The sequence below is a fragment of the Mastigoproctus giganteus genome, chromosome 12 (assembly GCF_048544385.1).
Source record: "Mastigoproctus giganteus isolate SK-2022 chromosome 12, ASM4854438v1, whole genome shotgun sequence".
NCBI lineage: Eukaryota > Metazoa > Arthropoda > Arachnida > Uropygi > Thelyphonidae > Mastigoproctus > Mastigoproctus giganteus.
In genome coordinates, this window is record NC_143586.1 from 42,542,489 (window position 1) to 42,686,667 (window position 144,179).

Genomic DNA, 144,179 nt, shown 5'->3' on the forward strand with positions numbered 1-144,179 from the left:
CAAAAACATTCCATGAAATAATTTCGTTTGATGAGAAAGATTAAATACTTAGATTTTAAAAGGTTGGAAATAATGTGAATTGTATTCGTGTAAAAAATATATATTTATCAAATTTTAAATATATTGGTGTTAATTCATGAATTCTCAATATTAAGTACTCTCCTTTACTTCAATCTTAGGAATTTCTACCTGGCGTATAAGTCGACCTTTAAATTTCAGTCGATTTTTAAAGCTTCAATATACGGGACATTGATTTTTTTCCATTTACCTCCATAGAGGGTCTTCACTCCGAGTTGCTCGGACGGCGGTCCCATTCCCACTCTGTTGAAAGCCCTGATTTCAATGGTGTAGCTGGTGGAAGGATGGAGACCCAGTAAAAGGTATTCGTGCTGAGCTTCCACTTTATCCACATGAAGGGTTCTATACGATATCTGATGACCTGACAGACTGGAAGTTTTGTAGCCAATGTAGAAACCTCGTAAATCACCATTCCATGAATCCTTTGGTGGTGGCTGCCAAAAAAGAATTGTTAGTATGAAACATTGCTATTTTTGTTTAACTTTTTAATTGCTATTTGTTTCTTTACTTAAATATAAATATAATATTTAATTAAAGTTTCTTTAGTTAAATAAATCTTTCAGTATTCTCGTTATTAAATCGGCTTCTTTCCAATTACAAATTAACATATAAAGTCTAAGAATAAAATCACATATTGTAGTGAAGCAATACTTAACCAAAATTATCGATTCATTAAATTTACATTGTTTCTTCAACTTGGAAGTTATTGCATCTTGTAGAGAGAAATTAAACCAAAGTGGTTGTTGTTATTGGGTTTTAGGAGCATTAGCGACTAAGGCCAAATTACTCCTTATAATATGGCCTGTAAATTGCATGTGTTCTGTGGTCGATTTTCTGTTTGCTGGATGAAAAACCCGAATTTCTTGAAGAAAAAACCATGCTACCCTCGCCTGAGACTGTCTAACTCAGCCACGTTGTGAAAATGACCCATAAAAATTCCTCTCGTCATTGATGGAACCTCGAACCCAGGTCTTTTCCACGCAGTGCGGGGAGGACGGGTGCATATCTATCTTTATAAAAATATATATGCACTCGTCATGATTTATTAGAAGACCGTTGTAATTGATCCAAATCACATCCTATCCGTGGATTCTTATAAGTACAAACAGCCATGCATGGATTCAATGTGTGTATAGACTTATAAATCACCTGCATATGATAGCAGATAATTTTGAGTTTCTTTTGCAATTATGCTAATTGTGTGGTTCATTAAAATTGCAAACAATGGAGCCCAAGGACAGAATCCCTTGGAGAACCTCTATATATTGTTAAAACCGCTTATGAAATTTATACTTAGTTTATTATCTTTGCTGTTCCACCATTTAAATGCCAGTAAATCATTTTAGAGCATTGTTTTTAATTGTGTTGGTTAATTTGAGACATAGCAGAGGAACTGCAACAGAGTCAAAAGCCTCCAAAGGAAAAAGACATACAGTTGCAGCATTTACACAATAATAATATTTTTTCACCCAATCCATCTATTGCCCTAGCGAGTAACATAGTAGTTATAATCCCTGTCCTTCCCACATCGGATGGAAAAGGCCTGAAAAAAGACTCATAAAAATTCCTTGATGGGATATGAACTCAAATCTTTTCCACCAGGTGTTGGAAGGACAGAAATTATACCAACTGTTCTACCCACTAAGGCATTGTTATGAACTGCTTTTCGCAACGTAACTGAGTTGGCTGGTCTCAGGCGAGGATAGCAAGGTTTTATCTCCCGGAAAGTTGGGCTTTTCATCCAGCAAACCTGGCGAAAAGGAAGTTTTATGACAATCTTACCTTCCATGATATTCTTACAAATGTCGCTCCTCTTTCTTCGATTTTCACATTCTTCGGTGAGATCCCTGGCTCTGTAATATTTAAAAGAACCATGTATTGTGTATGCAGCGCAGAAATAAAGTTAAAATTCTCCTGCAATTGTGCAAGTAAAAGATTACTTAATTTTATTATATTTATTACAGAAGTATAATGTTCATACGTTCTACAAACCATGATCTCAAACTCTGAAAGAAATCACCACACGTTTCCCCAGTTTTACATTACCGATAAAGAGTTGCTCTAAATTATTTGGAGTTGGGAGTTATTTCCACCTACTGGAATCTCGCTTATTAGTCTAATACATCATCACTCGGATGTACAGAACTGATGAATAAGTATCCTTTCCTGACCTTTTGGTATCTTCCATCTACTTGAGTTCCATAAAGTGGTTTTTCCAGTGCTGAAGAGATGGGTGTCTATCCTCCCGCCGAAGACAAAAACACTGAAACTGCTGTTTGGGGTGGACATCTAATTATAGATAATTAATAAGATATTACTCCATTCTTCTGTAGGTTCTCTCTTTCCAGTTGTATTTTCTAACAAGATCGAATGCTATCCCTTCTCGAACATTGAATTTAGAGCTAACCAGAGAAAAGGTCAATTTGCTTGCAATATTGTAGGAAGGGTTTGCATTTTGAAAACTAGTTCAAATAGTGCAAAATTATTCAATATTTATTTGTCAATCTAAGAAATTATGAACTCACACCTTCCTCATGAGTGGTCGCTACAATAGCAGGAGAGGTGGTTCCTCGTCCAACTTCGTTCTCTGCAATTACGCCAAATTCGTACGTAGTATGTGGATGAAGCTCTGATACATGCAAGGAATTCTGAGTGCCAGCAATTTTCACTTCACTGTGTTTCGAACTTCGAGAAGAGCTTTCTCCTGAAAGTAAGAAATAATATAATATATTTTTACTTCAGGAATTTTTATTTTTATTATTAATAAAGATGAATAATTAATTAAATAAATTTAACAAATTAATAGTAATTCACGTTTAAGATAGATTACGATGGCTTTAAGATTGTTATTTAGATATAAATAAATGAATATCTTACAGGTTGAAGTAGCAGCAACCAAAATTCTTCGTACTTTGAAAATGCTGGGACCCTTACCTGATTTCATTTTATAGGTAACAAGATAAGCAGAAATTGGACTGTTTCCATTGTACGGATGGCTCCAGGTAAGTCTGATGCTTCTACTCCACACATCGGTTACAGAAAAATCTTGCGGGATTCCTGGCCATTCTGAAAAGATATTTTTTAAATCTTTTCAGAGGTAAACAAGGATAGCAGCTCATATTATCCATTACGGTTAATGTTGTATTTAAATGCATTAAAACTGTTTTCATTTTTTTAATTCCTCACCTATCACACTGAGTCGAACCATGGTCGTACTGCTACCAAAGGTATTTTTTCCTATGCACGTGTAGAGGGCGCTGTCATTGCTTTCTGTTCTTTCTATAATCATAGAGGATGTGATGCCTTCGTCCGTCATTACGTTTATGATTTTAAGGCTGGAAAAAGATAATTCTGTGTGGAATTTTGCTTAAAATTCGGTCATAAACAGTTGATGCAAATCAGCTGTTTGTAGAAGAAATAGTCGCAAAAACTATGAAAATCATAAGACAATGAGGACAATTGGCTTACCGTCCATCTGTTGACGTTTTTAACTGCTTTCCTTTTTCCCAGAACAACTCCAGGGGACTGTCACCACTGACGTTACACATGATCTCCGTTCTTTCGCCTTTCTTCACTCTTTTCACAGCTGTTGATAGTTTAGTCACAGGTGGAACTAGAAATCGAATTCATTGGGTTAGAGAAATCAGATGGAAAGTTCTATGAAAAAAACTCGTTTAATCCTTTTGTCTTACCTTGGACCTCTAAACGAATAGTTTTCTTCAAGCCTTCCCCAACACCATTGGTTACTTCGCATGAATAAAAGCCTTCGTCTTCTTTTTTAATTTCCGAAATAGTTAAGGTTCCATCATCTTGAGTCCTCCATCGACTGCCGGATATTGGTTCCATCTGCTGCGTGGTGAGTCCTAGAGAACAGCATCATTAACCATTGCATCATATTCAGTTGGCTGCAGTTTAAACTGAGTTGAACATGACTCACATGCTTATTATATGATTATTATCAACTATTCTTATGTTACGAATATAATTAAAAGTAATGTTTATTAATCTGTAATTATGCAAATGGGATGAGAAATGGCAATTTAAGTTAATATTGACAAATGCAAGGTGCTACATATGGGTAGCAGTAATCCCGGATAAATGTATCAGCTGTGTCCCGTGTGGTATTATAATCAGTTAATGAAAAATAAAGAGGACCTGCAGTCAGATAAGTTTCCCGAGCAGTGCAAACAGGCTCCCAGGGCCTTAATGATATATAAGGATTTTTTGCCAGCAGTGATAAAGAGGGGGATTATCCCATTGTAAAAAGCAATAGTTAGGCCACATCTTCAGTACTACAAACAGATCTGGAGGTCTCACTTCAGAAAGGCCTTGTATCTATTGGAACAGGTTCAGAGAAGAGTAACGAGATTAGTGAGAGCAACAAAAGTATACTTTTACTCTTACTAGGAAAGGCTCCAGTTCTGCAAACTGCTGTGTCTGGAAACTATGCACCTACGAGGAGATCTGACTGAAGTGTTTAAGGATTTGAATGGATTGAGTAAACTGAATGTTGATGCAATCCTTTCTCTTGCTCAGACTATATAGGACAGATCATAAATTCAAATTGAGGAAGGATAGTTGCAGGATAGATGTGCGGACGTTTACCTTCTGCCAGCGGGTAGTCGATTGTTGAACAAATTTTCATCTGTTGTTGTGGAAGCAGATAGTTAGAATAAATTCAAGAATGAACGAGAGATACTATTGGAGAGGATGGACAGGTAATGTAGGAAGCTGTTTTTCTTTCTGGCTGATGCTGTACAAGCTTGGTTTCTTGCAACCTTTGTCACTACTAATACTACGAAAAAGGGAACTGTTTTCAATTGTAGGCTTGGGATTTTCACAGTTTCACAGAAACATTTCCATCACTGGGTATACAGCGTGAACACAATAAAGTATTACAAGCAGTTTCCTTAAAAACTAAGAGGGTTATTCTTCCTGAACATTTATTTAAATTTTAGTAAATCCCAAACATACCCGAAATTTGGATGACTTTTAGGAATGGCCGATCTCAGAATGATGGAGTATTGATTAAAAAAAAGAAACTAATCTTCATCATATGCCTGATAGCCCTCAAAACACAGCTGGAACTAATACAAGCCTAGTACTTTTGGTTTTCGAGAAGACTGTAACACTTTATATGATTTACCCTATACAATGCAATAATGTACGTATAAGCACATTATTTCCATGCATGTATACGTACTTCTAATGACAGTTAAAAATTGTACCTTTTGATTTTTTCCAGCTGTTAGTTGGCGTTGGATTTCCCACAGCTTCACAGTTGAGGACTACTTTTTTCCCAGAAAGTACTGCAAGGTCGTAAGGCTGACGGATCCACGTTGGCGGAACTAGCAAAAATTTCGGATGCAGTTTAGCTCATTAATACAGGAATTAAAAATTTCAAGTAGCATGGTGTGTTTTGTTTTTAAATAGAGCATTTTCATAAAAGACACATAATCTTAATCTAACTTACCCATAACTTTCAGCTTGGTTGTGTAGCTGTCTGTGCCTACCATATTGGATGCGATACACGTATAGTTCCCAGCATGCTCTTCTTTCACTGATCCTATGATGAAAGATGAAGAAAAGTCATCCTGTCTGCGAACAGAAACATCTGAAGTTTCTACAAGGGGTAATCCATTTTTCACCCAGTGGAAAGTAGCTGGAAGGTCACCTTCACTGATGGCACAAGTTATCTGGTATCTTTGTCCCCGTTGAAGACTCATTTCCAGTTTCATTGGGACTAGTTTTGGCGGCACTGGCAGAAAAATGGAAGAAGTCAAGAATTTCTATTTTTAATATGATCAGCGAAACTGTCAGTTAAGGGTTAATGCTATTAAAAAATTTTTGTGCTATAAAAGCTGCCTTATGAGAAATTAAGTTCAAAGAAAACAATTTCTTTTCTTTTTTTTCCTTGGCTTCTCAACCCTCAGCCCATTTACAATACAACTGGATTTGCCATTTATAAAAAAGTTATCTATTGGAGACAAAGAAGTTCAACTCTTAATTTGTTAATTAAAATAATATAAAGTAATGATAATTCATAAAAAGATAAGACAATGATTAACTAACTGATATTTTCATCAATGTCCAAAATATCATTATTAAAAAAAACAGGAGATATAATAATATCTTTCCAATTCACAAAGGTGGAGATAAAGAGCAGTTTTAAATATAAACCAGTGGGTTGGAATTCTGTGGCAAGGAAGTTGTTTGTAGTTAAAGATGCGATTCAAGACCATCTTGACAATATCTTGAATAGATCCGAGCATGGGTTCATTAAGGGGTTTATGCTTGACCAATTTGGTAAATTACTCTGAATTTGGTAAGTTACCAGAATCCAACTGCTTACAGTTGGATTCTGGTAACAATTTTTTTACATTATACAGTATATGTAGACTTCAGTAAAGCTTTTGATACAGTCCCTCATGGAAAATGCTATACAAATTGAAAGAAGTTGCAGTTACTGGTAAGATCCCACGCAGGATCGCAGGCTGGCTATAAGACAGGAGACAGAGAGGTTCTGAGTGATCAGTCAGGGTGGACTAGCGTAACAAGTGGGATCTTTTGGGGATTGGTGTTAGATCCCCTCTTATATCTAATAACTTTATTTGATATCATAACCGATACTGAAGAGGGTATCCAAGGGAAGTTGTCAAAGTTTGCTGATGATTTGAAGGTGGGAAGGGTGGCTAACAATCTGAGCTGGCCAGGCATATTTGTCCCCCTTGGAATAACAGATGATTCCTTGAAGTTTACCTATTGGTAGAAGGTTGTAAAACACTTGAATAAGTTGCCAACAAATGTCACAGTGGCAATAAGGCTGGCTAGGTTCCAAATGGATTGGAAGTGGAATTGAATTACCTGCAGAAATGGGAATAGTGCGACTATTATGTTTTATTATTTAGCTGGTTCAAAAGAGTTGCATCAATTGGTCTTATTAATACTAAGGAAAATAATGTTTCCAACACTGAGAGCCGACCGGGCTAGCCGAGTGGGTAAAGTACCTGCCCGGCAACCCAAAGGTCGCGGGTTCGATTCTCGCCTCGGGCTTGGATCAAAGTACTGCAAAAACCTTGGGAGGTGCAATATGGCCACAGAAGCCGATGCGCCAACAACTACCAAATCAAAAAAAAAAAAAAAAAAAAAAAATCCAACATTGAGGAAAGACAGGCCATCATTTTAGGCAGGAACGAAAAACATATGGAATTCATACGTTTTTTTTTTGACACTGTGCATCTGCTGAATGTTATATCTCCATAAAGCAAGAGATTTAAGTAGCACAAAAGCATTCGGAAATACGGGTATGTACTAACTTTTCCCTTAAACCTCCAGTAAACAAATACCAGTTTATTCTTGAGATTTTGACGATGTGCTTTCCACGATCCCAGATCAATATGCAACGTGGTCAGTTTATAATTTAAAGATATATCTAATCTATTAATTATTATTATTATTTGTATACACCACGTGCAATTTTTTGCATGTTTATTCGTAAGCTTACGACTAAACATGAACAACTGTTGTTCTGCTATATTAAGTAAATATACGGTACTTTTGTTATGTCTTGATATGCTTTAAAATATGAAAGAATAATCTTATTACCTGTCTTTCTGGTAAATGAATAAACATAGATACAGTTAAAGAAGATGGGTTGTTCAGTTTATCACATCTTCCTTCATTTTATTTTGACATTTCAATTCAAAGAGAAAAATATGTATAAGTTGGCAAAACACTCATTTGTACATGAATCTAAGGGTTGCTACATCAGTCTTATACTGTGAAGCAATCACTAAGAGTTGCCTGAACATATTTGGTCTTGCAAAAATAAACAGAACTTCTCCCAATGAAAAAAATATGATACTCTTTATTTGTAATGGGCGCCATTCTGCACATCTCATAATAATGTGGGAAGTTGCACTGGCTTGCAATATCTTCTTGGAACTAGATAAAAAATCAACTGAAAAGCCATTTTAGTCATTCATTAATTCAACAACATTTTTAGGAATGATTACATTTTGGATCAAGATCGAAGAATTCCAAAGAAGATCTTTGAAATTTTACTCCTGATATATTTATACTAAAATCATGGTACTATGGAAATTCAATATCTAACTACACGTATTCAATGAACTTTTATGAACGTGAAGAGCGCTTATTTAGTTCAAGAACAGGCAGAAGAGCTTAAATTCAAGAACAGGCAGAAGAGCTTAAATTCAAGAACAGGCAGAAGAGCTTAAATTCAAGAACAGGCAGAAGAGCTTAAATTCAAGAACAGACAGATCTTAAATTCAAAGAACAGCTTTAGAGAACATGTTCTTCTTCTTAAACACTCATCGTTAATTGGTAAACATCTGCAAGATGTCAACAGAAAAAAAAATAAACATATCAGCATGATTTCGACCAAGTATTCTAATTCAATCTACTGTGCCACTGAAGACTGGATTTAGGTTAGCGTATTCCTATTTGCAAGGCCAAAAGTGATCCACAGGTACGTACACATTATGGTAGTGTGTACTTATATAATTACGTATTTCCTATAATGCAAATCCTTTACAGCAATATACGATATTATTAAAATTTCAAAATATCGATAATTAAGTAAAGTTTTTACATTTAAATTGAACCGATTAAAGTACAACTTCCATACAAATGATTTTTTCTTTAAAAATGATATAATTATTTATTGATTTAAAAATTATTAGTAGATAGGCCTTCCCATTAGAGAGCAAAACAGATTTCAAGTAACGTGGAATGATGGAAGGACTTATTAAAAGAACGATGAGTAGTAGATGCTCCTGGCTCATCGGTAATATCATGTGCACACCTGATTATTAAACATAACATATTTTGACAAGGAGCATTCCGTTTCGTCAAATCTTCCATTTCGATCCCTGTAGATGATTCATTCTCGCGCATACACATGCGCCCTGAGTCAATTTGAGGAATATAATAGCGTCATCACTCTATACCAAGTGTGAACAAAATGCGACTTACCTTGAGCATTTCCACAAACACACATGCACAGCATCCACACTTCGAATAAGAGTTGTATTCCAGGCAGTCGTATTGGCCAAAAAAAGCTCATCGTTACATACATCGTAGATGGAGAATTTTGATATCACAAAATGGCGGCGTTCCTGCATGTCTTCAAAGCCATGCGGTGAAAGGAGCACACCAATTGTTAAGTACATGTATTGGACAAGCCAGACACTATATTTCTTCTCATTGTGGTAAGAATCTTCAGCACATCTTTAAATTTTCCCAAGGTTTCACGCAGGATGAACTTCCAGAAATTCCAATTCGTTATTAAATGAATATCGTGAAATATGTGGAATTAAATGACCGACATTGTTAACATCTACCTCTACCTTCACCAACAACAACTATGGCAGAAGACTTAATTCCCAAACTGGACGTTTGGTGGCGCTGCTAATAAACGTTCTTAACATGGGGAAAAAAGTTTCGAAATTAGGCAGAAATACTTTAGAAATATTGACTGTCCAGCCGTTTTTTAGCCACCAAGTTAATTTATTTAATTAGGTAAATTAACTTTATTAAAAGAAGACTCAAACTATATATATAGTAAGTTTTGTACTCCATAGTTAATTATTAACTATGTGTTATTGCTAAATTATATTTTTTATTAACAGAGAGAAGATTTTATCGTCAGATAAAATCTAAACGCAATTCAAAAGATCGTTTACTTTTTCAAACTTACTTTTAACTTTTTTTAGAGATTATTATCATTTATATTTGGGGTTCTGACTAATAAAACACTTCATCTAAAGAAATCAAAAGTATTGACCATAGTCTCTGTATAAAATATAACGCAGCTGTTCTCCAACATTCGGAAACATTCGTTAAGTTAAAAATACACAGTGAAGTCCACTAAATAGCCTTGCTATTGAGAGACTCCACTGTAATTAATTTTACTCTTACCTTATTTTAGCACAGTTACTTCATTTATGTTGTTTTATTATTTATAAAGTGATGAATTAAATATCCATGTACGAGTTAAATAAAACAGGCTTCTTGTTATTATGATTTTTTCATACGATCTGCATAAATATTTATATACAGTATAAACTTAAAGCCAGGTGCTAAAAGTCTTCCTCAAGGTGATTCAGCAAAGGATAAGATGTAAGTGCGAAAGTGCACTAGGAAACACACAGTTCGGATTCTGCAGGGGACTAGGCACCAGAGAAGCAATTTTCTGTTTACAAATATTGCTACAAAGGTGCTATGAACATCAAAAAGACGTGTATATATGTTTTATTGACTACGAGAAAGCCTTCGATTCAGTAGACCACGACCGCCTAATTGACCGACTGAGAAAACATTTTTGCTTGAAAACAATGATATCAACTTTATTACAACTCTCTACTGGAATCAAACAGCCCGGCTTCGCTATGACAACGATCTGACAGACCCAATTCCAATAAAAAAAGGCGTCCGGCAAGGCTGTCCATTATCTCCCATTCTTTTTAACATCTATTCGGAAATGATCTTCGACCAAACACTGGCTGACAAGAACATCGGCATAAAAGTTAACGGACACTACATCAATAACTTAAGATATGCCGATGACACAGCACTAATAGCGGATTCAGAACAAGATTTACAGACCATCTTGAACGAAGTGGACATAGAAAGCCAAGCATGGGGGCTACGAATCAACAAAAAGAAAACAAAGGTGATGAAGGTCAGCAGGACTGCAAGCAAAATCACGATCAAACTAAACAACGAAAAATTAGAGCAAATACACCGCTTCAAGTATCTCGGAGTGCTCATTGATGACCAGCTGAACCATGAGGCCGAAATCAAAAGCAGAATTGAACAAGCCAGGCAGGCATTCACCAAATGGAGAACCCTCCTCACCGACAGAAGCTTGAACATCGTGCTCAAATTACGCACATTGAAATGCTACATCTGGCCAATACTGCTCTAAGGTGTAGAAACCTGGACTCTAACATCAGCCACTACAAAAAAGCTCTAGGCCTTCGAAATGTGGCTCTACCGAAGAATGCTGAAAATTCCGTGGACAGCCAAGATAACCAACGCACAGGTCCTGCAGGACATGCACACGGAACGGGACCTGCTCAAAACCATCATCAGCAGGAAATGCAAATACCTAGGTCACATCGCTAGGAACCAACAAAAATATCACCTACTACCACTCATCCTGGAGGGAAAGATCGAAGGCAAGAAACGCCCAGGCAGACCGAAAATGGCATGGCTAGATAACATCAACACCTGGCTTCACATGACAACAGCACAAATTCTACACGCAGCGCTAGACAGAGAACAATATCAAAACGAAGTCGCAAACGCCATTCGGCAGCATTAAAGAAGAAGATAAACTTACAAAAAAGAAAACACGACACAGTAAATGAATTAGAAATAACAGCGTCCATGCCCGCATAACCGGTGGATATAACGAAACTGCAGCCTACCAGAGCCCTCATGGGTAGCATAGTTGGTGTAATCATAGTCCTCCCCATACGGGGTGCAAAAGACCCGATTTCGAATCTCGTCAATGGCGTGAGGAATTTTTGTGGATTTAAAAGAGACGCCTGATGATGGACCAGTAATTCTTGAAACGTGCTATCAGAGCAGACTTCATCTTTTAAAGGGTTAACCCTTTATATCAGGGCAGCTCTTCGTGAAGGCAAAGTGTATTCAGCAGTGAGCGACGACTGCTGCATTAACAGACATTGATCTCATGATTACATCAACGGACTATTGGTCTCAAAAACCCATTAAGCTAGAGAACAGTTGTCCCATCTTCATATAAGATTAAATGAATTGTATGCAACAATTTTTAGCTGCAGCTTTTCATCCTTCTAAATCCCTCTTCTCAACTGTCTCGGAGTGCAAATATTCTTTCAAATAAGGTATATATAAGGTGCAAATAAGGTATATATAAGGTGCAAATAAGGTATATATATTTGGACAAAAACATTATTATTATTTCAATAAGGCCAAATTGCATTATTTTATTGAATAAAATAATAAAATAACATGCAGAACACACACCATATTTTTTCTCTTTGATGCCACTTTATCTATTTATATAATTTTATAAACTACCTATATATTCGTTGAGTTTAATCCTCGCGTTAAAATGAACTCCTCTTACCAACCCAATTCGAAAATTTCTGCCAGGTTGCCAGCTAAGGGACTATCTTTGTTGGATGGACAATAAAAGGCTATTGAATTGAGGATTCAATGAGAATTATGATTACAGTTGCCAAAAATAATAAATAATTTCTGTACATATATAAAATATATTCCTTTTTATTCAAAGGGGTAACTGAAAGGAATTCCGAACAATTTTTGTAATATTTACAAATTGTATTTCTTTTATGGGTCGATTAAAGTTCAGGGAAGTGGAAATGGCCCTTGTAGGACGTATACTATGTTTGTTAAAGGTGTAAATGTCCACAACTTTATTAAATACGAGAAATTCTCATAGAATTTTCATAATAAACACATGAACAAGTTAGAATTAGACTATCGCAGTTTGTATCTTCTGTATGTATCGATAAACTCAATTGATATCCAGTTCATCTGGCATATATCGCCATTCTTCATTCAGAATTATGTAAGCTTTTTGGGTTTTGTCTTTAAACTCAAAAACATATGTGAATGGTTCTGTGGGAATGACATTGTAGCTGAGGACTCCAGTTGATTTTAACATCAGGATTCAGTGTTCTTATGCTCCTTATAGATTTTACCTGACGCCATGCTGGCTTCTTGAATATACTTTTGCAAATATATACCACATACCTCTATATTAGAGCATATCTCTCGATTTGTCGGTAAAACAATAATTGTTTATATATAATTAATATTATACAATTTAATATTGAAATAATAATATTTAAAATCCACAAACTGATACAGAATTATTGGATTTTGTACAATATATCACAAAATTAAGAAAATAAGTTAGTTTTAATCATACTCCAAGAACTAATTGCCCGATTCCAAAAAGGTAGCAATATTTCCTCCAGATTTCCCTGATAAAAATGAATTAAGTACCAATGCAGTTTTCAATAGATAAAAGCAGAAAATGTTTAAAATATTTAAGATAGGACATCAAATTAAACACTTAGATAAGAGTAAACTTACCTATGCCTTGAAATAATGAGTGCTTTTGATTCTCAATTTCATCGAGTTACGCTGTTCTGTAAGCTGAATATATATGGACTTAAATTTAGGAGAATTCTGATAAAACTGTTTTGTTTAGATCCTAAAGCAGTTTCAGAGTGCAAAGAGCGTCCAAACCTTCAACGTAAATAAAAGTAAACATAAAATATATAAAAATCAATTCTTTCCTATTTTGCATATAAGATACTCTTTTTCCAATGTAATTCTATGCTTAGTTCAGTTTATTTCAATCATTTATTTAAATTTGCTTTAAATTAACACGTAGTCAAATTGTCCAAATCGAAATAATTTAGGCTAAATACCCTCACCTGTATTTGCAACACTAAACAAGTCACTTCATTACCACTGCGACTTGCTGAAGGGACTAATCGGGCACATTTTTCCAAAGAAAATGGGAGAGAGTTGCTAAAATGCGTCTTCTTGGGTAAGTCCATCTTGCCCAAGGAGAGAAATGACCATGATTAAAATTACACTTCATCTGCAGAGTAAGAAATCAATAAGGGCTCTTAGAATCAAATGTGGGAATAATTTAGATCATTATATTGGAATACTTGATGAAGGATCTAGAAGCATAGAAGTAAGTTATGAATATCAATTTGAGTCTCAAATTGCTAATAAATATGACACGGTTTATCTTTGCTTTATGCATATTTTGGTTAAAAAATGACAAATGGAAAGCTATGTAATCACAGTGACTTCATCCTTCTTTAAGTACAGACATGTAAAATATTGTAGAAAGGTAAAATATGATCCTAAATATCTAAGAATATTCCATCAGGGAGGAAATGGTGACTTACACTGTTTATCAGTTCGAATACTGAGAACGTCTGTTGGCCCACTGTCTCCAAACTGGTTTCGTGCTGTGACGTATATTTGATAATGGCTACCAGACAGCAATCCCCCAATAGAATACTTGTGGGATGGTGATATAGACAGGGGAACTTCTTGCCATTGGCTATTTTCCTTGCGTAGATGGATGATGTATTCTATGAAATATATAAAATTTATTTATTTAGCGAGTAAGTTTAAAAAAATTCTATTTTTCAAATAGTTTAATGTTATTCATAAATATATTATTATATTTTATAATTTTTTTTATAAAAATTATTTTTGGGTCAACAGAGGATTTCTTCCTTTTCACACATCGATTTACATCTGCACAAAAAAAAACATCTGTCATATTAGGGCCACCCAAGAAGAACTAACTTCATCATCAGCCATTTTCAATCCACTGCAGGATTAAGGCCGTTTCAGCAACTTTCCAGTTCCTTCTGTTTTGTGCAATGGCCATCCATTTACTGCCCACGAACTCTTGAATTTCATCTGTCCACCTCCGTTGTTGTCTTCGAGGTTTTCTTTTAGCTCCTCTTAGGTACCAGTCTATTGTTTTCTTACCCAGCTGTCATCATGTCTTTGAGCTATGTGTCCTGCCTAAGTTTCATATGCCCATATTAACAGTTCATAAACTGGGTGTGTTGTCTGGTCGATTTCTCTGTTTTCCTGGACCAAAAATCCGAGTTTCCGGGTGGACAAGAACCTTACTGTCCACGCCTGAGACCGACTAACTCAGTGAATTCGAACACGAGCCTTTTCCCATCCGGTGTGGGGAGGATGGTGATTATAATCACTACACGCGCAGACGTTATACCTGGACAGAAGAAAATATTAATCATTATTTATGGGTAGTTACCTGATGGAGGAGATTTCTTTTTCTTCTCTACTTGGATCTTTACCTCTATTGCAGATCGACGGGTCGAAATAACTTCTACCTTCGGTACTGCTGGTGGATCTGAAACAAAAACGAATAGATACAATTGCAACTGTTTGTTTACTGTTAATATTGAGTTCTTGCATTGATTTTCTGCTTACCTCCATAGAGTGTCTTTACCACGAGTTGCTCGGACGGAGGTCCCATACCTACATTGTTGAAAGCCCTAATTTCAATTGTGTAGCTGGTGGATGGATGGAGACCCAGTAGCAGGTACCGATGTTCTGTTTCTATCTTGTCCACATAAAGAGTTCTATATGATAACTGATGACCGGACAAACTGGAAGTCTTATATCCAATATAGAACCCTCTTAAGTCGCCGTTCCATGAGTTTCTTGGTGGCGGCTAAGAAAAGAATCGTTAAGAGGAATTAGTTCTATCATCGAAAATATTCACCATATTGTATATCTAATATGAAATAAATATTCTGAAGTCCATACCAAACATTTATGTTTGATTGTGTTAGGTATATACTTCTCTGAGGCACCCAATGTTCAGTGCATTATATTTAAATATATTTCTGGTACAGCTCTCACCTTCCATGATATGTTTACGAATGTGGCTCCTCTTTCTTCAACTTTCATGTTCTTCGGCGGAACTCCTGGTTCTGTAAGAGTGAATCCACCACAGTAAACGTCATATTTTAATTATTCTCAAAACCATATTTTATTTACAAAAATGGGTAATTAAAATTGTATATCCACACGACTACAAAATATTCAATAATTTGATATTTATTATATTTATTAATAATTATTTATAATACCAGTTCTTTGTTATTGTGTTACCATTAACAAAGAACTGGTATGTGGGATAGATTGGTGTTCTAATTCAGAAATTCATATACTTTATTTCTCAATCTAAGAAATCTTGAACTCACACCTTCCTCATGTGTAGTCACGACAATGGAGGTAGAGGGTGGGCCTTGTCCAACCTCGTTTTCTGCCAATACTTGAAACGCGTACATGGTGTGCGGGCGAAGATCGGATATATGCAAGGAATTCTGGGTGCCAGTTATTTTAACTTTATCATTCTCAGACCTGGAAGATGCTGAAGAAGAATGAAAAAAAATAATGATTTTTTTAAACTGAAGGCAGATAGCACAAAGAAGAATTATTACGTGTGGTTTATCATTATTACAAAAAAAAACTTTTCACTTTTTTTATGTAATTTTTCCTCCCCGTGACAGGTACTGGTACCAAGTGCATGGGATGGTTGGTTGTGTCCGGTTACAATTGTTATTATTTATTGTTACTGTTGGTCTCACTATCCTACAGGTGTCCAAGATCGTGGCTTTCTGGAGTTCTATGTGTTCTCTGAGAGGGGCAAGGTGGCATCGTTGACATATGTCAACTGTTACTCCGAGGTCTTTGACGATGTGTTTTCTGTAGTTCCTGGAACTGATTACCTGGTCTTGGATGGCGAGCATGAATCCTTCAGTCTCGAGGTAGAGCCTTCAGTTCGTGGGCCAAGCGTTGGAAGCCACCTTATCTATGTAGCTTTGATGTAGGTCATTGTACTGTCTGCCTTGGAGTGTCTTCTTCGTCCATCTTTCTGTCTGTGTGAGTGTGGTCCCATTGTTGAGGTTGAGCGTTGTGGGTCGTCTGTCTTTCTTATGGCTTGGTAGATTGGTGCCGTGTTTTCCTGGAAGTAATCCCGCAGGTTCTTAATGAGGTGTCAATCCCCTCCCTCCCTCCTTCTTTACGGACTATGGTCATTCTCTCGATGACCGAATTCGGGTGGAGTTGTCGCCTCTTGGACACTATTATCCTGGTTGATTTCATAGTCTCCTTCAGTTCGGTGTTGATCCAAACTATGATCCTGAAGGAGTACGTTACTACTGGAATTGCGTAAGTGTTTATGGCTGTGACCATATTCCCTCCATTGAGCTTTGATTTTAACAGATTTCTCACTCTCTGATGATATTTCTCAGTGAGTTGGGCCTTGATCTCCTTGTGTTCTAACTGGTGTGGCGCCTGCATCATCCCCAGATATTTGTATGTCTCTCCCTCTGTCATGGCTTCAATCTATTCACCAGACTTCAGCTGGTAGTTTCGTCCGACTGGATATCCTTGATGCAATCTATGGGTCTTGCATTTGTCTAGGCCAAATTGCATCCTGATATCAGTGCTGAACTGTTCGGTGACCTGGAGTAGCTTTTGGAGTTGATTCTCATTTGCCTCATAGAGTTTGAAGCCATCCGTATACATCCAGTGAGAGAGAGGGTGTACTGGTTGCTCCTCTCTTCTTTTTAGGATATACCTGTATTTGCTATTATTGAGCATGGTGGACAGCGGGTTAAGTGCTAGGCAGAACCATAGAGGGCTCAGAGCATCTTGCTGGAAGATTCTCCTTCTGATAGGTATCATTCTGATCGTGATGTTCTCGACATTGATGGCGATTCTTCATTTTGTCATGGTTAATTCTAGGAAGTGTGATATTGTCGGATTGACTTTGTAGATTTTTAGTGTCTCTATCAGCCAGTTATTGGGCACGGAGTCGAAGGCCTTGATGTAGTCGATGTAGGCCGTGTACAGGTTGCGGTGCTTCTTGTAGGCTTGCTCTATAACTGCTGCGTCAATGGTCAGTTGGTGCTTGCATGCTCTGCTCATTTGCTTACATCCATTCTGCTGCTCGGCCATGAAGTTCTGACTCTTCTCCTCCTCCTGTCCGATTTTCTTGTAGAAGAATCTCTGGTTTTCATTAAATATCCTGTTGTCTGTTTTCCTCCGGGCACTCTCCTTGTTACGGCAAAGTCTCTTGCTGAGTGCCAGGAGTTTCTGCTTAAGGGTGTCAAGAGGGCCTGACGTAGCCCAGTGGTCAGGAGCGAGAGTGCATAGCACGCGTTCCTTGAGTGCACCGGGGTTCAAGCCCGTGACTACTAAATACGATAAATATTTGTATTGACGATTTATTGTAAACTCTACTGACTTGGTTGTCGTGCCGGAGTATAAACAGAAAATTTATTTATTTATTATATTATTCGATTCTCTGATTATAGGTCTCGTGTTTGCTGTGGGTGTTGTCTTTCTTGAGAATCGCCTTTTTCAGCTTTTTCCTTCTGTAACTTCGTCGGTACTGGGTCAGTTGGCCTACCTTCACTCTTATCTCTTCTATCTTCTGCTGTAGCCTTTTTTCCCAAGCTGGTGGTTCCTTCTCTTTGCATTTTGTGTTATGTTGATGTCTGGTTTCCTTTCCGTTAATCCTGGTGGCTGCAGTAATAGCGGCACAGTAAATGGCGTCTAGCGTTACTTCGTTGATATTGAGATAATTTGTTATTATTCGCCTATTGATTTGGTCTATGATTTTACAGAGGATTCTATTGGGTTTCTGCTTCGATATGGCTTGGGTATTTATGAGATTCATTCCCTCCAATTCTGCTAGGAATTTATTTCACTCTTCTTCTATTCTGGATATTGCGATTTCATCTGTCTCCACTTCAGCTGCTGCAGGTTGTAGTTCTTATACTTACTGTTCCTCTCCCAATTATGGTTCGGTTGTTCCTGTATTCATTGTAGTATTTTGTAGTTGTTCGCTCACATCCTGCTTGATTTCCAAGATTACAGGACCTATCAGGTTCTTCTCGACGATGGTCCGTCTCTGGCCTGCTATTCGCTGTTTGATGACCGTTGGGAATCATTCCAACCAATTCGTGTGTAGTTTTGTCCTGCACAGTGTCATATCTATCTCTAGTTTTGTTACTTTGTATTATGTTTGCATGATAAACGTATTCATTTCTATGCCTCACTTCATGAGTTGGCTTCTTCTTCCTTTTTTCCTATACTATTAGTATTATTATTGTTGCTCTTATATTATTTCCCCCTGATTGAGGGATTCCACTCCGTGACGGGTACTGCTACCAAGTACACAGGGTGGTTGTAATGTCTGGTGTTATTGTTGATCGAGGAACTCTCTGACTATCCTACAGGTGTTCAGGATTACGACTTTTTGGAATTCCTTGTAGGTGTTCTCTGAGAGACTATTTGCTGCTAGGCTGCTATGAAGGGTCTTTGGCACCATACCGGTGGTTGACATGATGATCGGGATGGTCGTTACTTCTTGCATATATCACATATCCGTGACCTCATGTCTCAGGTTCGTATACTTCCTAATTTTTTTCTCATGGGTTTTCTGGACATTGCTAGTGTTGGGCATCTCTATGTCAATCAGCTAGGTAGCCTTTTCCGTCTTGTAAACAAGGGTTATGTCCGGTCTGTTGTGCGGGATGGTCTTATCCGTTATTATGGAGCAGTCCCAGTACAGCTTATAGGTTGGGGTCTCTTGTACTGCCTGGGATTCGTACTTGTAGAATGGACACTTTCTTTGGTCAACTGGATTTCCTCGGTAGATTCTGATGTATTATCCTGGCTACGTAGTCTTGTCTACGAGCGTACTCAGTCTGGGCGATCACTTTCCATCCCCCTGCGATGTGCTGGACCGTTTCTAAGGCCAAGTGGCATCGTCGACATGTCTCATTTCACATTTCGGGCTCCTTTGCGATGTATTTTCTATAGTTTCTGGTGTATATTAACTGGTCTTGGATGGCCAACATAAATCCTTCAGTCTTATTATTATTCTTATTATTAATTTTTATTATTGTTGATAATAAGATGTATTCTCATACTGTATATAACTTCTTGGTAATGTGGAACAGAAGAGTTTATAAAAATAACACAGAGTTACAACGTTCAAACCAGGAAGTTAAGCTCGTTAAGAAACATTTAAAAAAATAGGAAAAATCATAAACTCGTAAGCACCTGATAAAGATAAGCATACAATATCAATATAATAATTTATTATTATTCCATGTTTAAGATACAGACAACAGGGATCTTACCTGACTTTTCTGCGTAGGTGACAAAGTAAGCAGCAATAGGACTGTTTCCATTATAAGGGTGACTCCAAATAAGTCGAACGCTCCTACTCCACACGTCTGTTGCTGAAAAGTCCTTTGGGGAACCCGGACATTCTGGAAAACTCAGATTAATTACGAATATATCTTTTGAAATAATATGCAAACATTTTAAATATATTAAAACTTGGTTATTTAAATGTATTAAAATTCATTTGAGAAATTTTCACTTCTCACCAATCACGCTGAGTCTAACCATAGTTAGACTACTACCAAAAGTATTTTTTCCAATACACGTGTAGAGGGCGCTGTCATTGCCGTCTGTTCTTTCTATAACCATGGAGGATGTTATACCAACGTCTGTCATCAGATTAACGATTTTAATACTGAAAAGAAAATCGATGAGTCACACTGGATTAGAGAATAAAGTGAAATTAGGTGAATTCAGAATGAACGAGTAAAACACAATCTTACCGCCCATCTGATGATGTTTTTAGTTGATGTTTTCCTCTTTCCCAAAACAACTCAAGAGGACTGTCTCCACTAACATTGCATAAAACCTCCGTTCTTTCTCCTTTTTTAACTATTTTTGCAGGAGTAGATAGCCTTGCTATAGGTGGAACTAGAAAATTAATTAATAAAAGAGTAAATAATTAATGTTTTTTATTAATATTTGTTATTAATTCTATAAATAGATTTAGCGTTAAACAAATGTAATTGTTGAAATAATATTAATATACGCAGATTCATTACAAGATGTCGATAACCAGTGGGACCCACCTTGGACCTCAAGACGCACAGTCTTCTTTAAACCATCTCCCACACCATTCGTTACCTCACAAGAATAAAAGCCTTCGTCTTCTTTTTTGATCTCTGAAATAATTAGCGAACCATCATCCTGTGTCCTCCATCGACTTCCAGATATTGGCTCCATTTGTTGCACACTGAGTCCTGCATTAAATGCCAATAAGGATTCCATATAAGCCGTTAAATAATATTATGAAATATCGTCAATGTCTCTAGGATTTTTGTTAGTAAATTTTTATGGTTTGTTTTAACTTCTAAGACTATATGATCCACTGAATCATCCTTTAATGACTGAGACTCAAATATCCGAATTAAAATTACCTTTCGTCTTTTTCCAGCTGGTCGTTGGCACAGGGTTTCCTACAGCTTCACAATTCAATATTAGTTTCTTTCCTGAAAGGACTGCAATGTCATAGGGCTGCCGGACCCACGTGGGAGGAACTGGAAGTGATTTAAAATCCAAAAATAAAAATTATTAAATTAAACAGATAAAATATACACTCCGTGCTTTGTACTGGTTGACCTCTATTTCTAAAACCAGCAATCATTCTAAATTCCATGAAATTAGCAAATAAAGCATGGACTCCACAAAGTATTGTAGGGAGTGGTGTGGAAGTATACCTATGCATTGATTAATGTGTTCAGTAATCCCGCAAAGGTTTAGACCATCTCTCACTGGAAAAGGACATTCGATGGTCATACCATCGAATGTCCTTTTCCAGTAGATCCCAAACATGTTCAATTGGATGAAAGGTCTGGTAGGTTGGATTACCATGGGAGAAGTTGAATTGATTGCCTGGGTCCTGAAACTATTCAGCAACCTGCTGGACCTTGTGGCATGGCGCGTTGTCATGTGAATAGATACCAGAGTTGTCTGGATACACTGTCATCATGAAAGGTGTACTTGGTCAGAGACAATAGAAAGGTAGGCGTTCCCATCTCACCGAGCGGTTAATTAACGGTAATTAGAGAACCGAGGGCATGCTACAAAAACAATCCCCAAACCTTAACATCACTGCCTCCAGCCTGTCGAACATCAACAGTACACCCAGGTGCCATGGCCTCGTGTTACTTTCTCCAAATGTGGATACGTCCATCCGCGTGACAAAGTTGGAAAGGGGATTCATCAAACCAGGCTGCAGATTTCCACATGTCGATGGTACAGTGTTGGCGCTGATGTGCCCATAAAAAGCGCAGTTTCTTGTGTCTCACAGTGAGCATGGGTACCCATGACGGCCATAGCTTATACAACCTAATGTCCGCGGTGGGGGCATTATAGCCCTAACTTTAGGCGAAACTAAGGAGGGGTATGGGGAGGAGAACCACACGAGGTGTGATTAGGATAACGTCATAGGGCCAGGGTACCCTATAAATTAGGGGCTATAATGTCCACCACCTCCCCGCTCCCAAACCTAAACAAAAACTTTGTATATTTAGGCCCTATCTGGGAAACTCAGGCGATCCCAAGGTTTACTCCACCAGAGGCTCCACGTGCCAATGAACGGGAAACGGGGGTTAGTCGGTGGTGTTCCACAGGTCCCCTGGATGAATAACATAACAACACAACCCATCACTAACACTACACAAACACACCCTAATTCACATTCTCTGGTCGTTGAAGAGTTTGTAAACGACACAGAGTTGGGAAAGACCCCTGGTGCCGCTTGTCAAGTAAAACTAAAAACTAAAAGTCCACATGGATATTGGTCTTGCTGTTCCTAAGTTGTATTAGGGGCTAGCTGGGCCACTGTGCTGCATCTCTGCTGTATTAAGAGACGAGACCTACGATGCTCACCAAGAGCATCGACTACATATGGCCGTCCTATGTGTGACCTTTGTTGGACTTCTGTTGAGCCAGTCACGGAACACGCGTGAAATAACACAACGAGAGCACTTAACCATGTTGGCTATTTTCGAGATACTGGTACGTCTTTCCCGGCAATCATTCCAAATTCGAAGTCGGGAGGATTTCGACGCGCCACGTGTGAGTGAAATTTTATGTTAGCCGTTCCCGAATTTTTGCCTTCACCAGCGTCACTGACCAAGTCCATTCCAACATAAGGAGGTATTGCCAATGTAAAACCAACTCAGTGTATATACCAGTAACCTTCTTACTGTGCATTGAGTCATGAAGATGTGGACAGTATTTATCATTTTCTCCACAATGAATAATGGCAGGCTTAAGACTGGACGACTGGGCTGCTCGGAAAGAATCTATAACAAAGGAACAAAGGAATGTCTCTTATGCGAGGTACTTAGTCAGCAAAAATTATGATGGATCTCAGTAATCCCAAGAATACGGCCGTTCAAGTTTTCCTACCTTATAAATTGTCCCCATGTTATTTGCAATATCATTTCTCCACGTCCTGGTTCTGCCATCTATATCATGAGCTGGACTTGGGGTTCACTGGAGCGATATGTTCATTTCCTTACAAAGGATGCCAGGGTGGTGGGGAGAAGGTGTTCCAATAAATTGTACCCTGAGTGTATTTTATATGGAGCTTTACGTCAGTATATTATTAAAGAAAGCGCAACTTTATCAGCAATAAAGAGACTTACCCATCACTTTAAGCTTCGTTAGGAATTTGTCAGTACCGGCCATGTTAGATACAATGCACGTGTAGTTCCCAGCATGCTCTTCTTTTACTGAAGCTATGGTGAATGAAGAAGTGAAATCGTCCTGCCTACGCACTGAGACATCCGAAGTTTCTACGAGAGGTTGGCCGTTTTTCACCCAGTGGAAAGTAGCTGGGAGGTCTCCTTCGCTGATGCCACAGAACACTTGGTATCGTTGACTCCGTTGAAGACTTACCTCTGGAGGCATCGGGACTAGTTTTGGTGGCACTGGCGATGAAAATGAAGTATCAATGAAATGGTTGAAATTTATGAGCCCACATCTGATTTCTTGAACAAATTGAATTTTAATATGGTTCTTAAAAAGTATGCTTATTTTATTCCACAAGAAGTTTACTGCTGCATTATTTTTTCTAAGGTGAAGAAACAAGGCATTGGTTTTAATACCGTGAGGTTAATTGTGGTTTATTTCAATTTTTTAATGTTTCAAAATGAAAATATAACATGAAGCATCCTGTACAATACATTCATGGATCATACTTTCAGGATTGATTCAGGATTTGAAACAATGAAAAAGTTATATTTGTGAAATCGCATTATTTTCGAGTTACAGTCTATTTTATGTTCCAACAATTTCCACCCTACCCAAATGGCCACATTGTGTTTAATGCAAATTTTAACATGCCTAACGCGTTTAAAAAATTCCAGTTTGTGTTCAGATTGCTGGAATCCTTGTTCTATAAGTTGGCGAAATACAGGGTCATGTAAATGATTAATTTTAGATGACCGCTCAGGTAAAACTTGAGTGAAAACAGATCCGGGATATGAGCAGGACACATAGGATATCCTCCACACTATCCATTGGTCACAGAAATGCTCATTTAAATAGTCTGCCTAATTGACCAAAATGACGTAGAACGCCGTCACATATACAACTGATGACATCGCACACCAAGAGGAACATCATCAGTAAATCGCTTGAACTATTCCTGGGGGAATAGGATTCTCCGGTTAATCTTCAAGGCAAAAAAAGGATCGATTAAGCAGTTGGCAAAAATTCCTGGCCATATATTAAAAAATTGTGAAAGTGTTATGAGTTTTCTATGAAGTATTGTGTTGGGTTCTGGATTTTGGCCGTAGGGCCCCTGATGGGACCCCATGTTGCCCGCACACACCGCTAAGAGAGGTAGCCAGGCTGCCCATAATTCTCTGGCTGGTCTCTGCCAGTGTCGCTTGAGCTTTCTGGACAGAGACCAAGTAAAAAAAAATTAAGTTAGAGTGCGGGGAAATAGAACTCAAGTGGGGAGGATAAAGCTAGAAGTATTGGGGATGCAGAGGGAAGGCATCTCCAAGGGAGGATGAGATGGCTCCATCAGGCGAATGGGGCATGGGTTAAGAATTGAAAGTACACTGGGTAAGGGGACTCAGTGCTGATGGTCTTGAGGCCAATGAACCTATGTCACGACAAGTCTTCGCCTGCAATTTCCAGTTGGTTAAATTTGTCCAAGTCCAGTAGTCATCAATGTTAAAGTTGGGTAGTTCAGTCTTAGTCAATAGTTGGGTAATTCTGTTGGCTATATTTATGTTGTATGTTGGCAAGGCTGAAGCAATTAGTGATTAGATATCACTGTTCATCCCAGGAAGGGGCATTCATAGCTGGGAGGCCAGTAGGTCTTGAGTTTGTGGTTATTGGCGATTATGGATGCTTCTTAAGTCAGAGTATAGTGGCATAGTGTTTTGGGTTAGGGCTCCACGGGTCGTTTCCCACAACTGCGCCATCATTTTTCGAGTGAATTAAATAGAACTCTGTAAATGCCAGAAGTGGGTGTAATAAAGTAAAGTGTAAAGTGTGTTCGTGTTAAAAGGGCACCAGGGGTTTCCCCCATTTCCGCAGTGGGTGTAGTGTATAGTGTGTTTAGGGTCTAACGGCACCAGGGGTTTCCCCCATCTCCGCTAGCATACATTGTCGTGTGATACAGAACACTGTAGAGGCCTGAGATTTAAAAGTGTATGGATATTGTAGAGTGTTGTGTTGTGTACCGTTGTTCATCTGACCTTTTAGCCGTTGTGCCCCTACTGGGCCCACCGTTTGCCACACTATGCCCCTGGGAGGCAGATCAGGCACCAGTATTAGATATTTACTCTAGTAGGTCCTGCCACCTATTTACCCCTGAGATTTCAGTGGCTAAGACGTAAAAAAAAGCGCACTGGGATTGGGTTTGGCCAAAAGGAATATAGAGATTAAAACGATGGGTGTTGGGCTCGGTAAATTTTTGACATGTGTCTGACGCTAGTAGTGAAGACAGAGAGAGAGAGAGGGGAGACTGAAGGCTGGGGGGGAAAAACAGAAGTATGGGGAATAGAGAAGACAACCCCGGGAGTCAATGGGGCATGCCCATTCCCCACCAGAATGAAAAGAAGGGGTGGTAGGAGGAGGAGACAGACAGGGAACTGTCTACTCTCCCACCGAGGGATAGGGAGTTAAAGTGAATCGGGTAAGAGCACCCGATTCAGACCGCCAGGTGGCATTGGCAGCGGACTGAAGGTCCTTTTCCTGAGGTGTCACAGATCCTGGAATAGGTGCCATCCAGGAAAATTGGTGGACGGACTAAATAAGGTAGGTCCTAATTCAGGTAGGTTCTGTGGTGGTGGTGGGAGAGACCTACGCCTTCCGAAGAGGTCTTAGGCAAATTTGGAAAATGCAATATAGATGTCCTCTGATTCCAGGAGATATTGTTCCCAGAGTCTCGGGATGAATTGAATTTTTGATTTCGGAATGCACTGAAGATCCTCATATAATGGGCACTAGTACATCAGATGCTCCCATGATTCAAGTTGGCCACAGGAACAGAACGGGTTGTCGGTGAGACCCAGGGCGATAAGTTTTCCTCTGATGGTCCCGTGTTCAGTCAGCAGATAGGTTGTCAGGAGACCTGGAGAGAACCAGGTTGGTGACTTCGGGTAGGTTGTCCGGATGTCTGGAATGAATTTTTTGGTTACGGCTGCTTTATCTGTGGCTGTCCATCGTTGTTACCAGGTCTGTTGAAGAAAGGTAGCAAGTCGTCGCTTCTCCATAGAGTGGTTGTGGGTGTAGTGTGTTGTTTATTATTATTATTAGCTATATGGTGCAAGGAAGCCTGAGGCTTATACTGCACCAGTCAAAAAACAATTTGAGTACCCTGAGAGAGAGAGAGAGAGAGAGAGAGAGAGAGAGAGAGAGAGAGAGAGAGAGAGAACCACCAAAATGAGAAGAATGATGATATCCAGCTCAGGACCCTGGATGTGCCAAGCCCATACTCACCAAATGTGAGTAGTGTTGGGTTCTGTTGTATTTCTGGCTTTTTGTCGCAGGGCCCCCCTAACGAGACTCTATATTTCTCACCACCACTACTAGGAGATAAGCCAGGCAGTCCATAGTTCTCTGCTGGTCTCTAACAGGGTCGCTTGAGCTCAGAATGTGGGGTAGAGAACAAGGGTGGACGAAGATGAAGGGGTCTTCCGGTGATTTAAGGCGAAGTTGGTTATTATAGAATTAAAGTCAGTTACAGGGGCAGGTGTCCCCGTGTGTACGTTTCAACCTTCATTTGAAGAGTACACATTAATAAAGGTCACATTTGGAATTTTCCTTTAATTCTAAGGATGCAAGCAAATTCGTGTCTGTATTTCGTGTCTGTAAAGTTCGTGCATTCTGTGGCAAGTTTATCTGCTAGGAGGATGATGGAAAAAAACAAAGTTTCAGATTTCAAAACCATTTAAGCTTCCTCCCAGTCCTACTCATATAAAAGCTCGTTCTTCCCATTCCTAAGAGAAATTTCTCAAATACGAAATTTTTCCATACAACTCTTGAGGCTTTTGGGAAAAATAAGGCTTCTAATTGTCGCGTTTCTTTATCAAATTAATACGTGCTGTTATTAGATTTAATCTATACTCAGACTTATTTCTTATGTAAATTAGTTGGGTGCTTCAAAGATCAAAATTAACATTTTGATAAGTTACTGAATTTTAAACCACAATTTAAAACATTAGGATTACAGCCAGAATAAAGTGTTCTAAATCTTTTTAAACTTTACATTTATTTTCACAAAATAATTTAGTTTATGTTCAAAGAATACCACTAATGTCACTTTTAAGTTGACAACCCATTTTCTGAAACAGCAAGTTACATACGGCGTATAGCATACGTTTCAAATAGTGTGCTTAACCTTTCCTCAGTGTCAGAAGCAATAGGAAAGAAAAATAAGAAATCTGGAAAGACATGGGCATGATTAAATGGAATGGTAACATCTTAAAAGTTATTAATCTTGGTTATTATAGAATGAAGTCTTTTCTTTGGTCAAAACACTTTCTCGATTCCAGTAATACAGATATCAATTGCTTCGAGCAAAGTTCCAGGGACACTCTCTTGGTAAATCAAGATTGTTTCTTTATCAAATACCGAAATAAATCAATAGACTATTAATATAAACTTTAAATCAAGTAATTAGTTGTTGAGACAATCACCCAACCTTTGTGGAGTTGGTGATCTTAGAAGGGTAAATTTAAACAAGGGTTGGATAACTGCCTCATTTTTTAAAATTTCTTTTCAAGTCTATCTACGATAAGACTATTTCTTTATCCACCTATTTCATTCTGTACTCTAAATCTAAAATTGTACAGCGATATTGATAATTTGATGTCAGTTGTACCTCAGTCCCATGGAAATTTCTGAAAGCACATACCATTCGATGAAAATTTTTAGTGAAATAATCGATTCTTGATTTTATTTATTAGATTAATTTAGATTAAAATATTTGCAGACACAGGAACCATGAATTGAATATAAATAAACTGAAATATATAAAACAATTTTCCTATTCTTAAAATTAAAACTTCTTTAAAAGAGAGTATAAACATGATAAAATCGTGGTCATATATATTTCAATATTATATTAAAATATCATTTCCAACTGTTATGATTATGGTTCTATGTTGTTTGAAATAATTTAACTATTTTAAGAAAATGATATTCAAATCTAAAAATCTGTAACGCTTATTAATTAAAAACGCAATAAGAGGACCAACGCAACCAGACATCGTGAGTTCCTAGAATACTCCAGCAAAGACTAATCCTCTTGGTTCTCGTTGTTTTAGCCAATAGCACGCTCTGACTAGACCTGAGGTGTCATGGCGTCATCAAAATATAGTTGTAGTGCTCTAATAATCCAACTTACCTTGAGTGTTTCCAATCATGCATAAGTACAGCATTGATACGGTGAACAGGAGTTCTGTTCTCTGAAGGTGGTACATCCACCCAATGATCATGGTTATTTAGGTTACCTATGGATAACTCCCACAGTATCACAACATGGAGGGTTTCCTGCATGGCTCCAAATTTATGCGGTGAAGGCGAACATCAACCGTTAAACACTGGACCAACTCCAACGCCATTTTTCAATACATTTCAATAGAAGAACGAATGCTGAAGAAGAAACACCTTTTTAAATCCAATAAACTTACATTTTTACCTCTTTCCACATATATGTATCGTATAAAATTAATAAAATTACATGTTATAAGAACACAACGTTGTAATTTCTTCCTTCGTCATCGCAAAACAACTATGGCTGAAGAGTTAATTCCTCAACTGGACGTTTGGTGGCGCTGGTCGTGAGCACTTAGAAATTATATAATATCAAAACAGAGACCACGTTTTAGAAATCAGTTAATTTTCTGTATCACAGCAGTAAAATTACGATGTTTAACTGAAATTCAATTATAAGTTTATTTAATTGTACTCTGTACAGAATAAAATTTAGATCTTTCCACAGTTTTATGAAATGAATCTCAGTTGTGGTAGTTTTGTTATGATCACATTCCAACATCAAGACGAAACTTGCATGTTTAAAATTTAAATATACTTATTTTAGAGAAAAAGTAATATTTGTATCCAGGAGCATCAGTATTTGATTCTAAAAACAATGGCGTTTGAAGAAACAAATCCGGATTGAACCTCAACGTGGTAGATTTCGTTGTACTCTGTCTTATACACACAACTATAATTAAATGTAGTACAATCATTTCTTAATATGAGAGTCAACTTAAGGGCTTGATGCAATGAGTATATTCGGTTTGATTTTTGGTCCCTTTAATATAGCAGAGCTTTGGTCTAAGTGAATTTTGGATGTGATGAGAACATGGATGAAAAGAACTGTAACCAGGCCACTGGGGGTCTTTCAGATTACATTTGACCAATGTTTAAAAACCGCTCTCATCTTCTTTTTTTGCCCCTAGGATCCATTACTCTATTTTCCTATTCTTATCAATTAGAACATTTGAAAAGTTTCATATAATATGATTATAGTTCTTACGACGTGGTCCTCATCTTTCTTATTGACCAAAATGGCATTCCAAAGAAATTTAACTTTTTCAAAGTCTTCGAAGATATTGCGTAACTTGCTTTCACAGATTCACTAATGTTTTTTTATCATCTTGCCCGTGTCCATCCAATTCTTAAAGCAGAACAAATCTCTACCATTTTACTATTGCCTGGGTATAAAATCCCACATTCTCGGATATAACATTTCAATAACACTGAAATATCACATAGTTTTTTTTGGTAATATCAGAACATACATCTGAAAAGAAAGAACACGAATATACGGGAGTTATTCTCTGTAAGAATAACTCCCGTAAAATGTGCTGTAAGAATCATATTATAAATTAATAAAATGATTTTCATTTTTCAAGAAATGAATTATTAGTGTTGAAATTGCTTTCGACATCATTTTCCTTGGCTTCAGAAAAGATTTTGATCCGGTTCCACGTGAAAGGCAATTATGTTTTTATCTTAGCATCTTGAATTTTAGTACAAGCGAATTGAAATTATTAGTAAGATCCTTCTAAGGATCAGAGGTTATTAGTAAGATCCTTCTAAGGATCAGAGGTTGGCTAAAAGATAAGAAAAGACGGTCAAGAGCAGTAAAAGAGTGGAACTGAATAGCAAGCATAGTCCCTCCTGTTTTTAATCGTCATTAGTTACAATGAATAAGGGAATACAGCGGAAACTGTCAAATATTGCCGATGATTTGAAGGCAAGAAGGATGGTTCACCACAGAACCATTAAGACTACCATGTTGATAGTCTTAATGGTAGTATAGTTGTTATAAATACCCTCTTTCCACACCGGATGGCAAAGTCCTGAGTTGAACCACGTCGAGGACGGAAGGAATTTTTATGGGCTTTTATCACACCATAACTGAGTGAGCTAGTCTTTGAGGAAAGATTTTTTTCTAGCAAACCGACCGAAGGATACGCCCAATTACAGACAAAATGCTGACGCTTGTTCTTAAAACACATTTAACATAACATAAGTCATGCTACTTCAAAATAAGTTGGATTGGTTGCAGATATGGATATCGCCAGTATGAATTTCGTCAATGTCGATCCACTGGTGATATTCTGGCTTATGTTACCCATTTATGAACAAATTCAATAGAAAAGTTTGGTGAAACTCAAACAGTTGCTCTTGACATTTCAAAGGCTTTTGATAGTGTTTGGAAGCTTATTCTAAATAAGCTTCAATCTTATGGTTTGCTGACTATTTTTTTTCTAACTGGGTATCCAGTTTTTTCTCTAACCGCTCACTGCGGGTGATGGCAGATCTCGCTATATTCTAACTTCTTCACTAATGCTAGTGTTCCCCAGGCTAAGTTTTTTCTGCCACTCTTTTTTCTTGTATATTAATGACCTTCTTCTATTGACCAGAAATCCTATTAATAGTTTTGCTGATGATAGCACATTGCATTCTACAAGGCGCCTCCTTAGCCAGGTGGGAAGGAGCAGCAGTGCGTAGCACACGCTTCTTGATTAGACCGGGGTTCGAGCCCGTCACCACCAAATACGGAGGATGCGGAAAGGTCAGGGAATGACCACCGCATATCCTCGGAGCAATATGGCCTTAGTTGCTAATGCTCCTAAAAACCAAATAACAAACAAACAAGCATTCTACATTACAGTTTGAGAAACCTTGACCTGCTCAAACACTTTCTAGTCGAATAATCGCTACCAATTCCTTAAATGCTGATCTCCGGGTAATCATAGAGTGGGCAAATATAACTCAATCGATTTCAACCCTTCTAAAACTCAGTCTTTTCTTATATCTCGCAAAAATGATTCTTCTGCTCCTATCATTATCTCCGATGACACTGATTTCTAGGCAAGATCATATATCTCTATTCGGGATTACCCTTACTTCTAATCTTTGCTGGCATAAGCACATTGCAAACATTGCTTCCTCTACATCTAAAAAACTTGGTTTTCTCTTTCGCTCTCGGCGTTACTTTCTTCCAAACAGCTGCTCACTTTGTACAAATCGCAAATCTGCGATTTGTACCATGGAATATTGTTCCCATATCTGGGCCAAAACTAAAAAACAAACTATTATTTTTAGGCCACCCGAATAATTAAATTCATCTGCCGTGCTGTCTTATGTCTGTTAAATTTTGTGTTCTCTGATCGATCTGTCTGTCTGTCTTGCTGAACGAAAAAACCCCAGTTTCTGAGGGAAAAACCTTACTATCAACGCCTGAGACCGACTAACTCAGCCACGGAGTGAAAAAAGTCCATTAAAGCTCCTCGCATCATCGACGGGATTCGAACCCGGGCCTAATCCACGCGGTGTGCTGAGGACGGTGTCGATACCACTGTGCTACCGCGCAGACTCCACATCAGGGGCAGTGCCCACAGACCCTCTCTCAGACTACCAGATTCCATTCAAAAGAGGGCAGTTAGGTTAATTAATGACTCATCTCTAACAAACTCGCTCCATTCTCTGTCTCATAGTCGTTCTGTTTCTGCTGCATGCCTCTTCTACAGATACTTCCATGGACACTGTTCTTCTGAATTGGCTTCTCTAATTCCCGCTCTCTCTTTCAAAACAGTCCGAACACGTGCCGCCACCAGCCAAGATCCATTTACTGTCCAACTTCAAACTCACAGAACCAACTTTTCGTCTTCCTCGTTTATTCATTCAACTGCCGTTTTCTGGAACAACCTTCCTTCATACGTATTTCCTGAAAATTACAATCTACAGAAGTTCAAGTCCAATGTCAACAAATATCTTCTTTCATCTTTCATGCACGGAGAGGTATTATTGTACTAAGTACAATAGATTCTAATACCTCTCGTGCTTGGGATTTTTATAAAAAAAAAAGATATGATTTAAAAATGAAAAATCCAAGACTACTTACAAGTTAGGGGGAGAAGAGCTAAAAGTGGTTGAGGGCGAAAACACTTAAGGGTTATGTTATAAACACACCTGAAATTTTTATATGCAGGGCAAACAAGCAGGTATAAAAACGCCTAGCACCATTTCTATGATTTGTAAAACCTTTTCAAGTAGGAAGAATGATGTCATTGTCCTTCTGTAGGAGATCATGGTGAGATCGCATTTGGAAGGTTGTGTTCAGGCATCGTTTGAACTTAAAAGGCAAAGCTTTTGTGTAGAAAGGATTGAAAGGTGGGCGAACAGATTGGTGAGGGACGAAAATATAAAATCTTAGTGGGTAACAGATGACTCAATCTCATGAAATTTACCATCAGGCAGCATGTCGAATTTAATTAGAACACCTGCTCAAGTTGGTCAAGGAGACCAACTTGAGCAGGTGTTCATTAATATTGGTCAGAGAGTTGGTCAGCTTAATGTTGATCAGAGAGTTTACTTAAGTTCAAAGCGAAACTGAAATGATCACTTTATTATGAAGGAGAAAGTATAAAAGACTAAATTTTTAAAGGTAGATAGGGATGCAGTTGCAGTCTAATTTCAGTGATAGGGAAAAATAACGGGGGCAATAACGAAGGGTGAAAGACAGGGCCATTTAAATTAAAATATAATTCTGAAGGAAAGTCGCCATAGTTTTGTCAAGGGAATATCATTCTTAGCCAACCTGGTTAGCTATTTTGAGAGTGTCATTCATGAACTGGATGTAGGAACAAATTTAGACAGTGTTTATTTGGAATTTATAAAAACTTTGACTCAGTCCTTTCCTTCCCGAGAGGTTACCGGATAAGCTAGAACATGTTGGGATCACAGATGAGATCCATAGATGGATCGTATGGTGGCTGTAGAGCAGGAGGCGGAGGGTTGGAATTAATGGGCACTATTCAAATTGGTCTAACGTAAAAAGCGGAGGTCCCTAAAGGATTGGTACCGAGACCGCTGTCTCTTTCTGATATTCTTAAATGACATTAACGAAGGGACTGGAGGTGTGTTTTAATGCAAAAAAATATAAGGATTTGCATTTTGGGAACAGCAACTCCAAAATAACTTGTACCCTTCGTGGAGCTGAATTAAAAAAAAAAAGTAGATGAAGAAAGAAATTTAAGTTATGACACCTCAAGGCATGAAGTTTGTTGTGCAGTGCGGACAGGTGGAAAGGAGGACCCATGGTGTCTAATCGTTGATTTATCGAAGGTTTTCTTGTAGAGATAGGAAGATCACAATCCCTCCACACAAGGCTTGTAAGACCATAATTGCAATTCTAGGTCCAAGTATGGAGATGTGACTGGTGAGATCCGCAAAAGGGTACTGTATGAGGAAAGGTTTCGATTACAGAACTATAAGCGCCAAAATTTAAATTACGGAGAGAAATATTTAGACTGGATTGTAGAAAGTTTTCGTTTAGCTAACGAGTTGTTAATTGAAGGAATAAGTTGCCTCCATGGTCAGTTGAGGGGGCAAATAAATACTCCCATCTGTTGATCAGCTAGTCAGTTTGAGTAACATGTTCCCAGCACTTGTCAGTGACATGAATTAACCGTCCAAGGATATGTGAAGATATAGAAAGATGATTTTCGAAGACTCTTACGCTAATCTACAGTTATGAAACAAACCTTTGCTTAATGGACTTATGAATGGTCAAGATTTGTATGTTTTGTGCACATTTGGAAAATATATTTATTGGTGTCCGATTATTCACTTACGCTTGTATACAATTTTGTATAATTTCCCTAGCATTTTAATGCTGTGCCGAATGCAATTAAAGTCTTTGTGTTCTACAAATAATTCTTCAATTGCAAAGTCATTGAAAATGAAAGTATCTTCGCAATGATATTCATTCACAGCGAGGTCTGTGAAAAGCGTGTTCGACTTCACCTTCCACAATCTTATTTTCACGTCTGATCCGAGTAAAACATTCATTTTCTTTGAGACGTCATGTCGCTGGCCTGTTTCGCATGAACGAACCAGGGCAGCGACATGAAGAAATCTATTTTATACCAAATTCCACGAAGGTTATCTAATCACGTATCTTGTGGTTAGAGTGCAATGTTCCGGGTAATTCACTATGATATGCTTGAATGATAAGTGGATGAAGGCCATGTGAACACGTGGTCACTAACGCTATCACCACACAAATGAAATTTTTAGAAGCATTTTTATATTTCGAAATTATGAAGGAAAAGATCGTTTTAGCAATTAAATTTAGGTTAGAGAATTAATGGACTTTTTGGAAACAGGTTAAATTAACACTTTCTCCAACTGAATTGAGATTAACTAAATAAATTTCACCATCACAATAATTAAATAGTGCATTTTCTTACAGCAAAATTAAGAACGTCCCTTGAATTTCTATTCAAACAGTACTAAAATCAGAAAAAGGTACAATATATACACCGAGTGGCCACTTATTGGACACACCTACCCTTTTCATGAAATTGAGCGTTCCTTCAGTAAAACCATTGCGAATTCAAACCTGGGTAGTCCTTCAGGCTATAACAGACATTCTCTGGGCTATGACAAGCTGGACTACATACCTGGGAGTCTAAAACGTTCATGGAACTGATATTCAGGTGACACTTGAATCAAGTGGACTGAATTTTGAAGCAGTCCGGTCGTTCTGTGACAACCAAATCCTCTGCTTGCAATCTTCACGGTGGTTGGACTGATAGTGACCCTGAGTCTAACCTCGTGGCAAGCTGTCCCGAAGTATGGCACCTAGTATACTGGAGGTGACTAACCAAGTGAGAACCAGGGGTCGAGGTGTCACGTCCATCCAACATAAAGGAATTCCGCCCCTCTGCGTTACAAGACAATACTAGGTGGTAGATGACTCTCATCAACCGGTACATTATCACTACTTTGCTTATTGGAGGCTCGTAGTGGTGGAATCCATGTTTAGTCTCCAACGCAAGGTCCGGCAACGCCCCATTTCTTTCATCGTGTAATTTGGTTGTTGCCGTCTGAGGTTATGATGGGTATCATGGTGAGATCCAATCTTCCATACATTTCAAGGGTATAGCTCTAAAACGGTATTCGCAGGCCGGCAGCTATATAGCTCACCGGACCAAATCTATTGGTAACTCTAGGAGGCATCCTGATCAGCCGATGTATAATTTCGCTGCTTCTACTCTTCTAGATAGTGACTGGAGGGAGTTCAAGTAGTCTGTATGCGGACGGCATTGTTGAAACTCTGTTATGTCAAGGAGCTGGGTATGTCCTTGCCGTGTGTACACTATGTCCAAAAATTTCATTACTTCATACAATATGTCCCTTCCACCTTTTTTATTTTCTGCTGAATGCATCATCAAATTAATAGAACATATCTGCGAAAAGATCTAAACCTCCCAAACACTCCTCGTTCATTTTAAAAATATACGAGATGTCAGTTCTAATCTCAATGATGTCCGTTTCCACTTACAATCTGCCAAGCCCCTACCACCTAACTTATCTGGTTAGGTAAGTTTGGTCTGGTGGGACCAAACTTACTGACAGAACCCCAATTACCGGTTGATTCAACCATTGCTCACCTCAGTTGTCCTAATTATTCGCTGTACGATTTCTTTCCCTTCAAAGGTGGTAGTTGTGCATATGTCCGCTATGTACGTCCTGTTAGAGACTTAGTAATTTGGAATCTCCACTTTTCGATCTTCTCTGGCTTAAAATCTCTCTACTGCATTATTTCAAATTCATCTGTTGGCACTATCGTTCTCGCAACTGCACTAATCACTTGGTACTCTTTGACTTTCTTTCTTTGAAAGTCAGCTTTCTCCAATCTAATTTTCCTAACAGTGAAGCAATTTTCATTGGTAAGTTTAATGTTCACAACTACAGCCAGGTTCCGTTTTCTAATCACACGGACCGAGGTGGTCGAGATGCTGAGACTTTTGCAATTACTAATGACCTCGCAGAGATTGTCCATTTACCTACCAGAATACCAGATAACCCTAACAGCACAGCCAACATTCTTGATATTTTTCTTACAAACAATCCTTTCAAGTGCATGGTCGAGGTGAGTGGTCCTATAGGCACCTCAGATTACAACTTGATGATGATCTTTTTTCCAATGGAGCCCTTCCCTGGTGGCCTTTCTCAACCTCGTGTTGTTTGGCATTACGAGAATGTAAACTGGGATGATTTGCAATGTTTCTTTTCTTCTTTTCGTTGATTGGATTACTATTTTAAACCTTCTGATATCAATGTTTGCTCTGATCATGCCAGTGAAATTATTCTTGTAGGGATGAAATCCTTTATTTCACATTATAAACCTTGGTTTTCCAATATGTGCTAAGGCTGTTCAAGAGAAGAATGTTGCATATCGTAGTTAGCTTGCATCCAAATCTCCAGGTTCATTTTTTACTTACAACAAAGCCCTCAAAAATTATAGAGCAGGTATTAATCGATCCAGACTAGATTGTGAATAGACTGGCTAAGAGAAGAAAACTTGCTTCTTGTCCAAATGTTAGTTGAGCATTCTGGTCTCTTATCAAAGCTATTGGAGACATCTTTTACCCACCTCTGTTAAAACCGAATGGTTCCATTCTCACCACAGCTAAAAATAAACCTGCAAACATTCTATTTTTCTTCTAGCAGTTGCTCTTGACATTTTAGAGGCTTTTTTATCGTGTTTCGCATGAAGGTCTTCTAAATAAGCTTCCATCTTATGATTTGTCAACTATTTTTTGTAATCGAGTATCCAGTTTTCTCCTTGCCCGTTCATTGCAACTGACGGTGGGCAGCTGTCTCTCTTCTAACTTCTCCACTAATGTTTTTTTTTTTCTTGGGTTTAGGTTTTCTAAGGTTTAGTTTTTTCTCCCACTCTTTTCCTCTTATGTATTAATGACCTTTTTCCACTGAATGAAAATCTTATCCAAATCTTTGCTGATGATAGCACAGTCTGCTCCGCTAGACAACAAAGGACTGTAGGGACCAAGGAAGATGTGTTGGCCTACATGGACACCCCTGTTTTAGCAATAAAGATATTGGTGATTTTATGCAGTGCTGCTTTTCCTACTTTTTCTTACCTTGGGGAAGGGTAGACTTCTTTGGTCTCAATAGCAGTGGAATATCAATCAATAGTCATTGATTATGGACCCATGGCACGGTCTGAATCGATCCCTATACTTCCACAGTTATCCTTAGATATCTTTCCACCGCATAAATAATGCTTATAGAGAATTCGTTGATGTTTCGTTCATAACAAAGCATAAATCAGGACATAAAGCTATGCATCCCAATTGGGAAGACTATTCCATTTTAATTTGACAGGAAGAGCTCGCACATTAGGATTTTCGATTCTCTAATAGAGCATTTGGAAGAAAAGATGATAATAGCTCCAACTTAAAATAATTTTGCACTGTAATTAGTATAGATGGAATTCTTTGAACAATGAAAATTATTTCAAAATTTATTCTAATGAACAAATTTCTTTTATGAGTTCGTACTAGAAAAGGAATAAACTTTATTATAATTATGCCGATAATGTTATTGCAGCCCTCACAGCGAACCAAAGACAGAAAAATATTCAGAGCTTCATAAAATATTGTAAAATATTTTGAAGAAGGCGAGCAAACGCCTAAGTCCAGAAACGATTGTCCATCTGCAACGGAAGAAACGATTCAAAGAGTTGATAAGGTGAAACAAAAACAAGCTCATTCAAATTCGTTGAGATTATTTAGTACTCAGCATACATCTCGCGTGAGTGACTGGAGCACCGTACAAAAAGCCTTAAAAGTGAGCCTCCATGTGTTTCACTATAAAATCAAACTTTTACATTCGACTGGAACTACAATAGTATGAAAGCCGTTGTGATTGCGCCAAATGGACGATTGACAAAGTTGCGCAAGATATCCTGAATGGTTACTTTCCATCCTAAAGAATATTGTATTGTAGATTGTTTCAAACGAATCGAATTTCAACACAGAGGAAGTTTACATGAACATATATTATCATGGATCAACAATTCACCTGAATCCCCATTGGACAAAGACAATGATAGTATGGAAGCGGCAAATCATGATAGATTCGTTACGTTCTGCAGAAAAAAAAATTCTACAGAATATAACGAACCTTACGTCACAAACTCCAATTTCAATCCCCATGGCTTCAACAGACACTGGATTGTAGTTGTAGTACGGTTTTAGGAGCATCAACGAGTAAGACCATATTGCTCCGTGTAACTGTCTGTAAAATGTGTGTTTTCTGTGATCAATTTTCTGTCTTCTGGACAAAAAACCATACTTACCCTCGTCAGACCAACTAACTCAGACAAGTTATACAAAAGGCCCATAAAAATTCTTCGAGTCATCGACGGAATTCGAACTCAGGACTTCACCACCCAGTGTAGGGAGGATGGCGATTCTACCAACTGTGCTACCAATAAGCACCACAGACATTCGAAGCTCGGCCTATAGAAAGAAATATAAAATGATGCACGAATCATTGGAATTCGATGATCCCACCACTTTCGAAAAATGGTTTCACCTCTTTCACGTGGATCTGGGGTGTATATACAGTAAAATTAATTACAGAATTATTTACAGAGTTCAGAAAATTATTTTGAAAATTTACACAGTTCTTTGTCTCGAGGGGCATTTCCTACTCTCTGCTTCCCTCTAAAAAAAGGTCCCTCATTGGAACGAAATCACTCATGCGAAATACTAATTATAGAAGTAAACTTTCGTCTGTCTTAGCGTTGAAAACCGGTTGTGTGATACCCTGTGTTGTTATTATTTTGCTCATCCCCCTCTTCGCGTCCTTGGCAGTGGCATACAAATTGTACTGTCCCACCCCTGAGCACTTTCCTTGAAAATTAATTACGCGTGTCTTCCTTATACATGCTGTCTTGCCATCAGAGACACAGTCCCTTAATGCTGACAGACCTCCCAACAAGAATTTCTCCCTTGTTGTCCTTCCGGACCGTTTAACCTCCTATGGATGACCCAAAAAGTTGGGAAATAGGGCATCGCTGTTTATTTAACCTTAATTTGCAGAGGATAAACTAAAGATGGGAAAAATCGATAATTAGTTGGCCCACTGAGAACACTGTGATAATTGAATATTAATTATTCATGGACTAGTTCTATTTTTAATCAAAGTCCTGAAATACTATTTGTACTTTTAATAAATTAAAAACACTGTCGTTTAAAGCAGCAGGGACTCCACTCATTGGTTGCACAGCAGAACTCTTCTTACAAAGACACGTAGGAATGAGACTTTACACCACACACTGTTTACACCTTTTGTTTTATTCATGGATTCTTTCAGGAACAGATTAGATTTGTTCAAATCGTTATATCAATCTGATCCGAATGTTTCATCAAATGTAAGATAGCCAAAAACGGAAATATGGACAATGTTCTTGTATGGATGATGGGGAAATCCACTTGTATAATTACCAATATGGGATATGAGTAATTACCATTCCTCAGACAGTGGTACAGATTACCGTAGTAATGAGGACTTTAGGGTCATCCTAGACGATAGGTAAATTTCATCCAATAAACAGTCATGTGAACAAAGACTTGAACCCAGTGACCGAGCCACAAACAAGGAAAAGACAGAGGGTGAACAGGTGGGAAGGTTGTGGGTCAATAGAGTTCCGTTCTGCCATGGGGAAGAACTTCCGTTCTTCCCCATGGCAGCGGGAAGAGGAGACATGTGTCAAGATTACAATAAGTCATCTGCATCCGCTCACCTTGTTTTTTCTTCTTGTAAAAAGATATTATAACAGTTGTAGAAACAACTTTATTTTCAGGTTGGATTTCTTATTTAAACGTTGTTCTGAATATGACCGAGATCCACATCAGCTCTGCACACACGCTCACACACACACACACACATTGGGAAATATCTACGGGTTGTATTTAATAGTTGGGATATTCCATTCGTGCCATGAAAGGTTTTCTGCGCTGTACCCTGCTCAGTCCAGTTCGTTTCTTGTGGGCACCGCCAAGGCGACTTGTTTCCTTATGAGAACGTGGGTCATTCACCTTTGTTGCTATGGTTACGACTGTACATTGAACTGCGCCAATATCAGCATCCTCTAAAGAGAACACCTTTAGTTCATCGTGGGAGAAAAGTCTAATTGAGATGTGGTGAATAAAAAAAATGTGATCTTAGAACTAGTGACAATGGCTTATTATTGAAATTAATTGGAAAGGTTATTGAGATAGAGGGGTGGTGTAGAGACAGAAGGGTGACAGATCGTTTGTTCTGTTGTTCAGTAAAACAACGAAAGGACCCACTGAACCCGTGATGACTGAATTTGAACTGCAACAAGCCGTATAAGTAACTAGAGAAACCGAAATATAGAAAACTTAAATTGATAGTACGAATAGTGGACTGATAGTTAAAATTCACTCTTTAAATTAGACATTTGTTTAATGTCACTGCTGACGCTCGCATATTACTAAGCTCATAATCGATCATGACATTTTTTCGATTATAGAAAATCATTCGAATATTTCGTTTATACTCACCCGTACTCATATCATTCGAATCATTCATTCGGATGTATCATTCGGTTATGGAAATCACTACTATATACTAGTGAGGGGCATAATCGAGAGCTCATAATCGGTTATGTCCATCACAGAAAATCATTCGATCATTTAAATTGGAGAAAATCATTCGATCATTTAAATTGGAGAAAATCATTCGATCATTTCAATTGTAGAAAATCATTCAAATGATTCATTTGATAATTTCAATTTAAAAATATCATCCGAATGATTCACTCGATTGTCAAAATCATTCGAATGAATCATTTAATCGTGGAAATCGCTGCAGACGTTCTCAGTACTACTACACTTATATTCCAATGATGAGCATAATCGAGAGCTCATGATCGATTATATCGATTACAGAAAATCATTCGATCATGTCGATTACAGAAAATCATTCGATTATTTCGATTTAAAAAAATCATTCGATCATTTCGATTATGTCCTTATCATTACAATCGAATGAATCATTCGAATGATTTTTTTTTAAATTGAAATGATCGAATGATTTTCTATGATGGACATAATCGATTATGAGCTCTGGATTATGCCCCTCACTAGGATATAGTAGTGATTTCCATAACCGAATGATACATTCGAATGAATTTTTTATAATCGAATGAATGATTCGAATGATATGAGTACGGGTGAGTATAATCGAAATATTCGAATGATTTTCTATAATCGAAATAATCGAATGATTCGTTCGATTGTAAAAAAATCATTCTAATGATTCATTCGATAATGGAAAATCGTTCGATTAATTCATTTGATTGTGAAAAATAATTCGATTATCTCGATTATACTCATATCATTCGAATGATTCATTCGATTATAAAAATCATTCGAATGAAACATTCAGTTATGGAAATCACTGCTCACGCTCTCATTACTACTATTACTAGTGATGGGCATAATCGAGAGCTCATAATTGATTATGTCGATTTTAGAACTCATTCGAATGATTCATTCCATTGTCAAAATCATTCGAATGAATCATTTAATGTGGAAATCACTGCTGAAATTATCACTAATACTACTACACGTATATACCAGTGATGAGCATAGTCGAGAGCTCACGATCGATTATGTCGATTATAGAAAATCATTCATTATTTAGATTTTTAGAAAATCATTCGATCATTTCGATTATGTCCATATCATTCGAATGATTCGTTCGATTGTAAAAATCATTCTTATGATTCATTCGAAAATGGAAAATTATTGGAATGATTGATTCGATTATGGAAAGTCGTTCGATTATTTCATTTGATTTTGACAAATTATTCACATCTGGAATGTGAATAATTTGAATGACACAATCGAATTTATGGAAATAAATTCGATTGTGTCATTCAAATGATTCTATTATTTGATTTGATTAGGAGATTATTCTATTATTTGATTTGATTAGTAGAGATTATTCGATTATTTCATTTGATATTGACAAATTATTCGATTATGGAAACTCGTTCGAATGATATCTTTCGATTATGCCATCCCTATTATATGCAAACTAAAAATAACCCGCACCTCCCTACCATCATTAAGATGCTTTGGAATTTTTTTTTTTTTTAATCTAGACCGAAATATAACAGGTAAAATATTTTTGCTTACACAGCAGTGATTTCATGAGGTGGGGGGATATTTTGTGGGTGGAATTTAATGCACTAATAATTTTAATCTCAAGCAGATGCATATCTGATGGGTAAGTTACGCTTCATTGGCTGGATGGGTACTTCTTTCATGTTACTTTCCTTGTCACACTTTTTACTTGATCAAACCAGTAAAAAAAAGTAAACGGGGTGGGGTGTAAATTTTTTTAACCTTTGTGAAAATTGCTCTTTCACTCTCCTGGCGATTTCATGGATCAGTGGATTTCACTACCATTTTGAAAGGTCCCGACATATAATTGAAACACGTATACTTTTCAGTATCACTGCAATATAAAGTTGAGTCCCACTGCACAAGACACATTTTCATTGTAGTTGTACATCTTCATTGATCGAAACAGCTTTTAAGTTGCAGAACAGATGGGAGTTGGAGGGTGGAGGGAGGGACAAGAACTTCCCAATTCCAGATATTCAGGAGATCATCTATTCCGTGCTCCACGAGCCACTAATTCACCACTTACTCCAACCTAATCAATACAAGTCAATCTAATAATTCTATCAATGCAAACAAAAATTAATCTCTTTATTCAAATTCAATCATTTTAAACTTGAGTTCGCTCAGTACTGAATTATTAAAGGATAAAATATTTTCTATTTGTAATAATACAGAACCGTTAATCCTAAATGACAGCACATGCTACCAAGGCTTCAAACTGACTCGTTGATTTTTAGAAGCATCAGCGACCACCCACTGGCCCTGAGGGAGGCGATTGAGACACTCGTCATTATCGATGTTGTGGTTTGAAATTTTACTTTCTCGAAAGACCTGAGCTTTCCAGAAAGAATTAAAGCTTTATTGATATAAAAATGTGACAGTTGTGAATCCAATATACCTTTAGAACATAAGACGAGAAAATTTTAGGCAAAAATTTTGCCTAAATAAAGGACATCTCATGGTCCGAAAAATACGGTAATAATAATTTTTAAATTTCATCTATAATCGTTTGCATAAAGAAAAGAAACTTTTTATAACTATATTTTCAATTTTCTTTCTGTTAATTCGCGATTTAATATCTAGATTTGGAAAAAAAATAGAATGCCCATCCATCCATCTTCACCTGCACACACATTTACTTTTTATATTTGTAACTCAACACGAGTCGTGGAATTTTTATGACATTATGACGTTTCTATTTTTATATTTGTTTACAAAAGTCTCGCTCTCATTTCCTCAAAGGTATAATCTTCCGTTTCCGCATTAAACTTCCTGATGGGAACACGATGAGCACATTGAATAGAAAATTGTCAGGGGCTAGTGAGCAACTTTGAAAACCAGATAATTTTGGCTCGTTTGTTAAATCTGGCCCAAAAATAAAGAATCATTAGTAGAATTTTAAAAAGATTAATAAATAATAAAACAAAAAGGTGGTAAAAAAGCAAAATATAGAAAGACAATAATCGAATTAATGACAATAATAATTTATTGTCATAAATAATAATAATTTAGCTAATTGATGTGATTAAAAATCAAACAAAGAACCAAATTAGTGATTGTAGTTCTTGAAAGTGTTGACGAAGAAAGAAGCCTGCCATTTTTCTTAAAAGAAGTCAGAGGGGGGGATTCAAGAAACATCTAAGTATTTATTCATTCATAAACCCAGTAGTACGACCTCTGCCTACTTGGAGCTAAATAAAAAAAGAAGCCACATGTTTGTCTCGGTTGGGGAATTACGCGTGAACAGCTCTGTGCGAGCTTTGATTGGTGGGTCAGAATAAAAACACCCAAAGAACGCTTAAGGTCAGAAAACTTGACGGTACGTTCCAGATTTGTTCTACCCTCCGCGTCACCCACCCCCCTACTCCATTTCCTGAACTAAGCTACTATATAATGCTTTGATTAGCGGGAGAGTGAATCAAATGAGGAGTAACATTATTCAGGTTAGTACAATGTTATGACTTATACCAAAGGGTTATTGATGGACGGTTTGTGTTATTATCTGTGATTGGTTATTATTTAATTAAGGCATAATGACAAATGTGTGGAGAAAGCGTGTGATTTTGACTTTTTGTATGTGTGTGTGTCTTTTAGAAGTAACTTTGTAAACCTTGGATTTACGAGAAGTCCCTAACAGACTGGAAATTGCAGATGTCTTTCTCAGTGCTGTGCAAAGATATTTGGGGGCCAGATGCAAGAGGGATCAATGGGCCTCGTTTATTTATGTTGAGACTTTGATGGCTCCCTCGACTGGCGCCCTTAGATCGATGGCCTTGATGCGCACATTCAACGAATCCTCCATTTGTACGGCCCTGGTCTTAAGTTTGGCTTCGGGAAAGATTATGAGGACTTCAATAAACGGCAACCTTGATTAAAATGCCGCTGGGTAACACCAAACTTAAGATAAACAAAAGGACTGGACAATAATTCTGTAATATGAAATTGTTTGAATACTACTAAAACCAGTTTTTACAAAATACTTCTTGAACCCGCTTTTGTATGTTAACTTTATTTAACGGTAGATGGCAGCACATCTTTTGATGGATAAAATATTTGAATAAATTAAGTTATTAAAATAAGGTACAAAATACAACGAATTTTTCTATAACGTGCTTTCATTTACTTCCAGCTACCACCATTGTCCACAATGAATACCTTCTTGAGCATTGTTTTTGGCCTTCTGTTGTTGACTGTGGGTGTCTTCAGTCAATACGGTGGTGTTTATTACGGTCAGTTTGGAGGCTTTGGTGCTCCCGGTTTGGGTTTAGGGGCTTTTGGGCAGGAGGCTCCATTTGGAGGAGATTACGAAGAAGTTATAGGTGATGATGCTTCTGCGACTAGCCTCGGTGAATTTGGAGATTATACCGATGATTACGATTTCGCAGGATCACACAACAGGTATGTATGGCCAACTTCTTGTAAGACATTGAAAAACTAAATAATTGTAAAAGATACAACGATCAATTTCTTATGGCTGATATGTGTTTGCCATGACGTCATTTTGAAAATTGATTTTGTAATTGTCAATTAATAATTTAGCCGTTTAAATCAACAGCGTGTTGGCAAGTAAAATTGTTTTCTAAGGAGGTCCTTTTATAATGCAGAACAGTCATCTGAGCAGGCGCAGAAAGGTTGGCACACTGGAATGATGGTTACATGACAGTGTTGGAAAGGTCCTCGGGAACAGGTTCTAATGTCCTGCGACGTGGGCCTGAGAAGGATGTCGATGGAGTAAATCCTGCTTATATTTTTATACAGGCAGGATTTCTAAGGGTAGGAACCGATCAGAAAACTTTAACCGGTTTGGGATAGCCTGGATTGGCCCTGAGACTTGGGACTGGGATCCTCCATCTGCAGTTAGCCCAGAAGACTGGTTTGGAAATAATACCAACCATCTTTTTGGACAGCAAAGACGAGTCTTCTCTCTTGCATGATGGCAAGACGTCTAATGTTATGAGCTGCTGCCATCTGGGTGGTCCCTGGTGCAGGAGGAAACCGAAACAGAGGGAGAGCAAAGATAAAAAATACTATTACAATTTCTTTTATACAAATTTGAAATTTCTATAGATTTTTATACAGATAATATTTTTATTATACAGATTTGCAATTTCTTTTATATGAATTTAAACAAAGTAGCCTATAATATGCGTTTAAAAATTATATATACAGTATATACATATTTATTTAATTTTATTATTATAGTTTCTATGTTACCTTTCTGCAGTTTTAGTCCAGGAATGGTTTTTCAAAGCTTGATTACGTATCTTGCTCCTAGATGGCACCACAATATCATTGTTATTTTACTTTTCTGTGATAATCATATTTTGGCTTAATCATTGTTTTTGGATTAATAATAGAATATTTGTCATTGTGTGTTTTCAACCAATCATGTTAAAGCTTCAGTAACATTAAGCGCCATTATAATTTCAAATAAAATAATTAGAACTGTATTCATATTTCTCAGATGAGTGTAATACTAGTAAGGTGAATGATGTGTGTAATCATCATTCGAAAAATAAAAAAGAAAATGGCATCAAAAATTAATGTATTGTGCCATAACAAAGACCAGATTTCGGTTTTAGAAAAAGATTATAGAAATAATAAAAAAATATCGCAGTCGACAGGATTCGAACCTGTGCGGGGAAACCCCAACGGATTTCTAGTCCGTCGCCTTAACCACTCGGCCACGACTGCTTGTTCCCTCTTTCGTTTCACTGAAGAAGTAACAATGAACTGCTTAGAATTTTAATTATTAGTACAGTGATTATGAGGTACTATGGTACCTCTCTAAACGTTTATGAGCTTCAATAATTCAGAAAGATAAAATTCGCACTAACTGTTGCTTGCTCAAAGTTTTTTTAATTGATGATGTGTTTCAATAAATTAACTTTTAATAAAGAAAAAACATTTTTAAGAGAATTTAATTTTCGTTATGGATGCCATTGTTTTTGCGCCAGAATTTTTTAATTAATAGACCTCCTTTAATAGGTAAAAACCCCTCCCTTTTTAAAATTCTGCATACAGCCTAAAGTAGTTATGAAAGTAATTGTAGCTGCACGATACAAATCCGAATCCACTTCCAACTGATAGAGGATATTGTCAAGTTTTTATTCACCAATAGAAAAATGGCAAGTATTATACCAATTTTGGTTATAGAAATTTAGTTATTTATAATCCAAAGCAGGAGAGATTTATATAAGATAAATATATAAAAAAGCATTTCGCAATCGACAGGATTCGAACCTGTGCGGGGAGACCCCAACGGATTTCTAATCCGTCGCCTTAACCACTCGGCCACGACTGCCTGGTCCTTCTTTCGTTTCACTGAAGAAGTAACAATGAACTGCTTAGAATTTTAATTATTAGTACAGTGATTATGAGGTACTATGGTACCTCTCTAAACGTTTATGAGCTTCAATAATTCAGAAAGATAAAATTCGCACTAACTGTTGCTTGCTCAAAGTTTTTTTAATTGATGATGTGTTTCAATAAATTAACTTTTAATAAAAAAAAACATTTTTAAGAGAATTTAATTTTCGTTATGGATGCCATTGTTTTTGCGCCAGAATTTTTTAATTAATAGACCTCCTTTAATCGGTAAAAACCCCTCCCTTTTTAAAATTCTGCATACAGCCTAAAGTAGTTATGAAAGTAATTGGAGCTGCACGATACAAATCCGAAGCCACTTCCAACTGATAGAGGATATCGTCAAGTTTTTATTCACCAATAGAAAAATGGCAAGCATTGTACCAATTTTGGTTATAGAAATTTAGTTATTTATAATTCAAAGCAGGAGAGATTTATAAAAGATAAATATATAAAAAAAAAAAAAAGCATTTCGCAGTCGACAGGATTCGAACCTGTGCGGGGAGACCCCAACGGATTTCTAGTCCGTCGCCTTAACCACTCGGCCACGACTGCTTGTTCCTACTCGGGTTTAATTTAAGAAAGTAACAATTATCTTCTTAGAATTTTAATTGGGATACAGCGATTATGACCTATTATGGTACCTCTCTAAAATGTGAAACCCCTCTAAAAGTTTATGAGCTTCAAAAATTCAGAAAAATAAAATTCGCACTAGCTGTTGCTTGTTCAAAATTTATTATCTGTTTCAATCAATTAACTTTTAATAAAAAAATAATTTTTTAATAGCATTTCATTTTCGTTATAGATTATCACTTACTAGTTCCATATTCATTATTTTTGCTCACAGATTTTTTTAATTAATAGGGTACAACTTCTTTTAATGGGTCAAAACCCCTCCCTTTTGAAATTTCTACGTGCAGCCTTAAGTAGTTATGAAAGTAATTCAAGCTGCACGATACAAATCTGAGACCAGTTCCAAGTGATAGAGGATATCTTCAAGATTTTATTCACCAATAGAAAAACGGCAAGGTATAATACAATAAAAAAACAACACATTTCGATTATAGAATTTTGGTTATTTATAATCGAAAGCAAGACAGACAGATAAGTTACATAAGATAAGTGTATAAAAATAAACATTTCGCAGTCGACAGGATTCGAACCTGTGCGGGGCGACCCCAACGGATTTCAAGTCCGTCGCCTTAACCACTCGGCCACGACTGCTTGTTCTTTTAGGTGTTTTAATTTAGAAAGTAACAATTACCTGCTTAGAATTTTAATTGGGGATGTAGTGATTATGAGGTAAAACCTTCGTACCATAATACCTCATAATCACTTCATTCCTATAATAAAAAAACCCTCTAAACGTTTACGAGTTTCAATAATTTAAAAAAAAAAAAAAAGAATTTGTAGTAACTGGTTGCTTGCTCAAACATTTTTCAATTGATTATGTGTTTCAATAAATTAACTTTGATTAAAAAATAAAACATATTCAGTAGTTAAGAGCATTTCATTTGGACAATTTCATTTTCGTTATGGACTAACCATTGTTTTTGCCCACAGAATTTTTTTCAATTAACAAAATGCGACCTCCCTCCTTTAATGGATAATTCCCCCCTCCCTTTTTTTAAATTTCTGCATACAGCCTAAAGTAGTTAAGAAAGTAATTGAAGCTGCAAGATATGAATCTGAACCCACTTCCAACTGATAGAGGATATCGTCAAGTTTTTATTCATCAATAGGAAAATAGCAAGTATTGTACCAATTTCGATTATAGAAATTTGGTTATTTATAATTCAAAGCAGGAGACATTTACATAAAATGAATGTATATAAAGAAGAAGAAAAAAAAACACCTCGCAGTCGACAGGATTCGAACCTGTGCGGGGAAACCCCAACGGATTTCTAGTCCGTCGCCTTAACCACTCGGCCACGACTGCTTGTGACAGCTTTGGTTTCATTTAGAAAGTAACAATTATGTTCTTAGAATTTTAATTGGGTTATAGTGGTTATGAGGTATTATGGTACCTCTCTAAAATGTGTGTACCCTTACAGCTTCAACAATTCAGCAAAATGAAATTCGCAGTAAGTTGCTTGATGAAAAAAAAAAAAAATAATTGATTATGTGTTTCAATAAAAAAATACATTTTTAAGAGCATTTGGACAATTTCATTTTCATTATGGATTATCACTGACTACTTCCATGTTCATTGTTTTTGCTCACAGAATTTTTTTTTAATTAATAGGATACAACTTCCTTTAATGGCTCAAAACCCCTCTCTTTTTAAATTTCTACGTATAGCCTAAAGTAGTAATACTGCACGATACAAATCTGAAACCACCTCCAAATGATAGAGGATATCTTCAAGTTTTTATTATTTAATTATAACAGTGAATTTCAAAGCAAAATTTGAAAAAGTAAATCCGAAATTAAATAACGTGACTTTTAATAATATATTATGTTTTTTTCTTGATTATTTTGACATAAAAAAATGAAGTGATATATATATATATATATACTGATCGTGTTTTTCTGCTAGGTTTGTTTCGGTGCCGCTTTATGTACAAGGATATGCTAATGGAGGATTCAGGAGAGAAGACAGGAATATCGTTCAGAGAGAGCATCACAGCGCCCCCTAGTAGCAGAGAAGGAAGGACGGAGATCTTGTAAATAAATCCATTCTCCCACCATATTTATGGACTTCAGTTAAAGATGTCTGTAGATTAATTTAGACTCCTGTGTAGGTCGATTTTTGCACAATTATATAAGCAGTGGTATCCAACCTATAGTACGCGGGCTGTATACATGTACTTCAGTACATGTACAAGGAGCCGTTAAACAATATACGCTTTATGTACAGCACGACTGCGCCATAACATGATGGCTGTCCCGGTTCAAAAAGAGGTTGGACCTTGCTGATATGTTTGCTTTGTTTTATTATTTTATCTTTGAAGTTTCATAAGTGTATCATCATCAAATACATCTAAATAAAAAAAAATATATTTTATTTTGATGGTTTTTCTGGTATGTTTGTATGAATTATCAATCAATACTTCTCTATCATCAATATTTGTGTAATAATTTTCAAAATGTATAGAAGACACAAAACACAGAGCTGACGTCCCTTAAGTGGCCACTTTATTAGGTACATGTACCTAATACTGATTACGGTCCCCTCCCTTTGGCTCTCAGAACGACCAGGATTACTGGTGACATGGAATCAATGATGTGCTAAAAGAATGTCACAAGAATACTGGTCAATGTTTACTGAAATGCTCCCCACAATTGTTTTAAATTGCATGGTTGCAGATTTCAGACCTCCACCTGGTCCAATTTTGTGGAGTATTCGTATTCGCCTTCGTGGGTAGCGCAGTTGGTAATATCGCCATCCTCCTCCTCCTCCTCCTCCTCACATAGAGTGGAAAAGACCTGAATTCGAGTCCGGTCGATGACGTGAGGAATTTTTATGAGCCTTTTTCACAACGTGGCTGAGTTAGTCAGTCTCAGGCGAGAAGAGCATGGTTTTTTCGTCCAGAAAACAGAACACACGCACTTTACAGACAATTTACACGGAGCAACATGGCCACCAAACTACCAAACTTTAAATGAGCTCCAGTCAGTACATTCTTACCCAATTAACCCGATTTCTGCTCATGTACCAGGGACTCCATCGAAATCAATTTCAAAAATATTTATCTTTGAATTTTCTTATTAATGTGTGCTTAAAAACGCAAGATTTTATGATAAATATTTTGGTAAGTGCATAAACTTTTTTTAATTTTATGAAAATTTAAAATGTATGAAGTTAACACGCACGGCTTGGAGTTCATTACGGCTCCCAGATCTTTGTGCGTTTGAACACTTGGAACTGAGGAGCCATTGAGAGCAGTCTCCAGCGTTGTTGGGATGCCCTTTAGTGAGAAGGTGATTCGTGGCGATTTCAGAAAATTGATTTGGAGGTTGATTGTGCTGAGGTAGTTGTCTATGTCCTGCATTTTCCTGTTGATTCAGTGAGCGATTTCACTGAATCAACCAATGTATCAACCGATCAGCCAATGTATAATATCGCTGCCTCTACTTTGCTAGATATTGACTGGAGCGAGTACGAGTAGTGTGCATGCTGGAGGCATTGCGGAGGCCACGTTATCTCAAGTAGCTGGATATATTCTTGCTGTGTGTACACCATATCCAAAAACTTCATTACTTCATTCAACATGTCCTCCCTACCTTTTCTTACTACTAAATACATCATGAATAGTCAAACTAATAGAACAAACTTACTTCCACGAAAAGTTCTAAACCTCCTAAGCACTTCCTTGTTCATGTCACAAATATACTTGGTCTCAGTTCCGGTCTTAAAGATGCCCATTTCCAGTCTTCCAAACCAATCTTTTTCTGAGAGAATCAAAATATCGGTTGAAATCCTAATATCGGTTGACTCAATCGCTGATCATAGCGGTTGTCCTAATTCGTTGTATGATTCCTTTCTCTTCAAGGGTATATTCCCTGTCAGAGGCTCAGTAATTTATAGTCTCCTCTTTTTGATCTTCTCTGGCTTAAAATCTCTCTGCCCCATTCTGCCTCTATTGTTGCTTCTATCTTCTCCCAAATTCACCAACCACTTGGAACTCTTTGACTTCCTCTTATCGAAACTTGACTTTCTCCATTAAAACTTATCTAACAGTGAGGCAGCTTTCTTTTGTGATTTTTAATGTTCACAACTCCATCTGGTTTCCGTTTTCTACAAGGACCCAGCTGGTCGAGATGTTGAGGCTTTTGGAGTTACAAATGACCGTATAGATTGTTCCTTTACCGCGACCAGCATAGCAGCCAATCCTAACCACATCGCCAACACTCCTAATCTTTTTCTAACAAACAACACCCATCTAAGTACACGGTGGAAGCGATTGGTCCCCTAGGCACCTCAGATCACAATGTGGTGATTATCTCTTCTCCAATGGAGCCTTTGTCTCATGACCATTCCAACCTCGTGTTGTTTGGCATTAAAAGAATGCGAAACGGGATGAGCTGAGAGATTTTTTTTCTTCTTTTCTTTTACCATTTCGTCCTACCATTTCCAGTACACTGCATTTAAATTCCTTCTTTGGTTTTGCGTCAAAAGGATCTTAGAAGAATTTTGAACAGCCTTGATACCAAGAAAGCACCAGATCCTGATGGTATTTCTCCACTTGGTCTCGAAACTTGTGCTCCAAGCTTTCTCCTGTTCTATGTCACCTTTTTACACTTTCTTATTCAACCCGTATTTTCCCCTTCTTCTTGGAAATTGCTCATATCCAGCCAGTTCCGAAAAAAGCGTGACAACTCCCTTACATCCAATTATCATCCTATTGCGCTTCCAAAGTAATAGAGATTAACTTCCAACTCCTAAACTATCTAGAAACCTTCCATCTGATCAATAATTGCCATTATGAATTCCGTCAGTGTCGATCCACTGGTGTTATTATTCTGGCTTATGTTACCCATCTATGGACAGATTCAATGGAAAAGTTTGGTAAAACTCAAGAAGTTGCTTCTGCCATTTCAATTGGTTTTGATCGTGTTTGGCATAAAGGTCTTCTAAACAAGCTTCCATCTTATGGTTTGCCAACTGTTTTTGTATTTGGGTATCCAGTTTTCTCTCTGACAGCTTACTGCGGGTGATTGTAGAAGGCTCACTGACTTCTAACTTTTCTACCAATGCACGTCTTCCCCAAGGTTCAGTTCTTTCTCCCACTCTTTTCCTCTTGTATATTAATGACCTTCTTCCATTTACTGGAAATCCTAGCCACAATTTTGTTGATGACAGCACATTGTATTCCACCTTCCAGCTTGAGAAAGCTTGCCCTGCACAAACAGCTTCAACTTCTCGAATATCCACCACCAATTCCCTATATGCTGATATCCAGGTAATTCTCAAGTGGGGGAAAGGTAACTTAGTTTATTTTAATCCTTCTAAAACGTGCCTCAACCAGATAGTTTTCTTTTACTGTGCAATTTAAAACTCACAGAACCAACTTTTCTTCTTCCTCATTCATCCCTTCAACTTCAATTTTCTTGCACAATCACAGGTATTTCCTGAAAATTACAATCTACAGAAATTCGAGTCTAACGTCAACAAGTATCTTCTTTCACATTCTGATCCTTCAATCCACGCACATTAGTAACTACTATATGTTCTAATACTTCTCGGGCTTGGTGTTTTCGTTTAAAAAGAATTGCGAGGCTCAGTTCGCATCCTTCTAAGATGTTCCATGGTATGTAGTAAATGCAGCTTTAATGCAGCGCATTGGATTCAAAAATTGTGGGGCAATTTTTGAATCCAATTTGTGGGGATCGCGCAAAGGATCATGTGAGATGATCTTGGGTGAGCTCAGAGCTTGCATAAACCAATTGGTTGCGCAAAAACGTTTATGATTTGGGGCATACCACTTAGGTGGTTTTGGGCTAACGATTGCCACCCGTGGCAGAAAACTTTTGGTAACCAGAGAAATGGATATCTTGAGGGCAGTGATCTTGGATGTGTCCAGAGCTGGCATAAACCAGCTCTGAGCACATCCAAGTTCATTATATTACATGCGCTTCAGCCTTACCAGTTGAAGCGCATGTAATGTAGGCGTTACAGGACCCGTCTGTTTTACTGAAGAGGTTGTATAACAAACTCCAAATTACATGTATGAGTAGAATCTTTTGCTTGTCATTGGCCATTCTCATTAAGTTGCAGAAGTCCTCGTTGGTCATCAAGTTTTCGCGTTTCTTTGCAATTGCGCTGAGTCGGTGAAACGTGGCGAGCTTTAGATCCTCATTCATCTCGCTGTTTGGATAATTGTAAAGGTTCGAAAGGGGTCTTCTTCTCGCAGTCGCGTTACAAGGCTATGCAGGTCATTACCGCATGCTTCGTCAGGGTCAACGTCGTCGTTGTCTTGACGCATCGTCTTACATATTTCAATCGTTTTGCGAATGTCCAAGTCCATGTGTAATTTGCGATAAAAAAGAATGACATAACATGATCCAACATGATAGTATGATTGTAACAATACAAATACTTGTATTGTTGCAATAGTATGATCGCAACAATACAAATACTTGTATTGTTGCGATCATACTATTCAACAAATGGCTACAATCAAATGGGGAATTAGGCTATTGGCCTAACGTCTTCCAAACGTTGATTCGGTAGAGCAAGCAGCGGGCGTGTGCATCCTATTTATCACTAACATTGATTCGGTAGAGTAAGTAGCGGGAGTGAGCATAAATTACATGGTTCATGATTTCAGTTCTGGCTGTTCGAAATTTAAGTGTCATCAAAGATGTTTACACATAAAATGCCTTTCGTGCGTACAGGGTACACACGCGAATTTCTTTTTGGTCTCCTTGGCCTTCAATGCACTCCCACATTGTGCTGTTCCTTCCATCTTTTCAAAACATCGACTACCATTGACCGCACTGGGAAGGGTAACCGAATACTTTTGGTAAGGTACGTTATTCCTTTTAGGAGAGACAAACAAAAAGGCGAAAGTTCACAAACAAAAAAAAGAAAAATGAAATATCACTGGAATCTCCAATTTTAGGGCTGTACATTACTGTGACAATCACCTTCTAGGCTATTAGAAGCCTTTTATCAAATTTCCAAACTATTTATAGAAACAGTTCATTAAAGGGACATTTTCCCCCTCCTAAAAAACACAAGGGGTCACTCACCAGGTGAAGGATTCATTGGCCTAGTTTGTATGCAAGGAGATGGGGACAAGTTTAAGACAGCGTTCTGGTTACTGCACAGATTACTGGGAACGCACCCACTTCTGGGAACATCATAAACAGCAGTTGTACACACCCACTATGCACAGCTTAAATTTAAGTTGTGTAGTTATAACTACATCAAATGTAAGTGATTTCTTCCACCACACACAAGAGAGACTCCATCTTGTTTGTTTTCAATGCATCTTGGAGATAATACCAGTGGAAAAATGTAGTCTCTTTAGGATGTGGGAAGAATACAGAGATTTCTTATCTCGTTATATAGTTAACCTAATGAACGCGATATGCATCTAGAGAAAAAGTAAAAACTTCTTGGGAACTTTCTTCTATTCGAATCACCAATGAACAACCAGAAGGCTTTCTGTTTCCTCGAAAGATTAAAGTAGGGCGAAGAACTTGGCGTCTTTTTTTTGACTCGCTATTAGAGGACATTTGTAGGTCACCCACATCAGTTTACTCCAGCTCTGTCCACAGCGCGGACCTTTATACAGAAGGCTGAAGGAAACACTTTCTTTAAGGTAAGAAAATATTAAGTATCTCCATGTTATTCTAATTTTCTTATTCTTCCATCTGTAGCGATTTATACATTAATTTGTGTCCATTTTATTTTAACCTTGAAGGATGGATCGAATAAGTAGGGTCATCATTTTCTTCGCTTTGTTCTTCTACGTCTGTGCAGAGAAGGATAACAGTGCAATCAGCATCAATCTAAATCTTCCCGGTAATCGTCAGGAAATCGTATATAGAAAAAGTAAACCTGAGCATGCGCAACCAACAACAAAGCCATTTGCATTGAATATTGATATTCCGTAAGTATATTCAAAATCATTGTTTTATGCCACTCCATGATCTACTTTATAAATGTATTTTTTAAAAACAAAATGGTGTCTTTTCTCAGCAGTGTTGTTTAGTTGTAGTGCGTGACTGAAGAAACTCGTGGTGACTTCATTCAAAGTGACATAGCTCATTTTGCAGAAAACTCAATTTGCTTTTAAACTCGTATTAAATGTTTGGCGTCTGTTAAGGTCAGTATTATGACCTTAAAAGACGTCAATGACGTCTGCTAAGGTCCTGTCCTAGAAGAAATTCGATTGCATAATTCATAAGTAATTCCTTCACGTTTCATAGACCGGTTTCGAGCATTCTCCTCAGTGAGATCGTTATTAGCAGTTGGGGCACTGTCCCATCAACCTACAGCTTGTTTATTTTTGTAACCACAAAGCGGTTGTATATTCACAAATAGGTTCTACCATTCAGCTGAAGGTTGCATCTTGTTTGTTGAGTTTAGAGGATTCTAAATGCACTGATGGGTGGTGTGCGTGCGTAATTCGCCAATTTTGGTCACGCCTCATATGGTAACTGTGTTGTTTCTCGAAAAACAAAACATTATCACCAGCAGTGGACGTGTGAGGGGGATAGGGGTAGGTGTTCTACTTCGATAAGTTACTGTTGACTGCAATGTCAGGAGCGCCCAACTTGTTTGAACTTTGGTAATACAGTACGAAGGATAAACTCTGTGATTGGACAAAATATTAATTTGATTACTATATTTCGTTTTTCTAATAAATTTATTGAGTTGTTTAGGTTACTATAAGAACACCTCAATAAATTCATTTATTTGTTCTTTTGTAGTAACAGATTGCTATCAATCGGCGATTAATATTTTTGGTTTACTGTTTACCACTACCTTTCTATTGAATTTTGAAGCTACGTCACCATCCTCATCCATCATCATCATCGAAATCTGTTATTCCTAGCAACTGGTAACTGCGTTGTGTTCAATACAGATAGTGACTTGAGTGTGCAAGTCAATATCACCCATTAACTATTCTTCACGTTGCCCAATCTCCTGTTGAACCATTGGCCCTAGCCACACCAACCAACCCCCTTTCCTCTTACCACCAGTGAGCAATCGAAATCTCGAAACTCTCATTTATTAGGGTTTCGAGATTTCGATTATACGAGCTTATACAATATCAGTCAAAGAAAAAACTTCCCATATAAGCTGTCCATCCTCTCCAATAGTTTTTCTAGTCCTTCCTTGAATTTATTCAAAATGCCCACTTCCACAACTGATGAAAGATTGTTTCACTAATCAACCACCCGTTCGCTGAGGGCAACATCTATTTTGTGACCATCCTTCCTCAATTTGAATTCATGTCCCCTTATATGTGTAGTCTGAGCAAGAGGAAGAATCCCATCAGCATTGAGTGGGCTCAAGCCGTTCAAAGCCTTAGATATTTCAATCAGATCACCACACAGGTGCCTAGTCTCCAGAATCTACAATCTGCAGAACTAAAGCTTTTCTTGGTAAGAGTACCCTTCACCAATTTTGCTACCCTTCTCCTCTCCCTTTCCAACAGATCCACGTCTGTCCTAAAATGTGGCCTCCAGACCTGGATGCGGAACTCGAGATGCGGCCTGACCATTGTCTTATCCAATGCGATAATCACCTTCTTACCCCAAAGAGCAAAGTTCCTAAATATCCTTGACAAAACCCCCATGAGTTCTCCTGACAGCCTGTCTGAATTGTTCACAGAGTTCATAGTTGAGTGCACAATTCAATTATCCTCAGGTCTTTTTCAATTTCCACTACTCTGAGTGTAGTTCTACATACGAGATGGAAAGAAAGAACGTCTACTTTCAATCTAACATCAAACGCGTTTTCAGTTTACCATGACAATACTTTTAAGTTAACAATGTAAGTCGAGTACGCGCTTGTTAAGAGCTAAAGCAACTAAGGCTGCGAGGAGTCAGTATATTGTGTCTATAACTGCGCGTATTAATATAACATAATAAAAATTGTTTTATTAAAATCGTAAAATAATTTAAATCTTTTATGCAAATAAAGAATTATAACTATAAAAGGGTTTATTTATTTGTTTTTACAGACACATATTTTCTCTCAATCTACAATCGGACAGAAACCGTGGCAGGTAAGTGGAACAGTTCGATATTTTTATTAAAAATATTAAACAGTTTAATATTTATTAATATTTTTATTAAACTTTTTATCTAAAAAATACGAACAAGATCAATTATGAAAAATTGTTCACATGTTAATTCGTTAATTGTGCCAGTCAAGAGTACATGCAAAAGCTCCCTCTCTCTATCTCTCTACTCAAAATATTCCGATGAATCATAGATGGAACCCCAATGTGCCCTTCTTTCCACCTGCTTATACTACAAGCTGAGCTTCAATCTTTCTGCATTGTAACCACCGAGTCTTTTTCATCCTCAACATTCCTTAATTCCTCAGACCTAATCCATAAACATTTCTTAATTTTCTAGGTTTAATCCATAAACTACTCTTGGATTTCTGTTGTCCCAAGTGCAATATTTTGCATTTGGTAGCGTTAAACTTTGCCATTTTTTAAGACAATACTTATAATGAGTCCAAATCCTCCTGAAGCACCATGGCTTGGTTCTGATCGTTAACCACCTTCCCAAACGTAAGTCTTCAGCAGACTTTGACACTTCCCCCGGTATTCTCTCTCTACGGTATCATTTAGTAAGATAAGAAACAAAAAGAGGTCGGATGTCCCTCATGAAAAACCGCATTAAAAGTCTTCCTAAACTCTAGTTGTATAACACCAAAGTTTTTTCTAACCTCGTCATGTAATTTACCGATTTGTCAGGCGATCTCTCTTTCACGAAACCCTGTTGACACCGATTTGGGATGTCATTCATGTCCAGCTGGTTCTGTATTGAGTGTTTAACAATAGATTCCATAAAGGTACTAACCACAGAAATTTAGCTTTCTGATCTGTAACTGCCTATCGCTCTTTGTTTCCATTTATTAGATTTCGAATCTAATGATGACCACAGCAAAATTAGTAATGGTTGGATGCACTATCTGCCACGTTTTCCAGTATAGTTGAATGTATGCCATCCATCCCTGCCATATTACTCTTTTGGCCTCAGTAACTTTCAGGTAGGCGCTTCACTCACTGAAAACGCAAAAAAATGATGAATCTTTGAAATGAATCTCAGAAGTCCTATGTTTCAAAAGAACCTTGGAATGCATCAATTTTTATAAACCTAATTTGCAAAATCGCCTTGGTAAATACTGGTTTTTTAATCCATTCTTAGAAAGGTTGTGCAATATACTGTACAACCTGCAATTTTATATATCAGAATCTCATAAATCATGTAATCCATCCAAAGCCAAGCACTGTAAAGGGCTCAAATGCAATGTATGATGATTGATTTGAAATGAATCTCAGAAACCAGTTTTCTATATTTAAAAAGAACCTTGAGATTTTCCATTTTTTATATTGATGATCCTCATTTGTAAAATCGCCCTTGGGACGACTGCTGTTTTTTTAACCATTCTTAGAAAGACTGTGCAATACAACCTGCATGACACCGGATCTGCAATGAGGAAAGAAAAGAATAATATTCTTTATTGAGTTGTACTAATGATGCCTCAATACTAAATTAAATGATTTACGAACTTTCATTGAAAGGATTTGATTTTTTCTTATTTTTTATACTAGTTAAAATGTGGTTAAGGTCCCTGCATTCTGAACTCAATGGATTATATTTAAAAATTAATTCGTCTCAACCACTCAGACTATTATATTAGAGCCACCCCATAATTTCTTATACATACCAACATATGTGTCTGTAAATTGCGTGTGTTCTGTGGTCGATTTTTAGTTTGCTGGATGAAAAATCTGAGTTTCCGGGAGAAAAAACCACGCTACCCTTGGCTGAAATCTACTAACTCAGCCAGGATAGCATGGTGAAAAAGGCCCATAAAAATTACTCCCATCATAAATGCGACTGGAACTCAGGTCTTTTCCATCCGGTTTGGGGAGTACCGCGATCCTACCAACTTCGGTACCCACAAGGGCTAATTTTCAAAGTATTCATTTAATAAATAAATATAGATGTCCCTAATTACTTTAAATCATTTTAGAAACATGAATATTTCGTTTAAATTTTCTTTCAGACCCGGACTCAATATGCTGAAGCAGCTCTTCAGTTTGTATTCCAACGATGGAGATGAATAAAGGTGAAAACAAAAGTCATCTCAACGAGCATTATCTTTGTTGTACATACCATTGCAGATATCATATGTAAAATAGTAGACTGTAAAATATTTTTTCAAATAAATACCATAGAAGTTTTGTCAATCACTTTTCTTATTGGGTATGGAGATCACACCATCTTTTTTTCTAAAGAGAAATGTTGTACAATCAAGACGATAATTCACACCAAAAAAAGTAATGCTACTGACCATAATGTATACCATAAATTAATTATGCTAATTTATATGGGACCATGCTGAAGAAATGCAGCGAGTTAGGCCACAATGTCTATGCGTCTGCAATTCTGCCCACGCATGACAGGAGGGCTTATATGCTGATAGCCTTGTGGATTAACTCAAGACTTGAAGGACTCTACAAGGCTCTTGGAGGGAAATTTCTATCAGCTTGGTCCGCACTTGTAGGTAGAAGGAATTTGTTTTGTACACACAGGATACATTTCAATGCCTTCCTGGGTTTAGAGTACTGGATGCTGAGATGGTTAAACAGGATCACTACGCAGCCAATTTACCATCTCAAGGGCTATTTTATATCCCAACTTGGATGTCACGCCTTGGTCTCACATAATTGTCACCAAGAACATCCTCACGCTTACAAAACTGCTGAACAGGAGACTCGACACGCCGAAAACAAAGTGAGTTAACGCATGACGCAAAGGTGGGGGAATAGAACACCATCATCTCCACTCAGTGAGCGCGCTGGGATGCCTTTAGCGATTTTTTCCTTCTAACACCATTAAGATGTACAACGATCTTCAAGCAGACACAGAAAGGCTTTGCACAGAGAAGACGTACAGGACTGAAATGTTTCAGAATGCATTACTCCACCTATAAACGTTGCGATGAAGTGAAGCCCACAGATGGAAACAATATAGAATGCAAGAAGAATTGACTGTTCGGGACTACTTTTGTTCCACACTGCTGCTCCTGTTATGTTTATAATGGACGTCTTATCTTTCTGTTATCTCGCTGTAAATAGTGGTGTAGATGTAAACTTTCTTTAAAATTCTCTAATTGCGTGTAAAATTATGTATAATGTATTTAGGAAGGACGGGGAAGATAGAAGGGGTAGTGGGGTTATGCTTCTTATCAAAAGCAGCCTGAGCGCGACGAAAGCTTTCCCGGATTCAGATGTTTCGCACGCTAATATAGAATCTGTGGTGTGAGATAGTTGGAAGCAAAGGTTTAACGAGAGTGGGAGTAATCTACAGACCAGGTGATTGGGAAGATTATGATGAGAGCCTCTACATGCAAATGGGATGGGCAAGTAAGCGTCAATGTCTTATTATGAGTGATTTCAATTTGCCTTTAATTGATTGGTGTAAATGGGAAGGAAACTCGACAGGGGTAACAAAATTTTTAAATCAACTAGATGACTGTTATTTGTATCAACATGTCAGGGAAAGTACTAGAGAAAAGAATATCCTAGACCTCATCATCACCCATGAATCAGATGACCTAACAGAATTGACAGCACAGGAATCAGTAGCAAGATGTGATCTCGGAGTTCGACGGTGGACGATGATCAGAGAGGAAGTTAAAGGCAAAGGAATGAGTTTTAATTTCAGGAAAGGAAATTACGATGCATTAAGGTGGTATATGGCCTCTATTAGCTGGTAGAGTAGATATCGCACAGAAAAACAAATACAATTGAATTGTGATTGGGAAGACATTAATCACAGAAGCCTTGAATGCGTTCACTGAGTGGACAGAAATCATGGGATACCTACCTAGTAACGGGTAGATTTACCTTTCTCTGGGATAAGGACAACCACACGGCGAGGCCTTGAGTCCACTAGTTCATGAAAGCGTTCCACAGCTATTTCAATCCATGCTTGCTGCACCACTGTCCATAATTCAGTCCCATTCCTGAATGAATGGAAGATCCAAACCTCGAACTGATCTTTCCGCAGCATCCCAAAGATGCTCCAAATTGTTCATGTCCGGTGAACGGGGGAAGGGCATTCCATGGTTGTAAAATCTGCCGAATACTCTTCGAACCATGTTCTAGTCACCATTTCTCTGTGGGGAGGTGTATTGTCCTGCTGGAAGAGTCCATTGCCCTATGGGTGCACGATGACCATGAAGGGATGCAGATGATCTGCAAGGATGGACACGTAACCTGGACCGTTCAGATATGCGTCTAGACGTAACAAATGTCCCAAAATGTGCTACTTGAACACGCCGCAGACCATTACCCACCGTTCACTTGCCCGAACAGTTTCTTGTTGACATGATGAGTGCATAGCTCAGTGCCGTTTATGACAGATACGCACCCTCCCGTCCGCTTGAAATAACTGGAAACGGGACTCATTGGACCAGGAGACTTGTCTTCAATCATCCAAGGTCTAGTGCCTATGTTCTTTCGCCCAGTTGAATCGTGTCGTGGTGTTAGCAATGAGACTCTGGTGTGTCGGCGGTTCCCATAACCTATTGCTGCTAATGATCTCCAGATGGTCTTAGTAGAGACGTTTCTGGCACCTCCTTCGTTGAAGTCGGCGGTAATTTGTGTCGCAGTCGCTCTACAGTTGTCTGAAACAATGCGAGACAGACGTCGTCGGCCACGTTCATCCACAACCTTTCTTCGCCCACGATGAGATGTTATTCCGGAAACGACGTATTCCCGATACACTCTTTATGCTGTCGAACAGGGACAGTACAATTTCTGTACCACCTCCACGATAGAGTGACCCATGCGTCGGGCACCCACTATCATCCCTCTTTCAAAGTGAGTTAACTCACAACGTTAATCCATACTGACATCGAATTACCGTCTACGTGAATGCAGTGTATCTATATACCTGCCAAGCGGTGGGTTAGTCCACTAGCGAGAGGGGTGACAGCGTCCCGTTGCCCAGGAACCAGTTATCCCATGAATTCTGTTCTTTCATTGTATATACCGTTAAAAAATACTCCACGAGGAGGATTTCAAGTTGGGTGAATAATGAATTTGCCAAATTACTTGAGCAGAAAAAAGACGGCATGGAAAAGTTAGAGAGCAATAAAAAGTAGTGAAGCGTAGAACAGCTACGAATTGGTCTGTAATAGTGCCACAGAAAAGGTTAGACTGGCAAAGGCAGATTATGAGAAATCGCTGGAAAAGAGAGCAAAGAGGGAAGGGATAAGGAATTCTTCACATATATAAATGCAAAGAAGAGAAGGACCCTAATGTAATGAGCGTGGGATAATAATAGATACCCCAGCTAATGTTACAGATGAACTCAACAGTTACTTTGTATCATTTACAGAAGAAAAACCCCTTCACGTCAATGAGAAATTCTGGGAGTGAAGTTGAAAAATCTGCAATTAATGGTATTAAAATTTCACATGATTTTTTATTGAAAATACTTTCGAGCCTACAGGCCTGTAAGCCTACTGGGGTTGAGGCATTTAACCTATAATCTTAAGAGAGGTGGCAAGTGAGCGCATTAAACCGTTGAGGCTAATTATGAGAGAATCACAGGACTCCGGAGCGAATCCATTGGACTAGAAAAGTGCCAATGTATCTACAATACACAAGGGCGGTTCTAAGAGTGTAGTCGGAAATTACTGACCTGTCAGTCTAACTTCAGTAGTAGGGAAAATCATGGAGGCAATGATCAAGGGTGGAAGATAGTACTGTATTGGAATTCTGAAGAATACACAGCATGGTTTTGTAAAAGGAAAATCATGTTTAACAAATCTGGTTAGCTATTTTAACTCATGAGCTGGATTTAGGGAATAATTTCGACATTGTTTATTTAGATACTACGTCAGAAAAGCATTTGACTCAGTCCCACATGAGCAGTTACTTTATAAGCTGGATCGGGTTGGAATCAGGAAAATTCCTTAGATGGATAACATAATGGCTTCAGGGCAGGAGGCAGAGGGTTGTGATAAATGGTTATTCCTCAGAACGGGTTAATGTAAGAAGTGGGGTTCTCCAAGGATCAATATTAGGACCACTGTTGTTTTTGGTTTTCTTAAATGACATCGATGAAGGGACAGAGGGCGTGATGTGTAAATTTGCAATCTGCAAATAATACCACAGTATCTTAACAAAAACGGTACAGTATACTGTATGCCATCCACACAGCCCTATACAGCACTACCATAGCAGCCACTAGGATCAATGAAAGCGAAACTAAAGACGGCTGCCAAAGAAACGAAAAAAAACAAGGAACCTCCAGCTTGGGAAAGAAGGCCTCAGCAAAATATAGAAAACTAAGAGTAAAGATAAGAAATTTGACTCGGTATAAAAGGAGTAATATAGAAGTCAGAAGTTAATTGGAAAAGTGAAGAGCATCCTCAAAGACATGAGACCAAGATTCAGAGAATAGGTGAATACTTAGACACTAAAGCAGAACCTCGTCGCACTCATCAAGAGACTAAGCCGATAAAAAGAGATTTCCCATAGGGAAATAACAAAAAGAGATTTCAATAAAAACCAAAGAAGAGAATCGGACAAGGGAGGAAAGAAGGCAACGTACCACCGAAGCCTCAGGCGACAAAGGAATTCTGGAACAACATATGAAGCAGTAAAGTAAGACATAACAGCCCGGCCTTCTGGGTAGAATTAGACAACAAGCGGTCAGAAAAGCTCGCAAGTGGCGAATACCAGGATTAGATAACATCCAGAACTTCTAGTACAAGAAGCTCACTTGCACACATAGGCACATAGTAGACAAAGTAATCTTGAGTTTCTTACTGAAGGAATCACATACTTGAAAGTAAGGAACAAGATACAAGGGACCCAGCGAAATGCAGGCCAAACACCTTCTCCCAACAAGGTACAAGATCCTGACCAGCCACATAACCAAGAATCTTCTTGGTTTTGCAGCTGGTCAGTCCTAGAGGAAACATCGCAATCTGATATTAGTGACTACCATAACTTCGACAGATTAATTTTGTTCGGAATAACTTCGACAAACAACAGATTAATTTTGTTCTGCATGTATCTTCTATTTAAAAGCAACAGCTCTCATTGGCTAGCCTGGAAATTTCGGAGAATGACTCATTCTCGGTATCCTTGACGTCATCAGTGAGGCTTAAGGAGCACCAACCAGTTTTTTTTTTAATGTTCACTCTCCTCTTCATTCTTTCATTAAAGCTTTCAACAACATTTATCAAAATTACAGTCTGCCCTTTAGCTGTATTTTGCCATTCCATATCCTTGATGTATTTTTATTTTTTTTTAAAGGAAAGTTTATATATTTATAGGAGGGAAGTTGGAACGAACATCACAAAGTGAGGAGGACTTCTGATCATATTATCTCTTTGCCCTTGAACCGCAAGTTTCGTTGGAGATTTATTCGGAAAGAATATTGAAAAGGGTGAGTTTGTGTCTTTGTAGACTTAAGCCAATAACTTTGTCCCATTGAGTGTATTAGCATATAACTCAACGTAATCTTAGGGTATAATACAAGCTGATCTGCATTCCTATCATTTTTTGTAACTCTACTAATCGAACTCAACTTCATTTAGTGCAGCAGAGTTTTATTGCTTTATTAATTAAAGATTTTAAATTTAAATTGTGCACGATGTTCATGAAACAATCGTTATTTTCGAAGGACACTTGGAGCTATCCTTTTTGAGATGTGTACCAGAAGATAGCACACTCAGGAGCAGACAGTTAGAAGAAATAGGATGAAGAAAAGGCCTCAGTTCCTTACATCGGTTTTGCAGAGCGCACAGTAAGTGAATTATCCCAAAACACCTGCTGGAAACTATGTAACACAATTATTAAAACAGATGATAATACAAACGAGCCTCAAAGCTTGGTAATTAATCGTAGGACTTGTCTGTGGGTGTTGTTTTGGAATTTGTTGACGCATTGGAAACGTTTGCCCTATTGTGCCTAATAATTGAAGATATGATGATTTCATAATGGCTTTAGAAGTGGGAAGCATAGCTGTCCTTAGTTGGGCAGCTATATTTATGCCACATTGCACCGTGCGTAATGTATCTGCAAATTTTGTGTATGCTCTGGTCGATTTGTTGCTTGCTGGATGAAAAACCACGCTACCCTCGCCTGAGACCGACTAATTCAGCCACATTGTGGAAAAAAAACCATATAAATTCCTCGCATCATTGAAGGGATTCGAAGTCAGGTATTTTCAACCGATGGGGGACGGTTTTTATACCCACAAGGCCCTTAGATTTCTGTAAATCTTTAAATTTCGTACTTTGGGAAGCTATTATTATGTTATAACGATGAAATTCAAATAAAAAATTTAAATAAATAAACTGAATTTCGTTAATTTAATTAATAAATTAAATAAATTCAAAATGAAATTCGATAAATTACTTTAAAGGAGTTCATGATTCATTATTTTTAATCAGATGTTCTTTCTTTTATTCCAGTCTATCATTTAAAGCACTTCAGACATGAAGGCACCGCTGATCTTGATAGCTTGTTTGATGACGTTGCTTGTGGAAACCAAGGCGAGACCTGCAGAAGTCGAAGCGGGTTCACATCCTCTAAGAGCAGACAGAATTCGACGTAATGATGATGGAAAACCGTACAACGTCGACGTTCATGTACCGTAAGTTTGTAACTGGAACGTTCCAGAACAAGTTGATGTTTTGATCAGTCGAAATTTTTATAAATACTCCAATTGAAATGCTCCAACGTTATAATAATAATAATCTCGCTGAATTAATTATAAATAATAACTACTCTTTCCTTTCTGTTGCTTGCACCTGATATTCAGATAACAGGGACCATTCCATTAACTAGAATTTACTTATTCTCCACTTTTATTGCTTGATTGTAATAAAACTAGCGTAGGGCATCGATAAAGTTGCATTATTTTCTAACAGGTCACTAGACTGTTAGCCCAATTCACTACAAGTCCTTATAATATAAATTTGTGTCTTAAGATATGAACCATTCTTCGACATCTCAAGAATCGAAGCCAAGAGGGTTTAAGGCTACTAAAAGTAATTTGAACTCATTGCGTCCATTTAATTATTAAAAGCTTTAAATAAAGATGACTTGATTAATATTTTCACTTATTTGTAGTACAGTTTGAATTGTATTATTAACTGAATTCCATTTCTTTGTTTAGAGGTATATTCGGCTTGGACCTTGCTAGAGATGATTCAGGAAAGTCTAAGTGAGTTTGCTTTTTTATGCTGCTGTTTTACAAGATAACAGACAATCAACTGATACCAAAAAGTTAAATATTTTAAAACCGAAATTTAAAGTTTAATTTATATATATATTTTTTCAAATTAAAAACAATTTTTATTCCATTTTTTATTTAAAATTACGTCTTTAATAAAGTGTCCAATCAGCGTATACGTTGCAGATTATCCATCTATTTCAATTTCAAGTTTCCAATATGCCAAATAATACTAAAATTATTTCATTTGTGACCAGAGTATTCTCCATCTAGTGACCCATTTCTGATGCCCAATCATTCGGGAGAGCGTCCCTGGCTTTAGTAACGGACAATTGAATAACTGCCGAGTCCCAGCTTTTCATAACAGACGGACAACTCTTGGCCTTAACAGCCTAAGTGCTTATTCTAAACAACCTAATAACTCAAAACAATTAGGACAGAAACAATTTATAATTAGCCATCTTGGAGTGATATTATAACTCTTCTGAAAACGATGATTGCTTTAATAATAATATTTTATTTTAAGCACCAATTTAAAATTGCACAAAATGTAATTGCAATCTCCATTTCGTGAAGTTCTTAATTTGTTTTTGCCTCGAGATTTGATATAATATACTCGTTGGCAATCGTTTTTGAATGTTCCAAAGTGTGACCTATAAATCTTAACGGCTGTTGCTTCCTATTTATGGTACTGTTAAATTTCAGATTGGACCTTAGTGTTCTGCGTGATCTTGTGAAAGTAGGAACAGGCTGGCAAAGGAAAGAAAGAGCATAACCACAAGAAGAATAAAAGAAGAAAACTAGAAAAGAAGATCCTATGATTTAAGTACTATTGAATAAACGGTTGTGGTGAGATCTTCCCACACAACACGTAAAGTTAAAATAAAGAATTTTGATTTGCTTTGTCTTTGTTATTAAGTCTTTCTAGTTCCTTTGAACTGGCGTTATATTGTACACAAAGAAATGAAATTAAAAGAAAGTTAAACAGAATTCAAAAACTAAATGGAGATCCAATTAATTTCTTTTTAATTTAAATAATAAATTTTTAGAAAACGAATCAGTAGATCTAAAACATTTGCATTTACACTCAGCAAAGGACGTATAAAAGGTGGGAAAATTCATTGATGGACTCGAACTCAAGGATAATGATTAGTGATCTTTACTAATCTAGTTGCTTTTCTTTTCACTGGCTACAGAAATTATAGTTCTTTTAGATGTGGCCACTAGAGGCCTGGATACAATGTTCCAAGTGTGGACACACCATCTTCTAATACAAATGGATAATGAGTTCCTTCTCTCTCTCTTTACTTATGAAATTCCAATGAATCATAGACAGAACCCCACGTGCCTTTCTTTCTTTCTTACTGCTTATAGTGCGAGCTGAACTTTAAAGCTTTGAATGGATTGAGCAAGCTCAATACTAATGGCATTCTTTCTATTGCTGACAATACACATACGAGAGTGCTTAAATACAAATTGAAGAAGGATGGTTGAAGGATAAATGTGCGGAGGTTTGCCTTCAGCCAGCAGGAGGTTGATTGTTGGAACAAACTTCCATCTGCTGTTGTGGAAGTTGGTAGTTTGAAAAAATTCAAAGAAGAACTAAACAAATTGTTGAAGGGGATAGACAGGTGATGTGGGGAAGTCTTTTTGCTTACTACCATCGTATGTCATTAATAATAATGACTTTATCCTGCGCCACACTTGATGCAGTTTGATTATTACTTCTCTTCCACATCATCATCCATCTATGGAGGTGGATTTCTTTAGCTTAAGTCCAGTGATAGTTATTTCTCGAGGACAACACAAGATGGCGCCACTGTCTGCACCAGACGTCACTTACACCTTAGGGAAGATATGACTGCTGAAACGACTTTTCATGATGTCTTTTATTATTATTATTATGCCAGTCTCCGAGCTTGATGGAGACGTGTTTGCTTCTGCCAAAAGGAGGCTCGAACCCGGGTACATCATGCTGGTAGACCGGTGTCCTAACCACATGGCTATCGAGCCCCTTTTTTACTACTACTACTAATGATAAAGGAGCAATGAAATGAATACTTTCATCATGTGAACATACACTACGATCTAACCAAGCTAGAGACCGATATGACATGAAAACGTAAAGGACGAGACTGCATATCAAGTGGTTGGATCGATTCTCGTGTGTCAGTTCACTGATCAGCCAATAAGAGACCAGAGAACGAGCGTCGTCACGAAGAACTTGGCAGTTCCTGCAACCTTGGAAAAAAATCAAGCAGGATGAGCGACCAACCCCAAAGAACAAAGAATATGGACAGCATCGAACCAGAGGAGGAAGAGCAAAAAGAAATACAACCCGGGCAACTGAAGTGAAAACAGATGTGGTCATGATATCAAGAACAGAAGATCAGTGGAAAAAGGCCCTAACAGAATTAGAAGGAATGGTCCCCACAAAGGTTTACGCCATAACCGAAGTAAAGACCCAGTAGAATCCTGTGACAAGTCATAGACCACTTCAATCTTCAAATATTACCACAGTACCTCAAGAAGGGATGTAAGCGGATGAGCAAAGGATGCAAGGAGCAGTTAACCATTGATGCAGCAATTATGGAACAAACCCAGCGGATGCATTGCAATCTGTATACGGCCTACATGGACTACAACAACGCTATCGACTTCGTGCCTCATTGCTGGCTAACAGAGACGCTGAAGATCTACAAAGTCAATGCGCAGTCATAAACTTCCTGCAAGCAACCATGGTGAAATGGAGGACCATCATCAAGGTCGAGAACATCACAACTAGACCGATCCCCATAAGGAGAAGAACTACGCGGGAATCAGGAAGCATCTCCAACAGTTACTTCGGATCACCGAAGAATTCAACGATGACATCAGAATGGAATTTGGACTAAACAAATGCAAAACCACGAATTGCATCATGGGAAATTAGTCGGCCGAAACTACCAGCTACAGACTGGTAAAGTGATCGAAGTAATGACAGGGGGAGTAACCGAGAAATACCAGAGTTTCTTATTTAAGGAATCACATACCTGAAGGGGCAGGACCAAGTTACATGAAACCCGGCGAAATAAAGAGGATGATGCAGGATCAGCAGTTAGAACACAAGAAGATCAAGGCCTACCTGACTGAAAAATACCATCAGAGACTCAGAAGCCTGCTCAAAGCAAAGCTGAATGGAGGGGAACACAGTTAAAGCGATAAACACATATGCAGTCCCAGTGCTAAGATACTCCTTCGAGACCATAGAATATACTATTAGAAAGAAAAGGACACTGATGACTAAAAGCCGCCAACCAGCTGAACTCGGCCGTATAGAGATTGATCATAGCTCGGAAAGAAGGTGGAAGGGGGTTGATAGACTTCATCGAGCGACAAAAGAAAGCGATAGAGAACATGAAGGATTGCTTCCAGAAAAACACAATGCCACTCTACTAGGCCTTAAAGAAGAGAAACCGATGGCAGATTAGGAGATTTCGTCTCCTAATCCTTTCACCCAGACGGAAGAAACGAAGATAAAAATAGGCAAAGAAGACGTCATGATAGACACTAAATGACCTCCATCAACATCACATAGATAAAGTGGCTTCCAATGCATCACTCATGACCGAGACGCTCTTCCTTGATCCTGATGGGTTCGTGCTCTCCATCCAAGGCCAGATTACCAACATCAGAACTATAGAAAATGAAGCCTAGCGTCAGATGACACATGCCGATGATGCCAGCTGCCCTCACAAACGGTCCAACACATTACCGCAGAATGTAAGGCGGTGTGTACGTGTGTCTATGTACGTGTGTACTCCGTCTGGGATCACCCAGACAGAGTACACACGTACACATGATCACGTCACCAGCATAACACATCAGAAGCTAGTGAAGAAATCCTAGTTGCTCAAAGAAAGTGTACCTTATTATAAGTGCGAAATACAGGCCGTGCTATAGCTCCAAACCCACAACTTGTACTGGAACTGCAACATAATAACAGACAAGACAATCCCACACAACAGAACGGACATATCCCTTCTGAACAAGGGGGCAAAGGCTATCTATCTGATCAACATTGCAGTATCCAACACCGGAAACCTTCAGAAGACCCACGAGGAAAAGATCAGGAATTACACGGACCTAAGACTGGAGAGCAAATAGATGTGGTATATGCAACAAGGCATAACGACCATCCCGATTATCGTGTCAACCACCGAAATGGTGCCAAAGACCCTACATAATAGCCTAGCAGCATTAAGTCTCCCAGAGAACATATACAAGGAACTCCACAAATCGCAATCCTGAACACCTGCATGATAGTCAAAGAGTTCCTCAACCAACAATAACAGCTGACATAACAACCATCCTGTGCACTTAATTTCTGAATAATTTAGATTCCCTAATTAGTGAAGTTCGTTCTCATTTATCGGGTTGTAAACTTTCCAACTGGGCGCTGCTGTTCTCGTTATGACACGTCAGGGATAAAAATGTAGAATAATTAAAATTAGTTTATCGCCCTTTGATCTTTTACTTATTTTCAAAAAATATCAGAATGAGACAGATTCTTTGAATTTCTCATCCTTTGAATATTTCATCAAATCTGATTGGTTGTAAATATATTATAGCATGTTTAAAATGTGTCATTCATAGTAGTCAACGTTTATTCACTTTTTATTTTGTTTATTATTAATTTTCAGTTATATTATTCACAACAGACAGATTAATTTTGTTCAGTTTGTATCTACTATTAGTTATTTTTAAAAGCAACAACATTTTGGAGAATGACTCATTCTCGGTATTCTTGACGTCAGCAGTGAGGCCCACCAAGCAACAACCAGTTTTCTTTATGTTCACTCTTCTCTTCATTCTCGCAATAAAGCTTTCAACAACAACGTTTATCCAAATTACAATCTGCCCTTTAGTTATATTATGCCATTCCTATCGTTCATGTATTGTATAGAGGGCGCACTGCGTTCTGACATAAATTATTTTATTTTATCTATTTTTTTTTAAAGGAAAGGTTATGTATTTATAGGAGGAAAGTTGCCAAGATACATTAGAAAGTGAAGGCTTCTTATCATATGATCTGTTCACCTCTGAACAGCAAGGTTAGTTGGAGATTTATTCGGAAAAGGGTGAGTCTTTGAAGACTTAAGCCAATAGCTTCGTACTATTGAGTGTATTAGCGTATAACTCAATGTAATCTTTGGGGCATAATACAAGGTGATTAGCATTTCTATCTATCGAATTATTTTACCAACGTGCCAGTTTCGCATAATCTAGCCAGTAATGTAGGGCATACCGATTTATTTTAAGAGATATAAGCTCGTTCTCTTAATTTTAGATGGTTCTTGGGTTCAAATTCCGATGTAACAATTTATAATTTGAAGATCACAGCGTTTTTGGTGAGGATTTTTGTAGGCGTGCCAAGGTTTTCCAAGTATTAACTGATCATGACATGTCCTCGGGGTTGTAAATCTATTCTCCAAACAGTAGTGGGGAAGATAATAGTGATTACAAGTTGAGGATTCCTCGGAAGCCTCCACTTCACAAGATGTCGACTATCAGCCTGTACGTTCAGGTAGTGAGGTACATTTAATAAAACAAGATGAGTTAAATGATTTGGTTCGAGACTTAAATTTGCCGAAAGAAGCTGAACTCTTAGGTTCTAGATTTCAGTAGTGGAATATACTCGCAACAGGTGCAATGATTTCAGTGATTCGAAAAAGACATGAAATTTTTTGAAATATTTTGCTACGAAGGACAGTATGTGTCTTTGCAAAGACATTATTGGACTACTGAAAGAACTAGGTGTCGTACTAAGTTAGAGGAATGGTGTATTATGTTGTGCAACATTGGGACAAAGGGGACGAGTTCATACCAGGACAATGGAATGTAAAATATATTCCTTTAGTGTAATCAAACAAGGTTCTTCTTCCACCCATGCACATAAAATTTGGATTGATGAAAAATTTCGTGAAGTAACTAGATAAAGAAGGTAACGGATTTCCAAACTTGAGAAGTGTGTTTCCTAATTTAACATATGCCAAACTCAAGGAAGCAATTCTCGTAGGATCCCAAATTAGGTAACTGCTGAAAGACGATGGGTTTGAAACTCAGTTAAAGGAGGTTAGATTGGCAGCTTGGCGATCATTTAAGGCGGTAGTGTAGGGTTTTTTGGAATAATAGGAAAGAAGAAAACTATCACATGTTAGTGTCTAATTTACTCGAGTGCTACAAAAACATGGGCTGTCGAATGTCGTTGAAAATTCATTTTCTCCATTCCTAACTCGAATTTTCCCCGTAAATCTGGGAAATGTGAGTTGTACCAAGGTCGCTGGGATCCTGTAATGACGAGGTATCATTGCTGGTTCCTTGTGAGGAAGAGTGAGCAGGAATACAAGAGAAAATTCCTTAGTAGCAAACATTTTTAAGGACAATTACAGGTATGCTGATTACATATTATTGAAATATAACTATTTCGCTATAATTTATGATATTTTTTCCCGAGTTAAGGAGAACATATAACTTCTTTGATCATGTCCAAGAACTTATCACCTGGATCTGGTTCTTATTAAGGAGCTTAACTATATTAGAAACTTGAGAGTAAGAAGAAATGACCACAATACCATAGAATCCCTTGTATCTAAAGTCTATGTTGTTAAAGGTTAAGTGGGAGTTTCAGTTTCAAGAAGGAAGACTATAATGGAAAGAGATATTTCTTGGGTTCGATACTGGAGTGACTACTGTACAATATCGTATGCAAATATGCTATTGAAAATGCTCAAGGGATTTAAAGGTCCGTAGAAAGCCTAGAAAAAGTGTCTGTTGAGTTGAACAGATATGTACAGTCAAAATCTGGAATCTTTTGGGGAACATTAAAGAATCAGATTACGGTAAAATAAAGGTGATATAATGATCTCATAGAAGCGTTTGTTAAAAAAGCTACCGAGGTTGAAGGAGGGGGAACACTCCAGGGATTGATTATATATAATTAGTTGTAATTAAAAAGACTTCATGATCAAACCGTTAATGAGAGCATGATTAGACTCCAGAAAGATTCCCCTAGACTGAAGAAATACTACTCATCACTCCTTAAAGGTGTTGCTGAAGAGGCGGTGATTAGAAGCCAGGGGGGTTGACTTCTGTGGTAGCGAAGATCATGGAGTCTCAAGGGATTTAAGATTAATAGAAAGTCCAGCAGAAATGGCAGATGAGTTTAACGGGTTTAGATTTAATAGTTACTAGCATGAGTTCGTTAAGGGAAGTTATGTCCGACCAAATTTCTTTAGTCAAACACTTACCGTGGTCAATCTTCCTTTGGGAAGTTATCGTTGCTTTGTTCATACAGTAATACAACTATTATTATTATTTCAATATATAAATGAAATTCAAAACTTTAAATAAGGAAATAAATTAAATTTAATTAATAAATTCAAAATGAAATTCAATAAGGGACTTTAAATGAGTTCATGATTCATTATTTTTAATCAGATGTTCTTTCTTTTATTCCAGTCTTCATTCCATCATTTAAACCACTTCAGAGATGAAAGCACCACTGATCTTGATGGCTTGTTTGATGACGTTGCTTGTGGAAATCAAGGCGAAACCTGCAGAAGTCGAAGCGGGTTCACATCCTGTAAGAGCAGACAGAATTCGTCGTACTGACAACGGAAAACCGTACAGTGTCGACGTTCGTATACCGTAAGTTTGCATGGAACGTTGCAGAACGAGTTGATGTTTTGGTTAGTCAGAATATCTCATAAATATAAACACTTGAAATGGTCCAACGTTATGACAGTTTCCCCGCATTAATTATAAATAATAATTACTATTTCCTTTCGGTTGCTTGTATCTGATATTCATATACCAGGAGGATCATTCCATTAAGATATAAACCAATATTTGACTTCTGATGAAACGAAGCCAAATGGTTTCGATTGGTACCTTTTATGTAATGTAATAAATAAAATCTGGTTACTTGGTGATCCTCTTCATAGTTTAAATAGTTTCAATAATACTAGACTACTAAAAGAAATTTAAACTCGTTGCGTGCATTTAATTAGGTTTAACTAAAGATGATTAATATCTTCACTCATTGATTAGTTTGAATTGTATTTATTTACTGAATTCAATTTTTTATTTAGAGGTATATTCGACATGGACCTTGGTAGAGATGGGACGGGAAAGTCTAGGTGAGTTTGTTTTTTTATGCTGTTGTTATACAAAGATAACAGACAATGAATTGATATAAGAAAAGTTAAATATTCTAAAATTGAAATTTTAAATAACTTTTTAAAAACTGTATATGAGACTGTATAAAAACTGTATATGTTAATAATTTGATTAACATTACTAATGATCGGGTCCACTCGCCAATCGCCTCTTTCAGTATATCTGAATGTGCAACATCTGCCCCTGGGACTTTATGCTCTCTCAACTTCAACAGATTTTCAGATTTTTGCTTCTTTGAAATCGGTATGTCAATTACACTGCCCTACCATTAATATCCGGACACCTGCCTTTAGAAAAATGAGAGCTTTTATTGTGTCATTTAATATTTTGTACTGAAACCTTTTTCTTTTATAATGGCCTTCAATCTTCGTGGCATACTCTCAACCAGCATTTTTATAAATGTCAGGTGATATGATCCTCCACTCGGCCTTTAACGCAGTCACCAGTTCGGCCTTGTTCTTTGGGCAATCTCGGCGTGCACGTACCCGACGATCCAACACATCCAAGATTGGATGCTCCATAGGTTTCTGATCAGACTCTGGGTTAGCCAATCCAACTTTTCCACGCCAATGTCCTCAAACCACTCTGTTACGACCCGAGCAGTATGACATGGTGCGTTGTCTTGCTGATATAGGCATTGCCTTCCCCTAAGTATTGCCATATAAATGTCCAGGTTGTCCTGGTATTGCACAGCATTCATGGTTTTGCCGATAACGACTAATGGGCCCAAGCCAAACCATGAAAGGAGCTCCATAACACTGCCTCCACCAAACTTCATTATTGGGAGGATCAATCAGGAAGGAACTGTTCCCCTGGCATTCGCCACACCCAGGAACGGCCATCAGACTGGTAGAGTGTGAACTTCGACTCCTCTGTCCATAGGACTGTTTTCCACTACTCTGCAGTCCAAGATTCGCGTTCCTTACACCATGTTAATCGGTGTCTAGCATGTGTTGAGGTGAACAAATCTGTTGAACTGCTGAAATAATTCTGTTGAACTTGTCATCTTTCATGCCCACTTTTGCAATTCGAAGCCCAGTGTGCATATTTATAGCTGGTTCTGTGACTTGTGGTTTCTGTGGTTCAAGTGAATTCGATCCTGAGAAACACATTTCTTCATAATCCTTGTAGAGTCCTCCTACTCTAGAATTAATCCACAAGGCTTTCATCCAAAAAATTAGTGCTATGTGGCTGATCATACCGTGCTTATGCAAGCCAGTGACCAGCCTTACACCATTTCAGAACAGCTGAGGACGAAGAAAGAAATTGCCCAGTGTGGGTACAGCTATAAAAATTTATCCTTGATTTAATCTTAGGTTAATCTCTTCCATAAGCATCGACTTACAGACTAGCACAAACAATTGATTTAATTTCTGCAACCAATTTTCCAACATTATAACTCCTCATGCAGCTAATTAGCTGCACGAATCAACCGCGGAAAAACAACAGATGGCTGAGGGTCATTGGCCTTTCTTCGCACTCCACAAAAGAAAGCTTCAGCCTCCTATTGTTTGTTTCTCTGCGATAATTATAATGGAGACCAAAACGAAACTTAGGAAGCTACATGAAAAAAAGTTGATTGAATTTCTCCACAGTAAATTATTAAAATTAAATTACCACGTAAATTGCTACAGATTTCCCGTATAATTGGTTAATTAAAAATATTTTATTTCGAGCATTATCTTGAACACCAATTAAAAATTGTACGAAATTTAATTGCAGTCTCCATTTCATGAAGTTCTTGAATTTTTCTTGGCTAGAGATTTGATATAACATATAATATACTCGTTGGCAGAAAAATATATTATGACTAGAATTTTTAAAACTTTCAGGAAAGAAATTATATTATTTTGTTGATAAATATTTACAATTAGCTAGTGGGCTGTTTTTCGTATTTTTCATTCGGATTATTACAAGAATAATTTCGCATGGACGTTTGATGCCATTTTCTCACGGTACCGTTAAATTTCAGATTGGATCTTAGTGTTTTGCGTGACTTTGTGCGAGTAGGAACAGGCTGGCAGAAGAGAGTGAAAGAATAACCAACTTCATCATCATCACAGTAGAGAAGAACGCTGTCTGCAAGAAGGCGAAAGGGGGAAAGCTAAAAAAAGAAGATCCTGTAGTTAAAATACTAGTGCATAGACAGTGGTGATGAGCTCTTCCCACTCAACACTTGTAAAGGTTCAATCAATAAAGAATTTTGATTTGTTGCGTCGTCTTTGTTATTGAGTCTTTCTATTCTTTTGAACTGACTTTATACTGCACACAATGGAATGTATTCTGTGGTCGATTTTCTGTTTGCTGAAAGAAAAACTTTAGTTTCCGGGAGGAATAACCATGCTACCCTCGCCTGAGATCGACTAACTCAGCCACGTTGTGAAAAAGCCCTGTAAAAATTCCCGACGTTGAAGACGGAACTCAAACTCAGGTCTTTTCCACCTAGTGTGGGGAGGACAGAGATTCTACCAACTGTGCTACCCACGAGAGCTTAAGTCAAAAACCTTTTGTTATGGTCACTACTTAAATATAAGTTTCGAATTTCTGGTCTGGACCAATATTGGTTGAGAAGTATATGGAGAATCAATGAGATGTCATAGGAAATTGGGCAAGCATTTAAAAACACATAAGTTAGACGATTAGATGAGCTTACTTAGACAGATTAGGCAAATGTCAAGAATACAGTTGCAACTTTTTTAAGGAATTTTTCCAAAGGTCGGTAACGTGAACCGAAAGAGCCTCTTTGCATGGATATTGGCAAAATCCGTTCCACCATTCACAATCAGGTGAATGTTTTAAGTTCATAAATTTGTATTTCCAAACTATTACGAAAAACTAAATACACAAGGGTTTTTTTTTTATACGTATTGAAAAAATTTCAGCAAAAATATTGAATTGATTAATATAAACAACGAAATGATTTTTCATCAAAATATCCTCCACAAGATTTTATCACTGCATTTCACATTCTTGCATTCTGGCGATTAATTTTTTTATAAGAGTATCTAATAATGTCTTGAATAAGATTATCCAAGTGATCTGCAAGGTTTCCTATAAATTTCGTGAAGATGGGCAGACTTTATGGACTTGACACTCTAGATGATCCCATAAAAGTTCTATCGGGTTTAAGTTCTATTGGGGTGGCGACACCATAATTTGTAATACCCCCTCCTGTTGTTAAGTTGATAGAAAGTCCCTGCGCAACTTAGAATTGTAATTCAGGTCACTGTCTAGTTGAGATATAAAATTTCTTCTACAGAATCGGAGTCCACAGGATATCGCATTGTGTTCAAGAATGTTTTTATAGCCTTCTTTTCTTAAAATTCCTTCAATTCTGATAATGTTATCCACCCCAGAAAAAAGAGAAGCAACCCAAATCATGATGGAATCACCACCGTTCTTGACTGTAGACTCTAAACAGTGTGGCACCGTGTTTTATTCAGTTGATCGTCTCACATAAACTATGCTCGCATCCAAAACTTTCAGATTTGAATTCATTCGTCCACAGTAGGCTTTTCACTCTTCAGTTGTCCAATGTTGATAGCTCTTAGCCAAAGTCAACTGTTTCTTTCGATTTTCAGATTTAATAAGATTTTTCAGAGGCTGCACGATGAAGTTCTGCTTGTTTAAAACAAAGTTTTCCAGTGGATGTAGTGTAGACAAGAAAGTTTTTCAGTTCCTGTTGACCTTAGCTCAGATTTCAGGTGCAGTAAGTGGTGGATTGCGTTTAGAAATCAGTGTTATGGTCTTGACTTGTACTTCGTTGTTATGCGCGGTCGTCCTGATCGTTGTTTGTGCACCTTTAAACTACCAGTCTCCTTGAATCGTCCAATGGTAGTTTGTACTTTAAATGAAACTCCTAGTTTTTTTTTGCCAATACCCCTCATGGAATAGCTTTCTTCATATAGATTGAATACATTCTATAATATTGAAACGGTATTCTCACTTTCTAGAATATTCTAGAATCATTCACAACGTTTTACCACATTCAGGCATCATCTACGTTTATCTACCATATTAAGGAGTCTTCTACACCTTTCTGAAATATTCTCGAATATTCAAGAAATTTCTTAAATATTATTTAATTTTTTTGATTTTTATAAAGAATACAAAATATTTTAATAAAATTGGCAAACCAGTTAGTCCTATTTTTATAAAAACTTTGAAAATTAAGAAAAACGAAACCTGATTCCAAAATTTTAGCCCGGAGTTTATTTAAGATTAATTACTTAAATTTATTTTTAAATTTTATTTGTACCACGATCTTATACATTTTTAAACTTTGTAATTGAATAATGAATCTCATAATGAATGTCAATTGAAGCATTTATGGTTTGAACAACATTCATCTATTAAACTTCAATGATAATGAATTTAATTTAAAATTGAATCCACCTGCTGGTCGGTTATTTTTATGGTGCTTTAGCAATTTAGGCCATATTGCACCTTATATGTTTGTAAATTGTGCCTGTTCTGTGGCCAATTTGCTGTTTGCACGAATAGATATCTGAGTTTCTGGGAGAAAAATCCTGACCAACAAATTCAGCCAAAAGGCCCATGAAAATTCTTCATATCATCAAGGGGATTCGAACTTAGGTCCATTCCACCTAGGTGAGGTAGAGGGCGACGATCCTACCAACTGTGCTACCCATGTGGACTCCAGTCATCGTAATTTTTCACCAATGAGGAAATAGCAGCCGAAGACTTAACTGGTGTCAGCAAAAAAACAGAAAGCAAGATGACAATGAGCTCAAGAACATCAGCATTGGACGATGAAGTGTATATTCAGTATACACAAACTATGAATATTGAATATTTAAATATATTTATTTAGAAGATTCGATATAACTGCATAATTACATTATTAGATTGTTATGCTATTATTACTTTACATAATCACAAAAATTAAAACCTTTTGCATTTGGCGTCAACAGATAATTAAATTATACGGTATGCGAATATCAGTTGCCACATGATATAATCTCAAGGTCCTTGGTATCAAATGAATACTGTTCGCTTTTTTGTCCCCAAACCGGGTGGAAAAGGCTCGGGTTCGAATCCCGTCGATGACGCGAGGAACTTTAATGGGCTTTTTTCACTCCATGGCTGAGTTAATTGGTCCCAGGCTTAGACAGCAAGGTTTTTCCCTCCAGAAACTGGGATTTTTCGTCCACGAAAACAGAGAAATCCACCACAGAACACACATGCAATTTACAAACATAATACACAGTGCACAGCAGATGAATTTAGTTATTTGGGTGGCCTAAAAATATTAGTTTGTTGTTGTTGTTCGCTTTTCTGGGGATTATTAGTCGATTCAGTCATGGGAAAAACAGATGAGTTTTCTGATTTTCAGAAAGGTATTATGCTTGGTGCGCGTTTAGGAAGAGCAGCAATTGAGAAACAAAAGAAATCGCTGGTGTGTTATACTTACCATCTTAAAAGTATACAATGAGTGAAAGGAGAATGCAGTTCTAAAAGGAAGAAATGTGGCAGAAGGTTGGAACTCCAAGAATGAGAAAGGGTTTATTTAATCCTAACTGAGCGTCAGAATAGAAAGCCCAGATTGAGGTAAATTACCTCAAAATTCAGTTTAGACAAATAAAGGCCCATTTCCAAATGAACTATGCTGTGGGAGTAGAAGGGTCTGGGATTTGGTAGTCGTGTGCCTATAGGAAAGACAATTTTTTGTTTAAAAAATCGAAACATTGGACTGGAATGGCGCCGCCAACAACAAGACTAGATTGAATTGGCGGAAGAATATCACGTGGTCTGACGAGTCTCAATTTATGCTTTTTTGTACGAATAGTAGAGTAAAATTGTTGCCTGAACCTCATGCATCTAGACTGTTTCGTGTCCACCACTCCATCGGCTAGAGGTGGTATCATGTTTGGGGCACGTTCTGTTGATACGGACTGGATCCACTCATACCGTTAGAAGGTTCTGTTACTTCCAATGAATATCTTTCTGTCCTATCTGACCAACTTCACACTGCACTTCTTCCGTTTTACCCGCAGTGCGATGGATTCTTTCAAGTCGACATCAACGAAACCATCCACCTTGCAAAAATTTTATCTGAATAACTCGAGAAACATATCCAAGATTTCTACGTTCTACGCTGGCAGCCTTTAACTGTAATAATGGAGTATCCTTGGATTCACAAGAGGTCCCTACAGATTGAGAATTGCAAATGTCTCTCTTGTCCAGAAAGGTGATTCAAAGAGCGAAAGAACTACAGACCTGTTTGGCTTCTGTTTGGGAAAAGAATATGGGGCTCCTATTTAAGGAAAGATCATCGGAAAGGAAAGGAAAGGAAAGGAAGGAATTTATAAAGGAATCACGAATCTGTTTGTTAATGGGAGATCGTGTCTGACTAAGTTGATTAGCTACTAACGATTTTTGTATAAATTGGGACATTAACGGCAAATTAGGACCTTCTGTGGATAAAGGGTTGGTTAAATGGCAGGGGACGGAGAATAACTACGAATGACCAGCGCTATCCATGGATTAATGCTATGAGTGGAGTCCGACAGAGTTGGATCCTTACTGATTTTAATAATTTTTAATGATATAGCATTAGCATTAGTAGAGGCATATGATGCAAGAAAGTAAGCTTATTCAGCATCAGCCAAAAAAAAAAAAAAAAAAACACTTCCATTTCACCCCTCCGTTCGCTCGAAATATCTGTCCAGTTGAGCCGTAAATTTGTTTAGGTTATCAACTTCAACAACAAGTGATGGAAGTCGGTTCCACCACCCAACCACCCGCTGGCCAAAGGCAAATTTCCGCACATCTATCCGACATCCGTCCTTCCTCAATTTGAATTTATGCCCTCTGAGGTGATTATTCTGAGAAAGATTAAGAATCCCATTGGCATTGAGCATGCTCAAACCATTCAAAGCCTTGTACACTTCTATCAGATCACCTCGCCGGTGCCTAGTCGCCAGACTCTGTAATTTGCAAAACTTAAGCCTTTCTTCGTAAGAGCACCCCTTTGTTCCATTCACTAATCTTGTTGCCCTTCTCTGTACCCGTTCCAGCAGCTCTACATCCTTCTTGAAATGAGGCCTCCAGACCTGTATACAGTATTCAAGATGTGGCCTAACCATTGCCATATACAAGGGAATAATCACCTCCTTATCCCTGCTAGAAAAATTCCTGTATATCATTGACAAGACACCATGAGCTACTCTTGCAGCTCGTCTTGCAGCTCGTCGCTCAGAGAACTTCATATCTGCCTGCACAATTACCCCCAGGTCCTTTTCATTCTCCACCACTGTCAGTGTAGTACCGCAGAGTTGATACATTGCTCTGGGGTTACTGTTTCCCATATGTAGTACTTTACATTTGTCAATGTTAAACTTCATTTGCCACCTCTCAGCCCATCTGTTCAACCTTTCCAGATCCTGTTGCAGCAGCATAGCGTCAGTGGTGTCCTTAACAACCCTGCCAACCTTTGTATCATCTGCAAACTTGGACATTAAACTTGATATCCCATCATCAATATCATTCATAAACACCGAAAACAACAACGGACCCAACACTGAACCCTGAGGAACTCCACTAATAACATTAGTCCACGTTGAGCAGTGTCCATTGATTACCACACTCTGTCTTCTGCCACTCAACCATCCCTTTATCCATAGCAGCAATTTGCCTCCAATGCCACACTGCTGCAATTTGTGCAGCAGTCTTCCATGTGCAACAGTATCAAAAGCCTTTCTAAGATCCAAATATATAATATCAAAGTTATTCCCTGCATCCAGTTCTTTTGTGACTACATCATAGTATCCAATCAAATTAGTCAGGCAAGACCTGCCCTTAACAAAACCATGCTGCGTCTGAGCTATAATTGAATTCTTGTCCAGATGATCCTGCAGTGCTTCTTTAACCAGTACCTCCATTAATTTACCTGGAACAGAAGTTAAACTAACAGGTCTATAATTACTTGTGTCAGCCTTTGATCCTCCTTTGTGAATTGGGGTTACATTTGCACATCTCCAGTCTATGGGTACCTCCCCTGAGTCCAAAGAAGCTCTCATAATTATGGCTAGGGGTTTGCTTACTTCCTTTGCTGCCTCCTTTAATATAACTGGATAGATCCCATCCACCCCAGGTGCCTTTTTTATGTTTATCCTCAACAATCTCTCCTCCACTTTCCTCTCAGTTATTACAAAATCATCCAGCTCACTGCCAATGTTTACTTTACCTACATCATTCTCCTTCCTGAATAACTCCTCATGCGTGAATGTAGATGCAAAATACTCGTTTAGATTGTTAGTCACCTGAGCAGGATCCTCAACTGTTGAACCATCAATATCCAGTGGACCAATCTGATTCATCCCTTTCCTTCTTGAGTTTAAATAGGTAAAGAACTCTTTTCTGTTTTTCTTTGCATTTTTTGCCAAGGATTTTTCGTAGTCTGCCTTTGCCTGCCTAATCTCCTTTGTGACTTGGTTACAGACCAACTTATATCTATCATAGGCTTCCATGTCACCCATTAATTTGTATGTATCCCATGCATTTTTCTTCTCTGCCACATGTCTCATTAGTTCATCTGACAACCATTTAGGCCTAAACCTTGAACAATATTTCTTAGTTGGTATGTAAAGCCTGGTAGCCTCCAAGATTAGTTTCTTGAATGCTTCTCATTTTGAGTTTGCTGTTGGTAACATCATCAGTTGGTCCCACTGTATAGAATTTAAATACTGTCTCAGACCATCATAGTTGCCTTTATGAAAACAAAAACCCTTCCCTTTACCCCTGATGGTAGTTACCTCCTTGAGTAAATTCCACTTCAACACACTGTGATCACTGCCACCTAGTCCTAGTGGTACATTTATCTGCAGATTCTTAATGCATGAAGAATCACTACTGATAATCAGATCAAGAATATTGCTCCCTCTTGTTGCCTCACGAACATGCTGGTGTAGAAAACAATCATCCAATAAATTCAGAAAAGCCCTGCTAGTGTGCGAGTGACCAAGCAACAAATTCCAGTCAATATCTGGGAAATTAAAATCCCCCATTATAAGACACTCTGATTTACTGGCCCACTCTATTTCCCTGTACAGTTCCTTGTTATACTCATCAGAGTCATTAGGCCTATAGCACACTCCTACTCTCAATTTTGATCTCCCAATGTTTATGTCACACCAAACTGACTCCACACTGCACTGTCCAGCGATGTCGACTGGCTTCACTTCCTTGGTTTTTATGTATTTCTTAACTAATAGCATAACCCCCTCCTCTCTTCCTGTCCTGTCTATCCTTTCTGTAGACGTTGTACTCCCCAAATTGCAGTTCTGCATCCCTTATATCTGTGTGACACCACGTCTCTGATATCCCAACAATATCTGCCTTTGATGTTTTGAGCAATACCTCAAATTCATCAAATTTATTTACCAAACTCCTAGCATTGGTGTACACGCAGGTATACATGCACCTGTTTCTATTCTTGGCTACCCTAACACAACCCATGTGTTTACTTGTACCGCAATGACTCCCAGCAGTCTCTGAAATATCCTGCATCTTGTTTTCCAGGCTGCGGCTCATTCCAATAGAAGCAGTGCAAGAATCACTTTCACCTCTTCCAGTGGCTACTGTTAATCTTTTAGTCCTTGTATCCCCCGAACCTAGCAGTTTTCCGACCCACCTAACTCTGCCTCGATATCGTCAGCAAACATTCTTGCACCCTTTCTATTTAAGTGTATCCCATCCCTGTAGAAGCAGTCTCTCCTGTTAACAAGTACAGTCCAGGCTGAAAAAAATTCTACCCCTTGAGACCTGCACAATCTTTTCAGGGCCGAATTGATCGACAAGGCTCTCATCATATACTCCCTGCTATCGTGTCTGGGCAGAATTGCAGACACTTTCAAATTCAACCCTAATTCACGGCTTTTTTTCAACAGTGAAGGAATGTAGTTACTTAAAGATGTTACTTATAGATGTAGTTACTTAAAGCGTACGTTCGCTGATAGCACAAAGATGAATAGGATGGCAGAGTATGTTACTCCAACAAGATCTATTCAAATGCTTGAAAACGCTGCTGTCTGTTAACTTTATTTAACGGTAGATGGCAGTACTTTGAATGAAATGAATGCTTGGATTAGGGTGGAGTATAATTTTTGTTGGTTAAAATAATCTAATAATGAATTAAATACTGTATAAAATACAAGCAATTATAATGCGCTACATAATTTACTTTCTGGTACCACCAGTGTCCACAATGGATAACTTCTTGTTTTTGGCCTTCTGTTAGTGACTGTGTGTATCCTTTGGCAATATGATGACATTTATTAGGGACAGCTTTGGTGCTCCAGATTTGGATTTCGGGGACACTTTTCTTGGACAGAAGAGTCCATTTTAAGAACAGTGAATAATTGTATAAGATAGGGACAATCAATTTCTTGTTGCTGTGTTTGGCATGACATCCCCTCGTGATTCATTAATTAAAAAATTCATTGTCTTCACTTCATTGCCCATAAAATTCATAAAAGGATCGTTCCCATTTCATCAACGGTACTCATTTTATAGAAATATATAGAAAAAATGCAATTTATTTTCGTTTTCTTAATATTATTCTTTATTTTCTTTAATATAATAGCTAATAAATATTAAGACACCTTATTAAGACACCTTTTTCTTGTTTCTAAGCGTAAGATGGGCTGGAAGTGACGTATGGACTTCGTGCCTCTGACGTCACGAGAATTACTAAAACCACAGAATCTCCTCTTCTAGTTTTTCCTTTTTCGTCTTCTTACAGACAGCGTCCTTCTCGACTATATTGATGAAGGAAGTTGGTTATTCCTTCTCTCTCTTTTGCCAGCCTGTTACTACTTTCACAAGATCACGCAAAACACTAAGATCCAATCTGAAATATAACAGAACCATTAAATGAGAAATTAGATCAAATGTCCATTCGGAAATTATTCATTCAATAATCAGATTAAACAAGACGAAAGCCACCATCTAACTCGCAAAAAGAAAGCTATTGTATCATCAACAAAATTCTGTTTGCGAAGTGTTTAAAAATTCTAGTAATAATACACACACCTGCCAAAAAGATAGGAACCTTTGTACTAAGTCACAGAAGGAAGAAATGCAATAGATGCAAAGAAAACTGTGACGTTGGGGTGATTGCGTGTTGCCTCCTTGGGCAGCTCTCTTGGATATCCCTCTTGGGTATCTATACGTGTGATCTATCAGACTTTAAAAAGGTCTTGTCGTGGATGCACGTTTAGAAGGACCCACCATTCAAGAAACGAAAGACACAGTATTGATCTAATACAAACTAAGTCTAAAAATTACCAAGGAAAAACAAAGAGGTAAAAAACAAGAGTCAAAATAAAAGGAATCGTATAACGATATTGTAATTTTACAACTAATCCACATAATGCGTGTAACATAAACGCTTCTATTAAGTCAGAGCACGTTCAAATAATGGGATTCGAATACTGTGAAATGATAGTGTATTATGATAACACGTTATAATGGGCCAAATATATTTAGTCCGCGGTAGCACTTTGAAAAGGGAAGAAATAAAATACCTGAAAATCACTCGATTAATTAAACACACGATATAAAAGCGACTGGATCTACCTGACAAAATCACGTACAGTCAACGATCCACTGCATGTCTGGTTATTATTCGCAAGTAAGGCCACTGAAACAACACAAGATTAATCAATTTGAGGGATTTAATTTTAAGGCAATTGAAGAAATTGTTTGTGGAATGTGGAAGTGAGAACTATGTAAGCTTTGGATTGCAGTGCAGTCGCCAGAAACAAAAGCGATGCCAGATGGCTAATTATAAATTGTTTCCGTCCCAATTGTTTTGAGTTACTGGGTTGATTAGAATAAGCACATAGGCAGGTAAGGCCATATGTTAAGATAAGCTGGGACTGGACAGTTACCCAGTTGTCCATTGTTAAGCCAGGGACGCTCTCCCAAAGGACTGAACATCAGGAATGGATCATTAGATGGAGAATACTCCCAAGTGAAGTCCTTTTATTCGGTGATTCTTAGGCAAACTGGAAACTTGAAATGAAAACAGATGGAACAGAACCGCGGTATGTCTACCAGGTGCTAAAACTGGTGATGTTACTAACCAGGTGTTTACTTCTGGGAAATAAAGGGTGTTTAATTATTAGTTTGGGAGCTAATGACTTAAAAACAAAAAAATTGACGACTTGGTGAAGAAATATAAGATCATGCTGGAAAAATATCGCTAGATTTGAAAACCCTATTGTGTTTGGAATTCTGCCAAGCATGATTGGAGGACTATTGGATGAAACTCTTGTGGATCAATTCGCAACTTGAGAAACTAGATGGATTTCATTTTGCAAGGACGGAATTCACTTGAACGGCAAAGATGCAAGAGTTTTTGCTGATCCATAGAAAATGGCTCAGGGAAGCTGCTCATTGGAGGAGAGAACTTGCTCATCGATTAAGGAAATCAACCAAGGCAGCACTTTCACCCTTCTTGAGAGTGTGATACCTTACAATTTTAATATACACGGAAAGATCCTATGCAATTTCCAGCAATAACAATTATCAGCAGTTGCATACCACAGAGAAATATTTGGGTAAATTACCATAATAGATGTATTAGGGTATTAAAAAAATACAAAACTTACTCTGTATTGTAATGCTAGGAGTGTCGTAAATAAAATGAACATTAACTTTTGAGGATATTATAGGATAACTGAACAAGGTGCCATAACAAGGTGTGATGAGATTATGGTGCTTATTAAAAGCCCCATGAAAGATACATAATGATTCCCAGAGCTTGATCAAGTCCAAGCTGACCTTGAGCCCTTGTCGAGTGGAACTGTTGTAAAATAATTGACATACCGATATCAAACACCTACCTATTGATTCTGAGAGATCGTCAAGCTAAATTGGTATATGCTGAACATCCAGTTGTACTGAAAAAGGAGGCAAGTGAATGTACCCCATGGTCAGTAACGTTAATGTTAATATTAACATTAGATTTAAAGATGATCTCTTAGAGAAGTTCCGATAACTCCTCAACCTATAAAGCTAAAGAAGTGATTAGCAAGTACTAACCAGTGAGCTTGATCTCTTTGGTTAGATGATGGAAACTATGGTTAAAGATGCAATACAGGACCATCTCCATAAGAATGGTGACCTAAATAGTTCTCGGAATAGTTTCGTGAAAGTGTAAATCTTGTCAGAATAATCTGGTAAATTATTATGGCGAGGTTATAAAGTACTTGGGTAAGATAAATTTTCTGGGTTATATATCTGGAATTTAGCGTTTATCCTCTGGTTAGTATGTCTGTTCTAATTAAGATGACCACTACTTATTAGACTCAGGTAATGGTTGTTAGTCTGTGGAAAAAATACTCTGCAAAAAAGATCTTTCCTTAATGAGAAATCAATCGAACATAGCGGTTCTTTTTATACGAGTTGATAAAGCGTTATTTTGAAGGCTTCGCAAATAGTATTTACTATTTCAGAAGAACAGCATATAGAAGTAGATTCTGCAAAACTCCAGAAAGCAAAGAAACCTGTAAAAAAAAAGGGGATGGGGGTCTATTGGGTAATGAGTATTGTGGTTCTGATAACGGAATCAAGATTAAAAACCATATTCGAAGACACCAACAAAAAAACGGAATAAATAACAACAGTTCCCTTAAATTCTAAAGATATTTTAAGGAACACTTTTTTTTGTGGCTGCTATATCTTAAATAATAACTGTAATATACACTCATTGGCCACTTTATTAGGGACACTTAATTTGAAAAAAAATATAGATTCTCATATACAGTTTTCAAAAAGTCATTTAAAATTTCAATTTTAGAATATTTAACTTTTCTAGTATAAATTCATTGTCTGTTATCTTTGTATAACAACATCATAAAAAGCAAACTCACTTAGACTTTCCTGACGCATCTCTACCAAGGTCAAAGTCCAATATACCTCTAAACAAAATAAATGGAATTCAGTCAATAATAAAATTCAAACTAATCAATGAGTGAAGATATTAATCATCTTTATTTAAAGCTTTTAATAATTAAATGCACGCAATGAGTTGAAATTTCTTTTAGTAGCGAAGTATTGCAACTGTATCCTTATGCCCTACGCTAGTTTTATCAAGTTTCACATTTTATAGTTTCACATTTATTGCTTTATCAAGCAATAAATGTAAAGAATATAAGTATATTCTAGTTAATGGATGATCCCCTCGTATTTGAATGTCACGTGTATACAACAGAAAGGAAATAATAATTATTATTTATAATTAATGCAGCGCGATTATTATTATAACGCTGGACCATTCGAAATGTCTATATTTATGAGAGTGTTCAACTGACCAAAACTTCAATCTGTATTCTTTAAGGTTCCATCTACAAACTTACGGTATACGAATGTCAACCTTGTATGGTCTTCTGTCATCAGTGGGATAATTGCTCTCTGTTGTTGCAGGATGTGAACCCGCTTCGACTTCTGCAGGTCTTGCCTTGATTCCCACAAGCAACGTCATCAAACCAGCCATCAAGATCAGCGGTGCTTTCATCTCTGAAGTGCTTTAAATAATAGAGGAACTACTGGAATAAATGGAAGAACATCTGATTAAAAATATCAAATCACTAACTCATTTAAAGCCATTCATTGAATTTATTTAATTAATTTTATCCATTTGAAATATTGAAAGAATTGAAATGATAATAACAATAAAATTAGACATAATTACAGGTAAAAACTGTTCCTGAAAGCTGGACAAAAACAAGGTCAAAAGCAAACGGTAGTTTCCAATATCCCAGGATGTCCATGCCCACCATAAAGTTCTTGAGAGCAATGCTATGAAAAACAGACGCTTATGAAGCTGTACCAGAGCCGGATGGGAGGATGAAGTGGTCTGTACTGTTCACGCAATAGCCTCTGACGCCATCATGCATTAACTGGTGTTCTAAAGGGGATTTATGTGCAGATCAAAGTTACTGTTAAAGTACGTGGCAGTGGTCGATATGTATAGCGACTCAAATCAACGGCGATGGTAGGGCTGACGGGCATGATCCATCGTGTAAACTTGATTACGATCAAGCGCATATTCTTTTTCAAACATGTTCAGCCATGAGCGGTGGCACAGTTGTCATAATCACTGTCCTCCCAAAAAGGTCAAATCTCCTCAGTGACGTGAGGAACTTTTATGGGCTGTTTTCATTCCGTGGCCGAGTTATTCGATCTCAGGCGTGGACAGCGACTTTCTCCTCTCTACCGAGAGAAACAGACAAAGGGACCAGAAAACATAAACAATTTATGGACATATTACACGTAGACAGATGGGAGCCTTCTCGGGTGGTACAAATATGAGAAATTTGTATAATCTGTTGGTTGAATCACTGCACATCTCTACCACCTTCGTTTGATTTAAGAGTAACGCTGGCCTACGCATTAACCCCTTTTCAGAGAAAGTTATAACACGGGGAGAGAGCAAATAGCGTAATAAGATACTACGGGAACAGTTACTTTTTAACGTGGCATTAATCCAAAGAAACAAATTTATTCTGGAAGCTACTGTTTGCTTTTTACTTGGTTTTTATCAGCTTTTATTCCCCTTTCACTTTATTTTAATTTGCCATTTTGTATCTGTTTTATATTTTATGCATGCCTATATTTTTTATATTTATTTTATTTTACTTGATTGTAGTCATTAAAGAATATTGTTCATTCATTCATTCATTCCTTACCCAGGATACCTCTTTCGTTCGATATATAAAAGATAAAATAAAATACTTGTGCGATTCCTATCTTGAACTTTGAATTTCCCGAAGCTGTTAGCTTCACCTATTCATTTAGGTAACTTATTGTAACCATCAACAACTCTTTCACTAAAAGAAACCTTCTGCAATCCAATTTAAACTTCTAGTCCCATAATTTAAATTTGTGCGTTCCCAGTTGGATAATCTACTCTATATAATAATTTGCGTATGTCTCACTGTCAGCAATGATCTCTGAACTTGAGTTAAGTAAATAAGCTATTGACTTGATTCCTTTTGCAAAGGTTTTATTTAGCATCACAATCAACAAATTTCAGGGTCAAACTTTCATCAAAGTCATCTGCCAATTTTGCATGCGCTTTATCCACTTGTCGATGTGATTTAAGAACTTAAGAAACAACAGCGACCTCTATATGTTGAATTTTATTGCCAAAAGACGAACAAAAATAATTATTACTTCCTAATCATCCAATTATTTAATGATTAAATCATACTTATATGAGTCAATTATATATATGAATGCATACATGAATGTTATATATAAATCATACAAAATTACATTTATTTTCAAGAAATTTAGAGACTGGACACAAAATCAAAACTAAGTAGTTGAATAAACCAAAATTTTTATATGATCTGAGTTATATATTAAATGATCTTCAGATAAAATGAAATCTGGATGCTATTTATTATTTGGTCTCAGAGACCAGTTGCATGAATTATTTCGTTGAGATGAAAGCTTCAGTTCCTTGAGCAGCCTCCAGTAGAGCTGTTGGAAACATTTTAAACCCATTTATGCTGATCACCACTAATTGCTTTGCCACATTCCTTTAAAGTCCTCTAAACCGTGAAATCCTCCTCCTTTCAGGGCAAATTTGATTTTTGGGAATAAAAATTAGTGTATGGTATAATGTCTAGGAATCGGGACAGGATTAGCTCCCCAATTCCACGCTTTATCAGAAACTCCTGGATAATCAGTTCAGAATATGGTCTAGCATTGTCCTGCAACAGGATCGAGCCCTCTTTTTCTCGAAAGACCTTACTTGGTGAAATATTTTAACCAAAAGATCCAAAACTTGAGTATATTACTCCATATTTACTGTCTTATCTGATGGAACATATTCCTCCATACCATTAAATTTTACAATTTCATCGATACACGTCATCTTTGAATTTTTTTTTCTTGGGTGTTTAGAGTCAAGCGGTATCCATTCCAAACTTAGTTTGGTCCGTGTATCATCATTTCTTCTTGATATGTGACCTGCCCATTTCCATTTTAAGCGATATCTTATATTATTGCATGACTCTTTCATATGAACTGCATGGCCTATTGGAATTAATGGTGGTATGTTGCCATTATGTAGTAGCAGTGATTTTAAACTCAATTTAGAAGAATCTATGAAGAGTCTCCAGTCTTGAAGGCTGTGGTTATTATTAAGTGAGTCCATTAAGCCATTAATGTCAGTGCAGGCAAGGTTATCTTCCATTTCAAAAAATTGGGTTAAATTCTTTTGGCGACACCTATATTCAGACACCGGTTTAAACATTATCTTGAAGGAGATTTTACTGTTGAAGTCTTGAGCCAAAAAGTTCTACCTTATTTTGTTTGAACTCAAAATCTCTGACAAGATCATTTAATTCATTCTGCTTAATTTTGTGCTGCTGTGCAGAGGAAATATTGTAAATAAAATCGGGATCTGTTGATGCATAGGGTTCAGATGATTTATCTCGGCCATCGCCTGACTCTTCATCAGATTCTAAAATGTATTCAGCTGGCGGTTCACGAACGGGATGGCCTTCTCTGTGAGGCAAAGATCGAATATCAGAGGCATATTCGGGTAGCTTAAAGTCCGCTTTTTCTTCTTGGGAATCCCTTGCTAAAGACAACACAAAAATAACAGTCCGTTATATGACCTGAAGGCTCTTTCCATATCACAGGCAGGCGAAAGGCATTGAGCGACCTTTGTGATTTAACCACCTGCGGATTTATTATAAGCACAAGCATTGCAGCAAATATGAGGCCCAGCTTTTGTCTTGGTAAATGATCTTTTCGTAGGTTCTGGTCATCGAATCTTCTCAGGAGTTCTTTTTCATCACTGAGATAGTGCATAATCAATGTATGGACTTTTTCGACAGGTCTGGATTTCGAAGCGCTGTTAACTGTCCACAGCTCTCGCAGACTTTCAAATTATTGCAGATTATATATTTCATATCTCAACCAATGCAAACCGAAGAAAAACACGCGGACAACATTGAGCATTGTCACCATACATTTCTTTTACCAATTCATAGGGTTCAACCATGCATTTCCCCAATTTAAGACGAAACGTTAACCCTTTGTTCCATCACTTAACACAATGAGAACGCCTTGAACAACACAACTGTGTGTGAACGATATACGATACGCATATGACATTACAGAGGGAAACAGTCACATTGTCCAACTGCCAAACTCCTTTACCCATTAATGAGGGAGAATACACTTGAATTACGGAATACCATTAAAGACAAAAATTACAGAAGCTATGAACACATACGTACCATTAAGAAAATATTGCAGGAGGAGGATGTCGAAATGGATGAAGCAGATCTGGCTGGTCGAATAAAGCAGAATAGATAACATGGGACAGTTACAGAGCGATGGAAAGTACTGAAGCCTATAGCAGGTACAGGCTGAACTGCAATAGTACCACAAATAAGGTCAGGGAAGGCTGCGTATGAGAAAGCATTGACTAAGAGAGCAAAAAATGGGAACAAGGAATTTTTCATGTATGTGAATACAACAAAGAAGAAAGCTAATTAGATCGGAACCGTTGTGCGCTGGGTGTGAGAAAGTCTTAGATTACCCCGCTGATGTTACTGATGAATTGATCGGTCTTTACTGACGAAAGAGGCTCTGAGAGTGAAGATGAGCCATATGAAATTAGTGATTTCGTAATTACAGATAGACATAAAACATAAATATTCTTCAAATTATTGTAATGTCGGAAGTGGGGTCCCTCAAGGATCGTTTACTTGGACTACTCTTGTTTCTCATTTTCATAAATGACATCGACAAAGGGACAGAAGGCGTGATGTCGAAATTTGCAGATGACGTAAGATGGGCAGAGTCGTTAATGGTCAGTGCCAAGCAGCGCTCCTTCAGGATGACTTGAACAGACTTCAAAGATGGTCAGAGAAGTGGCAGCTATGTTTTAATGTTGCTAAATGTAAGGTCTTACACTTACAAGGTCTAGCAACCCACAAATAAATTATACACTTGGCTTCCAGCTTCTAAAAATCATTCTGAAATCATCATATCTTCTATTTTCAGGCGCAATAGGGCAAAAGATTCGGATGCACCAACAAAAGTCAAAACAACAACCAAAGACAAGCCCGGGATTAATTACCAAGCTTTGATGACCGTTCGTATTATCTTTTCTATTTTTTAATTTTGTTACAATGTTTCCTGCAGTTGGTTTGGAACATCCACTTGCTGTGCTTTCTATTAAACCGGTGTAAGGAAATGGGTATTTTCTTCAACTTATTTCCTCTAACTTTCTGCTCTTGAGTTTGCTATCTCCTTACATAGATATTAAAAAGGATACTGTACTTCGGTAAGAACGATTATTTTATGAGCTTCTTGCGCCATTTAAATTTAAAATTGGGCTAATTATGCTGATACACGAATCTATTGGCTTAGGTCTGGAAAGACACAAACTTCCTCTATACCAAGACATCAAGGATAGGGAGTGGCAAAATATAACTAAAGGAGTCGAGGATAATTCTGATAAACGTTGTTAAAAACTTTATTGAAAGAATGAAGGGAAGAGTGCACATAAAGAAAACTGGTTGCTTCTTCGTAAGGGACACTGTTGACGTCAAGGATACCGTGAATGAGTCATTCTCCAAAATGTCCCAGCTCTCAAACGACAGTTGAATTGCTTTTAAAAACCAGTATAATAGCAGATGCCAAACAAAATTAATCTGTCTTTTGTGTCACTCTTCTGACTAATCCATAACTGAACATTGATAATTAACAAGAAATAAAAAGAGAAGAAATGGTTGCTATTGTGAAGGACTAACGTTTTAAACATGCTAAAATCGAGAATATATACAAGCACAAAAGGTAATAAACTAATTATAATTATTCTGCATATCTATCCCTAATCTGTCACAACGAGAAGATCAGGCAGATTTAAATAAACAAAATAAATATCGAGACGAACAGCATAATCATGGTAACCATCTACTCCTCCCATCAAAAAGGTCAGCAAGTAGCTAGCAGCAACGTCCAGTTGGAAAGTCTACAACCTTATAAATGAGAATGGACTACTCAAATTTAATTAGCTCTTAAATACAAAATAATCACCAAACAGCCAATGAGACCATTCCACACGACCACAGGAAATTTTCAACTTTATTCATTTCCATCCGTGTAGTACAAAGTGAAGAGTTGCCACAGCACATTGAGCCCAAGTCTGAAAGAAAATTAAAAAGAAATATGGATATAATTGAAATGATTAAAATAATTATGAATAATCGATATTTATTCATTTTATTAATACGTTAAAAATTATTAAGGAAAGCAGGATATAATTCACAATACACCAATCATTTCTATTGTTAAATTTTATTTTTATTCTACTAATGAAACTTCTTTAGTTGTTTAGTTTATGTCTGTTTAGTATGTAAACGTAACTATAGCTATTCCAGTTTTTTTTTCTCTTTTATTCTTTCCTTACTGGATTTCTGCTGTCATGCATGTTGTACGGTACATTGCACAACATTGCTAAGAATGGGAAAACAAGCAGTCTTCCCCAAGGTGATTTTGAAAATCGGGTTTATCAATAAAAAAAAATTAAGTAATGCCAAGGTTGCTTTGACATACAGGAAAGCGGTTTCTGAAATTCATTTCAAATAAATAATAATTTATTGCATTTTTTTAGTGAGTACTTCACAGAACGTGGATTAGGATGGGTTTCGTTATTTATTGGATACTTCTACACTGTTTTCATGAATATTTTATTGTGAACAGTGTCGTTTAAATGATTCTTTGAGATGGCGGACATTGGACAACTTTAAGCAGGGCAGTAGCAGACAGTTGGCGCGTTGGTTTAATATGTCACACAGTATCGTCTTGGCACTATGGAAGTAGTTACGAGAGACAGGAACATTACAAGAAATGCTGGTCAAAGTCACGCGAGGGCTACGTTACGCTATCTGGTTCTAACAGCAAGGTGGAACCCTACGATGTCTTGTCATCAACTGTCTCTTGAGGTTGCTGCGGCCACAGGTGAAACATTTCCAACCGGACTGTATTAAGAAGGATTAATTCAAGTTAAGGGCGCCAGTAAGAGAGTGATTTGCATCCCATTAATCCCAAACCACCGCAGAGCTGGTCGAAACTTGTGCTATGAACAAGTGACTTGGATCCCTGACAAATGGGGTTGTTCTGTTCTCTGATGACTCCCGTTTTATCTTACAAACAGATTCTAGACGTTATTTTATCCAGTCAGAGAAAGGGACACTTACGGTGGAGGCGATGTTTTCGTGTGGGGTGGAATATGATCAACGGCCGCACCCCTATTCATTTTTTGATGTGGGTACTGTAACTGCGCGGAGGTATTGAGAACAGACCCTCGAACCCTACGTGCGACTTTTTTAGGGGTGCGGTTGGCCCAGATTTTCTTTTCATGCACGACAACGCCACTGCACATAGAGCTCATGTGGTGGAGGAATATCTTGAAACTGAAGATATAGTGGACATAGTGTTATTGTTATTAGGTTCCTGTGGTTTCCCACAGATCCGCGTTAAGTAGCCTGTGATGCTGAAAAACATTGCAAAGCCAGTCGATGTGGGTAGTAGGTTGTGCGAGTAGTGTGGTGTTTGACTGGCCTCTTCGTTACTGGGAGGATCGATCACCAGGAAGGAGCCTCCTAGAATCCGTCCACTGGCATGAGGAGCCGGGCCAGGGAGTAGAAAAACATCTGACGGGTCGTCCACATTCTTGCAGGAGCGAGAGTGGGGAGAGATCAAGGAAAGAATAGAGAAGAGACAGGAAAGTGGAAGACAGTGTAGGCATCCCCCCAGGGGAAAAGGAGCAAGATATTGAAACTGAATATATCTAACGACTGCTGCAGCCAGCGCGATTAGCAGACTTAAATCAGATCGAATATGTATGGGACGCTCTTGGGCGTCGCATCGCAGGCCGACTGCCAACTTCTTGGTCACTTGGTGAGCTAAGGTCTGCGTTGGTGGAAGAATGGGTTTAGTTGCCACAAAATCTTATGACACCCTAATATCGAGCATGGTTCACCGTTGTCAGGCCTGTTTAGCGTTGGAGGGGATCATACGCCGTACTGATGTCACGTGACCATGTTTTCGAGCATCTTAGATCGTCTTCTGTAATGTAACCTTTCTGTAATTCTTATTCAACCCCTATAAATGTCCCTTATGCTATGCCTGTCCAAAGTTCCTCGCTATATCCTCATTTCTTCGTTATTCTACGGTACACCACCATACCAAATTTTGTCCCGATTCATAGCGAGCTGCACGAGCTACTCCACGTTTTCTACGTGTTCTGTTAAATTTGTTGAGCAGTGTATTATAAAATTTTCGCGAAACATGAAGCTTCCATGGTGCCAATTTTTTCTATAGACGTGTACTTCTCGGCAAAAGCATTAAATATACAGTGCAACCTCGATATAACCAAAGCGTCAGGAGACAACTTTAATAGCTTCGTTATAGCCGAAAAAAATTTACCATTTTTTCCCAGTTTTTTTAAACATAAATACTTAGTAAATACTGTACATCTTAAATAAATCCTTTATTTACTAATGTTTAATGAGTATCAGACTAAAAGACAAATTATTAAAGGTTATATCATTCCCTTTATATTCTACTAATAACCAATGCTGTTATGGACTTGCATTTTACACATCCCTTCTGAAATAGTCATGTAATTTAGTTTGCTGGAATTGGTGAAAGCGTGTTTTCAGTACCTAACCACGCCATCACCTCATTAATGTTTTCGCTCAATTTGTAATTTCTGCCGCTTTTTCCTTTGCGCAAATCATCTATATTATCTTCTGAGTCACTCACTAAGTACTGGCCTGCTGCCATTTCTTCCTCGACCAGGTAATGCGCAACTGGAGCTTCCGCATCCACCTCAATCTAATCAACCAGGTCATTTGCTCCAAGACTGCCACCAAGTACGTTACAAGCAGTCTTTGCTTCCTGTTCTAAAAATGCTGCTAATTCAAGCTTATTGCAGTTTTCAATTACTATTGAGCTTACTTTGTACCACGCTAATATTGTAAGCAACGTCTTTCAGCGTTAATATTTTCAGAAATTCTAGAAATTGAATTTCTGAGTTCACTACACCAGAAAGGAGCACAAATCAGTAGGCTTTAGAAGCTCCGATAATTCCTTGATTCATGGGCTGAATTACTACAAAATCTACATCATCCATCCATTTGGGGCCGCTGGATTCCAGTACACCAAGGGCTCAAGCCCAATAGCCTTTCGTGGATCTGCCCCTGCTTGTGATAAACATTTGCAGCCTATGTTACGGATTCCTGTAACCAACCATTAATTTTTGGTAAATACTTTTAAAATCAATAGTCATGTCATATACTGACATTTAATAAATCTCGATTTCTTCATTTTTCCCCAAAATGTAGAACGTAATCTCTTCTTGTTAAAACATATTCGTTTTTATCCTATAAACAAAGATGAATGTGATAAACGTTGATGTATGAATAGTGAATAGTGATGAAATAGTCATGTAAGGAAAGTGATCCATCTTAATTATTTTACGTGCCGGTATCTAGACAAGAGTACTGTATGAAAACTCAGTCATGAGCGAAGCAGTACAGGTTTATCCCCCTTCGTCCTTTCTCTGTAATCTAGAAGCATTTTAAACGTTAAGCTTTCCTTTACCACATTTCAGGAACATTAATCTGCTCTTCCTTCCTTCCTTCCTTCCTTCCTTCCTTTCTATTTAGTAAAAACAAAACACAATTGCGCAAAAAAGTTCACTGATCTCTTATTAAACAACACGAGAATTGACAACCAAAAGAAATGATTTAAAATGATTTCAAAATCCATTTTTTTTTAAATTTCAGTGGGGAGACTAACACACAGATAGAATGATAAGATTCTCGACTTGTTATCTCTACTATTAAATGAATGCTGTGAGACTGTCTTTTATTAAAGGGATATTCATTTTGGCAGAAAAAAAAATCAATGAATCATTTTAATGAATACAAGTTAAAATGCACAGAAATCAGAAGGCCAAATCCCGTATGCTCAGTTCAAGTCAAAGCGACTCAAGCGCCAAAAAAACCCATAAAAATTACTCACACGGGATTCGAACGTAGACCATTTCCATCCGGTGTGGGAGGACGTTATTATCCACTGTGCCACCCGCAAGGACAGAAAATCAACTGCCACTATCAATGACCCATCAATTTAAGCATGTCAGATGATCCGATGTAATACTTCCAGATAAGCATAATTTTTTTTATCAATATGTATAGTAATAGTTTGCTACTCTTAGAGTAGCTATTTTTACCTTCCTTTACCCTTTAATTGGCCCTCGTGGGTAGCACTCTGGTCATAATCACCTACTCCTTATTATTCTTCTTCTGGCGTTATAACCCAGGGTAGGTCTTACCCTTTTCAACGATGTTCCACCAATAAGCCCTCCTGGAATTCAAACTCAAGATCTTTCAGTCCTCTTCTACATCGCCCATCCATCTTTTCCGTGGTCTTCCTCTCGCCCTCCTACTAGTAGTTTCCATTTCATTATACTCTTAGTTGTTCTGCTGTCATCCATTCTCATAACATGTCCCAACCACGAAAGTCTCTGGCTCTTCACAAAACGATGTCTGCACCCTGAATAAGATGGTCAAGTTCATGGTTCATTCTGATCCTCCAGGATCCATCAACGTCTTGTACGAGTCCAAAAGCTTTTCGTAAAATTCTACGCTCCTCCCCCTATACTTCGGAATTACAAACATACCGATGCCTTATAGCCTTAGTAAAGGTTAGCACTTAGTAAAGATTTGCCCTTTACCTCTTCCGCCTGCTTTATCTCAGATTGTGTTGACAGGAACAGTTCTCTTCCGCTGATAGGAACAGTTTTCCTTCGGATCAGCCCTCTTCCTCTGACAGGAAGAGTTTTCCTTCCTTCCTTAAATCCGGAAGCATCCCCCAGATGCAGGTAGATTAGTTACCTGAGATTGTAGCATCACAACACGGAAGCCCTTGACAAAAAAAGAGATAAATATTATCTTCTTTTGAAGAACAGATCAGTGTAAACTGACCCTGCGAGAACAGCCAGAGTAGCTTTTTAATTTTGTCATTCATTTTTCGCAATGGTAGGTAAATCCAACTCAGTCTATCGATATATTTATTTTTGTTTTTGGCTAATATTAAAAGAATGACAGTGATGTCTATATTATTAAGACGTTTTTTAATGGATAAATAGTCAGCTGAAGTATCAATCCGCGTAGATGTTACTAAGTATTGTAATTTTGTTTAGAATTTCTTCTCCAATTTCTTAAAATTAAAATTAATCGTATTTTTCAAAATTCACGACTGTTTTTTATTCTCTATTTATTTATTTTTATTACTTTTCCCTTCTAATTTAAAGGCTAATCGCACTCTGATTCTCCTCTGTTGCGTGGTGATGTTCCTTGTGGTAGTTCCAGCGAACTCTGATGATGGTCCAGTCATTCTTAAACCAGGAGAAGAAGTGCCTCCAAACTCGGTGAAAGCAAATTGTGTTGCAGTTGATGCAAATGGAAAGCCTTACGCTTTTGATATTCTTATCCCGTAAGTATGCTTATTAAAAATACAAATTTGTGTTAACAATCCACTGAAAAGTTAAAAGGGTGAAACAGCAATCGGTCTAGGAAGTTACTTTTGAATTTTTACTCAAACAGTAGAGATAGACAGAGCTATTTCTTCATTAAAACATTGCATGACAATCAAACATTAATGTTGAATTAAAACAATAATTTGTTTTCAGTTACTAATGTGATTTTATTCTCTGATATAGAGGGGTGCTCGACTTTACCATCTTCCGAAAGGAGAACGGAAAAACCAAGTAAGTTTCCTCTTTATTAGTTTCCTCTATTTTATGTTAAAACTCTATTTACATATTTATTATTGTAAAGCTTTATTTAGAAAAGTATTTATTAATAGAGAAGTGGGGGATTTAATGATTACGATTCCCAAATCCAGGTTGAGTGATTAAATATATTCCCATTTCACCATGTCAATGTAAATGAGGTAGAATTTCTAATATTTTGATAGGGAATTGTATATATTTAATGAATCTCTTTTTTATATATACAATGTATAATCCTAGTTCATTAAATCTAATAATCTAATAATAAAATTCTATTTAAGCTCCACTTTCGTTTTTCTGATGTTTTGTTTTTCTGCTGTTAAATTTCAGAATGGATTTTGGAATTCTCCGCGACCTTGTAAAAATAGAAAAGGCCTGGCAGTAGACCTAGGGATGTTATCAACCTATATTGAGAGGATACAATAATTGCCTATAACCAATAAGTCTTTAAGAAAAAGGGAAAGAAAATGAATGCATTTATGCTAGTTCGCTATTTCAGAAACAGAAATGACGTGTTTCTATGTGACAAATTTGTAAAAATCGAATTTAAATAAAGATGTCACTCATCATAAGTAAGACGATTGCTTTCTTGATCACTGGATTACTGAAGCTCTCTTAAATTTATTTAAAACTACATTTGTAAGAAACTTGAATTTTATTAATCATACTTCTTATTTTCGTAGCACTGTATTATAAAACAATCTCATTATTTTGTCTATCGATTAAACAGGGAATATTGAGATTGACCAGTTCAGATAATCACAATCTGTGCCAAACATCGAGTAGGGTTTTTCCTACTCGATGTTTCGTAGTCAGATCACTACAAGAAAAATTTAGAGTAAAAGAAAGGATAAAAATAACAATTGGGGAAGGCCATACGTTGTGAACTAACCTTTAGCTTTCCATGTAACTTCCTGAAACTTAGCAGTCGTTCCAAGGTCGTAATCTTAGGAAGGCAACATGGACTCTTTATTTCAAGGTCCCTCTTTTGGCAATGGACAGCTACAGGATTATTCGCCTCGTTTTCCCCTAATTTTGTTTTCGATACTGAATACGTTATTGTAAGCTAAGTTCTCACTAGAGCAGCATTTCTCGTCCTGGAACGAGTCTCACGCAAAAAAGAATTTCGATTCTTCTCCATCTACTATTAAACTACCTTATGAAGCCATAAACAAATTATAGTATATCAGCAGAAGCTGTAAATACAACTGCTGTACAATGTTTCGACAGTTACGTTGCTAGTCTGGAAAGCGAATAAAAAGCACTTCCAATTTGAGTGTTACCACCTTATGTTTATTGAAAATCCAAAATCTAGTTTATAAGTAATAAAACACAAGGTCAATAAAATCTATATTAGAAGAAGTCTTTTTATAAAATCGTCAAGTTATTAAAGCATAAAATAAAATATAAAATTCACGGTATAATGTCATGGACCTGTAGCCATTCAATTTGAAATTTCAGCATATACTATTGGTAAAGTTTCCTCTAGCGAAACATGTCCAAGTTATAAAATGGAAATGAAACTACCTCTCATTTACACTATCCAGTGCTCCTGCAGGCGAGAAACAAAAGTAGGGCAAAGAACTCCATGACTCCATTGAGTTGTTGTCGAAGACCGTCTAAGAATACGTTACTTAGCTTTAGTTCAGAGTACTTGCTACATTCAAAGTCAAAAGTAGGGGTACTTTTTGTTTAAGGTAAGCCACTCCCTTTATTCTGTATTTCGTTAAAGTGTAAGAAGGAATTTTATTTAAAAATGGTATATGTGTTATTGTTATCTATGGCTATTATCATTTTATTAAAAAATTCTTATCGAATTCTATATTTCACAGAAATGTATCGAAGATTTTTTACCATAGTCATCTTTGCTGCTTTGCTTATCTGCGTCTATGCACAGAAGGAGAGCAGTGCGATACAAATCAACTTAAAGCTACCCCCTACTCAGAAAATAGTGCACAGGAAAGGCAGAGTTGGAAATGCAAAGCCACTTGCAGTAAATATCAACGTTCCGTAAGTAATTACTCTTCGTTCATAAGAATTTAACTTGAATAAATCAAAAACTTCAGAATTCAAGAGTAGCTCATTTATAGTAAAATTGGTAGTAATGTTTTTTTATATATAGGATTTAATCCCAAACCAAAGGGTTTGGGATTATACGTTGCTAAATTGAAATTATGGATATACCGAAGTTCGTTATCAACACAGCATGCTGTGTTTCATTTCAATATTACTGATAATAATTTCGTGGACGAATATCCGAGTTTTCGGGAGAAAAAACCATGCAACTCTCACACTAACTCGGATGTTCACCAATATTTTGCACCAATATTAAACTCGGGTTTTCTTCCACAACATTATTATCTATCGCTAAGTTGCTGATGCGCCTAAAACCCTACAACCCTACTACTTCGTATCATTTTCATATAATACTTATTGGAAGCAATTTTATTTGGATTGTAAATATTTAACGAGTTACATTATTTTCTTACAGACAATTAGTTTCCCTCAATCTGCATTCCGGAAACCGAAACAGGTAAGTTGTTTCGATAGTTAATAACTATTTTAAATTTTCAGAACAACTGCTATTACTTAGATTAATATTTTCTGAATTTTTCTGCATTCCAAAGTGTTTCAAAAATGACTCCTGTATCTGGAATGTCTCCTTGTAATGATATTTACTAATTTGTTGCTTATTTGGAAGGACTGGGGTTCAGATCTCAGTGAACATTGAAGAAAATGCTTAAAAGGTTTTTCTCATAAAGGTCTCTAATTAGTGAATCTTAGAAGATGTAATGTCGTTCTCTCATTTGGTTTTATTTTTTTATATTATTATTATTATTATTATTATTATTATTATTATTATTATTATAACAAATGCAAAAGGCATTCCACAATAAAAGTCAGTTGGATGTTATCTTCCATGACATAAAGGTTGCAGATAAAATTTCAGTAAACACTCTCCAGTCCAGTTGCAGTTTCATTTCAATATTACTGAAAACTTTCCTGTGACCCTTGTTAATTCTTGCCTTAAGCAAGAATTAATAAGGATCACAAACCAAAAGCTACTCGTACAATACCTCTTAATGTGTGTATCCGTCACCTGGTCATCTGCATCTCCTGATTTTCAAAAGAGTGTTTATATGAGTACTGGATGATGAGAAGTTTGAATCGGTGTTTGAGCAATTCTTCCATGATATCAAAATCAGTCATCTATGCCATTCCAGTCTCGAGGAACATAAATTGTTAGAGAATGAACCCCCTTCTAGAAAAATTGTTGTCCAGGGGTGAAATTTCTGTATTAAACTGATAAATAAATAAATAATGATTTTGTCTTCTGGATTTTTTCCACTCTAAATTCAAAGCAGATTAGCATACTGGCGTGTCATTTCAAGTTTTCCTCCTTAAAGAACTACATCAGGAAGGATCTGTTTGATTGTTTACTCTGAGCAAACATCTTCGAATTTTTAAAATGAAATATAAATACAGCGCGATTTATTTCGTTATGGAGTAAAATAACGAGTTTGCTATGCACTACTCCAACAACTCTTTGGAAAGATAGATAAAATGGGGTTCTTGCTCCTGGCTTTGCAGAAGATGACGCTGGTGATAAGGAAATTAATATAATGTAATGCATCCTTCAGCCAGTTACAGATGAACATTGAAAAAAAAAAACTAATTGAAAGTAAATTAAATGTAGATGTACACAGAAGATGAGTATGCGTGGAATGGCTTGTTGTTGTTGCTCTTGTTATAGGGTTTTAGGAGCATCAGCGACTAAGACTATATTGCTCCGTGTATACTGTCTGTAAACTGCGTATGTTCTGTGGTCGATTTTCTGTTTGCTGGATGAAAAACCGCGCTACCCTCGCCTGAACCCGACTAACTCAGCCACGTTGTGAAAAAGACCCCCAAAAATTCTTCACGTTATCGACGGGACTCGAACTCAGGTCTTTTACATCCAGTGTGATGGCACAACTAGTACATGTAAGGTCTCATCACATTGTGCAACTCTATTTTATGGACCACAGCTAATACAAATCTATACTTTGTTACATTTTTACACCTTGATATTCGAGTTTTCATAAACTGTAAATAAAAATTGCTTTCAGGGACTTATACACCTACAGCACTATTTATTAATAAACTGTCATTCTATTTATTTCAAATAACAATCCAGAGTTTTGTAACTGGGTAGTACGAATCCCCAGTCAACCACATGACCGACCTTTTTGAATAATTCGAAGTATAAAGCAGACCATAATCTAAAATAAACTGAATTGTCCAACGAACCCAATATCGTTTTTAATGGACTTTTAATCTATAAATAAAAACGCAGTGATTAAAAATACATTAATGTTGAAAAAATTAAACATTAATTAATTTTTCATAAATTTACATTGGTATGATTGTTGAGTTAGGGATGAATTGGAAATTATGAATTGAAGATAAAACAAATAATAATAATTTAGATATCATTATTATGTCTCATAATTTTAATTGATTTCTGCCTATTCGAACTAATAATTATTTTCATTAATTTTCTTCTAGACTTGGTATCAGCGTGCTGAGAAAACTCTTCAATTTGCGTATCAGAAATTAAGTTAACTACTTGAAGTGCACGTGATCAGTGGTTGCTAGGCAACACCACGTATATTTAAAATGAACATAGCATCGGATTCCTTCAAACGAGAAAACAATGTCACGATTGTATTAAATATCAGTACAAGTGTTTTTGTAAAATATTAAAAGTATGTGTTAATTATGTTTCAAGTAATGGAGTAAAATAATATATTAATCATATTCTTGACTAAATTCGTGAAAATGAGATGGCGCCCCTACTAGGGCGCCATCTAGCGAGCTATATTTTAAATACAGTAATTTAGTTAAAACATAATAATATGACATTACTAATAGCTTTGTGTATGTTTGTCTAGTATATATATTAATTCTCAAACAATTGAATGACTATTGTCTAGACATTGATGGATGACGCACCTGTTGACAACTTTGACGTCAAGGAAATTCTGAAAATATTCTAAAGAACAAAGAAAATTTATTTTCCTTGTAGCCTGGGCACCTTTTGCTTATTACCTGTGGGCAGTGGAAAGAGCAGTATTTACTAAATGTGTTTAGCATCGTCGAGTAGCAAAATTAAGACTTCCTATAACCTTGACGCAATATTTTACTGTAGAGGGCGTTGTTAGACTTGTCAGGAAAAGTAATTTTGATTACTTGGGGTAAAGTGAGCACATAATTGAAAGAGAAGTTGGGAGGAAGCATTGGCCAAAAAGGTAAGGCTGTTGTTGTACACAGGGTTTTTGGTTTTTATTTATCTGAGTTGAATTGTTTTGTATACACTGTATTCAAGTTTGATTTTTGGGAATTATTATAGAGTTTAATAGTTCGCGTTCATTTACATTTTCAATAATCATCTTAAGGAGGGTGATTTAATAATTATTAATTAATAAACGTGCTGTTTTAGTAAATGAATGCTTTTCTTAGCTGGAGGGCCCTGCTGACCTACTTTTACCTCATAATGAGAATGTAATTTACAATTAAATTATTGTTTTTTTTTTTAAGTATAGTAAGGAGCTTTGTAGATAAACAAATACTTGGGATCCCTTACAAAAAAATTAAGCAAATAAATCGTAGAGAAATTGTTTTTGTAATTATTATTTATAATAACAAAAAGACGGTTAGATAGCCCACAAAGGAATGTTTTGAAAGAATAGAAAAACGCTAGCTATAAGTTTGAACAGGAACACATTATTTCTGTAAATAAAAAATAAATACACAGAATTTAGAGAGTCTGGGACTGGTTACAAATGACCTTTTTTATTGTATGTACCTGGACCACAGATAGGACCAGGACCACAGGTTCCTATCTGTAGCGTGGGTACACGCAATTCGTCTTTTTTTTGTTTCGATCTGCAGAGAAATCGAATTACCAAATCGATTAGGAACGATGATAATTTATTATTTGAATGATTCACTGTCACAAATAGTGGGGAGAAGGAAAGTAGTATCATGCTGTTTGAATAAAAAAGTAATAAAAATAACACTGTAGTAGAACGATAAGATAACACTTCATGAATAACAACACATTTGAAATATAATGATAAAAGAAATATAATTAAAGACAAAAGCGATTAATTAAGTCATATACGTTAAATATTATTACGGCTATGTGGGCCATAGACAATACTTTCAATAAGGAACTGAAAGACAGATTGCAATACGACTCTGGTTTTATCGTTAATGATTACAGAGAATTGGCTCAGTTTATTTAATGTTTAAGCAAATTCAAATTTAAATCTGTAATTACACAAAGTGAAATATATTGCTCTTTATTAAGTTACAAAATAAACAATATAAAGTATAAATTTTCGCTTATTAAAATCTTCCTCCAAATAAGAGTCATTTTAAAATAAACAGGAAATTTTTTTCTATGCTTCATACCGTTTCCCGTCTCCAAAACGTGCACATCCAATTTCGCTTTGAACTTTACCAAACTCTCTGCTTCGACTACTGTTGTATGCAATTCATTCCAATGATGTACAACACTCGGCTAGAAATTAAATGGTACGAGATCCATTTCCTTCTGTTCCTGTTGAAATTTTTGTATTTGTGACCCCTGGTTCTTCTTTCTTCTGCCAGTAAAAATATACCTTCCCCATTATTTTGCTGATTCCCTTCAGATCTTATACCCCGATATATGCTTACCTAATGCATCTAGTTGCCAATTCTCGCATGTCGCACTTTCCAAGCCGTTCTTCATATGGACATCGATTATTACCCCCCCAACAATCTGGTAACTCTTCTTTGAACCATTTCTAGAAGTTCTTTTTCTTTCTTCAAGCATTGTTTCCAGACCTGAACACCGTATTCTAAATGCTCTCTCACCGTCATTTTGTACAAAGGGAAGATGAAGTCATTTTCCCTATTCGCGAAGGTCATATATATCGTTGAGAAGACACAACGTACTTTCCTAACTGCCTGTCTACATTGAGTGGAAAATTTAATGTTTGACTGAATTGTAACCTCAAAGTGTTTTTCGTCTTGAATCACTTTTAACTCCGCCCCCAGCTTGTAAGTAATTCCTGCATTAGTTCTCTAGGTGCAAAACTTTACATTCAGAACCATTAACTTCAGTTGAACTGATCTAAGTCATTCTGAAGCAAAATAGCCTGGTCCCGTTCGTTAACCATCCTTTAAATAATCAGCTGACCTTGACAACCGAGTGCATGAGAAGTTTCACTACTTCATTAATGTCATTAGTGGAGGAAGAATCAGAAGCGCCCCCAATACTGAACCCTAAGAGACTCACTTGTCCACCCTGAGGTATATCCATTCATGACTAACCTCTCTCTCCTACCTTTTTTGCCAGCTCTTCATCCAGCGAAGGATCTTTCCATTAACTTCAATTTGCTAGTTTATGTAATAGCCTTTCTTGGGGAAACTGTAACAAAAGCTTTACTGAAGTCAAGGTAAATAATGCCCAAGTTGTGTCTTGCACCAACTGTTTTGTGACTTCGTTATAATAATTAACTAAACTGGTCAGGCAAGACTTCCCCGTCATGAACCCATGCCGTAATCCATTAAGGATAGTATTCCTATCGAGATGGTCCAGCATTGTATCTTTAACCGCTCACTCCATGATCTTGTCCACCACTGAAGTGGAACTCGCTAGTCTGTAGTTGCCCATCACGTCTTTCGCATCTCCTTTGCGGATTGAGGAGACATTAACTCATCTCCAATCCAGACGATCTCCCCGGAAGTCTAATGGTGATCTCATTAACATCCTAAACGGGATGGTGTACCACACGCAGCCTTTTTTTTTTAAAATATAACAGGATGCATACCATTCACTTCTAAAACCATACCTTGCTGAGCTTCAGAAGTTTTCGACAGATACCCTTCACTCCGAATTGATATATCACTTATTATACAGCAGTCTAACTCCTTTTCACTCGTCCCGCGTGGTGCGCAATGGCCTTTCAAATATAAAGATCATTGCAAAATACCTATTCAACTCGTCTGCCATTTATACTGGACTTTCTATGACTTTTCCAGTTTGATTAAGTAAGGGACTTCTCTGATTCACTCTCATCCTTTTCGTACTCTGTACGACTCTTTGTCTCCATTTTTAGCCCTCTTGGTTTTATTACATACATTGTAACTGTCCCATGCTTTTTTTTCTTTTGCCCAATCATTGATATACGTAAAACGTGAAAGCCCTTGAATACGTCCAATAATGAACTCGTGTCTAGCAGGTTTACAGTTATCTTTCCATTTAACAGATACAAGAAATATCTCAATCCATGATGAACCCCTCTCTTGAAATTGAAGTCCCCCTCTTTTCCTTTGAACACATAAATCTCTTTGGACACTACCCATTTGATGACATTAATTATGAATGGTCAAAATGGCTTGCCGAAGAAACGTACTCTAATAAGGGATATGATCACCATGGATGGCAACATAAGTGTGACATCGATTCCTCATGCTGAGAACGAGATGTTAATTTGTGCCTAAAGTACCTGTTCTCGTCTTAGGTGAGGGCTGACGTAAGCTCAATGAGGTTTCTAGGAGGGACCTGCAACTGTCAATCTCCTGCCTAAAGCATCTTAGCCATGCTCTATTGGAGTGAAGTTTGTGGATCTTGCTAGCCATTTCATATGGGCGAACTCGTCTTCTGAGAGCATCACTGTGCTACCCCACGAAGGCCTTTAACCGTGCCTCTGTGACATTTGCAGTGATGGTTATCTTAAAATCGATAGTGCGAACGATACACGCAACATCCAGAGGTTTTCCATGTTGTGCAAAGATGTAAATTTGAACTTCGTGTGCGAATTTATTAGCATGATCTGACAAAGTTTATTTTCTATCATTTTTTTGTATTTTTTATTTTCTTTAACTTTTTTTTTTAATGAATTGAAATTTAATTGATCTATTAACTACGATTTCTTCTAATTTGGTGATCTATTAATTATGATATGCTAAACCCAGTTAAAAAACATCAAACGCAAAGAAATGAGATAACTCAATAACAATAATAAAGAATGCTTTATGGTATTTTTGTAGAATTTTCAAGGTCATTTATCTCACATTGAAACTCAAATGCTCACGTGGTGTCTGTTAGGCGCAACGTGAACTCTATTTTTACCAGCTGTTTGTGTTTATCCGGCGAAATCAAAACATTATGACAACTTTAAACACTTGTCTATGGCGTCTCACAGACACCACGTGGGAATGAGAGTTGCCTAGAAGAAAGATGGATTCTGTTACTCACCTGGCATATGTTAAACGCCAAACAAAAAGTTAATGTCTCGTAATTCATAGTATTTTAACACAGTACTTAAAATATTTGAATAACACAGACATTTCACTAAGAACATCCAAGATTTGGAATGGTATTGTCTATCCCTGCCCAGACAGGAGAGATGACTAGAAAAACTCCCTCGATGGAAAGTTTTTTTGGATAGTTGCGAAGTATGGATACATTACCTGCAGAAATCCTAGAATAAAGTTTATTATTATTATGAAGACCCCAAACACGAAAGGTATCAAAGCCTACAGTACTTAGTTCCGTGCAGCAGTTGAAGGCTGAGAAATTGAAAGAAGATACTTATTGACATTAGACTTGAATTTCTGTAGATTGTAATTAGACAGTAAATGGACGTTGACTGGTTGCAACACGTATTCACTCTGATTTGGAAGAGAGAAGGGGAATTATAGATAGAAGCCAATTCAGAACAGTGCCCGTGGAGGTATCTATAGAAAAGGCCTGCAGCAGGAACAGAACATATATGAGATAGAGAGTGGAGAGACTCTGTTAGAGATGAGTCATTAATTAACCTAACTGCCCTCTTTTGAATGGAGTTTAGAAGCCTGAAGGATGTTATTAAGACAGGGCCTCAGATGTGGGAACAATATCCTATGGTAGGGCGGATTTGCGATTTGTACAGAGTGAACAGCTGTTTGGAAGAAAAGTAACGCCGAGAACCAAAGAGAAAACCCTGTTTTTCAGCTGTAGAAAAAGCAATATTTGTAATGTGCTTATGCCAAGAGAAAGAAGTAGTCAAAAAAATCTTTAACAGAGACATGTGATCTTGTCTAGAAAGCTGAGTGTCGTTGAAGATAAGCATAGGAACAGAAGAATCCTTTTTGCTAGATGTACAGAAAAATTGTATTTATCAATGAAGTAAAATATTGCTTGAATTATATTGCCATAATCAGTTTTTGAAGTTTTATAGAAATAAGATTCTATTTCTGTTATTTCTATTTGGAATATTCAAAGATATATCCATTAGTATCATATGGTTACTACAAAGACTACTTAATCACCTTATACATAAATGTATAAGGTAATAAGAGTATAACTATAATGTACAAGAGGATTAACACTGACCATACCTAGCAGGCTTTTGAATTTCTTCAAACCATGTCTTAGAGAATTTCAAAAGCCTTCTGAAAACTCACTGGCTAAAGGCAAAGTTCCTACAATCCACTTCTTAATAAACAGAGTTATAGACAATTTTGAAACGATGGGTGCACAAAAAAAAAAAAATAAATAAATAAATAGTTTCAGATATCAACTGTTCCAATTTCATCTCTCAGCGATTCATGGTTTGCCACCTACAGAAGTGAAGCGCTCTAATTAAAATTAAAATTTCCCTCTATCCAATGATTTTTTTAAGTGTCAAGAATATTGAGAAATGTTTTATAAAATAAACAGAATATAATCTATTAATCAGTTGATGGTTTAATGAGTAATTAAATCGTGCGAATTTCTTTCTTGGACCTATACACGTTAATACTTATAGATTACGTTTCTCGATATTTATTGAATGGTTATTTTGATCAGTTCTACCGCCAGATGAAATTAATGAAGTCTGAAGAATTTTGTGAATACTTAGGGTACTCTTTACTGATGAGAGTAGATTCAGTCTCAGCAACGATTCTGGACGTCAACTAATCTGGCGAGAAGTTGGCACACGGTATCACTCCGCAAAGATCACTGAAAGGGATCGATATGGCGGTCGAGGTGTTCTAGTCTGGGAAGGCGTTGTCTTGGATGGATGTACACAACTCCAGATACTCGAAGGCGGTACTGTAACCGGTGCACACTATTGTACTGAGGTAATTCTTCCCCATGTGCATCTGTTCCGAGGTGCCATTGGCCCCGAGTTCGTGTTTATGGATGATAACACCACACCCCATCGCACTGCAGCTGTTGATATGCTTTTGGAAAGTGAGGACATTGTTCGTATGGATTGGCCTGCCCGTTCCAGCGGTCTGAATCCCATCGAACACATATGGGACGCTCTGGGGAGACGCCTAGCGGCACTTCCACACCCACCAGAAAATGTTCACCAGCTGAAGATGGCTCTGACAGAGGAATGGACTATGTTACCGCAAGAACTTATCAACAACATTGTTCTAAGTATGGCGCAAAGACTGCAATCGACATTAGGAATGGCCATATCTCCTACTGAGGACTACCTCTTCCCTTTGTTCCATCTTCGGCAGTGATGCATCTGTATCACGACAGCCAGTGCTATGTTGCCATTTTTGAATAAAGTCCCTCTGTACCGTTTTGTTTCCGTTGTTGTTTCCTTCATCATTTCTGTACCTCACGAGGTTCCTTTGATATGCTTTCCCATATCCAGTCCACTCCTATGAGAAGCTACAGGTGAAAACCTGACTGGTTCTTTTACACAACAGTATATCTTCTGCATACATTAAAAGATGTTTCTGCCATTCGGGAAGGTTCCAGTTTCATCTTTTCTTGCATATGCAGATAATATTTACTACACACACTGGCCAAAAAAACAAAACGAACTTTTATTCAGTATCGAATCGGGCCACCTTCGTTTCGAATAACAGCAAGTATGCTAGTGCAGCATGGATTCTGAAAGTTGTTTTGGTGCGTTTTGGTTTTATCGTAACCATTCTTCCAGCATAATATCGCGTAGCCTCGACAAAGTTGAGGGAAGAGGACTTCGTTGACGAACAGCTCTCTCCAACATAACTCTCAATAGGGTTAAGATCAGTTGAATGTGGGAAACAGGGAAGATGTTGATTGGAAATCCGTGTCATGTTCTTCGAACTGTTGCTCGATTCTGGCACAATGCGTTGTTGCATTGTCATCCATAAAGTGGCCATCACCTTCGGCATAACGTGTAATTTACAGTCATTTGCACATTGCAAGGTGCCGTAGATCTGATACAAAATTCTCTGGTACTTCCTGGATGACATTCGACCTTCAAAAGACCTAGTCCGTGCCAACAAAACATTCCCCATACCACGATACCGCCTCCAGATGCTTGAGGTTGTCTTAACAAGGCAAGAAGGGTCTATGACTTCGTGAGGTTCTCGCCACACTCTGCCTACCATCAGTACAAAACAAACTGTGTCGTGATTCATCTGGCCACATGACCGTCTTGCATTGTTCCACTGCCCGATTACGATTTTCTCAGAACCACTGCAAGCAGATTTTTCTGTTTTTCTCTGAAACAAGTGGCTTCCGAATAGGCAGGCAACTGCCAATACCCAATTTCTGCAATTCTCTGAGCATGTTGCGGGTTGAAATAGGGCAGTTCTGGGCTCGATTGAATTAGATGTTATTTTCTACACAGACGCTGGATGCTCATTTTTCCATACGGTCCTCCTTAGAGTATGACGGCTTCGATTTTGAAGTATTGTTTTTCTACTACATTTACGCCTTTCAAATGTGGACGAACCGCTTGCTTTCCAGTCGTTATAAACCTTTGAGATGGATGTTTTTCGTAAACCTGTTACATCTTTCGTTTCTTGAATCGTGGCTCCTGCTAAACGTGTACCACAATAAGACCTTTTACAAAAATCTAATGGTTCACGGGTTTTCTCCATTTTTGTTTCAGATTACTGTAGTCGAACAGCCTGTGCAGTCTTTATACTCAATGAGTCAAATATTCTCATTTCTTATATTTATGACTGTCTTAATACAAAAGTTTGTAATTTTTGACCAGTGGGCGTACATGCTGTACTCAAATAGGAAGGACGGATTACATGCACGTGTAAGACTGGGACAACGCCCTTGGTATATGAGAAATTTTACAGTCTCACCTTTAATTCGGAGAAATTTAAATACTTTGGATACTTAATCCTTTGCCTAGAGGAGATATATCAAATCGGGTTTTATCCCTATACCCCTGCCATGTGGGACTTCAGCTGTAGCCGTCATGGAGTACAAGACAAGATCGCGATAAGAATGACTCCAAAAGAGAGTGCAGAATGTGTTTCTGAACGAAAGTTCCTGCTTGACCAGTAGGTACCCCCAAAAAAAGTTGTTGAATAAAGTGGAAAAAAATTGGGATTACAGGGAAAATGCTTGAGTGGTTTTGGGACTATCTCAAATGATGTAAGGAGGACGTTTGGAGCGTGGCCAGAAATCGGCATTCTTCACAATGAATTGGCTTGGTAAGTGGAGTGCCACAGACTGAATGCTGGAGACCTTTTCCCTATTCTTTCTAACGTTCCTTAATGGTCCTCGCGGGTAGTACCAGTGATTATAATTACCGTCCTTCCCACACCGTGTGGGAAATTTCGGTTTCGAGTCCCATCAATGACTCGAGAAACTTTTATGGGCTTTTTTCACTTCGTGGCTGAGTGTCGGTCTCAGGCGTGAACAGCAAGGTTCCCCTCTCCCCGAAACTTGGGTTTTGCTTTTAGAAAAACAAGTCGACCAGAGAATACACGCAATTTACGGATATAATTCACATGGTTCATAAATTAGTGTTCGGGTGGTCTTAAGGTGATACTTAATCTTCCTCATCATTGATGAGGGAATACTGATGATCTTGGAGTGGTCTAATCACCAGCCCGCTCTTTTAACTTAGAAATAATACAAATCCTTAGTGCAGAGTAGTTGGCGTCGATCTTTTGAGGCAGTAGAATGTTCCTGTGATAACAAAAGATTACACGGAGAATCCAGAAACGTTGCCAAATTAGTTGCGTGACTTTTTTGCTGGAATTAGAGATATTTGAATGCGCCCCTATTTTAATATTTTTATATTAGCCTAATGAATTCTTCTGTTCAAAAGCGATTCACGATTTCTTTCTTTTCGATTTTTAATTTTCAAATTATTAACGTTTCTCTTTTACTTTGTTTTCACCTAAACAATGGCTTAGTTATCAATATCGATCGATTATCAATCATGTTATCCATTATTTATTAATTATGCGATTAATAATCGTATATTAATCCTGTAACTGATTTTGATGCTGGTAATCCCATTGCTTTTATCCCGTAGTGTATACTGAGGCGAATTTTGTAATTTCAAATGATATAAATAAACATATTTTTACAACAGCCGCGTTATTACTCTTTTACTACTTAGATTCGACCATGAAGACTGTTTTCCTTCTGTCCTGTTTCTTGTTGGTGCTGCTTGTGGAGCTTCAAGCAAAACCTGCCGAAGTCGAAGCTAATGCTGATCCCGAGTATTCGGAAGAAAACGAAACAAATAACGGAAGACGAGGTAGTAAAAATGGCGACACCGATGATGATGACGAAGACACTGGACGCGGTGGATTCAGAGCAAAACCCTATGGTGTCGACATTGATATCCCGTAAGTACTGATCTGTTATTGTAGGAAAAATAGGAAAAATAAATCCATCAACTTTCATCATTTCCTGGATCTGTTTTTATTTTCCACACTCGAATGATTGCCCTTGAATAGAGGACAGCAATTGTTCGTATTAGTCATCCACTCAAAGGAAGTTGAGTTGTTGAAAGTGAGCCATTTATGATTATTATGAATCCCAATACTTTAATTTTAGATATCACTGTACCGCCATCTATTACTAGAAATTTGAACTAAATTAATTTATATTTTATATTTTATTAATAGTTTGCAGTGTTTTATTATTTATGGCATTTTACATAAGGGGTTCAAATTAAATTAAAGAAATTAGAAGTTGATAGCTTAAATAGATTCAAGGCAGATATAAAAACAAAAAAAAAAAAAAAAGAAGAAGAAATGTCTATTTAGCCAAAATTAAAATAAAGCCGTTTTTCAGATAGATTGTCGATTGACCTTCAGCGATAGATGATCCCATTTCAAGGTCATGGGTATAGAAGGTATTATGAAGTGGTGAATTACTATTTTAGCAAATAAAAATATTTACCAAAACAGGTGAAAAATGTTTAATCTCTGATGTTTAATAATTATTAATATTAATAATTAATTATCAACTTAGTATAATAATTATTAATTTAATTCAATTATAAAGCAACCATTATTGAGTTAGTCGGTCTCAGCTGAGAGGGGTGCATGGTTTTTACTCTCGGAAACCTGGGTTTTTCGCCCAGCCAATAAACAAATCAACCACAAAATACATGCAATTTACAGGTGCAATGCACTGACTCCTTATGGCCTTAGTTACTTCGGCACATTATCTTAGTGTATTTTTTAAATAATTAATTATTTGATTTTGTATGTGATGCTTTCCAACCAAAATTTTTCTCTTATTAGCGCTTTTATCAAACTTATCAATTTGAACCTGTTTTACTGAAAGAATAAAAGTTTCTGCTTCTGACTCTTTGATCGTGAAACTTAAGACATTTGAAATAATCTCTTGTCCTTTGTTTTATGCGCAGAACGTTGTTTAAACTTCTAAGATTAGCTGAAATAAACGTTATTTAATAAATCATATAACAAGATGTAATTACATCTTATTTATTAATAACATAATATTAATTATGTTATTCTCTTTTATAGAAGCATCTTCAACTTTAGATTAATGAGAAAGGAATCTGGAAAATCGAGGTGAGTGTACTTATTATAAAACTTCTTAGTGCACCGGTTTTAGGAAAGTAAAAGAATAAATAATATCCTGATTTTAATTAATAGCTTTAATTAATAGAAGAATCGATTATATTTTTCTAGCGTGACAGTCTAGTGGTTTGGAGAGGTTTGGGTTCGAATCTTCTGCAGAAAAGTGAGGAGTTGTATACTTTTAATCGGGGCCGGAGTTAGCCAATTACGAGCGAATGGAGTGAGGTTCCCCCATGAGTTATGTATGGATTTTTGGCCCGCATAGCATGCAAATCGACCCGTTATATTAAAGTTTAAAAAGTCTCAGGATCAAAAAGCTGGGGTATATCATAACAATCATCTCCAGTGCCATTCAATGAAGGCATGCCAATTCCCAATCCAGTTTCCAGACAGGCCTTCAGAATTGAATGATGAATCTGGTGAATAGGATAATTGGGAATTACCCTAGAAGCCTGTTCCAGTAAAACACCACACAAAAAAAAATGCTTGTTGGAAAATAATGTGGCCGGAATGCGTTCACGTGCAGCAACCAGCAGTGGACATCTAAGAAACAGTTGTGGAAGATATCGCTGAATTGATAGCACTTCGGAGATGGCTTGGTGGCGAAGGCTTCAGTGACCACCAGCCTGATGCTACCATAGGAATTGTAAACAGTCACGAAGAGGAGTTGTCTGTAGAAGAACTGTTAGAATGTGCGAAGAGGAGAAGGAAGAAGATGTTGTAAGGTTTTAGGCTCGTCAGCAACCACAATTGACGGGATTCAAAACTTAGGTCTTTTCCACCTGGTGTGGGGAGGACGGTGATGATTATACCAACTGTGCTGCCCATGAGGCAAAGAGGACTAAGATTAAACATTGATTATTTTAAATATTTTTCAGCATTACTTGTTCTCTTAAATTATTTATGAATTTTTCTTATTTTCTTTAACTGTAGATTGGGTCTTGAAGTTTTGCCCGGATTTGGACTTGTCAGAATAGGAACAAGTTGGGAAGACAGACCCGGAAGTGTTATTCCACACTTCAAGAAGTAACAGCTGTGCAATAATACCTTTAGTTTTATTCAAACTAAAGGTATTATTTTGAATATGTAAGGCTCTGCGTATCCCATCAGGAAAAAACTAAGTAGATAAAATGAAATGAGTAAATATTACTAAAATGTGTCTGCTTGTTTGCTTTAAAAACAGAAAAAGGAAAAAGCGTTTAATGGAGTTAATTTTCACCCCTTGTATGAAAAATATAAATAAATAAACTTTTATTAAATAAAGGAAAAAAAAACATTACATTATGTAAATAGGATCATGAACAGACAAAAATAGCTTGAACTTCTTGAGTAGCTCATGCAGAACATAAACTTCTCACTCAAAGAACAAGATTACTGATTAGTGCTGGGAGTATTAATTCCCATTCTTTGGCTTCAATAAATTTCAAGAACGGAATTTCCATTCTTAAAATTTATTACTGAATGATGTCCTCACTCTGGGTGAGTCATTACATGACTCGAAGAGCCATTGGTAGGTTAAAGAGGTCTCTCAAAGGTATGATGTAACTCAGGTGTTGTTAATCAATTCCAAGTCCAGAACCATACGAAGAGGACAGAGATATGTCTTCCACGACCAAAGAACAAAATAACTTTTTTCGAAATTCCACCACTATTGGGATGCACAAGCCAAGGTGATTAATTTAGAAAAATAACACAAAGGAAAATTTTTCTCCAGTCTTTGTCAACGATCAAATCTCCAGCGTCCATCATTATTTTCTAAATAAGCAATCAAGACAAAGCATTGTGTTCTCCATAGCGGCTTTCAAAATTTCTGATGGAATGCTCACTACCTTTTGATGGATTACGTCCTTCAAACCTGAAAAGGTTGAAGGGAATCTCCGTAAACACGATGTTTCAGATGTCCTCACAAACAAAAGTCTGCTGGTATTAGATCGGACATTGTGGACGTTTCACATAACCTTGAAAGAAAAGGGACCAATAATAGTGTGTGCTGTAACCTTTAAGGTGAAGCGATTCTTCAAGGTGCAGAAGCTCAAGTACCTTATGTACCATAAGCTCATAAACATAAGGTACACGTTTTCTATAGTCCAAATTCTCAAACCTACCACTGGGCGAAATTACGATGGCTTTCATAGTACTGTATTGGAATTCAAATCGATGCAGTTGTTTGATTATAGGAAAACAGGTGGAGATACTTGAAGCTTTAATGCCATATCTTTAAGGATTTAAGTACGTGCTCCAGGAACAACAGTCGTATGAGATGTATGGTGATCACTAAATGATCTGAACGAATTTGATCGGCTTGCAACTCATCAACTCTTTGAGTGACTTCTTTTGACGCTAACGAATAACCACTGGCTTAGGAATTAGGTGGCCTTGTTCGAAAAGTTTTACAATATTTAACATTGTTCTATGAATAAGCCTTGAGGGATTTTTCTGTTTTTGATACGCTCTAAAGACCGCAATAACACCTGTCGTTATTTTTATAATAAAGTTTAATTAAAAGTGCTTTATCTTAGGCAACATTTTAAAACGAACTTCACTGGACTACAGTTTCAAGTTTTTGATCTTGAAGACGAAGAAGAAGACCAAGATTACCAAACACTCGAATTATCCGATTCACTCCAATAAACAGAAACTAATTTGTTCTGTTTATTGGAGTGAATAAATCGCTAGCACTGGTAGTGCTAGCGATTTATTCACTAGTGGTATTATTGTGGTATTTAGGGCACGTATATCTGAAAAGATAGCACGTATATCTGAAAGATGAGATGCAGAAAGGATTTCAGTGAGTCAAAAAACGTAGTTGTAGCGTTTGACATACCTAAAGGACATCCTATTAAAGAAGTAGCTGAATTTTATGGTTTTTAAGAAAGAACAGCAATACGAATTTTTAAGTAATGATGCCGTTAATTTGTGATCAAAGTCAACCAGAAATCAGTGGGAGAACTGTGGTCGAAAGGTGATCTGTGACAATTATGGCGTCTAGGAAATGAAAGGCGATTTCAAACAAGACAAGAACTGCTGCAAACAGTTAACCAAGGACTTCATAAGCCGATTTCTAGAAGATTACTGCGAAGAGAATTGCATAATTACATAGATATCTGGAGTAGAGTCTCTGAAAAAGATCAATGTTAACAGCTATTCAAAAAATAACTGGAATGTTTTAATTTGGTTTGACGGATCCAAATTTTTCCTGTACTGTAATGATGGTAGGCACCAAGAAGCAGTGAGGCATTACATCCAGCCTATGTGCGAGTTGCTGTGCAAGCTAATGGTGGGTCAGCGAAGCTTTGGGGATATTTTAAGTATTATGAAGTGAGTACCTTACTTGGAGTACCAACCAAGATGAATCCGGCAGGCTATATAAGTATCGGATGATCAGGCTATGCCTTTTACTGAACATTGGAGGGATACTCATGAGGGAGTATCGAAATGATACTCCCTTATTCCAGGATTACAAATGTCACAGTCTTTCAAATGGTATGAGGAACACGAGGTAGGACATTTAAATTGGGCAGCCAAGTTCCAGATTTAAATCCAATATAGAACGTATGGGACTGTCTTCAATGGATGATTCAATATCTTGAATGGATAGCTTGATTGCGGACTCAATTACATTCACTTAGTGATTCGTGATAAAGGAGGGGTTATGTGTAGGAAGCATTTGTTGATATTCGGAATTCTTCTTGCACACTCATGTAAGAATGTGATGAAACCATTCTGAAAAACGGCTGACATTTTTTGAAAATTATGGACACGGTCATAAATATGCCACTGGCCATAAAATATTTAGTAGACTAATATTAATTCATATTACATAAGAAGTATTTGGTAGACACTGTGGTAATCAGTAATGAAAAAACAGGAAATCTTTCATAATTTATGAAAACAGTACTCCCTGTCTCCATGAGGGCAACATTTCATAAACAAAATTAGAACCTTTTAACTTTTGCCTTCAAAAACCTACCAGATTTATGAGATCCGTCCACATTAAATTAGCTTAGCAAAGTGGTTCTTGAACTTCTTTCTTTGGTGACAGAGTGGATTGAGTGTGACAACACAAATCCTCTTTGTAATCTGTGTCCACTTTGTACTCCGTGTCCCGATGCTAATATGCCACGATTATTTCACCCATTCGTAATGAATTAATAGGACAGTGGTGGCATATTAAAATTCTACTAAGACAAACCGAGAAATTTTATTTAGGAAAATCGTACATCCTAAAAGCTCCAGTTTGGAATATTCTTGCTTCATCTCGATGTAAAATGGATTGTTAATTGTTAAACTAACACATTTCAATTCCTACTTTGCTAAAATAGAGTAAGTTTAAGAATAAATCGAACAATGACCCACATGGAAAGAACAGAGTTCATCTTACTTAAGCAAATAATAAGCTGCTGACCGAGGCATTTATAACATCAAGTGTCAGCACTATTTGACTTGCCGATCTATGACCAACGAACTCGAGCAGCCCAGATTCATTATATGACAATATATTTAAGCAAATATTATATCAAGATTCAACTCGTTTGATAGTTGTATCTGTGTAGTAAGCATTCTGGGTTCTGGTAAGGAGAATTGATTAATATTTCTCTGTAACAACCCACGAAGAAGTTTCTACAGGGAAAACCCATCTGTGTGGCTGATTGGAAATCCCAACTCCATTATTATTTGTCAGAAATTTATACACGTTTTCTGGAACAGCAATTACAAGTACTTTATCTCCGAGACATTTAACGATTTAAAGAGACTGCGTATGACGTCACCCCTTGCAATTCGATATCATTTAAATACTTAAAGGTTAGGCACTTCTCAGTCGACACACTTTTCGTAGCCAAAGAGCTGTAACCCGAGTCACAAAAAGAGAGCTCAGCTACAGTTTAATTAATTAGATTTGTTTGCGGTTGATACTGCTGGACCCATGGAAACAAACTAATCAGAAACACTTGATGGGATTTTCGTTGGAAATTTCATATTTTTAGTTTATTTGCAGTCTCAAAATAAACAAACTTTGGTGTTTACTATTTTGTTGAAAAGAAAACTAATGTTATTTCCCTTTCGTGTTTTCATACGCTTTAAATTAATTTATACCTGAATACTCGAAGAATTTCTTTTTAAAAGCAAGATTCTAAATTTGTGGACGTCATTTTGAGTCAGATGCATTATTTTCAAAAGTATTCTATCCAAAGATTCTATGGAAAGCAAGGATTTTCACTCTACCGGACGTTTTGTCCATAATTAAATTTTAGACATATAAATGTCTAAAAACAATGGTGAAATGGAAAAACACTAAGAATTAATCCATTTAGACTGTGTTCAAATATTGACAACAAAATTGTAAATCGCAGCCGCCTTCGTATTCAGTATTATACGCGACAATGTTTACTCTGTTTCTTGCCGGTTAAACTCGATTCTTAAACAACTGACTTGTCCACATTCTACAATGGGTGTAAGACAGAAGGAGAAAAATAGATTCAGGTATTGACAGTGCATTGTCTTTCGTAACCTTCTTCATGACTGTCAGCAACCAATAAGACTCCAGAGAATAAGATTTCTCATCTATTATTAACTCAAAAAATCAATTTTAAATGTAGAAACGTTACTGTTGTTAAAGAGAAAAAACCAACAATGCACAATGCTTGTTACGTTTTTTGTATATTTTTATTGTTATATAAACTATATATTTTTTAATTCTTCATTCTAAATATACTCTTTGAGGTTGTCCTGGTCGTGTTATTCCTTTATGTTTTTCTAAATTGCAAGCACAATGGAAGAAAATAAAGATCATCCTGAGAAACGGATTCTGCCTAGACAGAAAGACACCAGGGAAGATGAGTCCACAGACACCAAAGATGGCAAACTGGATAAAGAGATTCGGAGTTTAATCGATCTTTATAATGCTGTGGAAGGTAACGAAGATTTGCTCCGACGTATGCATAGCGCGTTCAAGCAGTGGAAATCAGAGAGGCCAGAGACTAAACGCAGTCGCGAGTTAGAACAGAGAGTGATCTATCACATGGCTGAAATGAGCTTTTATTTGTGGATACCGGATAATCATCTGATAGCAGAAATTCTTAACTACATATACTTCTGCGACTTTCATTTTAAGAAACTATATCTTGCCAAGATACAAGGTACAAGGAAAGACAATGATCTGAACCTCGATGAAGCGGATTGGTCTTCTCATTATTATGAGCCGAATTTCAACGTACCACGTAAGCAGGAAAACCAAGAAGAGGAAGGTATCCATCCAGTGCAATTTTTCTTGAGCCATGCCCGAGAAGGAAGGTTCATATTTGGTTCTAAGGAATACCGTTTGGTAGATTTGGATGGACCTTTAGGAAAAGGATCAACTCCGTGTGTTTCGGTCTCTCTGACACTAAATCCTGAATTATTACTACTAGTTCTTCGGTATGGATCGATGCTGACTTGGAGGGCTTTCGAAAGCAAACTAGATTTTTCTGACAACGATTTCGCTGTCATACTGAGACTGCTAATGGATGTAATATGCAGCTATTCAAAGGATCCAGGAGAGTCGGCACTCGAGATGGATTTAGAGGATGGCGTCATTGTAAATGCCATTACGTGTACCCGACTTCTGCTAAGGGCGACTCCACAGCTCCACTTCAAGGTGCTGCTGAAGAAACAAATGTGTAACTTCCAAGGTCGAGCATCGGGCTTCAAGAGGATGAGGGTAAGGGCATTAATGAAGTTGAGCGAGAAAAATTTGATACCTAAACTGACTGACAGATGCTTCAGGCCATCGGAGCTGAAACATCTCTGTCGGTATAAAATCAGGTACGAATTAAACAAGAACTGGGAGTTGCCAGATGGGATTAAGAAGTTACCCCTGACACCAGACCTTCACAAGTACATCGATCTTTTGGAGGATTAGTTTTCAATGAAATGTAAATGTCCCATTTTTCTAGAATAAATAATCTTCCAAAGAGATAACAATTGGCTTTAAGTAATGTTATAAGTTATGAATACGTTTTAGTAAGTTTTTGAATAATACATTAAAAGGACAGCAAGAATAGATTAGATTTAAAGGGGAGGGATTTTAAAGCAAAAGCCTTTTCTAAATACACTACGTTCATGACTCTAAAGGAAACAGTGACGTCATTTCCTCTTTAAACCCTATTGGTTAAACTAATGTGACATCACATTTGACGTCACACCCTCATTCTTTCTAAAGCAGCTTATCTCAATATGTCTAGGATGTATTATAACAATATTTTTGTTGAAAGAGTCTTTTATTGTTAAGGAACTCATTATTCTTATTGTTCAAAACCTTATTCTTATGATTATTATTCAATAATGATGAAATTAATTGTTGGAAGATTTATTAAAATTGAAAACGTAGCCAATGGAACAGCATGATGCTCATTCCTCTGGAGGAACTCCTAATAGCAGAATGGACAGTTTGAATCTGGTAGATGGTGTAGATGAGGTCGGAGAAAACATACGAACATTTATTGATCAAAACAGTGTGGAGGGAGGTGACGAAAATTTGCTACGTCGTATTCTTGATATGTTTCAAGAATGGAAAGCAAGAACCGAAGAAAGAGATACTGAACTGGAAAAGAGGGTGGTCTACTACATGGCTGAGATGTGTTTTTATTTGCAAATAGAGGGTGAGCTTGTGGAACGTGTCATTAACTGCGTATATTCGAACGATCTTCATTTCAGAAAACTCTTTCGTGCTACAACGAATACAAATTTGAACACAGATTTGAATTTTGATTATCACTACGATGCAGGCTACAAGCCAAACTTCAGGTTACTAAGAAACAATTCCAAGGAGCCTGTTATCCACCCTGTTCAGTATTTCCTGCGTCATGCCCATAAAGGGAAGCTCACATTCGGTCTTAAAAAAGTTCGTTTTGTTGATTTAGACAACCCATTAGGAAAACGTTCAACTCCTTCTATCTCAGTGACCTTGACACTCAATCCGGATTTATTTCTACTGGTTTTACGCTATGGAGCGATGCTTACTTTTCGCTTTTTGGAGTCGAAATTGGATGCTTCTGATAACGACTTTGCCGTAGTACTCAGACTGTTGATCGATATAATATGCAGCTATTCCACAGTTTCAGAAAGTTCTCAAATGGAAGTGGACCTCAACAACAACGTCATTTCTAACGCAGTCAGATGTGGACGCATACTGCTGAGGGCGTCTCCACAGCTTAATTGTAATTTATTACTAAAAAAGGTTTTGTGGCACCGGTTTAAAGGTAGAAGGGTAGACTGCCAGATGAGGAGAAGAGAAGCCATAAAGAAACTCAGAGAGCAACACTTGATGCCTAAACTGAATCAAAGATGTTTTGAACCGTCGGAGCTAAAGCATCTATGTCGCTACGCAATTAGATTCGAACTGAATGATAATTGGGAGTTACCAGAAGGAATCCAGAAGCTGCCTGTGTCCCCAGTTCTCCGTAATTATCTGGACATTTTGACGGATTAGTATTAAATCTTTGTTTTCATTATTCGTGCTCATAAGCTCTTCCTAAAACTGTACGAAGTGCTTTTTTGTAGGTCAAATGTAATTGAAGAAAGGTTGAAAAGGATTGGTGTGTGTAAATATTGGAATAAGTATTTCAATTACTTTTACAAAGGCACAAAAGCATTTTTAAGCTATCTCTGCAATAACTTTTTATTGTATTACACTGCTACCCACATCCTTGTGGCATCATTTAATGATTTACGATGAAATGATGCCACAAGGAGATTGGAGCCAGTTAAGGGTGGAAAATGGATTTGTGTTTGGTTTTTTGGACGACTCCAAAGCCTATGGTTTGTGTTTTTCTCAGCCCACCCCAGAGGTGAGCAGGTCTGATTTGGTGCAGACAACATAATCGATGGAACCAAGATCAATCGATCACAGTTTTCTTTATAGGTGAGTCGAGATTGAGTCTCATTTCAGGAATCATTTTCATGGACACATGAATATATCAGGAATTCATTTTCATGGATACAATCGCTTCTATCTAGGCCTCGGCTGGTCGACGAATACAATCGAAGCGAGCATATCCTTCAGATACAGAGGTCAGCCCCATATTCCAATCGGAATTCGATTAAATATGTCTGGAGCGCTTTAAAGGAGCTCAATTGAGAATTTCGACCTCTTCCAAAAAACTGTTCTTACGCTAAGATGTGTAAAGGAGTGTGATTTATTACCACAAGGTCTCCATCAGCTCTCTAAACATCATGAAAGCTAGTTGTGAAAGTTCTCTGTAAGGGATGAGTACAACCTTATTAAACTAACGAATCTTACAGGATTGGTCCATCAGATTCGTGAAAATTATTTTGATTAGTTAAAAAGAAATAAGACAGGACAGCAATTAAGTATTTTAAATACAAAATACTTATTTTTGCATTTAAAAATTGACTCATAAATTCGATTTGTGGTCGAGACTATTCGATTGATGTATGGCTTATCACTGCAGATTCAAAACTCGAGGCCAATATCGTGAACAAACACGCTCAAGAACTATCAAGACCAATGAAGTGATAAAGATTTAATTCATTTAAGATTGCGAGGATGCTTGATAATCAACTTAGCTTTCCCCATTATTCAGTGACTGTACTATCACTGAGGATAAGATTGGTGAGGGAATTTTTAATACGTAATATATATATATTAGCATTTGTATTGTTTCTAGTTTCGCTCTACTTATAAAATAAATTAAAATATAAATATTCTATTGCGTATTTCGTATAAAATTACTCATTTTTTATTCGGTCAAAGTCATTAAACCTCATTCCTCCATACCACGTCTCTCGTAACGCCTAATGCGAATCATATCTCAAGAAAATTATGTAAGAAAAACTTCAATTGCATCATTTACAAAGAGCACAGTTTGCTAGCAGACAGACTGCTTGGTTTGGTTTGAATTTTACGCCTGAAGTGCCAGTCCAATACCCATGATTACGATGCGAGCAAACAAAAGTTTTGTTTCCTGGAGGTTTTAGGTGAAACACCCCATCATTACAAAGATATGTGGAATCATTAGGAGATCACTGAGGCAGAATTACCCCTCCAGACAGCGTGACACATATTAGACAAGGTAAGACGTGCTCAAGGAATGCTAACTGAGCTATCGACTGTTTACTCCTGGACGACCATACGACAACACGAGTGTAAAGGACATTGTTATGGCAGTCGCGAAATTCGCGCAGTTAATAATGAGTATTTATGCGGAGTTTTGCAGTTCGAACAACTTAAACTTTCGTTTAAATTGTCTGAGTATTGTGTTGTGTCCATGGGAAGCCTAATTGCTTTAGAAGGTTCACTCTGTCCAAGTTTTTTAATGCCTTTTAAGGCAGCCTTGAACTTTAATACGTTCCCATTGACAGCCTTTACTCGGTGGCCTGTTCGCATGTGCCTCGTATCCTTCGGTGACGTCATAGTTTGTGATTTTTGGTTACGTAAATCATCACAAGGATTACATAATAAAAGTTATGCTGGTTTGTATTTTAATAAACACCACACCCAAATACCTAATAAGAAATATGCAGAGAGAGAGAGCAGGAAGAATGATGAAGAGATTTCTTTTCTGAAAGAGACCGATATTTCCATAATCATCATTTGCATATAGGCTAAACTGCCTCGCTGAAAACCTGCTACTTTGCCTTTATAGTGAATTCTTTATATTCTTCGAGACGAAGTTAAAATTTCAAAGAAACCGATACGTCCAAAGGTACTTCCGAGTAGCGGATCATTCCCTGACGACAGTGATGGGTCAAGTGTTCGGATGTCAAGTAGCTTTTCGCTTAAAGTGTTGAAGGCAACGCTGACGAAGAACAGAAAAAAAAAAGAGTTCACTTTTAAATTGAAATGTCAGAGTTTGCTTTGTGGTACCGATTCAAAGATTTACTCACCCTCTTCGAGTATTTATCCATCACTACGATATGTTGAGAATAACCATAACGACATTCCCACTCGTTAGGGGTAGTTCAGGAGGTAGATTTTCAATCAGTGGTTGACATGACACAAAACCATCAATGAGAAGAAATATTCGGGAAGAAGATACTGAGAAACCACAGATATCTCGCCTGCTATGTATGTAAGAATTTGGAATACCCAATATTCTAATGGGTATTCTTCAGAGTAGGCTGGAGTAGAAAGTGGGGTCCTCAGGGATCAGTACTCGGATCTGTTCAGGGAAAGCTTTCAAATTGCGCCGATGATTTAAAGGTTGGGATGGTTAACAATTAGAACCAGTCTATGTTGCTTCAGAAGGATTTGGACTGAGTGCAAATCCTTCTAGTCTGGAAAATGGCAGGTAACATTTAATGCAACCAAATGCACTTGGAGAACTGAAGCCTCGATCATGGATTAGGGGAAAGAGGAATTAAGGTATATGCTCATTTGCAAGTGAGAGACAAAAACCAAACGGCGCAGCTGTAAAATCTTAAGGAGGAATAGGACTATGCTTTGTTAAGTTCACTTGCTCATAAAAGGTCCTATAAACCATAGATGGGAATAATACGAGAGTTTTTTGTTTGTAGATGATAGGAAAAAATAAATCGATCAACTACTGAATGTCGGGCACTCAGGATGAAGGGTCCGTAGTCACGAATGGTCGTTAGTGTAGTATATTAAAAAGAGAGCTTTATGGTAACTGAAAAATGTTTCTAGTACCCCGGCTTGGCCTAAAACTGAGGAACTAACGAAAACGTTGTCTATTTGAGTCTTTCCAGTTGTTGTGAATGACAAGAATGGGAGAAGCGACTGGGAGGTGAGGGCCGTGCAAGACTCTGCGCAGGCGCCTCCCTAAGACCATCGCCTCAAGACTGGATCTCTGAGTACCTCCTTTCCGGGACAACTCCAGCTTTGAAAATTGTTAAAAAACACTTCTCGTCGCAAAATTTATAAATGACCTTTATGGAATTATTAACTAATTATTTAGCAACCTTCATGTCACCAAAAGGAGAGTTACTTAGTACAAAGAAGCGCGTCATCGAAGTGCAATAAAAAATTATTATTTTTTAAATTTTAACACAAAAATTAAATGATAGATTTCAATTGGAATAGTTTTCCCTTAATAAGCATCGAATAATGCATAGCTAATGTTGACATGTGGACATGTGTTGTGTCTTATGTACGGCAGCACCTAAACGTTAGTTCAACTCCGCCATGGTACACTGTGATGAGTACAGAGCTCTGTGGAATGGCCAGATACAAGTATGGTGCTATGCCTGCGAAGTGTGTGTCTTGTTCTGTTGTTTTGTTGTATCTGGTCACTTAGCTACTAGGGAGCAGCGATCACCAGGATGGCTGCTCCCTAATACCCGTCCACGCCACGAGGAGGCGGGCCACAACAATACGCGTACTGTCAAACGAAAGTGACAAGGTAAGAATCCCGCATCCACTGGAGGAAAAATCAATTCCAGTGGATGCCAGCAAATCCCTTACCACTGGGAGCTCAAAGCGGTGGTACCAGCAGATAAATAAATAAAAACATAAATAAAATAAAATAAAAATAAGAATTCTCAAAAAAAATTACAATGAATATAGGCAAATAAAAAAAACCCGCCAAGAATAATGAACTGAGCAGCGGTCATGTAGCTTAGTGATGGGATGGCAATCAGCAGTAGTTGAGTCATTAGAGAAATCAGTAGGTAAAGTCTGGTTCCCCTTGTTTCATAATAAAATTTCAGGTAGACTAGGCCAGGGCGATATATGGCAGAACAGAAGACTCAGTGGAATTGATGCCAGAATGTGTGCAGAAAGGAAAAACATATAAAGTCAATAATGGTAGGTGACATCACAATTCAGTTATAAGGCAGATATCCTAATAGTAGGGAAGCCGGTTAGCTGGCGCCGTCTGTTAAAAATTTCTTTTGCAAATTCTTGGAAGATTTCAAGAGTTTCCTTATTTGTAATTAAATCGTGTTCATTTCCAGGAGCAAAGTGATGAGATGTAGTCGAGATCTGTTGCCGAAGGTCTTGGTAAATTGGGCAAGAGTAAATTACGTGTTGCCAGTCCTCGATGCCACCGCATAAGCAAGAATCTGTAGTGGTCAGATTAAACTCTAAGAGCTTTGCATTCAATGGTCCATGACCTGTTATTAAGCATGATGTGCAGAGACTGGGATAGAATAATTTCTGTACAGTGTTGGAAGAGGTAAATGAGATGTCAGGTTTAAACGACTTGGTTACAATACCTTTAGTAGACAAGGACCACCTCGACTGCCAACAGTTGGTTAGAAGATTCCAGCATTTCTCTTTTTCTTTCTTTGGGTCAGCAGTTGGATCGACAGTAATATTAAGGAGGGTAATAGGTATTCTTTTCCTAATATAATAGCAAAGACCTTTATAAATAACATGAAGGTCAGTGGGTAAAGTGCCTGCAATGCTAGCTTGTAGGGCCGGTGTGAAGACTAAGGCATGTTCGAAGCAGCGCCAAGAGAAAAGACCTTTGTATAGTATCCAGTTGAGATTTTACGGTAAGAAAGCTAGCCCTTTGAAACCAAATCCACGAGACATATGATAGAATTCGGATAAAGAAGGTACGATACAAGATACGGAGAGTATTGTTTTTTAGTCCCAATTCTTTCCTAGCTGTAAGTGTGATGAGAAGGCTAGACGGTCATCTAAGAGAACACCAAGGTGCTTATGTGTGGACACTAGAGGAAGTGAATTTCCTTGATATTTTATTACTGGAGGCCTACCATAATTTAGTCTTCCCTTAAAGATCATCATTTTTGTTTTTATCACTGAAACGGTGAGCTTATTTTGAGCGGCCCAGTCGGACAGTCTGGAGAGAATATTATTTTCAGAAATTTCTAGATCCTTTCTGGAAATTCCGAGGACAACAATGGATAAGTCATCGGCATAAGCTATTGTATTTATATTAGTCAGGTCATCATTGAGGAGAAGTCAATCATTTAGGACTAAGTTCCATGTGATTTTTAAATTTTTAACTCCATTAGCGACAAAAATAGAGGGGGCACGAAAATTACTCACATTTTCCTGTATTTGGCACCGCCAGACAGGAAATATTTAAAAATATTTTAAACCTACTAGTTGAGCTCTTTCCAACGGTGTATAATAAGCTATAGGTTGTCGACAACATTTCCCCCCCACACCCCATTTCTCAGACAATCTGGCGTTATGTTGGCCCCCATGATGTACAAATCCATGCAAAATTTCAAGTCAATAGGTTGAGTGGTTCCAGAGATACAATGCTGTGACGGACGGATGGACAGACAGACAACAGTCCTTCGTTAGACTACGGGCCCTAAAAAAGCAATAAGTTTGTTTCCTTGCATCAATTTACCGTTTTATTACAAATACCATATGATTTTGGTGAGCCAGGAAAACCGGTTCCAGCGCACATTTGCATGTATTAAAAATCTATTCATGATCAAGTTATTTATGTTTTCTTTGGGCCAAGTTATTTATGTTTTCTTTGGGCCAAGTTATTTAAATTAAACCGGATTTTTGTCCTTGAGAAAAATCTAAATTGAGCACATTAACTGCTGGTCTACATTTACGAGTATCTTAAAACCAAATAGTCAAGGAAAAACTGTTCCAAACCAATGCATATGTATTTGCTTGCAAATTTGGTTACTCCTAACAATAGGCGAGGGTCATTCTCAAAATTTTCCTCTAAAAGAGAAATGTTTTTTATTTAACTATTATTACATTATTTAGTACTTTAATAAAACATTTTGTTTTCATTGCAATTGGAATTAGTTTTTTTTTAGCTGGACAGTTATGCAGCCGTTATGTGGAATTGAGAAAGAGGGTAGGCCATAAAAGGACAGATAGTTGTTTGCCCTACAGGACTTAAGAGATAAATGCTCGGCATTCTGAGAATTGTTTTTCTTATTTAATATTTCCTAAGGGAGCACGAAATAAGGGGTGAGGGTTGGAATACTAAAGTCGGTTTCGCACCTTGGCAAGCAATCAAAACTACGAACGAGGACACACCTCCAGTCACGCTCTGTGATCTTCGGATGCTTGCTCTGCTTGTCACGAGGAATCCAGCTGATTTATGTCGAAATGAAAACGAGACAAGTTTTTAGTTCGACTGATTGCTGTAGCTATTATCAAGAACAGGTGATTGGGACCGGATGATGACATTTTAAAGTTTAATGTGAAAACCACATATGATTGTTGAAAGAGTTCTCGAAATACCAAACAGGAATTCAGTTTCGTCAGCCGTTGACCACAGCTGTCGTTCTTGGGTTTTTAGGAGCAACGGCAACTAAAGCCATGTTGCTCAAAACCCAAGTTTCCGGGAGTGAAAACCTTTCTACCCTCGCTTGAGACCGACTAACTAAGGAAGTTGTGAAAAAGGCCCATAAAAATTCCTCCCGTGATCGACGGGATTCGAACTCAAGTCTTTCCCATCGGTGCGGGAAGGACGACAATCCTGCCAACTTTGCTACCCACGAGGGCGTATGAACAAGAAATACATCGGCAGTCACCTGATTACGTACCAATCACCACAGTTTTCACCTTCTCGATAATCACCTGTATTTTTTCGTTAATTTTGTATTTTTCTGTATTTTGTAGATAGTACCTTACACTATCAGTCTAACAATATCTTCCTTTAAATAAAATAATAAATGACTTCTCTTTAGGGTAATTCCAATAGTGCAATTTCAAGTCAACTCGTTGAAAATACGTCGTTGGATCTGAGTTGGATTACAAAGACCATACAAAACAGATATTTGTCTTTCTCCTGGCTTGATAGAAATAAAGGAATGGAACATTCCTTCAACTCTACTACTATTACTATTATAGAGTCAAAATCGATAAAGGAATTGGAATTTTTCTGCATCCAGTAAAGAAAGTTTTCACCCACTCAAACTCTCCCCATTGCCAAAATATGACTATTCAACTTCACTTTGAATTTTGATAATCTATTCACCTCTGCCACATTGGCAGGTAATTTATTCCAATAATTGCAACAGTGTTTCTCAATCGGTGGTACAGCAGGAGCATACAAGAGAAGTTCGGGTGGTACACCAACACAAGAGAAAATCTGAACAAAACTGAACTGTATGTACAAAAATTGTAAATACTGGGGGTACTCATGCTATCTTTTGAAAAGAACGCTTGAGAAACACTGATTACAACTCACGCCGATGGTAAACTTCATGAGATCCAGCTTCCTGGTACTTCCTAAGATTTTATACCTGTACCCTCTGTTTCTGGTTTCTCCTACCAATGAAAATATCGTTGATTTAACTTGTCTCCTTTAGCTCTTTATGCACCTCAATCAGGTCTCCTCTGCACATTTTGAGCATGTCTTCATGTGAACATCGATCAGCGTCCCCCAAATGGTACAGAAAAAGCAACTAGACCGACCTCATCAGGAAAATAAAAAACAAGAGGAGGGTCTGAGAGGACCAGAGTAGTGATGGAGTGCCTGAGGGACTCCACTCACTACTCTGGTCTAGCTGAAGAATGTCCGTTTATGACCCTTTTTCCCCTCATCTTTTAACCGTAATCCAACGGTGGAACTTTTCAATAATACCAGTTTGCTTCAGTTTATGCACTCATGAGCCAAAACATTACGACTATTCCTGTCTCCAAGAGTGCAAGCATCCACAGTACCTGGAGCGATATCATTGTCCGCCGAAGCATATATAGTGACGGCACATGTAATGCAAGTCACTTCGTCATGTTGCAAACCCGAGCAATGGAGAAAAGAAAGGAACTAATGAAGTTTGAACGGTGGGATGATTTACGAAGCTGCGAAGACTAACACCATAGTAGCCACAGACATTGTCAGCTGTTCGAGGGCCGCCATAGTGAAGGTGTGGCTGAAATGGTCCGCAAATACGCCGGCGACAGTAGTATCATGGTTTGGGGGATGTTTTTATGGACATCACTGGGTCCTCTCATCCCCGTTCAACGCACCCGCACTATTGAGAAACGTCACTGCCCCTGTGGAGAGATAGAAAACTGGAAGCACGTCATCCATGAGTGCGAATTATATGATGACCTAAGAGGATAACTCATCACGAAAATAAGATACACTCCCACAAACCAAGAATACCGTCTACTTGACTCCAAGGAGGAATTTGCTGCTCTCAGAAAATTTACGCAGGCATTATTCAGTAGACGAAAAACAAAGGTAGCAATTTATCAAAGAATGTACTAAGAGACAAACATCAGATGTGGCGTTGCGACACCGCTTATTCCCCAAAGATAGCAAATCAACAAGGACTGCATTAAAGAAACACACATCAGATCTGAAAACATAACACACGGGTAAGACCATCAATCTGGTGTTTCCCAAGAAGAGCAACACGTCAAGGAATGCACTAAAAGGCAGAAGTTAAAACATGACTATACGCTATTAGGTAGATGGTCATAATTTTTTGGCTCATGTGTCTATCAGAAGCTTTGCTGAAGTAAAGGAAAGCAACACTGAGGTTGTTTCTCTCATGCAACTGTTTAATAATTAACCATGTTGATCAAGCAAAACTTCTCCTTCATGAATCTATGCGATAATCCACCATCAAACCGTTCCTATCGACATGGTCCTGTATCTTATCCTTTATTGCAGACTCCATGGCGCCTCCGTAGCCAGGTGGGAAGGAGCAGCAGTGCGTAGCACATGCTTCTTGATTAGACCGGGGTTCGAGCCCGTCACCACCAAATACGGAGTATGCGGAAAGGTCAAGGAATGACCACCGCATATCCCGGAGCAATATGGCCTTAGTTGCTAATGCTCCTAAAAACCAAATAAATAACAGCAGACTCCATGATCTTTCCAACCACTCAATTCAAAATTACTGGTCTATGGTTGCTTATGACATCTTTTGCACTTCCTTTGTGGACTGGGGAGACATTAGCGCTTCTCCAGTCCAGGGGGAGGGGGATCATCCGGGAATCTAATGACATTGACATGTTTTTTGTAAAGGGCGGCGCCTAGAACGTCTGTTCAACTCCGCCTCGTATCTCTGTGAATAACAGTATCACTACAAATGGGCCAGATATGTGTGTGACGTAGGTTTGTGTGTATTATGTGTGTGTTCTGTTGTTCTGTTCTGGCCTCTTGGCTACCCAGAAGCATCAGTCACCTGGACAGATGAATCTGGGAATCTAATGAAGATCTCATTAACGTTCTCAACGGTCTGTTGCACTCACATGCAGCCTCTTCTTGTAGAATAAGATGTGTACTGCCCACTCCTGACGCCTTACTTTCCATCACTTTCAGTAGCTTTTCTAATATACTCTTCTTAGAAATCGCTGCATCACTGGCTTTACAGCAATTTGACTCTTTGTTAATGCTCCTCTGTGGTTCGAACAATCTTTCAACAGTAAATATTGTTTGATTCCAAAGCATCCAATATTTAAGAATGAATTCATGTCTTTTTTGCACAGTTCTTTTCATCTGTTTTCTTTGCTATGATCATTTAATCCTGTTGCATAATTCTGAAAGGAACATTACCAGATACTCAAATTAGCTGATAAGAAAAAGGTTATCTGGACTTGGTTTGGGGTCACGCATGGGTACAGAGTATAACAAGTTCAAACTTGCACAAAACACAATATTAATGTCATTTAAATAACCGGGAATGAGTTAGATGGGATGCGGAGGAGTTTAGTAGTGGTGGCACAGACATTTGTTCTTTACTCTAGCAGAAATAAAATCCAAAGGTATTCCAAATTGTTTATCTCGATGATCGCTGATGTTTCAAATCTCGTGTTACAATAACCTGAGAATGAGTACGTGCACGTATACACATCCCTTTTCATCAAAGAGTTAAAGTTGTTGACATTGCTAAGAAAAATGTAACGTGAAAATGAATACGAATGGAAATGAATACGTATCTGTAGGGTAAATGGACTTAATAATACTATTATTTTCCTTTAACGGTTGCTTTCAAGGAAACAGAACACAATAAATCTTAATACATTTTTCAATTTCTTAGGTTCTTAACTGCCTGTCTTTAACGTTCCAACACTGCTGAACCCTCTTAATATGAAGATTTCAAGCACAGAAAATGTTTCTCTGTTGCACCTGCTGAATTATATAAAGGTAGTTCAACGTACCAAAAGAAGTTAAAGATGCAACCTTATGTTGAAATCTCTTGTGGGAAGCACGGTGGATAAAATCACCATCCTTCGCACACCGGGTGGAAAAGACACGAGTTCGAATCCCGCCAATGACACCAGGAATTTTTAGGAACACTTTTTTACAACGTGGCCGAGTTAGCCGGTCTCAGATGACGGTCCTATGTGTTTTTTCTCCTGAAAATTTGAGTTTTTCATTCTACCAAAGGGCCACATATGAAAAATGTTTTTTTCGTATTTCCATTATTTTTTTTATTCTTTTTTCCTGAACATTATAAAATCTTGATCAGTTTTTCAGCGTCATGAACATTCAGTATCTTAATTATTTTCTGTCTGAGCTGCAGCAGACTTTACAGTCGATAGCTGACCTTCTGCAACCCTTACGTAAAGAGATAAGGTTGGATATGTGTACATGCTCATTACGTCATAATTTCGAATAGTTGGTACGTGTTTTCCAGCACCAAGGTAGAAATGTTGATGGTTTTATGGCGCATCAGAAACTTAGTCCATATTGCATTGTGGGTATTAATCGGTGCAAGCGTGTGTTCCCGGGTTACACGTTGTGAGGGCTGAAAAACATGAACTAACTCACGAGGGAACCTCACTCCCTCCACCTGAGATTGTCTATGTGGGGGGAGGTGTCTTTTCTCTTATATAGTAGTTATATATTTCAACTATCTCTGCTTTTTTTCCACGGCAGCGCGTGTCAATAATAGGGGTAGGAGTGTATAACTGCAAAAAAACTACTATAAAACACGTGTATCTTGGAATTACAAAACGTAGCTGTTGTGTAATCCTTTTTTCTTTACAACAGGTTTCCTCATCCCTCCCTACCCACTTCTCAGTCACCTGAATGCGGTTTCTGTCAGAATTCTACCAGATAAGGAGGATTATTTTCTTTTACTCCCAGGTTCTACCTGAGTTCTCAAAATAGGCAGTGTATGTTCTCCTAAATCAGGACACTCTCGTTATTTATGTTAAACAGGACATTTATTACATATACTAATGATATGAACAACACTTTCTCTTGAAATTTCCACATAATCTTAGTACAACTGCATAATCCTGAAAACTATCATTACTATCCATGATTATATGTATCACTTACTCATACTCTCAATCCTTAGATGAATTAATTACTATATCATATAGACTCAAGTAAACCCTAACTTACCGTCAGTTAAATCAATGAATCACCCCTTTTTTTTCTTAATTCTAATGGTACAGCCCTACTCTAAAGACGTGTTGAACCGTTAGGAATGATAACTTAATCAATAACAGATTTCCTCAGTCCCTCCACGGTTATGTTAGGTCAGGTGTACGTCAAGCACCGAGGAAAGTAAGGCTTAGAGGGTTCATCATATATTTTGTCTGCAGTTGCAAGTATTGATCGGTCGGTTTGCTGTTTGCTGAATGAGTTTTCTGGTGGAAAACCATGCAGTCCGAGCCTGAAATCGACTAGCTTAACCAATTTGTTAAAGGACAGGTAGAGATATCAGGTGAGAAGCCAGTGAATATCCCCAGCTGAATTAAGACCATCTGTTCTGATTCGAACAGATTTTGTATGTTTATTCCGAGATCGCGTTTGTAGGAAATTTTAATGGAGAATTAAGCTCAGAAAGTGTCGGGCAGTACCATCTCAACCAGAAAAGAGTCATACTGACTGCTTTCTGATATATAGTTCGCATAATGGAAGGAATTCCTGTCGATACGGTTCGCACTGAACAAAGGAAAGGCATCGAAAATTTCTGAACAACAGTCCCAAGCCAGCCATTAGAAACAAAGGTCTCTGATCGCTGGCAAAAGGATGGATTTTTGCAACACAATAATGGGCCAGTCCATTTGTTCTCCAAGATTTAAGAGTCCTCCGTGACATTATAATTGATTCGCCGGTTATCCATCATTTTAGCGAGGTCCGGGTTCGAATAAAATATTTTTCTAAAATGATGCTATGGTTAACCGATATCAGGGGGAGGAAGCAGATGTCCAAACCAGCTGCTAAGCAAATAAGACGATACGAGGCAAGATCCTGTTTACTACGTTGAGATAGAGGACAAGAAGCTGAGAGAAAGCTCACAGGGAACCATAACAGAAGAAAAGAAACGATCAATATGGGCCAATCTTTATTGATCTTACTGCTAGATCAGTCAGCAAACATACAACGTTGTTAGTCTTTCCAAAATGCGAATGGTATTCTGTCAGGATTTATATAAGCAAAGTTAGCTCTGAAATTACTCCTACGAATTGTTCAAAATAAACCAAGAATTCCTTTATCCAAGTAGTTGTTATTATGATTTGAGACGTTAGTAAAGTAAATTCTTCGTTCGTAATGATTGAAGTTGCTAGTCAGTGGCAGTTAATTTTCTTTATTCATTTTGAGCACTGCTTGTAACTAAAGTAAATCAGTTTCAGTCTTTTTTCCACTTGAGTTTTTTTTTTTTTTAGTTCCTGAGGATTTTGTTTTTTTCTTACAGACTTAAGTCCCATTAAAAATATAATTAAGAAATTTTATTGAAATACTGATAATACTGTACGGATGATAATTTGAATAGTGTTCGCGGGTAGCACAGTGATTATAAAAGTAGTCACCGTCCGAAAAACAGCCTAACCAACCATAGAACATACTCAATTTATGGACATAACCCACATACGCGAACGAGATTGTTTTCGGGTAACAATAGTATGACTTTTTTCCTCTTTTAAATACGAAATATAAGTTAAATAAAAGTTTCATCTCTCAAAAAAAAAAAAAATGACTATCTCTGTATTTGGTTTCATTTGCTCTGGTTTATGTTCCAGACAAAAACAAAAAGGACAACTTAAATATAAGTACTTTCAACATTTATAATTCTTATTTTATACACTTAGTGATCGCTGAATTATGACTACCTACCTAGTACTGTGTTCGGCCACCGTTCGCACGGTTAACATGTGCTATTCTCCAAGGCATTGACTTCACTAGAAGTCTGATGTCCTTATGGGCTGCCTGCATTTCCACAGTGTCGGAACAGATTACGGTTGCGTGTCCATAAGCCCCACTTCCCGTTCCAAAACATATCATAGGCCCTCAATTGGATTGAAGTTATGCGGATTTGGAGCCCAATAAAAATGGGTGATATCTTCACTGTGTTCCTCGAATCACTCGCGCATAGTGCGAGCCCGATGATAGCACTCATTATCGTCTTGGAAGATCCTATTTCTCTCCAGGAAAAGATCATGGCAGGGCGCACATGATTTCATAAGAGTTGTCGGTAGACCTTATCAGTGAAACGTTGGTCTATACGCATCAAAGATTCTAGTTCTTGCCATTGAAAGATGTCCCTTATTAAGCAACCGCTGCCATCTGCCTGGACAGTGGGCACCATGCACGATGAGTCCATGGACTCGTATTGCCTGCGCCACACACAAAGGCGTCTGTCGGCGTGCTGCACCAGGTATTTTAGCTCGTTCGACCAACACACTCGTTTGCAGTCCTCCAGTGTCCAACCAGCGTGTTGTAGACACCACAGGGGACGGCCTCCTCTCCCCCACCAGAGAGGGGAAGCCTCCTGGAACAAATGTCAAGTAACTGTTGCATTATATAGAAACATCGTTCAAAGTAACAAACTTACCCAATTTACTTTATGGAAGCTTTCCCACAGCTCTTTTGGATTACCAGTGAAAATCAAGCAGAAGAAACAAATAAATAAATGCATAAATTACTGTGATTTGAATTATGTAAAAATCTATTTATTACTACACTTATTTTACTAAACGATATCATTGATCTGATTTACAAAAATATGAATATTTTAGTATTTATTATTTTTAATTATTTATTATTTTATTATCGCGAAATATGATATCAAAATGCTCGATAACAACTAGCTACCTCTCACAGCCATTTTCAGAACTACGTTTACCTTAAACCTAATTGTTTAATTATGGGTTTGACAGAAACAAAGAAATAATAAATAAAACAGCACCGAAGTAAACAAACATCTTGACATTTAAGCAGCCACTACTGTAAGTAATCAAAAAAAAACAGCTATAGAGAAACACTTATAATGTTGACAAAAGTCAGAAATGTCAAATGAAAACGTAACATTTACGTCCGATTGCTTACCACGCCCACCAGTGAAACGTCACAAAAAACTGACCAATCGTAGAAGAGAAGAAAATTATTATCCAAAATTATTTTGGTAGCTTTTTCTTGTGTACATCTATTTTGTATAATTATCTTAAAAATTAGTATTTATTTTGTAAATAATTAAATTCCATTTTTATTTTTTTACATTAATTTTAACGTTAATTTCTGTATTATTTAATAACACTGCGACTGAAAATCTGGAGGAAATTGAATAAACAGCAATGGAATTAGAATCGTGGTCTAATTTACTCTTTCTTCATCAATGTTTAAGTCTGTCTTCGGTTCCTTTTTTACGTATTTATTTTAAACAAAGCTCAGCTATAATAATAAATAAAGATACATGATGACTCTGGAAAAACGCGTGATAGAGTTCACATATTCAACTGCAAACACTTCACAAAGTAGAATGAGCTGTTTCTGAAGATCTGATAATGGCAATTCCAATAAGTTTATAGTCTAATGTACACTGATGGCCAAGGCTGTATTTGGAGCTAAGTACGTGTAGTTATTTATAGAAAATCTAAGTAAGATTTATAGTGGGAAACTAAATGGAACATCGAACTCTAATATTACTCAACTCATAAAACTGCATAATCAAATTGCGCATATCCATGTCCTTTACCACGTATCCAATTTATTATCTTACAAGCATTCCAGAAAACTGTGTATAGCGTTGACTTTCATATATATATATAGTAGAAAGTATTCCCAGCAGGGTATTGGTTATCAATTAAAAGCCTTTTTACACTAGGTGCTGTTGTCGAAAGCTTTGCCTATAAATGAAGTTATTATACAAGGGCAAAGAATTTCAATAAATTGAAATCTTCATCTGGATAAGTTGGTTAGGTTGTTTTGGAATTAGAGTCGAGGTAACATCCTTCAGTACAGAGGGGTGTGATGATCTCCCACTGTATTGAGGGAAAGAAAACTGAATTCAGCGCTCTTTGTATAATATAATTAAAATGTTTCTTGATGGTAAAATAAAGGATAAAAATTGCGGCCCACTTATCCATAACCAAACAATTAGCTACTTGATAGTTCTCTGAGGAGAGTACTTAGAGCGATATTTTACTCTTCTTCATGAACTCAGAGGAAACATGAAATCAGCCAGCGATAGATTATATGGAAGGTTGTCGCAATTCTACGTGAAGAGTGGAAGTTTGACATTTAAACTTAAGCTACACGCAGGTTTCTTGAATATCAAAGTCCCGGTTGTATCGACTGTGATAATTTCGCTGTTGCTATGTAGAAAATAAACTAGGTTTGTTCTTCATCAGCGGTCGAAGTGGAATTTTCTAATAAGCTTTTGTAGGGTTGGGTTTGCTTTCAATACTGTTTGACAATAAAACTGACGAAATATATTTTCTCAATATTCCTCTGGTTAATTGAAAACAAACAAAAAAAAAAAAAAAAAAACAGGTGAGCGTGCAAGTAATAGAGTTTGATTGACATTATGAAACCCTGCATCCCAATTTCCCGTATTTTGAATCAAACTGTCAACTAGTTCTTTATAATTTTCACCCTTAATCTTACCAAGAAAGCCATTCACTACAACGAGAAACGACTGCCAGGCATTTGGCTCAGCATCAGTCATTTTGTCTTCTGGTTTGAACTTGTGGACAATTAACGCCACCATTCATTTCTTCATCAGAATATTTTGGAAATATCGATTGTATATGCGTGAACTTGTCGTCTTGAGGATCCAATACTTTGAAATATTTTTGACCAGTCATAGCTTGATATGGAGTGGTAGAAGTAAGACTTTGTTTCCTGGACCAAAGGACTGTTCTTTAAACTGTATGCGCTAAGTTGCAACTCAATTCTGGCAGACCATTCTCTTCTCCTGTAATGCTGATATACTGCCCTACTGTCCCACAGAGAGAGAGAGAGAAAGCAAGGAAATTTATTGAAACCATCTTGAAAACCCAGAAGGCATTCAAGTATTTTAAAGCCATTGCAGACGTCCCATTTATTCCGTATACTTAATCTTCTCAACCCATTCTTCATTAATATGAACAGTTGCACATAGTGGATATAGTAAGATTGTTAAGTGGTTCCTATGGTTTTCCACTAATCTGCATTAGGTACTGAATTCTCATGGAACAGGTCGCCAATAGGCGACCTGTTCATGCGCACATATTGACTGACTATCATCGACACCTTCGCCTGCGGTGGGCATGGGAGCAACGTTGTTGGACATTGGACGACTGGAAAAGAATTGCTTGGTCTGATGAATCAAGGTTTCAGCTACATCCTACCTATGAACAGGTGGCGTGGAATCATGGTTTTGGGATATTTCATAATCATCACGCTCATTATAATTAATGGGAGTTCCATCCTAATGGTTCTACAACTTAAATATCTCGGAGTTATTTAAGAGTTATGATGACCGGTTACATTTTGTGGAGCACGTCAACCAAATTGGAGCAGAATCGTATTAAGGGTAATTTGCTACAATGGATAAAAGGGTGGTTGAGTTTTTTTTTTTTTTTTTTTTTTTTATGAAAACCCCAAACACGAAAGGTATCAAAACCTATAGTACTTAGTACCGTGCATGGGTTGAAGGAGAAGTATTGGGGGGGGATGCCGGAAACTTTGCTCTAGAGACTAAACATGGGTTTCACCACTTCAAGCCTCCAATAAGCAAAGTGGTGGTATTTCACCGGTTGATGAAAGTCATCTACCACCTAGTAATGGGAGAAGACAGAGAGTGGTAATCAATGGATGCTTCTCTTCGTGGACTAATGTTATTAGTGGAATCCCACAGGGTTCGGTGTTGTGTCTACTGTTGTTTTATAAATTTATCAATGATATTGATGACGGTATATTAGGCTTAGTGTCCAAGTTTGCAGATGATACAAAGGTGGGCAGGGTTATTAATGACAAAGTGGCCAGTAATGGCAGTGTGCAACTGCAACAGGATCTAGAAAATTTGGGAATTTGGACTGAGAAGTGGCAACTGAAGTTTAACAATGACAAATGCAAAGTACTACATATGGGTAGAAGTAGCCCCAGAGGAACGTACCAACTGTGTGGTACTACACTTAAGGTGATAGAAAATGAAAAAGACCTGGGAGTAATTGTGCAGTAAGATATATATAAGATATATAACAGAAAATTTATTTATTTATTTATATGAAGTTTTCTGAGCAATGCAGACAGGCTGCCAGAGCAGGTCATGGGGTTTTGTTAATGATATACAGGAATTTTGCTAGCAGGGAAAAAGAGGTGATTATCCTTTTTGTATAACGCAATAGTCAGACCACGCCTTGAGTACTGCATACAGGTTTGGAGGTCTCATTTTAGGAAGGATGTAGATTTGCTTGAGCGTGTACAGAGAAGGGCAACAAGATTGGTGAGGGGAATGAAGGGATCCTCTTACCAAGAGAGGCTTAAGTTCTGCAAATTGCAGTGGCTGGAGACTAGGCAACTGCGCGGTGATCTGATTGAGGTGTATAAGGCCTTGAATGGGTTGAGCACGCTGAATTCTGATGGGATTCTTCCGCTTGCTCAGATTACGAACCTAAAAGAGCATACATTCAAATTGAGGAAAGAAAGCTGTAGAATAGATGTGCGGAAATTTGCCTTTAGCCAGCGGGTGGTTAATTGTTAATTGCTGGAACAAACCTCCATCTGTCGTTGTGGAAGCTGATTGCTTAAATAGATTCAAGGAGCAACTGGACA

At 37.4% G+C, this 144,179-nt stretch overlaps 3 protein-coding genes, 2 long non-coding RNA genes and 5 other non-coding genes across 14 annotated transcripts; 3 read left to right on the forward strand and 7 right to left on the reverse strand.

Annotated features, from left to right (window-relative positions):
- Nucleotides 1-407: 407 nt before the first annotated feature.
- Nucleotides 408-9,267, reverse strand: LOC150076960 (cell adhesion molecule Dscam1-like). Its single transcript, XM_090386036.1, has 10 exons — nt 9,076-9,267; nt 5,552-5,836; nt 5,307-5,426; nt 3,771-3,941; nt 3,547-3,691; nt 3,265-3,413; nt 3,013-3,144; nt 2,604-2,782; nt 1,861-1,931; nt 408-512 (listed from the first exon to the last, which is right to left on the reverse strand). The coding sequence occupies exons 1-9, from the start codon at nt 9,176-9,178 to the stop codon at nt 1,905-1,907; spliced, it is 1,311 nt and encodes a 436-aa protein (XP_090242162.1). The 5' UTR covers nt 9,179-9,267; the 3' UTR covers nt 408-512; nt 1,861-1,904.
- A 5,711-nt stretch (nt 9,268-14,978) lies between these two features.
- Nucleotides 14,979-28,713, reverse strand: LOC150076961 (cell adhesion molecule Dscam1-like). Its single transcript, XM_090385744.1, has 10 exons — nt 28,466-28,713; nt 23,241-23,525; nt 21,003-21,122; nt 20,655-20,825; nt 20,349-20,496; nt 20,112-20,260; nt 19,860-20,021; nt 15,905-16,072; nt 15,559-15,629; nt 14,979-15,367 (listed from the first exon to the last, which is right to left on the reverse strand). Exons 1-10 carry the CDS (start codon nt 28,554-28,556, stop codon nt 15,089-15,091), a joined length of 1,644 nt encoding a protein of 547 aa, XP_090241870.1. The 5' UTR covers nt 28,557-28,713; the 3' UTR covers nt 14,979-15,088.
- An 18,019-nt stretch (nt 28,714-46,732) lies between these two features.
- On the reverse strand, nt 46,733-46,814 carry TRNAS-AGA (transfer RNA serine (anticodon AGA)). Its single transcript has one exon. It is a non-coding gene; the product is annotated as a tRNA-Ser (tRNA).
- A 528-nt stretch (nt 46,815-47,342) lies between these two features.
- Nucleotides 47,343-47,424, reverse strand: TRNAS-AGA (transfer RNA serine (anticodon AGA)). Its single transcript has one exon. It is a non-coding gene; the product is annotated as a tRNA-Ser (tRNA).
- A 535-nt stretch (nt 47,425-47,959) lies between these two features.
- On the reverse strand, nt 47,960-48,041 carry TRNAS-AGA (transfer RNA serine (anticodon AGA)). The gene has a single exon. It is a non-coding gene; the product is annotated as a tRNA-Ser (tRNA).
- Nucleotides 48,042-48,628: 587 nt separating this feature from the next.
- Nucleotides 48,629-48,710, reverse strand: TRNAS-UGA (transfer RNA serine (anticodon UGA)). Its single transcript has one exon. It is a non-coding gene; the product is annotated as a tRNA-Ser (tRNA).
- A 633-nt stretch (nt 48,711-49,343) lies between these two features.
- TRNAS-AGA (transfer RNA serine (anticodon AGA)) lies at nt 49,344-49,425 on the reverse strand. Its single transcript has one exon. It is a non-coding gene; the product is annotated as a tRNA-Ser (tRNA).
- A 16,100-nt stretch (nt 49,426-65,525) lies between these two features.
- Nucleotides 65,526-77,836, forward strand: LOC150076967 (uncharacterized). 5 transcript variants are annotated; one of them, XR_016547686.1, is made up of 4 exons: nt 65,526-65,606; nt 66,637-66,818; nt 67,344-67,391; nt 68,106-68,255. It is a non-coding gene; the product is annotated as an uncharacterized LOC150076967 (long non-coding RNA). The 5 variants fall into 5 exon arrangements; XR_016547684.1 differs by lacking the exons at nt 66,637-66,818; nt 67,344-67,391; nt 68,106-68,255 and adding exons at nt 74,901-75,089; nt 75,533-75,580; nt 77,593-77,836 and having other exon boundaries at nt 65,551-65,606; XR_016547682.1 differs by lacking the exons at nt 65,526-65,606; nt 66,637-66,818; nt 67,344-67,391; nt 68,106-68,255 and adding exons at nt 72,411-72,520; nt 74,901-75,089; nt 75,533-75,580; nt 77,593-77,836.
- Nucleotides 77,837-100,673: 22,837 nt separating this feature from the next.
- On the forward strand, nt 100,674-102,009 carry LOC150076968 (uncharacterized). The gene is made up of 4 exons (XR_016547703.1): nt 100,674-100,735; nt 101,011-101,192; nt 101,419-101,466; nt 101,821-102,009. It is a non-coding gene; the product is annotated as an uncharacterized LOC150076968 (long non-coding RNA).
- A 4,612-nt stretch (nt 102,010-106,621) lies between these two features.
- Nucleotides 106,622-118,528, forward strand: LOC150076969 (uncharacterized). The gene is made up of 4 exons (XM_090386945.1): nt 106,622-106,781; nt 115,875-116,106; nt 117,259-117,306; nt 118,249-118,528. Exons 2-4 carry the CDS (start codon nt 115,883-115,885, stop codon nt 118,343-118,345), a joined length of 369 nt encoding a protein of 122 aa, XP_090243071.1. The 5' UTR covers nt 106,622-106,781; nt 115,875-115,882; the 3' UTR covers nt 118,346-118,528.
- Nucleotides 118,529-144,179: the final 25,651 nt, after the last annotated feature.

Coding starts and splice junctions, on each gene's coding strand:
- LOC150076961 (XM_090385744.1), bottom strand. CDS start 28,556: ATGATCATTGGGTGGATGTACCACCTTCAGAGAACAGAACTCCTGTTC. Junction 23,526..28,465: donor CATGATTGGAAACACTCAAG/GTAAGTTGGATT, acceptor TTTCATCGCCAG/TGCCACCAAAACTAGTCCCG. Junction 21,123..23,240: donor AACGAAGCTTAAAGTGATGG/GTAAGTCTCTTT, acceptor AATCACTTCCAG/TTCCTCCCACGTGGGTCCGG.
- LOC150076969 (XM_090386945.1), top strand. CDS start 115,883: ATGAAGACTGTTTTCCTTCTGTCCTGTTTCTTGTTGGTGCTGCTTGTG. Junction 116,107..117,258: donor GGTGTCGACATTGATATCCC/GTAAGTACTGAT, acceptor TCTCTTTTATAG/AAGCATCTTCAACTTTAGAT. Junction 117,307..118,248: donor AAGGAATCTGGAAAATCGAG/GTGAGTGTACTT, acceptor CTTTAACTGTAG/ATTGGGTCTTGAAGTTTTGC.
- LOC150076960 (XM_090386036.1), bottom strand. CDS start 9,178: ATGTATGTAACGATGAGCTTTTTTTGGCCAATACGACTGCCTGGAATA. Junction 5,837..9,075: donor TGTTTGTGGAAATGCTCAAG/GTAAGTCGCATT, acceptor TTTTTCTGCCAG/TGCCGCCAAAACTAGTCCCA. Junction 3,692..3,770: donor TATTCGTTTAGAGGTCCAAG/GTAAGACAAAAG, acceptor TTCGATTTCTAG/TTCCACCTGTGACTAAACTA.